Source organism: Rhineura floridana, chromosome 1, assembly GCF_030035675.1.
Source record: "Rhineura floridana isolate rRhiFlo1 chromosome 1, rRhiFlo1.hap2, whole genome shotgun sequence".
NCBI classification, from domain to species: Eukaryota; Metazoa; Chordata; class Lepidosauria; order Squamata; family Rhineuridae; genus Rhineura; species Rhineura floridana.
In genome coordinates this window covers 110,561,930-110,663,155 of record NC_084480.1, presented here as the reverse complement: position 1 = coordinate 110,663,155, position 101,226 = coordinate 110,561,930, and the positions used below count along the sequence as shown (strand labels likewise).

Below are 101,226 nucleotides of genomic sequence, written 5' to 3'. Positions count from 1 at the left end.
AGCAGAGAAGGGATTAGAGTGTGCTTTCTGGGTAAGGGTGATGCTTCAGAGATCCCCCTGCATCTATGAGCTGTAGCATGGGCAGGATTAAAGAATCCTAGTTCATCCTTACTTTTCCAATCAGGATCATCCTACTATCCACATAGTGATGGGAAAAAATCAGTGCTGCATGGTGCCTCCCCACTCCAAGATGTGGTGGATGCATTTTTCAAAGCACACTTAATCACCTCTCAAGCTGCTGGTGGGACTCAGCCTACAGTTTGAGAATCACCAGGTTATAATTTTGGTGATGTTGAACAAATTTGGTAGACAGGAAAAAATGTATTCAATAACTATAAATGTAAGTATGTTCACTAACAGGCAAAAAACCTTGTGGTTTAAGAACGTACCTATAGCCAACAGGTATTTCTATCAAACTTTAAAAAGCAGGGAAGTTGGGCAGCTATAGTGAATGCACCAGGGCATCAGGAGACCTGACCTCCTCTCTGAGATATTGGACTGCCCTACAAATTTGTCAAAATGCAAACACAATTTGGGTTGGTCTTTCACAGTCCAATCCACTTCCTGTATAGTTTGGAAGAATTTGGTAACATGTGCCTCTGAGCATCTGGTGAGTGATGGCAACACTTGCCATCTCCAAAGAAGGAAAATTACAGTTTTGTATGTTTGTTGGTGTTCTTCTTACTTTGCTTCTTTTCTGTGTTACTACTGTTTCTACAGAGAATCTAACCTAGAAAATGATATTTCTTTTATTATTCATCCTAGAAATCTGTGTCAAATTTATTTTTATTAATTTCAAAGCCTTTTTATTGGTCAATGTCATATGATGGTGAAGACAGCCTTTTGTGTTTCAAACTGGAGGTTATGTTCTGTTTCTATTTTGGGTGCATTAACGGTTGACTCTGAAACTGCAGTTTGATGTAAAATCAGATGGATTGCAATATGTTGCTACCTAACCAGTGACTCTAGATGTTGGAAAAAACAAACTTGGCCTGCCCAAGATGCATGTTTTCAGCCTGCTATGCTTAAACTACTCCACTTAAGAAAAGGTGGGCATGGTCAATTAAAAACACAGAGCACGCCTAGAATTTTGCTAGAATATATTTCACCTCCTGTTGCTTTATCTTGTCCAGAGTGAGACACTCCTCATGTCCATTGGAAACTATTCTGCAGAACAGTCAATGCCATTATTCCACAATTGTTTCTGGAACTTTTTCTTAGTGTTGTAAAGTGTTGCTGTACTTCACATATTCACAGAAACAGAAGCAAAAGAGAATGATTTACTAATCTTCACTAAAATTGCAAAGTAAATCAAACATATTTAAAGTGACTATCTGAACTCTATCAACTGTCTTAATATTGTTGCTTCCTCCCTGCTAAAACAAGATCAGTACAGCACATGTCTTGTTTCTGTTATTTGGGCTGATTGCAGGTGTTGCCACTCACCATGTGCTCAGAGGCACATTACCAAATTCTTCCAAGCTACACAGGAAGTGGACTAGACTGTGAACGACCAGCCCAAATTGTGTTTGCATTTTTACCAATTTGTAGGGCAATACAATATCTCAGAGACGAGGTCAGGTCTCCTGTTCTCCTGGTGCATTCACTATAGCTGCCCAATTTCCCTGCTTTTTAAAGTTTGATAGAAATATCTGCTGGCAATAAGGGTTTTTTTTAACCGATTAGTGAATTTCCCTGCTTTTTAATCTGGGAGGTAAGATATGGGATCCTGTGCAAGTTTGCTGAGAATGGATTGATCATCTGCATGATCAGTGGGATTTATTCTCATGCAATCATGCTTAGGATAGGTAAAACTGAGCATGGGGAGGGAGGCCTGGAGTGGAAGGGAGGCCTGGAGCAGGCAGAGGAGGAGGAAAAAGTAAGAGGGGAGGGGAGGAAGAAGGGAGAGCAGAGGAGAAGAAGAAGAAAGGCAGGTCTGATCATTTGCATGCATATTGAGTTCAGTGGGATTTACTTCCGTGCAATCATGGCTAGGACAGGTAAAACTGACCATGGGGGAGGAGGAGGGGGAGAGTAGAGGGAAGGAACAAGGGGAAAGGGGAGCAGAAGGAGTGGGAGGGGGAAGGGAGGATTGGAAGGGGAAGGGGAGGGGGAGAGGGAGGGGGGACGGGTGAAGAAAGGGGGAGGAAAGGGGCAAAAGGGAAGTGATGGGAGGGAGGAGGAGGGTAGGGTAGGTTTGATCATTTATATGCTTATTGAGTTCAATGGGATTTACTCCCATGCAATCATGCTTAAGATAGGTAAAACTAACCATGGGGGAGGAGGGGGAGAGGGAAGGAGGGGATTGGAAGAGGAGGGGGAGGGTAAGGGGGGGAGGAAGGGGCAAGAGTGAGGGGATAAGAGGGAGGAGGAGGGGGAGGCAGGTTTGATCATTTGCATGCTTTTCGAGTTCAGTGGGATTTACTCCTGTGCAATCATGCTTAGGATAGGTGAAACTGACCTCGGGGAGGGGCAGGGAGGGGAGGAGGAGGGCAGAAATGGGAGGGGGAGGGAGGGGAGGAGATTGGATGGGTGGGCACTGGGCAGAAGGGAAGCCCCTTTCCTTTCCAAAATGAAAACATTGTGAACGGTATCATTGGTTTTCAGGGTTTCCCCCACCTTTTTAATCTACAGCAAGCATAGAATCATAGAATAGTAGAGTTGGAAGGGGTCTACAAAGCCATCGAGTCCAACCCCCTGCTCATGTAGCCTCCCAAATTTAAACCAAAGCTGTCCCTGGCCACATACAGATCAGACCTTTATTTCACTTTAGACAGTCATGGCTTCTCCCAAACAATCCTGGAAAGTGTAGTTAGTGAAGGATGCTGAGAGTCGCTAGGGGATGCCCTGTTCCCCTCACAGAGCTTCAAATGAGAACGGCTGCTAAACCACTCTGGCCACTGGAGCTCTGTCAGGGGAATAGGAGTCTCCTCTCAGCATTGACTATTGACTCTTTTTATATTTTTATTTCTATTTTATTTTATGCTTTTATTAGGTGCAATTCTTTTCAGTTGTAAAGAGACTAAATTGAAACTGCGTTAAAAGACCAGTAATGTATCTTTCCTTTTCTATAAAACTGTAATTTAACTGTTTTTCAATGTTAGTAAAATCAGTAAAAATTAATTTAAAAAAGAATATTTAATACAGACATACTGGAGACCACCAGAATGAAGCTCGCGGACCACTGGTAGTCCACAGACTACAGAACCCTTGTCCTAGAGTATCCTAGATTCCTATACAGGATATCTTACATATCATAGAGTATCCTAGATAGATGGGATATATCATTCTCAATCCAGGCATCCCCCTTATGGAATTCTCTTCAGGTTCAGATATATCTGGCACTACCTGTTGTTGATTTTCAATACCCATTTTTTACAGAGATCTTTAGATTATTTTATTAACATGCCAGGCCTTAATTATGCTACTCTTGTCACCTGATTTTCATTATTACTGTTTATGAGAACCTTGAATTTATTTAGCTGTGAGGATATTTGATCATTTTAAAATGTTTTTTTTAATGTCCCCCTCCCCCCATTTTGGTGTTTACAGCCCTGGGTTCCTTTAGGATGAAGGGGAGGATAGAAATTTCATAAATAAAATAAGTATTGATGTGAGGTTTTACTGTGTTTTATTATGTATTGTGGTTTTAAATTGACCCCCACCTTGGGATTACACAGTAATGAAAATGGGCAAGTCATTTTTTAAATACATACATACACATTCTAGAATAGTTAAGCTACAAGATGAACTTTTTTCTATGTAACAGAGCAGGGGTGGGATGTGTGCAGACACACTTATATAAAGGAGTTTAAGCTTTACAATTCACTGTAGCCTATTACCTCTAAATATATTCAAGTCAACATTAAATAATGACTACTCATACATTTTTTAATTCATGGCATAAATAACTCTTCTACAGACATCTCAATCCTAGTAAAGTCTACTCGGACGTCATCCCAAGTGATATCAACAGGGTTTTCTCCCAGCTAAGTGGGTATAGGACTACAAATTGAGTGAATAAACTGCTCCTACTGCTGTACAAACCCCAACCAAGTTCTGACCCCCACCTACTGGACAAGGAGCTAATCACACTTCTAGGAACGACATATTTCAACATAATCCAACAGTCCACAAACATCCTACAACCACAATTTAATTCTGCTCCATTTCTCCCTATTCAGCACGATATAATTCAGGCAAAAATCTAAAACATCAAGTTGACGGAATTTTATGACAAATACTCATCGGTGTTATATGTAAAGCCAATCGCACAATACAGCGGGTGAACTATCATCCCCAAAATTGCTATTAGAATTTAAATCCAAAAGTAATAGCAGCGTAATTCCATAACTAAGTATATTTTTTATGTTTTATTTGGCTGTTAACACAGGTATTTCACTGTTGCTGTCAATCACGATTCTAGCAACTTTCCAAACGCTTCTTTTTGAGCAGCAAGGTTTACCCCATCCTTCACCTTGTCCACAACCGACATGCGCGATAGTGCGCTGCCGTCTTCTTCCCTCCGTCGCGTCTTGATGACGAACGTTTCAGCTGGCGTCCAAAACAAAATGCGCAGCCAAAATGCGCAGTCTTGGTCGCTGCGCACGCGCAGTTGTTGAAGAAGGCGCTATTTCCTTTCCCCACCTCTTCTCCCTGTCTCTTGTCTGGGGGGAGGGGACAGCTACCAGCGTTCCCCCTCCCCCCCAACTGACAGCACGACCGGCTTCGGCCGCGTCCCTCAGCAAACGCAGCGAGGCTAAAGTGACGCTTCCCTGAACTGGTAGTGTGAGGGGGAAGAAGCAGCGCAGGCCCCGCCGCTGGTGGGAGATAGGGATCCGGGCAACAGTTCCCACACGCAGGCAGCGCAGGCATAGGGGGGCGGTGTCGGTTGTGTGTCTCCCTGTCCTTATCCCCACAGGATAAGGTCTGAGAGGCGCCAGGCGGCTCTTTTTGAGACGCCCCTTTTCCTCCCTTCTGCTGGCCGCCGGGGATTAAGAGCCGCTTTTCGGAGCCTGGCGCGCGAGTGAGAGAAGGGCTCCCACCTGCCGCCACAGGTTACAGCCCTTCCCCTCAGCTAGGGGCCTCAGGCGGTGGCCACCGCCGCATACCAGGTACGAAGTCGCAAGGCAGTAGAAGTGGCGGGTGGTGTTAGTAGTAGTAGCGAGAAGAAGCAATCGGGGAGCTATAGGCAGGGTGAAGGGAAAGTAGGGTCGAGTTCTTAGATGCCTCCCACGGGCTCCGTCCCTTGCAGCCTCAGCCTTAGAGCCGGTGGGGCATGAATCTGGCGCAGCCCGAGGGCCAAGAGGAGGAGGAGGAGGGCGACGGTGGCGAAGAAGAGGAAGGCGACATGGAACCGCCGCCGCCGGAGGATGCCGCCGCCGCGTCCGTAGCCGGGGAGCGCGGAATGGAGGCTGTAGCGGACCCCGCGGTGGTTGGCTGCCTGCTCAAAGGAGAGGAGGGAGATGGAGGGAACAGCTGCGGCCACCACGGTTTGGAACAGGTTCTGAGTCCGGAATTACAACAGGGTTATCGGATCCTGAGCGAGTTTCTGCTGGAAAAACACCGGCCTCTGACAGCTCCTTTCCTAAGACCTTTAGGAGACCAAGAAACTGAAGATGGGCAAAGTGGAGTCGCAGCCGGTGTTTCGTTACAGGAAAGTAGCAGGCATCAACCCACCCAAGAACCTCAGCAGCTATCTGGCATGTGGTTGCTGAAAATGGAAGAGAAATTTTCTACCGGGCAATACAGAGGAATAGCGGATTTCGTGGCTGATTTCCGGTTGATGCTAGAGACATGCTATCGGTTGCATGGAGTGGATCATTGGCTCTCCAAGCAGGCCCAAAAATTGGAGATGATGCTGGAGCAAAAGCTGGCACTGCTGTCTCGGTATGTGTAATGGACATGTCTTCTCCTATATTATTATTATCGTTATATCCCACACTTACTCCAAGGGATTCAAAGTTGTATACTTGGTTCTCCCTCTCCCCTTTTATCCTTGCAACAACCCTGTGACAGAAACAGTGACTGACCCAAAGTCACCCAGTGAGCTTTATGGCTGAGTGAGAATTTTAACCCTGGTCTCCCAGGTCCTAACCCAACACTTTAACAGTTACACCACACTGGGTCTTTGGGACACTGGAAGAAAAGTTCACATAAAGTGTTGTAAGTTTTGTGAAACGTTACAGGGTGTGAGAATGTAGAAACCTGTTTTTAAAAGAATGCTTGATTGGTACATACAACCTGTGTCCTAAGGCTACAATCCTAAGGATGCATAGTAGAGAGTAAGTCTCACTGCATCATTGGGATTACTTCTAAGTAAACATGTCTAAGATTATGGTGCAAATCTTATGGTCTGGTGCTAACTCATTTGAGATGATTTTTTTGCAGTGCAGTCTTGTCCATGAATACTTAGGTCCTATTAAATTCAAAGTGTCTCCAGGGTAAGTGTCTACACCCCTACCTGGGAGCAAATCCCATTGGGTACAGGGAAATGTATTTCTGAGTAAATGTGCCTGTGCTTGGTTGGTAATGTGTACTGTTGAAAGCATTCATTTTCATTCTTAGCTGTATGTTAGCTTTTTTTTTGTAGCCTGTGCACTAAGAGTAAGTGGCAATAATATTTCTGAAGAGACAACCATCTGTTTAATTTTTAAGAAGAGAGGTGCCTAGGGTTTAGGATTCCTGAAATGTATATCCTCTGCTTTCAAAACAACATTCCCTAATTCTGGATGCTGGAGAGCTGGTTGTCCTGTCACCAACACTGGATTTGGGGGCTGAATTTAATTATTTAAACAGTCGTACACCTGATTGAAGTAATGCCTTGTGTTTTTGAGATTCAGAATACTGTAGATTTTAATAAGAAAAATAACAACATAAACTGCAAGATTGCATCCAATCTGAGAATGAGAGGCTGCATAAATAATATACATTTACTTAGGAATAAGCCGAATATAATGCAGCATACTTCTGAGTAGATATGCTTAGAACTGCACTGCAAAGTGAATATATTAAAAATATATCAACAGAATGTAAATAAATTGAGATTGCTAATCTGCATTACTCCTGTAATACAATAATTGCAGTTACACCAGAGTAAGAGTATGATTAAATGTGTGTGGTGTAATAGAAGACCAAATGTTTTGAAGTTCATTACAGGTTGAACTACTAGACAATTTGATTTACTTCCTCTTGTTATGTTAAGAAAGTATTTTTCATCATTAATCCCTCTCCTTTAAAATTAGTTTGTTACTGTAAGTAGTGGGTGGGTGTGATGCACTTTGCTGACATCAGTGAAACGTGTAATGATGCAAATAGGAAACTGTGGCCTGATCTGCACATAAACTAAGCCATAGTTTGTTTAACAAATCAGGAGTTGTCCACAGATGATCAAACATGGCTTGTTTCTCCAAAGTATGATTTGTTTCCCAGCTGTTCTTGCCTTGTGCGTTTTGTAGCTTGGTGAGCATCTGGAGTGGAGTGTGATCAAATAAACCATTGTGAAAGAAGGGTGCTGTATCCACATGTAACACCAAGCCACAGTTGAAACAAACCAAGATTTGACAACAAGCTATGACTGTGGATCATAGCTAGATGGCAGTAAACAAACTACCGTTAAGCTGTTGGATGCGGTTCACACTTAACGCTAAGCTGTGGTTGAATAAACCATAGTTTAATAAACAATGGCCTAGTGTTATGTTTGAACTAGGGTAATGTGGGAGTAGAAGTAACTACAGAACTACAGTGGAAGTGCTTGGAGTTGTTTAAGTGCAATTATATGAGATATGTTCATTTATAATTTCAGATAATTGTTTGTATGAGAGAGGATCTATTGTATGATTCTCTTCACCTTCTCCTGAATTAGCAGGTATAATGTGAGACTTGTATGGATCTGGTGAAGTTGGGGATACTGATAGTTAAACTATATAGGATACTTTAAGGCTGCTCTTGGTCGCTACCTGAAGTTGCTATGTATGTTTGATCACTTGTTGAGTTGGTTGGATGCAGGTACTAGAACATATAATAATCTATCTAGCATGCACCATTTACAGTATTGTGGTAGTATGCAAAGCTCTGATATGTAGCCAATGTATGCAGCAGTTTCTAGTGGATACCGTGCATCCTGATACATTAGCAATTTGCCAGCATGTATGGTGATTGCAGGCAAGTTCAATCATATAGGGCACCAGAGTTTACACACTACTGCAATCGTATTGATGTATTCATTAACTGTATCAGTACATATTTATTGCTTATAGCTATAGACTATTGTAGACAGTACAGTAGGGCACCACTCAGATGGCGGGTTATGTTCCAGACCCCTGCCGAAAAGCGAAAACTGCTGAAAAGCGGAACTCCGTCAATAAAATGGTGTCTGATGCCCGAAAAATGCCGTAAAAGTGGAACAAGCGCCGTATGAGTGGGGCCTTACTCTAATTGAAAACAGCCATATTAGCGGAATGCTGAAAAGCAGGCCGCCGAAAAGCGGGGCCCTACTGTACAAAGCAAGTAAAATATTTGAAGCAAAAACATAAGCAGGTGAGTGTCCCAATTTTCTTTTAACATAAAAAGCATAGTAACCAGAAGACAAACAGTTGCCACAAGTTCCTCATTCCTGCCTTACAGGAGTATGTTGATATATACCTTCTAGATAAACAGCTGGCATGCAAGGAACTTAAGTTCTGTGAAGGCTTTTCAGCTTATCAACTATTGATAAGTGATATTCTGTAGATAGTTGATATATTTATTTTCCTATCGATAAGTGTATGGAACTATAGAATTTGCCCACCAAGTCCAGAGGGGAGGTCAGGTACAGTTATATGCGCTACAGGTATCAATCAATTTCACATTATTTCCTGACAGATCTGTGCACATAATCCCCAGTCTTGTTTGTTTGGAAGTCTTGAATCAGCCATTTTATTTAGTCTGCACAAATACAGAATCATACTCTTATTAACTCTTAATTCAATAGAGAATAGGCCTTTCTCTGATCTCAGCAGGGCTGCTGGTATATTAGAACAGTGCTAGAATTCTATATTAAAATCTACAGGCATACCCCACTTTAACGTTCGCAATGGGACCGGAGAGTATACTTTAAGTGAAAATCTACTTTAATTGAAGCAATTGTCTTCACTTGTACTGAACGCAATCACCACTAGATGGCAGTGGCGTCATGCCAATAAAATGTACGTTATTGCGAAGCGTGCGAACGTTAAGCAGGGTATGGGGACGTATGGAGCATGTACGTTATAGCGAGGCAACGTTAAGTGAAACAACGTTAAGCGGGGTATGCCTGTATTTTGGAGTACTTCTAATGAAGCTATATTACCGTCACTGTAGTTCTGCCACTGCACAGAGCTAGCTAACTCTATACGCATTTAACTCAGAGATTTTCACTTGCCATGGCAAGTATAGTGCTGCCATCTGGCAACTGTGAAAACAACCAGTGTTGCTCCCACCTTTGAAGCTTTAGAGTTAGGTGGGGATTATGACCACAGTTGTGTATCCCGACCATTTCCTAGTCCATTGGGACTGGTTGATGGCAGTGCTCTGAGTACTGCCATCCAGTAATAGCCACGTTCTCCACCTGCCTTTTCTGCAGGAAATGTGTGTGTGGTGTGGTGGTGGGGCTTCCATTGTAGCTCAGCAGAAGTCATCCAAGGTCTTTCACAGAGACTTGTGTAAAGCTAGCAATCTCCCAATTTACCTTTCCTGCATGCAAGCAAATATTGTAGATCTCTCATCGTATCTTAATTAATGACATTGTGCTAAAATCAGAGTTCTTTGTATGCAGTGCTATGTTCAGTTTTTTATAGCAATACCCACTCTTAGCGGTAGTGAACGTACTGTTGTTGGAAATCATGTAAGAGAATTTATAATAATGATGGTTAGTCTTGGAAAATATGTGATTATTCTTGTGAGGAGTATCTTAAAATGGGAGTGGCTCTTGTAATACAGTAGGGCCCCACTTATACGGCAGGTTAGGGACCAGACCCTCGCCGTAAAGCAAAAATTGCTGAAAAGTGGAACATCGATCAGCTGTAGTGCAGGGAGCTCCAGCTGACAGTGCTTGGCCCCTGAAGCTCCCCCCGCAAAGCTGATCGATGTTCCGCTTTTCCGTGTATCGCTCTCTCCCCCCTCACTCGCCCTCATTATGGTGGGGGAGTAGTGCTCCCCTTCCACGGCAGGTTTCCTGCCGCAGATCGCAGGGAGGGAGCTGCCCGTCCGTACCTGCTCGCTTGTTTGCCCTCTGCCTCCTCCCTGGCTTCTCCCCCCCTTGCCCACTGGCTCGCCCTTGTTATGTTGGGGGAGTAGTGCTCCCCTTTCATGGCAGGGCCTGCCGTGGATCGCAGGGAGGGAGCTGCCTGCCCGCCCACCTGTGCCTGCTTGTTTGCCCTCCACCGCCTTCCTGGTTCATCCTCCCATTGCCCGCTGGCTTGCCCTCCACTGGCTCCCTTGCTCATCCCCCCTTGCCCACTTGCCCTCCCCCTGCCTGTTTGCGCACTCGCTCACTCTCTGCCGCCTCCCTCGCCCTTCCCCCCATGCCCGCTTGCCCTCCCCCCTGCCTGTTCGCTCACACTCTCGCTTGCTCTCCTCCGCCTCCCTTGACAATAAAATGGCGCCGGATGCCCTTCTCCGATTCAGCTGCTGAGCACATTGTCAGAACTTGGAAACGTTTCTTTTTTGAACTACAACTCCCATCAGCCCAACTGTAATTTAACTGTCAGGTGCAATCATGAGGCGCTCAGGGCAACGGGCGCGATCACGATGCGTTATTGGGCGCCATCCATTCGCGTCATGCTGTGAAATCGCAAAATCGCAGCAAAAACGGAACAAGCGCTGAACATATGGGACATGGACACACTTCAAAACTGCTGCATTAGCGAAGTGCCGAGAAGCGAATCACCATAAAGCGGGGCCCTACTGTAGTTTTAAAGCAGAGGTTCCCAAACTGTGGTCCGTGACCTTAATTCAGGTGATCCGCGGCATGCCCACATTAAGTATTCATATTGATTTTTAATTATACTTCTATTGCTTCTTTTATTTCTTGTATTGTATTGTATTACAATTTGAAGTCTATGGAATGCAAATGATAAGACAAAAGTCAGAAAAATCATTAAGTGGCCTGCCAAGACCTTAAGCAATTTTCAGGTGGTCTATGGGGAAAAAGTTGGGAAACCATTGGTTTAAAGAATTCAGTTGATAAGAAAATGCCCAGTATATTAAGAGGGCTGATTTTGTTTAATACTATAGAAAATCAGCAGAAGAGGAAGAGACTGAGTCGTGTCTCTTTGTTTCCAGCCATTGAGAAATTTATTATCAAACCTATTCATATGGGAAATTTGAATGGAAAGACAGAATACAAATATTTTAAATGGATAATGAATGTTATTTTGGGAGGTTTGTAGCTATCAGTCAGCTATTATTTTCTAATCATTTTACCTTGCTGGTTTTTGTTTATATATGAGTCTGGCTTGTTAACTGCTAATTTATTTCAGTTAAATATTTATTGTGGAGACAATGGGAACCTTGCAAATTTAGTACTGAATAGATGTTCATAAAATAATATGTATTTTTGAATAAGTAATCTTCCTAAGGCAACAAGTGTGATCCAAATGTGAAATAAGGTTTCTATTAGTGGATTGCATTTCTGGATGTGCGTTCATGCACGCTGTGGTAAATGCTTTTCCAATCAGAGATTCTTGTTCTTTGCAGACCACCATATTTCCTACTATGTGGGTGTCCACAGAAGGATGTCTGAAGGGGACTTCTGAATTAACTCTAGTTCTTCCATACTCTGATCCAGTTGTATTGTTTATGCCAAGCAAAAGAATGAATGCATAGGGTAACAGGAAGGGAAATGTATTTAGGATGAAAAGTTTTAGTCCAGCTCAATTCTTCAGAGCTAACTTAGATTAAGGCAACCACTTGGAAGACAGCTCATGGTAACTGTAATTGAAAGCTGTTAACCACATGGATTGCCAGCATCAGTCATTCAACCTCCAAAGAAACCTCCAATTCGATTATTTTCTTGCATTTCTATTGCGGTCTTTCAGACTACTACAAACTGCAGAAATTGGTAGGTCCTGACCCTCAATGTAAGAATCGTTGCTGTGGTGCAGCCATGAAAGAATAGATGACTAGTGATGTGAGGTGGAAATTTTTCCATGGCTGTACTTTTGTGTGGCAAATATTGCGCTTTTAGACATGCACAGATTCTGAAAATTAATTAGTAACCTACAGTTTGAGTTCAGTGGGGCACTCCCAAATAATTGCTGATAGGATTGTAGCCCTAATGAATGAACACAAGTCAAATTAGACAACTGAAATCTTATACTAGTTAAATCTAAAATTAAAGTTATAATCTAACCTTTTTTGTCAGGTGACTATCCCTAGGAAGTGTGCATATTTATGGACGCAGTTCTTCAGGCATGCTAAAAAGAATATGTCAACTGCTTTCAGTGCAGTATCTTTTCCTTTTCTAAATTAATGTAAGGGAAATGTGTGCTGTTGAATTGTCATGTCTAAAAATAATTTCCAAGTAAAATTTTGAATTTGTCTGAATATAACATTTAAACCACATAGTGTATTTCACATGGAAGTCACTAGCAGATAAAAAGGAATCAGCATTGCTACCAAACCTACCTTTCCTGTTCTAACGTGCTTGTGAAATGAAATCCAGAAATATTTCCCTACTAATGGACAGGTAAAAGTGTCACCACCTTATTTCACATCTGTAGACTAAATAGAAATAAACTGATCTATTTTAACTGTAGAATAATAAAACAATGTATAAATATAGTTTAAGTAAATATGGTGTTTGACAAACCCAATAACTTCGGGAGGATAGCTTTATAATAGAGTTCCTCATTCTAAAATTATTTATTGTTGAAATGTTTTTCTTTCTTATTTTAAAAAAGTTGTTAATTTAAAAGGTATAAATTCAGACTGATTCTTCTTGTCCCCATAATCTCTCTTACATGGCAGAGAAGTCTAACTGTTCAAAATATTTGACAAACATTGATTCATTATTTCAATCCTTACAATAACCCTACAAGTGAGGGGTGTCTTGTTCTTATTGCAGATGGGAGGCTGAGAGAGAGGTTTTTCGTTACGCTAGGGATGGGAAATTTGATACAGCTGGAGGCCTGGATCCAGAACTGGCCCACCCTCTGGAGGCCACTTTGACAGATGGGCTGGACTACTCCCCTGTCAATCACCTGATGTCTTATTATGTCAGATGATTCAAAGTTCTAGCCACAGGAGCAGGCAGAGACCTCTCTGATCTTGGCATGATGTTCCACAGCACTAAGATAGGAAGTAAGCCTTTGATTTTTCTTTGATAGTAAAAGGTGGCAGTGGCTTATCTCCAGTCTTAGTACAGTAGGGCCCTGCTTTTTGACGTTCTGCTAATATGGCGGCGCCAGCAGGGCGATCAGCTGTAGCGCGGGGAGCTCCAGCCGACAGCGATCAGCTGTAGCGCGAGAGCTCCCCGCACTCCATCTGACATACGGCAGTGCCAGCAGGGCGATCAGTACTGTGAGACATCATTTGATTGACAGGTGGTTGTTCTTTCCCTTAAATGGCATTGTGGGCCAGATGCAGAGGCCTGATGGGCCTAATTATGCCTGTGGGCCGGAGATTCCCCACAATGTGTCTATAGGCTGAATAATAAGTAGCACAGATCTGGCACTTAGTAGTGCCACTGTGGCACTAAAACATGAATCCAAGACATGGCTCTTCACAATTTTTACATGGGATGCTAGGTCCATCTTGAGTACTACATCCAGTTCTGGACACAGTAGTTTAAGAAGGATGCAGACAAACGAACAGGTTCAGAGGAGGGCAGCCAGGATGATCGGGGACTGAAAACAAAGCCCTATGAGCAGAGACTTAAAGAACTGGGCATGTTTAGCTTTGAGAAGAGAAAACTGAGGGGAGAATGATAGCACTCTTCAAGTACTTGAAAGGTTGTTACACAGAGGAGGGCCAGGATTCCTTCTCGATTGTCCCAGAGTGCAGGACATTTATTTATTTATTCAGCTTCTATCCCGCCCGACTAGCTACAGCTCTCTGGGCGGCGAACACAAATATCATAAAATCACAAATGCAATAAAATCACGCAGTACAATGCAACAAGTAGTATAAACAACACAAACTAAAATCAATACAACATTACCTAAAGTAAAAATTAACTTAAACTAAAATTAAAATTAACAATGAAATTAGAGTTAAATTAAAATTAAATTAGCTTAAAATGCCTCGGAGAAGAGGAAGGTTTTAACGTGGCGCCAAAAGGATAATAGTGTCGGCGCCAAGTGCACCTCCTCGGGGAGACTATTCCACAATTTGGGAGCCACCACTGAGAAGGCCCTGGATCTTGTCAGCACCCTCCGGGCCTCCTTATGGGATGGGACCCGGAGGAGGGCCTTCGTAGAAGACCGCAGTGTACGGGCCGGTTTGTACCGGGAGAGGCGAATAATGAGCTCAAGTTTTGGCTGAACATCTGGAAAAATTTCCTAATTGTTGGAGCAGTACGACAATGGAACCAGTTACTTAGGGAGGTCGTGGACTTTCCAACACTGGAGGCATTCAAGAGGCAGCTGGACAACAACCTGTCAGGTATGGTTTAATTTGGATTCCTGCACTGAGCAGAGGATTGGCCTTACAGGTCTCTTTCAACTCTGTTATTCTGATTCTATGAAGTTTGTTTTTCCTCTGATGACAAGCTGAACACCTGTATGGTGTCAGCGCATGTGTCAAAGTTGAGAATGAATTTTCACACACAGCTGTAGATGCATCAAAGGTGAGTCCTGCAGCATACAAAGTGTGCATGTGCAGAAAGGCTTCCTTGTACAGGTACAATGTTTTACTAAGCTCATGAACTGCGAGTTCAGTTTTTCTAAGGCAGCTGCTTCCTGGAACTTTAATTTGGATTCCTGCATTGAGCAGGAAGTTGGACTTGATGGCTGTATAAGCTCCTTTCAATGCTACTGTTCTATGATTCCATGAGGTGACTTATGATCTGATGATATTTTGGAGGAGGGCCCAAGGAATCCTTTGTAAAAATCAGGAAATATATATTTAATCTATTTTTTGTCCCATGGCAAAACTGACAAGCACTAGATCTGTTATTCTTACTGTGCAAACTGTAGACACCAATATAAGCGTGAGTTTTATAGTGGTGGTGGGGTGACCCCATGTTCAAATCAAGAGGATCCATTTTAATTCTACTGGATCATACTTCTACAGAGACCCATGTTATGAAAAAACAGTGTGTGTGCTTTCTGTCTCTCTGTGTGTTTGGGGTTGGAGGGGAAGTGTGTGCTTTCTTTGTTTGGGGTGAGTGTGTTTTCTGTCTAATTAGGGGAGGCTTTTTTAAAATTTTGCAGTGCTTGGAGGTCTAGGAGCCAACAGGGCTGTGGAGTCGGAGTTGGAAGCAATTTTGGGTGGAGTCGGAGTCGGTAGAAATGTACTGATTCTGCCTTCAAAATAAAATTAATATTTTAATATTAATATTAATTTATTAATATTAATACATTAATATACATTTGCCATTTATGAAGGAGTCAGAGTCGGCGTCAGACAGTAGAAAAATTAATATACATTTGCCAGTTATGAAGGAGTCAGAGTCAGACAGTAGAAAAATAGTCGGAGTTGAAGATTTGACATACCATGGGAGCCAACTCTCTCAGCCAAGCAGTTCTTAATTACAACCCAGGATAGAGTAAGGCTTTTTCTTTCCTTGCCATTGCAACCTTTCACTGGAGAAGTAAAAATACCCTCAAACACGTAAGGCTGGGGAGAGGCAAAACCAGCTGTGGACTGGTGATGGAGAGGAGGGGCAAGTTGGAGTGGGAAGGAAGAACTTACAACATCACAATCCCTGCTGAACTTTGCCCCAACCCCAGATTGGTCACAGGTCAGAGGCTGGCTTGTGCCTAGTATAACCTTCACATACAACCCACACTTGAAGGCCTGATACTATTTGTGAAAATTAAATGTTCCTTATTTGTAATATTATCATATTTTCTTATTGGCTGATCAAATATTGCTTGTATCATGTATCTTATGAGTTTAAGATGAACTGTTAAGCCTTGCCAGCTCAACAATTTTTTTAGATGTTATTTCGCTGCTCGTGATTTTTGTTTGTTTGTTTGTTAACTACATACTGTATCATTTTTAATGAACATAAAGTGTCTCTGGGACTGGGAGCATTCACTGTTACATTCCTGCTGGGAGGAAGGGCAGGATACAAATTAAATAATAAATAAACAAATAAATAAATATTCCTTCGCATCCTATCTTTCTGTCTGCTCAAAATCACTAGCAGAGATTAGATTTTCCTCTTCTCCCACGCATTTTAGCATGTATTTTTAAATTGCTTTTTAAAAATGTGTTTTTAAATTTGTATATCTGTTTTTAATGTTTTTAATTGTTGTAAACCGCCCAGAGAGCTTCGGCTATGGGGCGGTATACAAATGCAATAAATAAATAAAAAATAAATATGCTGCAGCTGGTGATGGGTAGTAGGAGAACAGCAACAAGTGGCCCGAAGGCAGGACCAGTGCACACAAGGATATAGCCCAGCTAATTGCTTACCAAGGATGTAGCCCAGCTAACTGCTTACATGACTCACCTGTAACCCAAACATACATTTGGGACCCATTTCATAATATTTTACCATATATTTGTATGGTGGCAGTGCTGCTGTTGCAACCTACCTTAGATCAGGCTGCGACCTGATAGTGGGTCCTGATCCACCAGCTGAAGACTAATGTCTCAGAAACTTAACTTGCCTTAAGAACCTAAGAAGAGCCTGTTGGACCAGACCAATAGCCCATCTAGTCCAGCATCCTGTGTTCACAGTGGCCAACTAGTTGTCCATTGGGAAACCCACAAGCAGGACCTGAGAACAAAGAGCACTCTCCCTTCCTGCCGTTTCCAGGAACTGGTATTTTGAAGCATACTGCCTTTGCCTATGGAGGCAGAGCATAGTCATCATGGCTAGTAGCTATTCATAGCCTTTTCCTCTATGAATTTATCTCATCCTCTTTTAAATCCATCCAGGTTAGTGGTCATCACTGTCTCTTGTGGGAGTGAATTTCATAGTTTAACTATGCGCTGTGTGAAACAGTATTTTGTTTTGTCTGTCCTGAATCTTCCAACATTTAGCTTCATTGGATGTTATGAGAGAGGGAGAAAAATATTCTGTATCCATTTTCCCCGTGCCGTGCAAAATTTAATACACTTGTCATATCACTTCTTACTTATTTTTCCTGTAAATTAAAAAGTCCTAAATGCTGCAGCCTTTCCTCATAGGGGAGTTGTTCCATCCCTTTGGTGATTTTGGTTGCCCTTTTCTGAACCTTTTCCACCTCTACAATAACCTTTTTGAGATAAGGCGACTAGAATTGTATAAGTATTCCAAATGCAGCTGCAGCATAGATTTATATATCGGTATTATGATATTGGCAGTTTTATTTTCAACACCTTTCCTGATGAGCCCTAGAGTGGAAATTGCCTTTTTCACAGCTGCCACACATCTTCATCAACATCTTCATCGAGCTATCCACTACGACTCCAAGATCTCATTCCTGGTCAGTCACCACCAGTTCAGACCCCATGAGTGTGTATGTGAAATTAAGATTTTTTTTGCTTCCTTATGCATAACTTTACACTTGTTTACATTGCATTGCATTTGCCATTTTACCACCCATTCACTCAGTTTGGAGAGGTCCTCTTGGAGCTCTTTGCAATCCCTTTTTGTTTTAACAACCCTGAACAATTTAGTGTCATCAGCAAACTTTGCCACTGTGCTGCTTACCCCTAACTCGAGATCATTATGAACAAATTAAAAAGCAGAGGTCCCAGTACCGATCCTTGGAAGACTCCTCTTTCTACATCCCTCCACTGGGAGAAATGGCCATTTATTCCTACTGTCTGCTTCCTGCTACTTAACCAATTCCTAATCCACGAGGACCTCTCCTCTTATTGCATGACTGTTAAGCTTGCTCAGGAGTCTTTGGTAAGGTACATTGTTGAAAGCTTTTTGAAAGTCCAAGTACATTGTGAGAACTGGATCACCTCTACCTTATATGCTTGTAGTCACTTGTGATGCGTCCTTCCCTGGCTCTCCCTGTCAGGTTCCTACCTGCTCGTGGTTACTGCCTGTCCCTAGGCACCACCAGGGACTCCACCAGTCCGGACCGCTCTCTCTTATGGTTTCTCTCCCCGCTCTAGCACAGATCTCAACAGATCCCCCTGCTAGGCAACCACCAGTAACGTCCCAATACTAGTATTCCCAGAGACTCTGAATACTGGTATTGTTATTCTCTTCACCGCTGCCACCATTTGTTACAGTTCCCCTTCAGCCTTGGTCATTACCTTACCCTCCCTTCTGGTCTGTGAAACCCCAGCCAAGCATCAGGCCTTTGGTAAACCAAATTAAGTATTTATTACAGATAACAAAGCTAACAAGATTTCTTCTTAAGGCACATAAGCATATGGTTTTACTCAATACTAATCCGAACTCCACCTCCCTCCTGGCAAACAACTCTCTAAACCCCACCAACCAACCCACTCAGTTCTCTTCTCCCCCCCCCGATTCCACTCTCACTCTTCCTTTTATACATTCAGCCATTTTAAACACTCAGCCAATAATCTCGCATTCTACTGCCCATTCACTCCCCCTCCTCTTTCACTCCACTTACCATGTATCTTCTAAAACAACAACACTTACCATATATACATTAATATAGGAACATCACATTTCCCTCCCCTTAAACAACAGCAGAGTATTATTCCTGTTCCAGGATTTATACGTCGCGTTAACAAATAAAAGTCTCTATGGGGAAAATGTCTTTCTTTGTTCCTCTGTCTGGTCACGTCACTGCAGTCCCAGCCACTTGTCTGGAAAGTCCATCGGCCAGTACATTGTCCTTGCCTTTTATGAACTGGAAGTCCACTTGATAGTCCTGTAGGGCCCAGGACCACCTCTGCAGCATAGTGTTATGGTTTTTCATAGTCTGCAACCATAACAAGGCCCGATGATCCGTAGTCACTGTGAATCTTCATCCCCACACGTATGGGCGCAACTTGTTCAGTCCCCACACGACCGCTAGGCACTCCTTCTGGACCGACGAATAGTTTTTCTCCCTCGGCGTCAGCTTGCGACTCAGGTACGCCACTGGATGTCTGGTGCCTTCTCTTTCCTGTAGCAAGACGACTCCCAGCGCCAGGTCCGACGCATCTGTAGCCACGATGAATGGTTGCTCATAGCCTGGTGCTATTAATATGGGTCCTTGACACAAGGCTTGCTTCAGTAGATCAAAAGCCTTCTGACATTCATCCGTCCATACCACACGCTCAGAACACTTCTTCTTTGTTAATTCATGCAAGGGGGTTGCTATTTCCCCCAAATTTCTCACAAACTTCCTATAAAATCCAGCCACACCCAGAAATGCCCTTACTTGTTTTTTGGTTAAGGGGATCGGCCACGCTTGTATTGCCTCCACCTTGCTCCATAAGGGGGTGATTTTCCCACTCCCCACCTTATGTCCTAAATAGATTACTTCCTTTAGTCCAAACTGGCATTTCTTAGCTTTTATTGTGAGGCCTGCTTTTCTTAAGGCCTCCAATACTGTTGTCAGGTGTTGGACATGCTCAGGCACCGACTTGCTAAAAATGGCTACGTCATCGATATAGGCCACTGCAAAATCTGACATGCCTCGCAACACAGTATTGATTAGCCTCTGAAATGAACTTGGTGAGTTCCTTAGTCCCATGGGTAAGGTCACAAACTCATATAACCCATCTGGTGTACTGAAGGCAGTTTTGGATCTGGATTGCTCGTCTAGTTCCATTTGCCAAAATCCTTTACAGAGATCTAGTGTAGAGATAATGGTTGCTGCCCCCAATAACTCTAACATTGCGTCTACCCTAGGCATAGGATACACATCTGGGACAGTAATTTTATTGATTAGCCGATAATCAATGCAAAACCTTGTCGTTCCATCTTTTTTCGGAACCAGGACAATACTTGAGGCCCAGGGACTGATGGATTCCCTGATCACTCCTAATTCCAGCATATCTTCCACCTCCTTTTTGATCTCATTCAAAACTTTCCCATTCACACGGTACGGAACAGATCTGATTGGGGCATGATCTCCAGTATCAATGGAATGTATAACTATACTGGTTCGGCCAGGTTTGTTGCTAAAGAGATTCCTATAGGTTTTCAAAACTCTCAGAATCTCCTCTTTTACTTCCTCCTTCACCTCCTCTGACCATTCCACTTGATCTACCCCTCCTTTGTCTTTGCTTTCCTGTACCAAATCTGGAAGTTCAGGCCCACTTCCCTCAGGGAATAAGGTAACTTGCAACACCTGTGCATCCCTGGTATGGTAAGGCTTCAACATATTTACATGAACCACTTTGCTTTTGTTTAATTGGTCTGTGGTAATTACATACATCACTGTGTCAAGCCTTTCTCTGATGGTATATGGTCCTTCCCAGTTAGCCTGTAATTTGTCATGTTTCCTGGGTATGAACGCCATAACCATATCTCCCACATCATACACACGTTCTCTGGCTGTTCTGTCATACCAGTAACTTTGCTTCTCCTGTGCATGACTCAAATTCTCTTTCACTACTTCCATCATTGATGTTAATTTATTGCGGAATTCCAATACAAAATCTACTACAGAAATTTTGCACTCTCCCAGAGTTCCTTCCCATGAATTTTTTAGCAGTTCCAAAGGTCCCCTCACTTTTCTAGTAAACATGAGTTCAAAGGGTGAGAAGCCTGTTGACTCCTGAGGGACTTCTCTGTATGCAAATAAGAAGCATCCCAAACGTTCATCCCAGTCTTGTGGGTGATCTTGAACATAGCTTCTTATCGTGCCCTTCAAAACTCCATTGAATCTCTCAGTTAGCCCATTAGTGGCGGGATAGTAAGTGGTGGTCTTTAGATGTTTTAGACCACAACATTTCCACATACATTACATCACTTCTCCCATGAATACACTGCCTTGATCTGTCAGCACTTCATGAGGGAAACCCAGCCTCATAAAGATTTTTAATAAAGCCTCTGCCACTACAGGGGCTTCTACAGATCTCAGTGCTTCTGCGTCTGGGTAACTGGTGGCAAAATCCACCACCACCACTAGATATTTCTTGCCATGCCTTGTGGGTTTGGAAAAAGGGCCCACCAAATCTATTCCCACTCTATAAAAGGGTTGTCCAATTATAGGAAGGGGCTTTAAGGGTGCCTTAGTCTTTACTCCACTCTTTCCCACCTTTTGGCATATTCCACAAGATAGACAATGTTGTTTTACATCCTTGGAGATATTTGGCCAATAATAATGTGCAGCCAATCTCCTCTTGGTCTTTTTTATTCCCAGATGTCCTGCACATGGGACATCGTGGGCTACCTCTAGCAATCTGGTTCTGTATTTGCTAGGTACTATCAATTGCTTCACTGGTTCACATTCATCCTTTCTCTCAGCAGGCATCCACAGTCTATATAAAATCCCATTCTCACACACAACTTGATTCCTCAGTTTGTCAGTGAAAGGAATCTGTTGGGTCAGGGCTTGTTCCTTTATCTGCTTCAAACTTATATCTTTATGCAGCTCTTCCCTGAATTGATCTGCTTCTTCCCCAGAGACCACTTGATACAGTTTGTCTCCTTCAGCAGGCCTGCTAGTGGTTGCTATGGTGACCTGAGGCTGGTTAACAGATTCCACCCTGTTTGTTTCAACCCCCCTTAATATGGCTTCTTTTTCTCTGCCAATTTGCTGTCTGGTCACTACATATATTTTCCCCTGTGCCCCCATAACATCTCTTCCCAGTACTACTGGTTCTTGTTGCTGGGCATTAATACCAACTTTATATTGGCCCTTTCGGCCTCTCCATTCCATTTTCACTAGGGCCACAGGCAAACTCTCTGGTTGACCCCTCACTCCTTGGATAGTCACTGTTTCCTGAGGTAATATTTCTTCAGATTTTATTAAATCTGGCCTCAGTAACGTCTGAGCGGCACCAGTGTCAAGCAATGCCCAATAATTTGCCCCTTGTACACTCACTTCCTCTCTCAGACTTGAATCAAGGTCTGTTACTTCTGTCCAGTTTATCTGGCAGAACTGAACGTTTTTCGTGGTTAGATCTTTTGGTTCTATTTTTACTGCCCTTGCCTGAGCAGGATTACTAATGGGGTTGGCAACCTCACATTGAAAACGTAGGTGCCCCGGTCTACCACATTTGTAGCATAATTTCTCCTCACTTTTAGGGTACACAGATCCACTCTGGGGTGTCCTGTGCCCTTCAGATTTTAATGGAGGACTCACTCGCTGTGGTACCACATCCCTTCTGCCAGCACTATATGGTCTGGGTTTAAACTCTCTTGATGTTTTCCCCACCCAGCCAGTTCTATTGGAGGCAAAGTGATCCGCCATCTCTGCGGCCTCCTGCACAGATGTAGGGGAATGGTCTTTGACCAGGAGCCTTATTTCTGGTGGTAACTGATGGTATAATTGATCCAGTATCATGAGGCTTTTCACCTCTTCCACTGACTGAGCTTTGGCACTACTCATCCACTTTCCAAATATATCCATCAACTTTGCTCCCAGTTCCACAAAAGACCTCCCTGTCTGTATCTGGCAATTTCTGAAAAGCTTTCTAAAATAATCAGGCCCCAGTCTGAATCTTTTAAACACTGCTTCTTTGAATTCAGCATAGGTGACGGGCCTGTCTGAGGGGAAATATTGGTATACCTCAGCCAATTCCCCTTTAATCAGGTTTGATAAATACTGCATGTATTTATCTTCAGGTAGCCCCCACAACTGAGCTGCTTTTTCAAAGGTGCTGAGGTAAATTTGAGGATCTTGACCAGGCTCATAGACAGCAAAGTCCTTTGGAGTAATTTTTATTTTCGCTCCATCTCTGTCCTTTCTTGTTTCATCAGAATGAAACTTCTCTCTTTCAAATTTTAACTTTTCTACTTGTAATTCGGCATCCACTACTCGTTGCTTCTCCCTCTCCTCAAACCCCATTCTCATTCTCTCAGTTTACATCTTCAACTTCTCAGCTTCCATCCTCAATCTCTCAGCTTCCAACTCTCGCTGTTTATCTTTTTCCTCAACCTCAAAGACCCGCTGCTTTTCTTTCTCATCAGCCTCCCTCCTCAATCTCTCAGCTTCCAACTCCCTCTGCTTGTCTTTTTCCTCAGCCTCCCATCTTAACTTCTCTCTCAAGTACTCTATATAAGCGGGATTGCTTAAATATCCTTCTGGGGTCTCTTCTCTGACAGGTTGTTTTTGCTGGGCAGTTGCAAATCCTATAAGTGCTACCCTCAATTCATCTACCCCTTTACCCTCATGAGGTAAATTGAATGTTATGCACTTCTCCACCAGCTCCTCTCTTTTCATTTTTATATATTCAGCCATGGTGTTTGAGTTCACTCACTCTTTGCCACACACTCTTTGCCAGTCACTCTCACAAGAAATCTTGTTTTGTTATTTCTGTTTGCCACACCACTGTATCTGGATTCTCTGTTGTTCGTATCCCACCGCTACTGACACCACGTGTGATGCGTCCTTCCCTGGCTCTCCCTGTCAGGTTCCTACCTGCTCGTGGTTACTGCCTGTCTCTAGGCACCACCAGGGACTTCACCAGTCCGGACCGCTCTCTCTTATGGTTTCTCTCCCCGCTCTAGCACAGATCTCAACAGATCCCCCTGCTAGGCAACCACCAGTAATGTCCCAATACTAGTATTCCCAGAGACTCTGAATACTGGTATTGTTATTCTCTTCACCGCTGCCACCATTTGTTACAGTTCCCCTTCAGCCTTGGTCATTACCTTACCCTCCCTTCTGGTCTGTGAAACCCCAGCCAAGCATCAGGCCTTTGGTAAACCAAATTAAGTATTTATTACAGATAACAAAGCTAACAAGATTAACAAGATTTCTTCTTAAGGCACATAAGCATATGGTTTTACTCAATACTAATCCGAACTCCACCTCCCTTCTGGCAAACAACTCTCTAAACCCCACCAACCAACCCACTCAGTTCTCTTCTCCCCCCCCCGATTCCACTCTCACTCTTCCTTTTATACATTCAGCCATTTTAAACACTCAGCCAATCATCTTGCATTCTACTGCCCATTCACTCCCCCTCCTCTTTCACTCCACTTACCATGTATCTTCTAAAACAACAACACTTACCATATGTACATTAATATAGGAACATCACATCACTCTCAAAGAACTCTAACTGGTTAGTGAGACAGGACTTACCCTTGCAGAAGCCATGCTGATTCTGGTTCAGCAAGACTCCCTTTTCTATATGCTTGGTTATTTTGTCTTTAATAATACTTTCCACCAGTTTTCCTGGAACAGACGTTAAGCTAACTGGCCTGTAATTTCTGGACTCCCCTTGGATCCCTTTTTAAAGATTGGTGTTACATTGTCCACTTTCCAGTCCTCAGGTATGGAAGAGGATCTGAGGGATGAGTTACATATTTTTGTTAGAAGATCAGCAATCTTACATTTGAGTTCTTTGAGAACTCAGGTGGATGCCATTTGAACCTGGCGATTTATCAGTTTTTATTTTGTCTATTAAGCCTATAACTTCATCTCTCATTATCACTATTTGTCTCAGTTTTTCAGACTCCCTTTCTGCAAAAGTTAGTTCAGGCATAGGGATCTGACCTATATTCTCCACTGTGAAGACAGATGCAAAGAATTCATTTAACTTCTCTGTAATCTCATTATCCTGCTTTACGACATCTTTAACTCCCTTGTACTCCACCGGTCTACAAGGACTCCCTAGACAGTCTTCTGCTTTGAATGTATTTAATTGGGCGGGGGGCTGGCTTTTATGCTTTTAGCAATGTGCACCTTAGATACCTTTTTAGCATCCCTTATTATTTGCTTGCATTTCTTTTGCCAGAGTTGTGTTTCTTTTTATTCTCCTCATTTGGAAAAGGCTTCCATTTTTCAAAGTAAGACTTCTTGCCTCTAATAGCTTCTTTGACTCTACTTGTTACCCATGCCGGCATACTCTTGGCACTGATGGTACCTTTCTTGACCTGTGGTATACACTCCAGTTGAGCTTCTAATATTGTGTTGTCAAACAACTCTCAAGCATTTTGGAGTGATTTGACCCTCTGAATTTTGCCTTTCAATTTTCTTTTTACCAAGCCCCTCATTTTGGGGAAGTTTCCTCTTTTGAAGTCAAATGTGATTGTGTTGGATTTTCTTGGCAGTTGGCCATTTATGTTGTTGTTATGTGCCTTCAAGTCGATTACGACTTATGGTGACCCTATGAATCAGCGACCTCCAAGAGCATCTGTCATGAACCACCCTGTTCAGATCTTGTAAGTTCAGGTCTGTGGCTTCCTTTATGGAATCAATCCATCTCTTCTTTGGCCTTCCTCTTTTTCTACTCCCTTCTGTTTTTCCCAGCATTAATGTCTTTTCTAGTGAATAATGTCTTCTCATGCTGTGTCCAAAGTGACAGTTCTGGTTTAATTTGTTCTAACACCCAACTATTTGTCTTTTTTGCAGTCCATGGTATGCACAAAGTTCTCCTCCAACACCACATCTCAAATGAGTTGATTTTTCTCTTACCCGCTTTTTTCACTGTCAAACTTTCACATTCATACATAGAGATTGGGAACACCATGGTCTGAATGATCCTGACTTTAGTGTTCAGTGATACATCTTTGCATTTGAGGCCATTTATATATATGTTTAATTTTATACCACTACAGTCATACTCCCAATCATCTCAATAACACATTTTGCACCAGGTCCTGGGTGCCACCTAAGATTAAGTCTGGGGTCACTGTTCCTCTGGTCATATCTATGACCAACTGTTCTAGGGCAGTGTCACTTGAGGTATCTAAACATGGTACCTCTTTGTCATGACTGGAACAGAAGCATAGCTAGTCTGTGTCAGGGTAGTTGAAGTGACCCATTACTACAACATTTCCTCATTTGAATGCTTCCTTGTTTTCATTTTTTATCTCAAGATCTCCCTTAGTTTTTAGGGCAGCTTAGTAGCAGCTGCCCCTAGATCTGCTACCTCTCTATAAATAGGGTGTGGCAGGAAAGATATGATTGATTGCTATCACTATAGGCTAGTTCACCCAACAATGGCTTAACAAGATCACACAAACGTGCAGTCTCCGGGAGAGGAGTTCCTTCCTAGCTGTTTTTACTGCTGTAACCTAAGCCAAAGTTTGGCTTAGTGTGTTTTCTGAACTGGGACTTGTGGTTTAAAAACTTACCTCCCCTTCCCCTGCACGTTTTTGATGGACTATGTTGCTCATGTTTTGCTTTTGCTTTCTGCTGCCTTCTGCAACTACCTAAATGTAGGTGATTCTTCTAGTATTCAGGTTATTGAAAGATAAGTACAGCAATCCCTTTACTCTGTATATTGATTGGCTATACTAAATGATTATACAGTATGGCCCCGCTTTACGGCATTCCGCTTTAAGGCGTTCCACTGATGCGGCACCTTTCATTTCCAATTTTAAAGGTTTTTTTTTCCATTTTGCGCCGTTGTCGTGTCATTTTCGCGTGACGCGGCCCATTAAAGTCAATGGGGTTCCGTTTTATGGCGTTTTCCGCTTTACGGCGGGGGTCCGGAACGGAACCCGCCGTATAAGCAGGGCCCTACTGTAATTTTTCTCAGACCATAACTATACATTTTTGCCAGAGGCATAGCTTGTCCTGGCTCAGAAGTGAAATTGGTTTAGACAGACGTCAGCTGAGGACAGTACTGAACAAGAAGTCTACCTAACATTACTACTAAAGGTGAAATACTCAAAGTTGTTCACTGTCTAAAGACTGTGCTTTCGTCTGAGTAATGGAGGATGAGACTGCACAACTATGCTGCAAAAATAAATGGTGTTGATTTTGCATCAAACTGAATTATGGTTCCATGGTCTACAATTCTGCAGGGCCATCTCTCTCGAAGTTGGGCTTTGTCAGTCATCCAGAACTCAGATTATTCATTGAAGCATATTCTATCTTGCCTCTGTATCTCTCTTCTACAAATGAAGCGATGTTACTGTTGTTCAGAATATTTGATTCAGCGTACAGGCTTGTTCAGATTGTAAAACTCAGATACGGTATGAATTGAATTTTCCTGAGAAGTTCTTCTATGGCTCAGGATGTAAAACGGATGTGTTTTTAGTTAAAGTCTATTTTTTTTGTCCAGCATTTGGGCACTAATCACTATTAAAACTGCTGAATAACACATCCCTAAGGATGGTTTTTAAGACTTTAGGGAACTGTGGGCAAATCCTGAGAAGCTCCTGAGACTAGAAAACAAAGGAACTGTGCAGTCTCTGAGCTTGTCTGCCTAAGCATGGAGAAGCTTCCTGACTAGAATAAGCTGCAACAGAAGCTCTTTATAAAATGCATATGAGCTCTCTCCAGACTCCATTTTCTTTACTTTTTTAAAAACTTTGTGGTGATTCCAAAAACCATATAAAAGGCTTGGTGTATCCAATTTGCATTTTAACAGGCTTTTGGTGGAAAAATCAGCTTATTACATTTAAAATTAAGTTTATGCCCATTTCTTTGTTACTGCAGTCTAACAGTAAAAAAAAAATCTAAGTTGCATTTAACGTTGTATTTAAAAATCATGCAGCAAAGTAGAAAGAATCCAATTCCTTGCAAAGAAGAAATTATTAAGTTAATAGGCATCAAAATAATGTTCTTTGTGGATGCTTCATTCAGAAAATGATAGTTTTCTTTCACGTATAAGACAATTGACTGAGAAGTGTCCTTTGTCTTTCTTTATTGAGCTTGGTTAAAGTTTCATGATAAATGCTAACCACCCAGAAGGGAGATTCCCCCCCCCCATGAGAACATAAGAGCCCTGCTGCATCAAACCAAAGGCTCATCAGTCCAGCATGCTGTTCTCACAGTACCCAAACAGATGCCTTTGGGAAGCCCAAGAGCGAGTCCTGAGTTCAACAGCACTCTTCCCACATGTGATTCCCAGCAACTGGTATACAGATGCATACTGCCTCTGACAGTGGAGACAGAACACAGCATCATGGCTAGTAACCCCTGATAGCCGTATCCTCCATGAATTTGTCTAATCCTCTTTGTCACCAACCTGGATGGCTTTAAATCACTACATCTTGTGGGAAAGCCATAGCAATACCTCGGCCAGCAACCAAAAGAATAGTCAGTCCCCTGCCAATAGTTATCATTATCAGCACCATAATGGATTGCTGGTACAAGGGATATAGATACATAAAATATACTAATGTAAACTCAAGAATGCAGTGTTATTCCAAACATGTTTTCTCAGAACTAAGCCTTATTATATTTAAGTATTCTTATAATTGTAGCCTAATTCATCTTCTTAATGAGAATCCAAAATAAAATGTTTTCATTCTAGTGTTAAAAGAAAAAGTGGGAATTGATAATACATTTGTTTGCAGTAATTTGTCTTGCACAAGCTGTAAAACTGTGCAATAGATATAAACATAACATCAGCTACACCCTCAGTTTGCATATACTCTTTTCTTATATTTTAAAGATAACTATGATTTGTAACGATACTTTGATATGTGTCCAATAACCTGAATCAAAATGTTTTGTCATTTCAGTTAATGTTTGATAATGTCCAAATCAGACACTCATAAGATTGGTGGTTTTTTAAAATGTGAATAGGGTAATAGTGTTCCTAAAATGGATATAGTAGTCAGTGTTTGACTTAAAACTGAACAGAGTAGGCATGCAAGAAATCACTTCGAAGAAGGAAAAAGGATAGATAAGGGAGAACTTTTCTGTGTCCTTGAATAAGAAAAAAAAAGAAAAATCATTCTCATAAGGAAGATTTTTTATCCTATGTTGGTGTGGTTACTTTTCACAAAGAGTTAATTTGCAAAAGTCATATTGGAATAATTGGTTGATGCCTGGCAGAAACAGTGCTAGAGTGGTGGTAGAGCTTATTCTTACTTTATATGTGGCTAGTACTAAAATGATACACTATGCTGGAAGTATAACAAGATTTTGCATATCCCAGATATAATTGGGGAACCTGAGGCCCTCGAGAAGTTGGTGAAATCCAGTTCTCATCAGCCCCAGGTAGCATGGCCATTAGTTATGGATGATGGGGAGTTGTAATCCACCAACATCTGAAGGGCCACAGGTTCTTATTTAAAAAAGAAATAAAAGTTTACATAAAAACATTAAATAAAAATAGGTATGATGAGGCTACCTTCTGGGTGACCTCTGCAATCCAAGGGGCCGTGGGGGGGGGAGGAGAGGAAAATCTCCTATCCTGGATATTTAAAATCTAGAAGAAGAGGTTGTATCTGACATTAGTCATACACAGAGTAGACCCAATTAAATTAATGGACATGACTAACAGGTCCATTAATTTCAGTGGGTATAATCTGGTTAGAACTTAGTTTGGATACAACTAGATACAAAACTACAAGAAGACCAAAGCTCTGTATATCTTAATAAAAGTCTGGCTAGTTGAGTCAAGCTGCATCCTGTATCCAAAGAGCAGTGACTTTTCTTGTATTTCAACTGCTTTAATGCTCCTCCACCTAAAAAATATCCTTGCACACAGAAAACGAGCAGGTGAGGGAAAAGAGTTCAGTCTAGTCTTCTATGTGACTTTCTATATTTCTAAGTGCAGGGAAATCATTTTTTTTTGTACCAGGACAGGGAAAGATTCCTTTTTGTTCACACCCCAATGGCATGTTGGAAATCCCCAAGACAAACCTAATATTGCTATCTTTGGGGGGGAAATGTTTATTTTGAAAAGACAAAATTTGTCTACCCTTCTGCCTTACCATAGATGCCTTACAGAGATTTCAGGTCTAACAATGGCTTTTATCTTCATTGTGTATGATTATAACTTATCAGGGAGTAAACCCTACTGAACACAAGGGGACTTCTCTGAGTAGACACTCATAAGATTGCACTATAAGTGACAGTATTTAATAGGTTGGGAACTGCTTGACCATTTTCCTCTCTGATTGCACATTCCATACTTCACAATGGTGATGGTGCTTCACAGAGGTGGTGGTGGAGGAGGCATGAGCATGTGCAGCTCTTCACATTCCATCTTCCTTAGATTTAGCATTGCCAGGTCTCTGGGTTTCACCTGGAGACTCTCATATTTTTGAGTAGTCCCTGGGTCTCCGGGTGAGGCACCTGAATCTTCAGTTTTTGGTTGGGGGTGTGTGGCAACAGGCCCAAATTGCTCTTCCCCAGGGAGATTTAGGCCATTGATGCGCCCCCAGCTTTGGAGCCTTCCCCGGGGAGATTATTTTTAAAAATTATTATTATTATTAAATTTATATCCCGCCCTTCCTCCCAGCAGGAGCCCAAGGGGGCAAACAAAAACACTAAAACACACTAAAACATCAGAAAAAAACATTAAAATATATTAAAACACAACATCTTGAAAAACATATTAAAACAAAACATTTTTAAACATCTTCTTAATAAAGCTTTAAAAAAAATCTTAAAAAGCAATTCCAACACACATGCAGACTGGGATAATATCTTTACCTAAAAGGCTTGTTGAAAGAGGAAGGTCTGTAGTAGGTGCCAAAAGATGGCACCTGTCTAATATTTAAGGGGAGGGAATTCCAAAGAGTAGGTGCCACTACACTAAAGGTCCACTTCCTGTGTTGTGAGTAATGGACCTCCTGATAATATGGTATCTGCAGAGTGTAGAGATCGACTGGGTATATAAGAGGAAAGATGATCTTTCAGGTGTCATGGTCTCAAGGGGTATAGGGCTTTGTACATCAAAACCAGAACCTTGAACTTAGCCCAGTACCTAATGGGCAGCCAGTGTAATTCTTTCAGCAGCTGGATGACATGTTGGCAAAACCCTGCCCCAGTGAGCAGTCTTGCTGTCACATTTTGCATCAAGCTGCAGCTTCTGGACCAACCTCAAAGGCAGCTTCTGGGCCAACCTCAAAGGCAGCTGCACATAGTGCACATTACAGTAATCCAACCTGGAGGTTACCAGTGCATGCTATCCCTGTCCAGAAATGGCTGCAGCTGTCTCCTAGCCACTGAGACCATTTGAACCTCTAGCATCAAAGATGGATCCAGGAGCACCCCCAGACTATGAACCTGCTCTTTCAGAGGGAGTACAACCCCATCCAAAGCAGGCAACTGACCAATTATCCGAACTTGGGAACCACCAACCCAGAGTACCTCTGTCTTGCTAGCATTCAGACTCAGTTTATTGGCCGTTATCCAGCCCACCACTGAGTCCAGGTCTGTTAAGGCCAAGGCTGGGGGGGGGCTGCATCAATAGTCCCAAACCTTCCTTCCCTGGGGAGATTTAAGCCCGTTCATGAACCCCTGGCTTCAGAACTGGCTGCATCCCATGGGGGGTTGCGAGGAGGAGGAAGTTCTTCCTCACCCCACTGATGGGATGTAACTGGCTCCAGGGCCTCTCCTATGACATTATTAGGGCCTGCCTAGGGTTGCCCGGTCAGAATCATCTCAAACCCTGAGATTTCAGAAGCAGGCCCTAGTGATGCTATGAGGTGTGCCCTAATGATATCACGGGGTGTGCCCTAGTGGTGTCATTAAGCATGGTACATTAAGCATCAACCACAGTTGCTTGGAGCATACCATTCAAACAAAAAAAATTCTCTGATTGGAAATTAAAATAGGAATCTTAGCTAAATGAGGATGTTTCTAGGTCCAGCTGAACAGATGAGATAATTCCTTCTCCCCTGCTTAGAGAGCTTCAGTAAGGAACATTCAATCTAGCCTACTTGCTTCTCACAGGGAGGCTTTAAGTGCTCTCAGGCCAGGCCAATCACCAGAAAGCCGTTGTAGGAAGGAGGGAGCCTAATGTTGTGGAGATGTTAGATTGGAGCACTCAGAAATAAAGATGGATGCCCCTGAAGGCTGCAATTCTAAACAAACTAACTAAGGGACTAAGCCCCATAGAACTCAACAGGATTTACTTCTGAGTAGATACTGTTAGGATTGTGCTGTTGGTAAGCTTTGACTAGGGATCCTCTACAACTATATCCATATTAAAGCAGGGTTGGCAACCTCCTGCCTGCCTTTTAACATGGTTGCTCCAAACGACTTTATAGACTTGACCCTTCACTGCAGAGAGAGGTTTGAGAAATGAATAAGAGTTAAGAAGATTATCTACTCTTTCCTGCCTACTCTGTGGGCTGCTATAAACTCACTTTGACAGCCAACCCAATTCCAGTGAGTAATAATTGACAGAGAAAACACACATAGTTTGGTCTACCTTCACAGGCAGTAGCTTGGGAACAACAGCAATTGAAGCCACACTTCCTAGTATGTGAATTCTCTTTTACCACTATTGGGCGAGAAACAAACCATCATGCAAATAACAAGTGTGTTGAGCTGACTGCATGGAACCACTGTTGTTGCTTCTATGGATGTAAGGGAATAAGGTCAGAGGTAAATGAAATGCAACTAGAAAAAGAAATGACAGTGATGATTTCCCAAATGCAATACCATACCAACCACAACAGGATTCCTATGAGTAAGACAGAAAACTGAGCATCCCACAACCAGTCAGTGTTCCTAACTAAAACTAAAAAAATCCTGGCAGCCAGTCAGCCAAGGACACAGAAATCCCCTTGCAGCACAACCTGACCCACGGGCTGCAGTTAGTGCAGAATGCTGTGGCACAATTGCTGATGTGAGTGGGACCCTATCAGCACATAATACCTCTGCTGCGAAATCTGTACTAGTTGCCAATTAGCTACCAGGCCAAGTTCAATGTGTGCTTTCCATGTTACGGGTGCTACATAGTACTTGTTCTGCTCTTGTAAGAAATTGATCCTTTAGTGTGGCATTACCTACACTTTGGAACTCCCTGCCTATTTACATTAGGTGCCTTCATTGTACTCTTTTCAGCACCTGCTAAAAACATTTTTGTTTAGGCAAGCCTACCCACGCATATAGAAGCTATTATGTTTTTTATCTGTTTTCAGCTCATTGTTGGTTTTATTATTTTGAATGTTTTTAAATAACTGTTTTTAACTGTTTTTTCCAATACTTTTGTTCAGTTCAGTTCAGTTCAGTTCAGTTCAGTTCAGTTCAGTTCAGTTCAGTTCAGTTTATTACGGTCATTGACCAGATAAGTATCCATATATATATACATTTTATCTCCTAGAAAGGTTAAAATATTAAAACACTATATGCAACAAAAATAATAAAATTAGTATACCAATTCAGAATATGTTAAAATCATCACAATGTTAATCAAAATAATTAAAACTTCGTTTGGGAACAAGCATAGACTACAGGTCTTTTCTAGACATTTATCTAGACATTTTCTCTATCTAAATCCCAAAATGTCAGTTTTGCCATGGATTTAAAGTGCGAATTATTTTAGCTTAAGCCCTTATGGCTACAATATTACCATCATTTTATTAAGGCTTTCCTGCATTTAATGGCTATGGCACAGTATTTAGCTACTCTCTCTGTTAAATCATTACAGCTATCTGCTAATAAATATTCCGTATAAAAAACATCAGTTCTACCTGGAAGGGAATTTATAATAGGCGCGATAAGTTGAGATCTAACTTCAGAATAAAAGGGACAATAAAATAGAACATGAGTGACAGTTTCAATTTCTCCATTTCCACAAGGGCATTTTCTATCATTATAAGGAACTTTCTTGTATCTACCCTCTAACAGCGCTGATGGCAAGATATTAAATCTTGCCAGCGTAAACGCCCTTCTCCATTTTGGTATGGTAAGATTGGCTAAATATGGCATAGGTGTCAAAGGTTTTAAATTATACCTATGTTTTCGCATTAACATCAAATGTTGCTGATAATCTATATCTTTAATTCTCTGCAGAATATTTATTTTAGCTTTTACATATCCCAGCTCTAAAATTATTGGTATGGAAAAACCTAATGATGTTATTTTATTTATCAGCATTTGTTTCCAGGTGGATTGATGACTATCCTTTAATATATAAGATACCAACATCTCGGGATTAAACAATAATTTTAACCAACATATAATTCTATGGGCCCAAACATTGGATTCAATTGTTTGTAATCCTGCTTCCAATCTTAAAATAAAATTAGGTATGCAGGAAGGAACAGCCAAGATAGATCTAAGGAAACTGTTTTGTATCGCCTCCAGAGTTGTAAAATTCTGACATGTAGTGACTTGCATGCCATAGATCAATTGTGGTATTATTTTTGTCTTAAAGACTGTAATAATTGATGGTATTATTTGTCCTCCTTTATTATAAAAAAAGGATAGCAGAGCTTTAAGAGTTCTTCTTGCATTCATAACTATCATCTTCCTATGCATTTGCCATGAATTTGAAGCCTGAAAAGTTATTCCCAGGTATTTAAAGGTAGTAACTTGATCTATTAAATGCCCATTTATCTGCCAGCGGTGTTTTGATCTATTTTGTTTCTTTTTAAAGATCATGACTTTTGATTTTCCATAATTTATTTCAAGTTGTTCGTTTGTACAGAATGTCGCCAGCTTTGACAATAGTCGTTTTAAGCCAATAGGTGATCTCGAGAACAAAATTATATCATCTGCATAGAGAAGTAAGTCTCTTGGTATTTCAGCCATCCTGGGAGGGTGGGAGATGACAGGTGCTAGAAAGTCAACTATCTCATTTATGTAGATATTAAAGAGAAGTGGAGCCAGGATGCAACCTTGTTTGACCCCTTTAAATGTGGCTATTGGCTTTGTAAGATGTCCTTTATTATTACATTTCACTTGAAGATAGGTGTTCTCATACATCCCTTTAATTAATAGCAGCAATCGAGGATCTATATTAGTTTTGCCAAGCTTTTCCCACAATCTAGATCTAGATATTGAGTCAAAAGCTGACTTTAGGTCAATAAAAGCGGTAAATAGCATATTTCCCTTTTTTGTTGAATATTTATCTACCAAATGTTGGAGGATAAGAGATTGATCAGTAGTGGAGCGTCCAGTCCTAAAGCCAGCTTGTTCCTGGGCTAGGATATGCTCAGTGTCAATCCAAAATTTTAATTTATTATGTAAATGGGCCGCATAAAGTTTACTAATTATGTTTAGTAGACTAATAGGCCTAAAATTGGCCGGATCAGATATTGATCCTTTTTTATATATTGGAATGATTACAGCGCCACCCCAGTCTCTAGGTATTTGCGTAGTACGGTCAATATATGTAAATAAGACCGCCAATATTGGAGCCCACCATTCTGCATTCGATTTAAAAATTTCCGCAGGAATGTTATCTGGACCTGGGGCTTTGTTTGGTTTCAACTGTGTTATTAGATCCAGAATTTCTTTCCTAGAAACGGGGTCCCATTCCGGAGGCATCAACTTAGTTCTTTTGATGTTAGATTGTTCGGGCATATTGTTCCTATATATGTTGGAAAAATAATCTTCCCAAACTTGCGCCGGGATATAGGAGTCTATATTGGTGTAAGTCTTTGGCCAATTTGTCCTTATTAAGCTCCAAAACAAGGATGAATTTTTTGATTTTGAAGCATTTATAATATGTTGCCAGAGTAATGTACATTCTGTTTTCTTTTTTTTATTTAGTAATTGTTTATATTGTTTTCTTGTTTCGCAATAGATCTGTAGTAATTCAGGGGATCTATCCTGATTATATGCTTTGAAGTTGGCTATTAAATATTTCTTTTTATCTACGCATTCCTGGTCAAACCAGGGTTTAGAGTGCTTCAGCCTATTATTATATTTGGTCTTTGTATCCGAAACAAATGTCATCTGGAGAATATTTATCAATTTATGAAAATAGTGGTATGGATTAGTCTGTTGAGTATTTAACAATATAGATTCCTTTAAAACAAGGCAATCATGTGAATTTAACCTTGATATAAACTCTTTTTCCAATTTGGGTCTCCATTGTATCCTATTTGGACGAATCTCATAAACAGTGCTCGGAAAAGATTGTGGTTCAATAAAGATTTGACTTTCACCACCTGAAAGTTCAATAGTTATAGGTAAGTGATCACTTTCAGGTCGCTCCATTATCCTAAATTTCTCAACAATTTGGTACAACTCCTGTGACACTATTCCCAGATCTATTGTAGATGTTCCTCTACTGGATATAAAAGTATATTCCCCTTCTAGATCTCCCTTTGTGCGACCATTTAAAAGAATTAAATTTAAGTTTATTATCATTTGTATTAGGCAGAAGCCAGTATAGTTTACACCCCTGTCTTTTGCCTGCCTTGTTGGGATAATATTTGGGCCGTCCAAATAGGGGCACGTCATTTGATATTTTGTGAATAATATTTCATCTGATGGTCCCATTCTTGCATTAAAATCACCGGCTATTAATAATAGGGCCTCAGGATGTAATGTATTTAGTTCTATTATATAATGTTCCAACTTAGCTATATTATTCTTAGCCATTTCGTTATTTTTGCTCGGTGGTAAATACACATTGAGTAACATCAGGGTATAACAAGAGAGCTTTAAGAGTACCGCAATTGCTAATTCAGGTAATGGATCACATTTAACAATTGGCACATTAATTGTAGTAGAAATGAGAATACATAGGCCTCCTCTTGGGCGTCCGCCTCTCTTGCTAGGCATAGCTTCCAATTGATATATCGAATATCCATTTAGACGCAGTTCTTCTAATTCCCAAGTTTCTTGTATGAATATGATATCAAATTGATCTAAAAAATTCATACAAGTTGGGTCCATTATTTTATTCTTCCATCCTGCCATATTCCATGATACAATCTTCAAATTGTGTGTTTTTGAGCTTTCGTATTGTCAGTTTTTAGTTTTATTGTACAAAGGTACAGTTCGAACTTCCATCTTCCCACTTTTGATGATATGTTCATTTACAGACTTCTGTGGGGATTGTTGATCACTCTTTTTTATATTATTTAGGGTAACTTGGTCTTGATTTTCTTCTTTATGTTCTAATTTTTCAAGTGTAGATATTAGTTTTCCCAATTTAGTCCGAATTTGTAATTTTGTCTCCGTCGGCAATGTAGTAAAGGTATCTATTAGAGTTAACTCTTCCGGTAAAAATTGTTCTTTTGTTTTATTTCCTTCTCTAAACAGTTTTGAGTGTTTTTACAATAAAACAGTATATAAATAAAATACATAAATAAATTTCAGTGTCACTATGGCCCTTGTGTCTTTTTCCTCTTTTGTACTGAGTCACGGCATTTGGTACCATCTAGTTCAGTACCGATGACATGGACTAGCATTGGTTCTCCAGGTTTCCAGTCAATAGTCTCTTCCAGAGATTGGATTTTGGACCTTCGCATGCAAAGCATGTGTCCTACCACTGAGCTACAGTTATGTTTAAAAACATATCTTTTACAATAGTGCTTTTCAATTCACTAATGTATGCACAGCATACTAGGACAGATCCATACCATGCATTTAAAGCACATTCAATATACATTTGAAGCACATGAATCCCACCACAGAATAATGGGAACTGTAGTTTAAGGTTGGTGGGAACTATAATTGTGAGAGGGAAACTACACTTCTCAGGATTCTTTGGGGGACATCATGCTCTTTAAATGCAAGTTGGATGTGCTTTAAATGTATTATGTTGATCTGCATTACTTCATAAACTTTGCCTATGTATAAATCATTTTAATTAAATTTTTAAATGGAAATAAGCTACAAAATTTACTGTTGACCATCTCTCAACCTAATCTGTCCCTCAGGGTGAAAACAATAGAGGAGTACCATGACCACCCCAAGGAAGAAGGGCACACTTAAAATGTAGAGGAAATAATAATTTGTAAATAATGATTTACAACCTTAGTGTGCAATCAGATACATATCAAGACATAGTATGAAAAAATATTTATATAAGCATGAATGTCAAAGATGTTTGTTATTTACACAACCTGCAAAGATATTTATAGTGCAATTGTATGCATGTTTACTCAGAAGCAAGTCCCAATGTATTCAGTGGGGCTTACTCAGACAGGAAAGCATGCACAGGTCTGCACTTCAGTGATAAGGAACTTCACTCACCCAATCCAAAATTCAGAATCATGCCACTTTAAACTGTTTTGCAACTGTTTTATATTTGTTTTATGGTTAATTGATTTTAAAAGGCTTTATTTCTTGATGGGAGCTGCCTTGGTTTCCAACCCTCCCTCACAGGGTTGTTGGAAATATTCCATATCTGCACACACTGGAGATGTAAAAATACATACACCCCATATAATAGTTTACTGCCAAAACCAGTTGGCCATTGCAGAACATTTTTTAAAACAAATAAGTATTAGTTTCCTGCCAAATAAAAGCAGTGACATCTAAGTAAGCCCCGAATAACAGCTTTAAAGAAAAAAAAAAGGATCAGAGTGGGAGTTCACTCAGAAGTCCCATTGATTTTCAGCACAATCCTAATCATGACTACTCAAAAGTAAGTCCTACTGAATTCAATGGGGTTAACTCCCAGGTATGTGGAATTAGCATTGCAGCTTTACTCCCAGAAAAACTTCATATTGGCAAGGTTTTCAAAACAGGTTATGAATAAGACATACTGCCCTCTTCAACAGTCCAGTAAAATCTAAACTTGTTTGACTCCTTAATTAGAAAAGTATAACATTGCAGCATGTATACTTTTAAAACTTCTGTTCCAAAGTTATTTGAAAGATAAAAAGTATCATATGCCATTTTTTGCAAGTAATTAAAAAAAAACCCCTGCATGTTATTATGCCTACCAAGATCCTGCTGTGATCTTCTGTTGTAGTGCAATCCTATGCATCTTTACTCAAAAGCAAGTCTCAGTCCTGTACAGAGAAAGGACTCTATGTTGCTGAAAGCTATGTATTTACTGAATTCCTGATGTGAGACAAGCAGGAGAAGGAAACTGTTCTCAGAATTTGAAATGAGGTTTAGCTATTGCTATTGTCAATCACAACCCTGACTTTACTTATTGGCTAAAAACCTGAAAGGGCCGGGATTAGAACAGCTAGTACTAACAGAAGTTGCAGGGTGCAGGAGGGGGGCTGACATTTTGGCTTATATCTTTTGAACCAGACCACCCAGAAACTTAATCTATTTTTTTTAATGAAAGCTAAGAGTTTGGAGATTAAAGTGACTCACCTGGAGGCCTGGAGAGGACCCCCCCAAAACCAGAGTCTCTGGGTGAAAACTGGACACCTGGCAACTCTAGGCCTGCCGCTGAAATCTCAGGGTTTGGGATGCTTCTGACGATGCAACCCTACTTAGATTATGTGCAACAGCAGCAACCGCTTTGACTGTTATTAACCAACATGCCCCCCTGACCTGACCACAAAGCTTTGTAGCTTTGCACACGACACAGAGACTTTTCAGTAGCACCTGTGATGCATGCTTACCTATTTTATTTTGTTTTTTAAAAAAATGTTTCTCCTTTTTCCTTGAAACCCAGTTTACCACAAAATTACTGGGTAGAGACAGCCGAAAGAGTTGGGAATACCATAATCCTTCTGGTATGAAGGAGGTTACCTGACCACCCTAGCCTAACAGAATATGAAAAAGACACACATGTCTTCCAAACCCATTATCGGTGAGATGACAAAAAGTATGAATAGCTTCTCTGTAGGAAAGAACTCAGACCCTGATGGTTTCTGCAAAATTCTGCAGTTAGTCTTACAGGAAATAATGACACTCTGCTAAACACTGTGCAAGTGGCATCCATTGCATTAATCCATAAGAGAGGAACTACATTCACAACTATTTGGATTTTTATACATGTTCAACTTATTTGTAAATATACTGTAAATGCAAAAATTCTGGCAACAACAATAGGAATGCTATTTATGGGCTCATGATATATTCACAATTAAAATTAATCTATCATTATCAATCAGGCCTTAATAAGGGAAAGCATTTTACAGACAAAGCCTGATTTTAGATGTCACAGCCAAACTGTGATTTGACAGTCATGAGTTAGCTTTGGTGGTGTTCTATCCATACTCTCTTCATGTGCTTGGATTCCATATCTCACTATAGATTTGAATGTTGTGGTAAACTATAGTGTATTATAATATCCAAAACATTCAGACCATAGTTACAGCAAACATAATTTGCCTCCAAATCTGAACTGGAAACCATGATTTGAAGTAGCATTATTAAGATAATAGATGGTATGACTTGATACAAGACAGTTCCGCAAAACCAAATAAAATCATCTTAAATCATTCAAATTGATGTATAGTGCTATCAAAATGCAAAATAAATGTTTGCTGTTAATGTCTTGGTTTGCACACCGTGGTAAGCCAAGTGGCATGCAAGCATGTGGGGTCCCATTGAGGAGTTCACAGCTCCTTTATTCCTCCTTGGTCCTTTTTGCACCCTCATTGTACTGAACTAAGTCATGGTTTGGTGTGTCATCCAAACCTGGTCTACTACATTATGGAAAATGTGGTCAAGTAATATTGCATTGAGTTTGCAATATTTCTTGTGTTTCAGAGTGTTTTGTGTATTTTTTAAGCAGACTCTTACCTTATTAATGTTCAAAAGGCATAAATGGAAACTGTCTTTAGTTTTTTCTCTCAGAATAAAATTGTTCTGTTGTAAAGAACCTACTTTCAAATATCAAAAGATGGTACAAAAGTCAGATTCTTTTTTTAAAAATATAAGCATGTTCTGCTGTGAAAAAAACCTGCAACAGTACTATTTGAAGAGTAGCCTTATTTATTTTGCTTAGCACTTTTTTGTAAGTTTTTCATAAGTGTAGCTACTGGATTGCTGGTGGTCAGGAAAAATATTCTTGTGCATTGATTTGATTTTTCTTTCAAGGCATTTGAGAGAGAAGACAGCAATAGGAGTAACATCTAAAGGGTTCTATGGGCTGGAAGATGAGAAGGGAACAGCTTGTACTTCAACAAGGCGTCGTTCTACACCACGCAGTTTAGCAGGCCTGACCACAGGAGTGTTTGAATCCGTAATGGTTCAGGTTCTGAGACAGGAAGAGCAACTGAAAGCAAAAGAAGAAAAGAGGTAAAAGGCAAAAGTGGATTGTTTTTAGCTATTCTTTCCAGCTATTCTTTCCTTTTTGCTCCCCTCCAAACATTTTCCTCTGGAAGATCAAACATATCACTCGTCCATCATTTCTGGCTCAAAATGGACCTCTCAACCTAGGAGTTCTGTTTAATTAAACATCACATTTAGATAGCTGATGGTTCCATGACATGTACAAGCATACATTTTTTATTAAATTTATTTTTCTTTGGGAAATTGTTTTTAAACCAGTGAAACATTTGAAATATGTGTTAACTGTACTGCTTTGGGAATTGCATATAGCATTGACAAACCAGAATATTCTATGCTTTCTCCATATTTTAGTTTACATTTCATTATCACATTTCTGTACAGTTTTGTAACATTTATCTTTTTGTAAATTAAAATTACATTTTTTGGCAAAGCATTTCATACTGCTGGGAGACTGTTTCTCAGTTTCATTAGAATTTTGTCATTATTAATCCAGGTATTAGAACATGATCAATCAATCAACACTTTTTCCCTCTCTTGATATGTTGGATGGATATTCAGTTATGTTCAAGATACTATTGGTGTGTGGGAGAAATTGTATATTGAGGGAAGGTGGAGCAAGAAAGAGGGAGACTGAAGCCAGGGGTAGATGCTGATTAGGTAGTCTGGTTTGCTTTGCTTCCACCATTAAATCAACTTACAAGGGTTTCTTTTTTCACGAGATGGGCTTTGCCTGGCACAGACAGTTCTATGTTCTAATTCTTTATAGTTGTTAATTCTGGTGAATTAATGGCAAATGTTCAAAGATACTGTTCTGTCTGAAATTGTTTTCTGCATGGTCCAGCTCTCTTTTAAGAAGGTGGATATACTTTAAAAAAAAATTCTGCTCAAAAAAGTGTTTTCTTTTTTGCTAAATTAACTGAGGGTTGTATATAATAATACTAAAAAATCTTGCTACTCAGGATTAGAACACAGAAGGGGAAGGTGGCATGATGAATGTAAGTGGCCTGGCTGTAACTCTAGGTTTCCATGTTGTCATTAACTTATATCCCATGTGTGGGGCTTGGCAGTATGACTCTGTGGACACATTAATGCACACAAGCTCTGTGTATACATTAGTTTGAAACTTAGAATTTTTAATAATTATCATAATTTTTATTATGCATCATAGAATAGTATGAAGAGGGAGAGAAAAATATGTAAAATGCTGGTCTTTGACTGTAATAAAGAATGATTTGATTTGAAAAATATGTAATACATTAATTCCTTAAATAATAAAAATAATGAATATGGTCTTACATCTTCCCCAAATTTGTCATTCCAAATAAAAATTGACAATTTTTCAATAAAGCTATTTTCATAGAGAATACTTTCCCTTGCACAATCACAATAAGTTAATATATACATCACCACTGTATCCCCAATCCTAAAAAAAAAACCAGAAGAAGAAGGAGGATTCCCCCCAAATACACAGTGTGTGACATTTTTGCTGAAGTAAAAAAGAAAGAAAGAATCTAACAGGGAAGAACCTCAACTGGTCAAATATTGAGAGCGTATGAAATACTGTACATTGGTATTTAGATGATTGATGTTGACAGTTTTGTGGTGATGCACCATTTGTGTCTTTGGATGTTAGCGTGGTGTGTGAAAGTAATTATTTCTTGTGGTGACTTACCTATGCTTGTGGTTTATTCAAAAATCATACATGTGATGGTGGACAAGCTGTTGGTGTACTGAAGCCTATTGCATATTTGAGGCAGGTTATTCTTTACTCTTCTTGGCTGGAATTTCATTTAAGTATGGAGAATTCAGGTTGTGTAAGGTCAGGGCATTTCACAAGGCAAGGCCATGTCAGGACAGAGCTTGTTAAATGCATGCGTACATAATCTTGGTTCTCAAGCACATATTCAGTCCCGACGTGTTGCAAAAAATTATCTTACCATCACAGCAGTAATTATTTTACAGTGAAGTTGTAAAAGGGGTAACCGGGGAAGATATCAATAAAAGAGAGGTTCTGTACACTCAGTGTGCCTTTAGTGATATGTTGAAGATCAGCATGTAATCTTCGGGAGATGATTTGTCAGATTTTCATTTTATTTCTCTAATCTTTAGTGTGTTGATATGAGTCAATAAAGCAAGTAGCCTTGTTTACACAAGTAGCCATGTGTCAACCATTTGAAGGGCTAAAATTTTAATAGAGATCTTGACATTAGAGATAATATCCCACAAATATCAATAACTGAAATTAAGATTCAAAGTTCAGAAAATTCTAAAGCCATGTTAATGTTAAATATGTATCAGCTTTACTGTACCTTGCCTTTTCATTTTTGTATTACTAATAGGTCACCTTACCTGTATTATATTTGAAAGAATTCAGAAGTATCAGTGCTATGTCATGAGGCCTAAACTTTTCCTCCTTGCTGATTGATGGGTATGTGACAGTGATGATGATGTAATATTTTAGAGGGCTACAAGTTGGGTTCAACTTTTGCTGTAAAGGGCTTTTTTGAGGGGGGGGTGTTTGATGTTCGTTATCAGTCACTTTCTATCTTAGAAATAGGCCAGGTATTTGTAAGGGTTTTTTTTAGTCATTAACCTAATGAAGCGTTGCCACTGCATATAGTTTAAAAGATTGTTAGTGTAGCTTCCATGATTGAGATCTACAGCACCTTAAGTTTATTTTTTCCGTTTCCCACTACATATGCAACTATGGGCAGTCCACAGGATTATCTGGTGCCTGCAGGCATAGAAGGCTGTATGCGTCCATCTGCTTTCAGAAGATACTTGGAATCCACTCTTTGGGCATGATAATACAAATCATTCTATGGCAGTATGTGAATGGGTCAAAATTAGGATGAAAACTAGACTGGGATCCAAAGGACTCTGTAGGGGGCTTCTGAACCTCCCCCCTCCCCATTTTATGACTCTAGCTTTCCATGTCTTCTAACAAGTTGGTCACAAAATGTTTGTCTTGTATCAAAGTTTGCTGCCAAAGAGCTGTGGTTAGGGGAAAAAGGGGGCAGTTTGACATGTATGTGGAAGTGCTCATGCCTGCCTGTGGAACCAGATGGATCCTGGCCTTTAGGCTGCAATTGTTATACTTTTAAGAAACATAATTCTGTCACTTGCTTATGGTTCCACAAAAGTTACTAACCTAGTTGCCTGTTACCAGTTGCCTGAAAGAGAACCAACTCTACTCCACTCTGCAAACACATCCCTTCCTAATAGCCCATTAAGGTGACCTATTCTAAGGGAATTTGTTTAGCAACAGAGTTTTGTAATGTCTTTTTGCTTAATTAGATCCTTGTAAAATTAGGAACGTGGAAATTTCCTCTTAGACTAAGAATGTGTCCTACTGAAACAGAGTTCTTAAGTTCTTAGGATTGGCTGTAGTTTGATTGCCTACTTGGAAAGAGAGTGCTTCCCGTAAAACTCAATGAAGGAGGAGGCAGTTGGCTCTGAAATATATAGGGCTTAAACTGTCTTAATAGATCAAAAATAGAAATTTGCATAATACTTGTAAAAATAGAAACTGAGTTTAAGGGGTTGTAGGAGAAACTTGAGCACAAGAGAGAGGGAACTCCCAATCACTGAGCTGATGTTAGAATTTAGGTAGCATTATACAGGCATACCCTGCTTTAACATACGCAATGGGACTGGAGCGTGTATGTAAAGTGAAAATGTACTTAAAGTGAAGCAATTATCTATGCATGTACTGCACCGCAATCACCACTAGATGGCAGCGGCGTCATGCCATTAAGTGTCCTTAATTGCGAAGCATGCGTACGTTAAGCGGGGTATGGTGGCGTATGGAGCATGTACGTTACAGCAGGTGACGTTAAGTGAAGCGACTTGTATGCCTGTACGTGCACCAGCCCTTTTGATCCTTTGACAGCATGTCTGGTTTCACAATAGCAATAGTGTCACTCAGTCATATTAAGAAACTGATTAAGCATTAGCTTGAAATCAGGTCTTGTAAAGTTTGTTATTTGTTTGCTTTATCATTTTGCTGTGACATGCTTACATTCTACTTTCTTGGAGGTCTGTCTAATCTGTAACTTAGATGGGAACCTGAAAGAGGAAACACTTATATTTCATTTATTAAATATAGTAAAAGTTTTTAGTGAAGTATCTGGTTACAAATAAAATTAAAATAAATCTGAAATATATAAGTGAAAGATTCAAAGTTTTTTAATTTGGGGGAGGGTTAGGTTTTATTTTTTGGTTCAGTTTTATGGTTTTAATGTATCTGTATGCTCTGTGTGTACGTCGCTCAGAGTGACTGGACAGCCAGTCAGATGGGCGACTAACAAATCTAATAATAAATAAATAAATAAAATAATTTTAAAAAGAAGAAACATCTGGTGATATATTGGGAATTTGAGATCTGATGCACTTTTAACTTCTCCTTCTCTATAATGGGTTACAACAATTTTAAAACACATAATTAAACACAACCTTAAAACACATAATTAAACACAACCTTAAAAGATCACTGAAAATAGGGTGGCTCCTTAAAATGTACATCTCATGTGTTGAAGGCCAGGTTAAGGAGGTATGTCTTCAGCATTCACCGAAAGTTGTACAATGAAGTTGTAAGACACACTTTGGTGGGGAGGGAGTTCCACAGCTTGGGGCTGCCACAGAGAATGCCCTCTCCTGGGCCACCTCCCGACCTTCCAAGAGTGGTAGAACTACCAAAAGGGCTCCCTCTGCTGATCTCAACACCTGAGAGGGTCTGTAGGGAAGGAGGCGACCTTTCAGATATTCGGGACCTACGTCATTTAGGGCTTTAAACACTAATGTGAGCAGCTTGAACTGGGACCAGATATGAACTGGCAATCAATGCAGCTATTTTAAAATAGAGGTTATTGAGTTCTAAAAGGAACCCCCACCAGTTACCTGGCTGCTGCATTTTGGACCAGTTGAAGTTTCCATCTTCAAGGTCAGCCCCACGTAGAGCACATTTCAATAATTGTAGTGGGAAAGACTTAAGAATGATGTGCTCAGCCTAGCTTATTAATCTGGAGGTTTTTTCTAAACAGGAATAACATGAGATATTGACATAACTAAATTTTCTGAATGGTGATGAAATTCTATCTTTAATCAAGATGTTACTAGCCAAATGTAACTGCTTGTACAACAAGACTATCCTACTCTCCTCCCCATTGCAGCCTGCTCCACTGAAAAGCTGCTCCTGATGGTCAAGGGGAGCTGTGGGATGTGACTCAAGTGGCTGCAGCAGGAAGAAGGAACTGCATCTTGTATGAGTGGAAGTCTTTTCCTGTTGTGCAGCGCACCATTGGGTACAAGCATATATTTCTAGTTTATGGCATGGCATGCACTCTTACCTAGAAGCCCTGTTAATGAATGGGAATAGCTTTGGAGCATGCTTACAATATGGATGTAAGGCATTTAACAGTGCTGTGTGTTCTGTCAATAAATCAACATTTCTTTATTGAACAGCAAGAATTACCTTACAGTAGAAGTATTTGTCCTCCTTTTGGTCTCTGCCTGTAGATGTTGTAGAATATAATTGAGAAACATAGGAAGCTGCTTTATACCAGGTCAGACTAATTGTCTGTCTAGCTCAGTCTTATCTACTCTGACTGACGGCAACTCTCTGTAGTCTCAGCAGGAGTCTTTCCATCATCAGCTACATAATATTTTCGTCTGGAGATGCCAGGGATTGAACCTGGGATCTCTTGCTTGCAAAGGATCTGCTCTACCACTGAGCAATAGCAGCCACCCAGGCAGTGCAGATGGGACTGCGTTGCTAACCTGGCTTCCCAATGTCATGCATCACTGCTGGTTACCGAGGGGGGCAAGGCAGTGAAGACCTCAGTGTGGTGCGGGCACAGTGATAATTGTTGTTGTTATATGCCTTCAAGTCAATTATGACTTATGGCAACCCTATGAATTAGTGACCTCCAATTGTTGTTGTTGTCATGTGCCTTCAAGTCGATTACGACTTATGGTGACCCTATGAATCAGTGACCTTCAAGAGCATCTGTCATGAACCACCTTGTTCAGATCTTGTAAGTTCAGGTCTATGGAATCAATCCATCTCTTCTTTGGCCTTCCTCTTTTTCTACTCCCTTCTGTTTTTCCCAGCTTTATTGTCTTTTCTAGTGAATCATGTCTTCTCATGATGTGTCCAAAGTATATAACCTCAGTTTCATCATTTTAGCTTCTAGTGATAGTTCTGGTTTAATTTGTTCTAACATCCAATTATTTGTCTTTTTTGCAGTCCATGGTATGCACAAAGCTCTCCTCCAACACCACATTTCAAATGAGTTGATATTTCTCTAATTCGCTTTTTTCACTGTCCAACTTTCACATCCATACATAGAGATCGGAAATACCATGGTCTGAATGATCCTGACTTTAGTGTTCAGTGATACATCTTTGCATTTGAGGACCTTTTCTAGTTTTCTCATAGCTACCCTCCCCAGTCCTAGCCTTCTTCTGATTTCATGACTATTGTCTCTATTTTGGTTAATGACTGTGTCAAGGTATTGATAATACCTGAATCCAGACTGGAAAGAGTCAAGATAATCTGTTTCATCCAAGAGTACTTGCAGTTGTTGCGCCACAACCCTCTCAATCACCTTCCCTAAAAAGGGGGTATTTGCGACTGGGCGGTAGTTGTCACAAACCAGTGGGTCCAAGGTGGGCTTTTTCAGGAGTGGTCGGATCACCACCTCTTTCAGGGCGGCTGGAACCACTCTCTGCCGCAATGACATGTTGACCACACCCTGGATCCACTTGGTCAAACTCCCTCAGCAAGCCAAGAAAGGAAAGGGTTGAGAGGACACTTTGGACACGTTGCTGGCTGCATCGTTGCAAGCACCTTATCAGGCCCCATCAACTGAAACCGATCCCAAGAAGTCTTGCCCCTGTGACTCCAAATTCTGGAACCAGTCCTGCTGTTAAAAGGCAACACCATAAACTAATAGGATATGGAATAAGAGTGATACTGATAAATATTTAGGGAAAATATTAAATCACCATGTGTTTCTGATGGTTTGAATGAGATGTATATGAAAATAAGCTTTTACATGACTATAAAATTAAGGGCCTTTATGATAAAAACTGCCCACTAGAATATACATTATAATGGATATAAAGTGCAACAATCTATAATGTCTCTTTCACTATTATATTAACTTATATTATATTGCATTGGGGAGTGTAAATTTCTCCTTTTATTATTCTGTTTTTAAACTTTGCTTTAGATTTTTTTCACTAATTTGGAGTAATCAAGTACCTGCGTGTCAGTCTGTTTTTTTCCATCCTGTGCCAATCAGGAGAGTTTAGAAAGTATATTTTGCACAGCTTGTAGCCAGCCTCTCCTTTCCTTTTCTTGGGCTGATGAGACAGAGTTAATTTTGGATCACAATCTATCCTTTAGGAGAAATAGCCAATTTCTGCTTCCATTGTTGTGCATTATAAACTTTTGACATCATTCCCTCTAATAGAGAACTCTGATGGTGAGTGGTGCCAGGATTGTAACTATAGTAGGGCCACTGAGAAATAAGCATTGGCTATTGTTGTGCTTGGAGGAACTCTGATGTTTGTAGAAGCACCCCACAAAAAAAAATGGGGCATGCATGCACCCAAACAGCCTGAGATTTAAGTATGTTCAGTAGCTACAGAATGCTGTGTCAGCTGAAAAGCAAAACGCATTATGGGGGCTGAATGCTCTCCCTGGAGAGAGAGACGTCTGGACCCTGAACAGCAGCAGTCCTGTTAGGAGGGGGTTACACCTCAACATTTTGCTGCAGGTTCCACTTCTTTCTTGTTGCATAATGATGTGCATATGGAAAAACTGAAAGGGAAAAATGTCTTCTGATGCATTTCAATTTTCTGTAGAACTCAGATGAGAATCGGTATGAGAGTTAACATGTAGAACTTACATGATGTAATATGAAATGGGGAATAAAATATCAAAACATTTTAATCCAATTCAGATTTTAAACTTAATAGTTGATTAATAGCTTCAGTGTCCAGTGGCAAGAGGGCCAATATAAGTGCCAGTCTCTACCATTTTAGTATTATCTGTTGGATTTATATATGTGTTATCCAATGTCAGTAAAAAAAAATATTTTTGCAAGTGTGCATTTTTTTGCTTTTAGATAGACAATTTGTTTTCTGTCTTGCTGCTTTTTTATTAAACCTGAATTGTTTTGCTTTATTAGGCTTCGAGAGCAAGAAAGAAAAGAGGCAGAGGAAGCTAGCCAAAAGGAAATAGAAGAATGGGAGAAGTCTCTCCTATCTCAAGCAGCACCCACTCGGATGGAAAACATGTGGGAAATTCCAGCTATTGGTCATTTCCTTTGTTTAGCACAACATATTTTAAATTTGCCTGAAATAGTCTTTTACGAGTTAGAACGCTGCCTTTTGATGCCTCAGTGTAGTGCTTTTTTGTCTAAAATAATGACTTCTTTGTTAAGTCCTCCTCCTCGGAGATCTACCTTACATCGAAGGCCAACTCTTCCTTATGGGACTTGGGAAGCAGCACTTAGACAGAAAGTACAGCAGTGGTATACAGCTGTAGGGCAGACTGACAATCCTGACAGTTGTGCAGAAAAACTTGGTCTTTGTCCTCAATTTTTTAAAGTCCTTGGAGAAATTAATCCTTTGGAGGAAAAGCCATTTCATGAGCTCCCATTTTGTCAAAAAGTATGGCTGCTAAAAGGCCTCTGTGACTTTGTATATGAGACCCAAAAAGATGTACAAGATGCAGTACTTGGGCAGCCTATTCATGAGTGCAGGGAGGTGATTCTAGGTTATGATTACTTAGAACATGCCTACGTTCACTTCCCTCAATTCTGTGGTGCAGATGTACGGATTTACAAACAGAAGCCTTTTCATGCCCCTGAGTTTCCAGTTCCTCCCATTAAGGTAAAAAGAGTACCACGGATTAAACTGGAGAAAATGAAATGTGAATATGTCTCTAAAAGCAATGGGGATGTTAGACTTAGTACTAAAGAAGAGCCTTGCACAAAGACAGAACCTGGAAAAAATATTTGCTTAGCAAAGATCCACTTGGACCATTTGGATGTCACTCCAGAAAAAGAAATGAAACCTTACTGTGAAGAGAAAATTCATAGGGATTGTGACTTTACAATAGATTGCTACAAAGAAAACAGGGATAAAGCAGTTGTTCCAGGAGATATTGTTGGCTTTGGAGGTCCCCTCAGTCCAGGAGAAATTAGGATTGTGGAAAATGGAGAAAAATGTGGTGAACCTTCAGTAGTGAAAACCGAGGCCACCCCGTTAAAGGAGAACACTCTCAAAACTTGCCAGATGCACGTGAATGGGAATCATAGTGACAATCCAGACATGAATTGCCACAAAGTTGCTAAAGAAGTGACTTCAGAGAATTCTGTAGAAAGCAAAACACTACAGTTTAGTAAAGTGCGAGCAAAGAAGAAGAAAAAGAAGAAAAAGAAATTGAAAGATATTTTGAATGAAAATATTCAGAGAAAGCGTGAGATTCACCTCCACTCATTGAAATCTTATAAACCTGAGATCCAGAATAAGTTGTTCATGATGAAGAAGAAAGCCAAGCACAAGAAGCACAAATCAGGTGAGGTGATTTGAGCAGTACATGCAGAGCTGTGGAAAAGTTCTAGGTGCCTAGTTGCTCTTGTACTTAAAACATTTGCTGGCTCCTTTAAAAAATGGTTCTGAAGCTTAGGAATTTAAATTATTTCTCCCAGCACTGATTGTATGTTGTTGTAATAGCCATTGGAGAAAGAAAACCCTCAATGCTCACAGAAGTTAGAATGAAAATTGCAGATTACCAAAGCAATATTACAGCTGCTTCAGGTGGCAGTCATTGGAAGGCTTTTAGCATGAGGCAACATAGGTATCTGTATGGTTTTCCCACAGGGCAAATACTAGCACGAGTTAGATCGGGGAATGGAACGGGATGAGGAGGGGGAAAAAGACAGTTAAACTTCTTGCCCTGATCCAGTTTGCTATCTCACTAAACTGCATTGAATTAAAAAAAATCAAGAAAAGGGGATTATGGGAGATCCAAAATCCAGTTGGGAAATAACCTTTATTAGTACCAGTCAAAATGTCACAAAATTTTGACACGCTTTCCAGATCTCCAGAACTCTTAATCAGAGCTTGGAAAAGTTACTTTTTTGAACTACAACTCCCATCAGCCCCAGCCAGCATGGCCACTGGATTGTGCTGATGGGAGTTGTAGTTCAAAAAAGTAACTTTTCCAAGCTCTGCTCTTAATCAGGCAAGATACACAAAGTGGCAGGGGGGGGGAGACGGAAGGAGGAAGTATTTTTTTAAAAGTACTAAAATTAGGCTGAATGTTGTAGCCATGAGGCCAGGTTGTAGATTCAGTTTCATATGGAGGAAGCAGAGTAAATAAGTCCCTCCTTGATGTTATAGATAATTAGGTTACACACTTAAGATTCTGGGATAAAGAAGCAATGACTGTTCCCCATTTCTGAGAAAATGATCTTCCAGCATCTCATCTACTGTGACCCTTAAGCCAATTTACACTAAAGTTTAATATATTTTTCAGTACTTTAGTAGTACTATAAAAAGGGAGACCGGAATGCTTTCTGTCAAATATAAATATGGTGATGCTCATTACATTTCAAAACTAGACTCTGCTAGCATGTTTTGTATATCCAGCTCTTGAACATCAGTCAGAAGCTTCAAGTACTAGAGAATACAATAGCTTCTTATTGAGAGGAATGGGTTGCTGGGAATCAGAAATTCTTGTCAGTAAAATGGACAAATGCAGGGTCAGTTAATTTCACTCCTTGCAAGTGAAATGATTCTTTTGATTGGATCACCAAACAATGATTAGATTACTCACAATATATCTTAATTATCATCCTTTGATGGATTTTCATATTATGAAATCTTCTTTTGCTTCCCAAGAGGTATCTGGTTGGCCACTGTGGGAAACAGGATTCTGGACTAGGCAGACCTAGATAAACAGTACCCTGGAATGTTTCCTTGACTCTTCTGTGAACAGAGAGGTTAAACAGCAGCATTACTACATCAAGTTGCAAGATTTCAGCTTTTTCACCATGTAAATTTATCTGGGAGTAGGCTGATGCTTTGAATATTTGAAATTAGCTAAAACATTTTACAGTAAAGATGGAAGAGTATCTAAATTGGCAAGTTAGAATTTCAAAGTGCCAACTAAGAATTGTAGCACCAGTCCAGGGACTGTCATCTACATAATTTCCCAACATCTGGGTTAACTTTCAAATCAGTATGTCCTACTTTGAGATTCAAGCTTCAGTCTCTGACTGCGTGATGCGAACAGTAGTGTTTAAGATGTTGGCTGCACTCAAACATAACCAAGGAATTGCTTCTTATTGTTACTTATCTCTGATTTACAGAGCAAACATGTAAATACAATGTGGGATTTATCCTTCTACAGTTGTTCTACTATGGGAAGGGGGGGGCTGATATGGCTCAGATACAGCTGTACTCTAAGGCTTTACTTCCATGCAGAGTCACGCTGACTTAGTAAAAAGTAATGATTCCCCATCCTTTTCCCTGGTTACCTATGTGGTAGATGTGGGGGCAGCAGAATCAGAACAGGTGGCTACAGTCCAACAGATCAGTCCAGTTATTGCATTAGTTGGCATCTTTCCTTTAATATCTCTTAACACTATCATGCTAAACCTGTGCTGGGCGAAACTTCCCTTTGAATAAGCCCTTAAATACCCCATAGCCCTTATCTGAATTCCTATCAGTGTCTCATTGGGTCTCTGACTAAGAGGTTGGAAAAGGAGTTCTCTTAGCCTCCAGACATTTTGGGTTCATGGCCCTACAAATAATCCAGTTGAATTCTGCTGCCTTCCATTCGCTATTGTTAATAGCTGCCTTATTTCTAGGTCTATATGGCCCTCTGTAAGCACCTCATCTGGTTTTTCTTCCTAAAGGAATGTGTGAATCTGCTCCAGTATAACAGGAAGTTCTACTCAAAGCCTATCCCTAAAACATCCTATTACAGACCTTTCTGTCTCTGAACCGCAGTGTGTGTGTTGGGGTGGGGAGAATCATCCATATCCAACCACAGGAGGCAAAACTGTAAAGCAGTGTTGCTTATATTGCTTTTAGGCTTATATTGCAACTTTACTTACACTGCCGCCAACTTGGAGCTTACCTGGCCCTGCTACATCCCAATGATCATTGCACTGCCACTACCAGGAGAACACCATTGCCTCCACACACACCCTTTTGAGCCACGGCTGGGTATCATGGATTTGACTACAGCCTACCGACATTTTGTTTGATAGCCCTGCTATAGCAAATTGAAATGAGTGCATTCTAACTTTTAAACATGTATTTAGCAGAAATAATGCGTTGGATATCTCAGTCAGGAGACTAAGTTTTCCTCATCTGTGTCTGTTGTAGATTTCACTTTGTCTCAGAGCCTTTGATATGTTAAACAACCTCAGCCCATCTTGCTAAATGTAAATGTATAGCCCACCTCTTAGCTATTTTGATGTGGTCACTTTTTTTGTCTTAAGATCTGCATGGAACTTTTACCACTACCACCCCACTTTCTACCAACAAAATTGGACCAGCACAAGGTATCTTAATGTACTCTGTCATAGTCATTCTGTTGTTTAATTCATTTCTTTAGTGTAGATTATTGGTTTCATGTTAGCATAACAAGATTTTGAAAAGCAAAGTCTTGTTAATATTCTGAAACTATTTTGTGGTAGAAACTTCTGTGTCCTCTTTTTTCATGCCTATTGCCAGTCTAGGAGTCTGCACAATGTATGTACACAAATAGTAGCTCTATTACATTAATCTAAAAGATGAACAACATGACATTTTACATACATGTACAAAATCCCAAATAATGAATATTATGAACCACCAACTTAATATTATAACCTACCAATGGCAGATCACTGGTAAAATGTTCGTTTCGTCTATGAGTCTTAAGTTCATCCAACTGATTGATGACTTCTAATTCCACAGGAAAAGTTCTTTATCAGATTCTATCTTGAATCATTAATAAGCACTTGCTGTATCATTATAATAAATTGCTTCCTAAAAATATAATTCTCTCCTTGATAACGTAGTATATAATAATAGAATTAAAAATATCACACAAAGTTACATATCCAACTTACTTATTATCACCTATATTTTTATGTAAAATACAAGCTATCTGAAAGTCAGTCTTCACTCCACAAACCCAACTTTTCCAGGAGAAGCAATTTGCATAACTTGTAGCAAAATGATGAAGCAATAGTACAGATTATATTCATCCAACCACAAAGATAGGTGGAAGAACTCTCAAAATTACTAAGTACTCTGTTTGATAACTCATGTTCCTAAAATACCAAAGAAAAATAAATATGGCACCTTTGATTTGAAGAATAAAAATGCAGGGAACTGGAAACTGTGGCTACATTGCCCTTTAGTACCTTCAGTATAGACAGTATTATCCACCTCCTATGTCCCATGCCTGGCACAGGACATATTACTTTGAAGACTACTTCCCTATATCCAAGTAGAATATTGGAGGCTTTTCTTTTATTTGAGACCCATAACAGAAGGTTTCTAAAGCTCCTGCTTCTCAGTACAGCAGCAGATATGGCTCATTCCTCAGTTGTAACAGTTTGTGGAACCTCCACAGCTCCAGGTGTGTGTGTGCACGTGTCTTAATTTATAGCAGCTTTCATACAAATATGAATTCAGGGGGTGTTTTTGTACAGAGGGCTGCCAACCATTTGTTTGGCTGCAGTTGCAATTGCACTTTCCCCTCTGTTCCTGGTACCTATGCTGCTCCCTTAGCTGGTTGCCGTACATGCACATTAATTAGGGATTCACATTGTCCGTTGTTTGTCAATTGAATGGTGGTATACCCTGTCAAAATGTCTGCTTTCTTATTCCTTCAGTCTGTGGTTGATTGAAACATTCTGTGAACTTCACATGGACTGCTGTCTTTGAGGGGCAATGGTCCTTACTCAAAACAGCATACAGGTATTGTGTCATGTACTGGTTGTGGACATATACTGAGGCACTTTATCTGGAGTTTGACTGATCAACAGCTTATTTTTAAACAGATTAAATAAGGCATTTAAAAAAAGCTACTTAATAATGTTGAAGAAGGTGCAAGGAAAAGAGTAATAAATTTCAGAGATGGGGTGGAAAAACAGAAATGAATTCTGAATTGTGGGAAATAGAAACCTGAGCACTGGGCAGTTATATTCTTCTCTCTAGAATTCCTCCTTTCTTCTTCTCTCTTCCTTGGCCCAGCCCTACCCTCAGAAAAAGAAAATAGCAAACAAAATTAAATGCTCAAGATTGATAGGCTGAAGTAAGGTCTGATAGTTACTGGGCAGACTAAAACAGATTAGTTTCATTAGGTGATAATGAATGATTATGTTTGTTAGTTACAGTGCATGTAATATTCATTGAAAAATTATGAGATGAGTTCTTCCTTTACATTGAAATGCCTCCTTTACCTCAGTGCATTGGTAGAAGTGTTGATTCAGTTTACAAATTAACTATAGGACTAACAAGCTTTTATTCAGATTTTCTTAATGTTAATCTATTGGTTATATTAACTTAGTGTTTACATTTTTTTAAAAAAAATCTTAAATGTTTAAAAATCCAATTAAAATTTGAAACCAGTTTTTGTTTTTTAAATTAGCAATTATTATCAACCCTGGTTGGAAGTGAATGTTGGAAAAGTGCAATTGATTCAAATGGGTCAAGAAAAAAGGGCAATTAATTAGGTTGGGGAAGGTGGGAGAAGAAGCAATGAATGAGGACGATTAAAAAAAGAGCAGTAAAGTGTGAGTTAGAGAAAAACAGAAGGAGAAATTAATTGCAGGGGCAGAGTAGCAGAATAAATTGGCATAAGTCTTTGTATGTGGAAATTGTAATAAGTGGTGTTGAAACTTTTAAGTAATAGTGTTTAGAAAGTGTGTAGCAAGATCCCCCCCTGAACATCAGGATTACCCACCCAATGAAACTGGAAGCAGGTTGAACGCAAACAAATAGAATTCTATTTCTTCACACAATGCATAATCACAACTGAGGAATGCATTACAATATTATGTGGTGATGTCCACTATCTTAGATGGTTTTGAAAAAGGATTAGAAAGAGGGTTATCTTGCATTTATTAGCCATGATAACAAACAGATTCCAAATTTGAAGAGAAATATACCTCTGAAAATCAGGAGATGGGGGTAGGAACAGGAGATAATTGTTGTCCTTATGTCCTGCTTCTGGGTTTTTCTGGAAACATTTGGCTAGCCGGTATTATTTACAAAATCCCTCTTTTACAGCATTCTGCTACATTCTATGATCCCTGAGGAGTTGAAGGTACTATCCTTTCTCTCTGGAGTTGTTGTCCCAAGAGAGAGACAATTCTGCACTTGTCTTTTGTCAGGTAGAGCAATAAATAGGTAATAATTGGAGTGAGACTACCTGTCATAACAGTTTAATCTCTCATACAGTAGATGTATGCTTGTGTGTGTGTGTTGTGTCTTCAAGTTGATTCCGACCCTATGAATTGGGGACCTCCAGTACCATCTGTTGTAAACCACCCTGTTCAGATCTTGTAGGTTCAGGCTGTGGCTTCCTGTATGGAATCAATCCATCTCTTCTTTGGCCTTCCTCTTTTTCTACTCCCTTCTGTCTTTCACAGCATTATTGTCTTTTCTAGTAAACCATGTCTTATGATGTGTCCAAAGTATGATAACCTCAGTTTCATCATTTTAGCTTCTAGTGACAGTTCTGGTTTAATTTGTTCTAACACCCAATTATTTGTCTTTTTCACAGTCCATAGTATGTGCAAAGCTCTCCTCCAGGACCATATTTCAAATGAGTTGATATTTCTATTATTTGCTTTTTTCACTGTCCAGCTTTCACATCCATACATAGAGATCGGGAATACCATGGTCTGAATGATGCTGACATTAATGTTCAGTGATACATCTTTGCATTTGAGGGCCTTTTCTAGTTCTCTCATAGCTGCCTTCCCCTGTCCTAGCCTTCTTCTGATTTCTGAGCCGCCTTCTCATTTCTTGACTATTGTCATTTCTTGACTATTGTTTCCATTTTGGTTAATCTGCGTCTGTGTTAGAATTTTTAATAATGTTTTTAACCCTTTTTTAAAGATGTTTTTAAAGCTTTTTTTAAAAAAAATGTTTTTAACAATGTTTTGTTTTAATGTATTTTAAGGTGTGTTTTATGATATTTTAAAGTGCTTTTATCATTTCTGTTTGCTGCCCTGCTGGGAGGAAGGGCGGGATATAAATCAAAAAATAAATAAATATATAATGACTGCGCCAAGGTATTGATAATCCTTGACAAGTTTAATGTCCTCATTATTAACTATGAAGTTACATAAATTTTCTGTAGTCATTACTTTAGTCTTCTTGACATTCAGCTGTAGTCCTGCTTTTGTGCTTTGCTCTTTAACTTTCGTCAGCATTCATTTCAAATCATTACTGGTTTCTGCTAGTAGTATGGTATCATCTGCATATCTTAAATTATTGATATTTCTCCCTCCAATTTTCACACCTTCTTCATCTTGGTCCAATCCTGCTTTCCATATGATATGTTCTGCGTATAGATTAAACAAATAGGGTGATAAAATACACCCCTGTCTCACACCCTTTCCGACGGGGAACCAATCAATTTCTCCATATTCTGTCCTTACAGTAGCCTCTTGTCTAGAGTATAGGTTGCTCATCAGGACAATCAGATATTGTGGCACCCCCATTTCTTTTAAAACATTCTATAGTGTTTCGTGATCTACACACTCAAAGGTTTTGCTGTAATTATAAAACACACGGTGAAAATATGTCAAAATTTGGACAGATTCCGTCTCAGTAGCTTGTAGCAACTCAATTAGTATGCCATCTATTCCTGATGATGTATGTTTCTTCCAAGTATTTTAAGTGCAGCTTCCACCTCACATTCTAAAATTTCTGGTTCTTCATACAGTCCCTCCGTGAATGCATCTGTCATCCTTGCATCTCTTTTATATAATTCTTCATTGTATTGCTTCCATCTTCCTTTTATTTTATTTTGGTCAGTCAGTGTGTTTCCCTGTTGATTATTCAACATCCCTACTCTTGGTTTGAATTTCCCTTTGATTTGTCTAATCTTTTGGAATAGGCCTCTTGTTCTACCTTTTTTATTATCCTCTTCTTTTTCTATACAATCACTATTGTAGATGTTCTGTTTGACCCTATGTACTAGTTGCTGTATTATTGCATTTAGGATTCTAACCGTGTTTTTCTCTCCTTTTGCTTTGCTTTCCTTCTCTCTTTAACCATTTTAAGAGTTTTGTTGGTCATCCATTGAGGTCTTTCTCTCTTTTTAACTAGATGTATTGTCTTTTTGCATTCTTCCCTGATGATGTCTCTGACTTCACTCTAGAGTTCTTCTGGTTCTCTGTCAACTAAGTTTAAAGCCTCAAACCTGTTCCTTATTTGATCTTTCTGTTTTTTTTGGGGGGGGGGTTGGGACTGTATTTTGGCATTATGATTGCTTTGTTGGTCTTCTTTAGCTTCACTCTGATTTTCGATATTACCAGTTCATGATCTGTACCACAGTCTGCTCCTGGTCTTGTTTTCACAGAAAGTGTGGAACTTCTCCATCTTCTGCTTCCAATTATATAATCAATTTGATTCCTATATTGATCATTTGGTGATGTCCATGTGTACAGTTGTCTTTTTGGTTGCTTGAAAAATGCGTTTGCAAGAAACAAATTATTAGCTTCACAGAATTCAATAAGTCTCCTGCTTCTTTTCTATCTCCTAAGCCCTATTTCCCCACAATTTCTAGTTCTCCTGTGTTCCCTACTTTTGCATTCCAGTCCCCCATGATTATCAGAGCATCCTGTTTTGGTGTGTAATCAATTTCTTCCTGTATTTCTGTGTAAAATCCATTTCCTCTTCTTCTGTGTTTGCCATTTGAGCATAGACTTATATGATCGTTATGTTAATAGGTTTCTCGTTAAGTCTCATAGATATCACTCACTCATACTTTGTGTTATAGCTCCTAATTGCTTTTGCTACATCACTTCTCACTATTAGAGCAACCCTATTTCTTCTTAATTTATCATTTCCTGCATAAAATATTTGATTGATTGAAAGTGTCCCATTCCTGTCCATTTTAATTCACTCACGCCAAGTATTGTAATATTGATATGTTCCATTTCTTTCTTGACAAATTCTAACTTTCCCTGGTTCATGCTTCTTATATTCCATGTTCCTTTTGTGTATGTTGTACAACTCTGCACTTCGGCCTCTGGGCTGTCTTTCGGCTTTGACCCAGTTGCGTCAGTCACTGTGCTACTCGCACTTGTCCATTGTTCTTCCCCAGTAACTCTATGAGTGCCATCTGACCTGGTGGTCTCATCTTCCAGCACTTTCTTGTCTTGCATTTTGGATAATCTATTTATAGGGTTTTCATGGTAAAAGGTATTCAGAGGTGGTTTACCATTGCCTTCCTCTGAGTCTGGATGCATCTTAATCTGGTGTCTCGGCTTTGACCATTCGGCCTTGGGTGGCCCTGCTAAGAGTCTAGCCTTTTGGTCTCTACTCCTGGCGGCATTGCTCTCAGCTTCTTCGATACTCTCAAACCCCCTCACCATGTTAAGGTGTGCATCCTGGGGGGGGGGATGTATGCTTAGTATTATTAAAATGAAGAATTGAAGTTCAAACACTGTTTTGTTACCCTGTTGTGCTCAAATTCAGAGTGGATATATTTCTCAATATAAAGGACTTGGTTAAATAGAGATGGGGCAGGGGGCATCTCCAGTTTTTGTAGGTGCATGCTATCTCTGTACAGCTGCGTGGCTTGTTTTTGTTGAATACTTTGCTTTCTTACTTTGAGTCATCAAGGTATTTAAGTAAGTGATTGTTTTTAGGGCTAAGAAAGATTTTCTGCTCTTATCAGTTGTGCAAATACAGGGGGCTGGGGATGTTTGCCTTCTTTAAAGCTTTAGGTGTGGGCTGCTGACAAGTAAGCTGGTCAGCTTGTTGCAGGCAGAGCACATATAGCCTAACATATAGGCTGTTAAGGTGCAATTGCAAGGTAAGTATAAGGTTTTGGGAAACTTAAATATTTCATTTGTAAGAGTTTATTCAGAGTTGACAGATCCAACAGTCAAGGTATATGTATGTGTGGTTCTCTTGGGAATATTAATAATATAGAGAGCCTAAAATAAGAGGAAGGTTAAGGGTTGGTTGTTTTTTTAAAGGTCACAATCTGGAATTCCAATGAAAGGATGTATTAAAAATACTCCAGTAGCTTGTAATACTACTACTCAAGTACAGCTATCTGGAGAGAGAGTTTCTTACTGTGGTTCTGTCACAGTTGCTTGCTTGCTACACGCTCTTTCTTACAGTTTATTTCAATACTATATGTAATTTGATTTTTTTAATACATGGATCTTGATTTTGACATATATAAATCTTTTTTTCTCCCTATAAGGAAAGAAATCGATATCTAAAAAAACGATTACAAAGAAGAGGAAATCTGTTACAAAGCCTGCTATTCCAGAATTTCAGGTAAATAGGGTGTTGGTTTTTTAAAAAAAGCTTTACACTGACTGTTTTAATAGTTTGTACTTCATGTAGTTGAAGGCAGAAAACCAAGAAAAAAAACGTTTTTCTCTGGTAGAGCAAATTAATTGAGTGATTTAAGCTGACTATATATTCAGTTATAGGTATTTTAGTTGATACAATAGTAAATCATAATAGGATTCGTTGTGGAATAACAACAAATGCAATCCAAAAGGGCCATGCATTTTTTGCAAAATAATCAGGCTTTTCTGGGAACAGTTCCCACTAGAACTACTCACCCCCTGAAAAGCCATATCTGAGGGTCAGGTGACCCTTCAGAACAGTATGTGATGCGTTCCCAGGAGGATCCCTCCGCCTGTGCAGCGCTGAGACGGGTTCCCGTCTTGGATGAAACTTTTTCAGCCTTAAATCCAGTCAGAAGGGTCTTTTTTGACTGGGGATAATTTCTTCCGGATAAGGAAGAAACGTGAGATTTCCCACACAGCTTTGTTGTGGTTGTGGGAGACTGGAATTCGTCAGAATCGTCTTGTGAAAGAAGGTCTTCCAGCAGCTCAGACGGAGCGAGGATTTTTAGCTAGCTCAGCTGATTAAGTGACCCGTTTTTTTTTTCCTTTTTAAAAAAACTGGACTAACAGGCAAGCATCCTCCTGTCTGTGCTTATCACTTTCTTATCTATACAGCTAAAGAGATTTGTCAAAGGATCAGCAATTAAGAAAACCTGGGTGAGCCAAAACTTTCCTTCTTTTTTACTCACGGAACTAAGGGGGAGGAAAATAAAAATAGCCTATCTTTTTCCTATTGCAAAAAGCTGACATGGAAAATGGCATTGTAAAGATTACAACGGATGAGGGGTTTCTGATTGGAAGAGAAAAGAAAAATCTTTTTGATTTATAAGACTTTTGTGTAATATATGTCTGGGACTATTTTTTCTGATCTACTTTTTCTTTTTCTTTTCTTTTTTGACGAATCTGCTCATTCTCTTTGCTACTAGTCATTAGGACGCTGTGAACTAAAGTTGTTTTTGCACTTCTGGGCATATAAGAGATAAGGGCTGTCTAGAGTGTGACGCCAGTTGGTTTGAAAGATTAACTCCTTTATAACTGGATAAAGAAATAAACTGCTTTTTGCTTGGGACATTGAAAATTGAAGGAGTTTAGTTCCTTTGGCTTTAAGAATGACAATTAAGAAGATTGTGGATGTACAAGAAGGGACTTTATCTTTAGACATGTTTCAGAAAATAATGAATGGGATTAAGTCAATAAAACAAGAATTGAGAAATAATAGACAAGCGTGGAGAATTGAATTTGACGAAATGAGACAGGAGCTGAAAGAAATTCAGGATTCTATGAGAAAGGAGAATAAAGATAGATCTGGAAAACCAAAAAAGGATGAAAGAGAAATTAAAGGCAAGGTTCAAACTATGGAGATTGGATTAAATATGGACATGGAAAAAGATTTGGATTTCCTGGCTGTGATGGATCCTGGAGACAAATATTATGGTTTGGAAATCAGCGCTGTCCCTGAAGGAATTGAAGAGATTGGAGATAAAGATGTTATCGGTTCAAAAAAATTCCTGGATTGGAAGGATTTGATGGAACTTGAAATGGAGAAAGTTAACAGAATTAATCCCTGTTTTGTGTTAATGGAAAAATCTTCAAGAGATGTGCTAGTGTATCATGTAAAAAAGAGGAACAGAGATGCGGCTTTGCAACAATACCTCAGTGATACGTTCGGAATTGATGGCAAGAAAATATCTGTGATAAAGGAAATTCCTATCAGACTCTTATTATATGACTATGACAGCAAGATTATTGGGTGCGTAAAGATGGAAGATGGAAGATGGAACCAATATGGATAATGGAAGAAGAGCGATTTGAAATTACTGGACTTAGTAGACTTGATGAGTTGGATTAATTGACATGTTTATCTAGAAAAAAAATTGATGGACATATATCTCAAAGATTGGAAACTTCTCTTTGACTTTTTGTGGAAGAATAAAATGATATGATGTTAATGAGATTTGAAACCAATTAAGATAGCTGCTGGAGGAAGGTGATTTTATAATCTATTAAGAGACAGGCTTGTTATATATTATAGATTTATAGCTGAACTACGACAAATCGGAAGTCAATATTTTTATTTTTATTTTTTTATTGTATTAGTTATTGATTTGTGTTTTTTTCTTTTTGCATTGTTTTGGTTTTGAAAATCTGAATAAAAATTAATTGAAAAAAAAAAGAACAGTATGTGATGCAGTATGTAAGGGAGAAATCTGCTTCTTCTGTGGAAAGACAGATGCTCTTTGGATCTGGTGCTTGCTGTTTGGATCTGGTGGGAGCGGGATGGGGAATGCATTATTTACAAATAATAGATAGATAAATAACTTCTCGTAGCATCAATTCATTCTCAAAGAATAAAACTACTATCTAAAGCAAAAATGTATTATGCCATTTTTTTTGAAATGTCAGTTGATTTTGAAGAGCAGTATAAATATTAGGATTTAAAGAAAATGTGCCAGTATTTTCAGTTTTAACATCTCCTAGAGCATATAGATAGTTTTGGCCTTTTGTTGGTCGTGCCTTTTTAGGGTAACTGTTGGACAATGACTGGCTTTTAAAACTTGTAAATCTGCTAATATGGAATGGGTTATCATTTCACTGTCAATGATCAACTTTCAGTTCTAAAAATTATAGGAACTGAGGCAGAGAGAGGCTGAAATACCTGTTTCTGCTCAGTACTGGGCCCCCAGTTACAGCCAATACAGTTACAGTGTGTGGGAGGGCCAGAATGGCAAAGAAGGTTATGAAAACAATGTAAGTGGTCCCAGGCTATGGTCTGAAGGCATGTGAGACCACCATCTAACTAGACTCAGACCTGCTTAGTTTTTAGCCAGTGCCTGGATGGGATACCATGTGGGAACCATATGTATGCCCCCTTGGTTTCTGTGATGAAAGAAAGTTAGGGTATAAACGCTATAAATAAATAATTTTCTCAGCAATAGACTACGTTTCTAGACTACGTTAGCCATGCATGATCCAGTGATCTGTACATGCAAGAGTCAGTCTAAGACCTGCTGTCAAAAGGGCCACAGAGAAAACCCCAGTGATATAAATGGAGTCGGAACACTTTACTCATTAATTACCAGAATAAATAACCACATTCTTTACCAGAATATTCCATTCCATTCCCACTCCTGGGTTTCCATTTCTCCTTCCCCAACAGTCAGATAGTATTCTGTGCCCAAAAGCATGCTCGATCCTCATTGAGCTGTTTTGGGGGTCCCCCCCCAGAGTTTTTTCCTTTTTTTAAACTTTCACAGACCATAGGTTCCCTCAAGCTTGCTGATACTTCTCTCTTGTGTGTGGTGTTGTTTTAGCTATATAGGATCCACACTTGGAGAATGAATTCACTATTGGTATATGGGATGTTCGTCTCCTATGTTGGCAAAATTACTGGATTAAAATAATAAAAAGCATAATCTTTATGTTGCCACCTTTTTTCCTTTTGGTTCCTTTGTCTTGAATAGGGTTGCCAATGTATATTGGCTACTGCTATTTCCGTACCTGTAAAAGCCAGTTCATTCAGAGATATTAATAGGGGGTCATGTTGGTTTCCATCCCTACAATCACTCTGGCTTATTTTTGCATCTTGTATTTTTGTTAAAGGAGAGAAGTAGGCCTGACTGAGACTTTTTAGATAAAATGGCAGTCATCGTCTTTGAAGATTGAAATAGAAAAATAGGAAATTCAGCAGTTAAAGCACACACAGTTGCCCCCTAAATCTCCCTCCCCACTTTTTTTCTGAAGGTTATCCTGTGGCTTTGAAAGCTGTCCATATGACATATAGGCACCATGCACCTCACATATATTTTCTCCTCCCCCGATGTCTCTCAATCTATTTTTATCCTGTGATTTCTTCTTCCCATCTCCTTTCATACCTAACTTCTAGTCTCTCTGCCTACCTGAACTGTAAACTGTTCAAGGCTGAGGCCTTTACTTCATATCTCTCGCATCTCCTTCCCTAACCTCCAAAGTCCTTTTCTGCCTCTTACATAGCTACATTCTGTTATTTTCCAAATAACCCTCTGTGCCTGTCCTTTAGTTTCACTCCCTGCAACATTCCAATAAATCCCCACCACCACTTAATCTTTTCTTGCAGCAGGTTTGTGCTGAGCATGTGCGGGGAACACCCTTATTAAATTTCAAGAAGTGCCTTTTTAATAAAACTTACAGTAATGTTAACAACTCATGGGTAATTCATTCATGGAGGAACCATATGATGAAGAACCAGAAATTTTAGAATGTGAGGTAAAAGCTGCTCTTAAATTACTTGGAAGAGACAAATCACCAGGAACAGATGGCATACCAATAGAGTTGCTACAAGCTACTGAGACTGAATCTGTCCAAATGTTGACAAAAAATTGTCAACAAATATGGAAAACTAAACAATGGCCCACAGACTGGAAGCATTCAATATATATCCCAATTCCAAAGAAAGGGAATCCCAGGGAATGCAGTAATTATCCAACTATTGCCTTATATTCCATGCAAGTAAAGTAATGCTCAAGATTCTACAACAAAGGCTCTTACCATATATGGAGCGAGAAATGCCGGAGGTTCAAGCTGGATTTAGAAAGGGAAGAGGCAGCAGAGATCATATCGCAAACATACATTGGATAATGGAACAGAGCAAGGAATTTTAGAAGAAAATCACCCTGTGCTTTATAGATTACAGCAAAGCCTTTGACTGTGTAGATCATGAAAACTATGGAATGCTTTAAAATAAATGGGGGTGCCCCAGCATCTGATTGTCCTGATGTGCACCCTATACTCTGGACGCTACTGTAAGGACAGAATATGGAGAAACTGATTGGTTCCCAATAGAAAAGGGTGTGAGCAGGGGTGTATTTTATCACCCTATTTGTTTAATCTGTACGCAGAACATATCATATGGAAAGCGGGACTGGACCAAGATGAAGGAGGTGTGAAAACTGGAGGGAGAAATATCAATAATTTAAGATATGCAGATGATATCATACTCTTAGCAGAAACCAGTAATGATCTGAAAGGAATTTATTTATTTATTTATTTATTTATTTATTTATTTATTTATATACCGCCCCATAGCCGAAGCTCTCTGGGCAGTTTACAACATGCTGATGAAAGTTAAAGAGGGAAGCACAAAAGCAGGACTACAGCTGAACATCAAAAAGACTAAAGTAATGACAACAGAAGATTTATGTAACTTTAAAATTGACAATGAGGACATTGACCTTGTCAAGGAATATCAATACTTTGGCACATTCGTTAACCAAAATGGAGACAATAGTCAAGAAATCAGAAGAAGGCTAGGACTGGGGAGGGCAGCTATGAGAAAACTAGAAAAGGTCCTCAAATGCAAAGATGTATCACTGAAGACTAAAGTCAAGATCATTCAGACCATGGTATTCCCGATCTCTATGTATGGATGTGAAAGTTGGACAGTGAAAAAGGCGGATAAGAGAAGAATCAACTCATATGAAATGTGGAGCTGGAGGAGAGCGTTGCGCATACCATGGACTGTGGAAAAAATAAATAATTGGGTGTTAGAACGAATTAAACCAGAACTGTCACTAGAAGCTAAAATGATGAAACTGAGGTTATCATACTCTGGACACATCATGAGAAGACATGATTCACTAGAAAAGACAATAATGCTGTGAAAGACAGAAGGGAGTAGAAAAAGAGGAAGGCCAAAGAAGAGATGGATTGATTCCATAAAGGAAGCCACAGACCTGAACTTACAAGATCTGAACAGGGTGGTTCATGACAGATGCTCTTGGAGGTCACTGATTCATAGGGTTGCCATAAGTTGTAATCGACTTGAAGGCACATGACAACAAGACATTCACCTTGACTTAACACAACAAACCATTTCCCAAAAGACGCAATATAAATACAGAAATCTTTCTCCAAAAACCACCCCAGCAAAATCTGTTGAAGAAAAATGCACACTATCTCTCAACTTGCCAAAGTCTCTAGTTCAAGAGCCATTTCTTATCCTTTCTCTTCAGTAGCATCCTCAAACATACGTCTTCCACACTGCCAAGTTTCAAATCAGTCCATTGAACCATGTACTACAACAATAAGCCATAGGGTTGTACTCAGCGTTGTGCCAAGTATATAGTTGCATCATTGCAAGAATTTCTGCTTGCGTAGTGGGACTTTCCCCTCTCTCTTCTGCCTACGTGCCTCCTAAATCTGTTCTTCCAATCCTCTGGAGCAGATTTGAGAGGGCATGGGGGGAAGGGAGCAGCTTTCTCGCACTAGTAGTAATTCTGGTGCTGACAAGGACAGGTTAGTGAAATATTACTCATAGAATCTACTTCACATACACCTCCATTTCTCAGTATAATGGTGGAATCTATTTGGATCCCAACTGTGGCCCTACAATACATTGTCAACTCCAATGATTTCTGAATAAATATGTATTGGATTGTACTGCACATATTAGACTAAAAATCAACTGTCTGCTTGATTTATGATATCTTTTTTGCTCTTATTTCAGCTTATTTGCACTAATCTTGATGAACTCAGGGAACTAATTAGAAAAATTGAGAATGAACTCAAAGATGTAGAGAATATTAAAAAGAAATCGGTATGTTTACTACTACTACTCTTTTGAATGCATCGTTTTAAAGCTGTTTTGGTGGATCAGTTGTAGGTATTTTTAAGCTGTGCCTTCTCAGTAGTTTGATGAATCATGGAAAACTTTTAAAAAATTCCACTGTGTCCTCTTTTTGTCTGTTAACTTCTAGGAAGAAAAACAGTTGTATTTCAGTGTTCAGGCATTATCTCTAGGGCTTTTTCAAATAAAACATTACCTGTGACTAACACCATAGACAGACATAGGATAATATCCAGCAAAGTTGTTCCATTTGTGCAAGGACTTCTGCTTGTGCAACAGAACTTCCCCCCTCTCTCCACACCCCATCTGGTCCCTCAAATCTCCAGAGGGTTGTGGGAGCCCCAAGAACAGATTTGGGAGGGTGTGGGGGGAGGAGAGGGAGGGAAAGTTCAGTTGCACAAATAGAAGCCCTTGCACAAATAAGACAACTTATTGTCTTCCTGCTAGGAGGAAGGGCGGGATATAAATCAAATAATAAACAAACATACTTCATTGGATACAACCCATAATTTGTTCCTCCCCTTCTGCTGCTTTGTCAAGTGCTGTCCTTTATCTAATTCATAGAATTTATATTGTTAGCCTGCTGGATATACCACTTCTATATGGTTCCTAGCACACTGTTCCTGTTTTGTTTCTCATTCTGAACCTAAAAGAAAACCATGGGTGATCCTAGATGTCATCTGGTATTGCATTAAAATTAATCCCATTGATCTACTTACTGAACAATTATTTATGGATATAAACTAGTAAGTAGGAGACAGGGTTCTACCCAACAAATATTGGGATAAGCAATTTAATTAGACGGATTTTGAAAATATTGTTAGAATCAGAGCTTGGAAAAGTTACTTTTTTAAACTACAACTCCTATCAGCCCCAGCCAGCATGGCCACTGGATTGGGCTGATGGGAGTTGTAGTTCAAAATAACTTTTCCAAGCTCTGAATAAGAGGCAGAGAGGTTGATTCAAAGGTAAGTAACTATTCACAGCTGTAAATGGTTTTTACGTGTAGTCATGCAGTCAGGTTCTTGCAACCCTTTTAATAGTTACAGGCTTAGAAGATGCTCCTGCTGCTACTTCACTGTTACACTGAAGAGATTTATTTAATGGGGCAGAGGTGTGTATTTGTGACAAAATTGCTGCTGAAACTTGCCTGTTTAATAGATATTTATTTGCTTCTGTGTGATATGTGTCATACAGTTCCACAGGATAGAATTTGAAAGTAAATTGGGCAGTGGAACTTTCCTACTCAAAAGGAACAAATCTCTACATCTTTTTATATTCTTGCTTTGTGGTAGAATGTACGTTAACAGGCTAACTCTGTGCATGTTTCCTCAGAAGTGAGACCTTACCAAATTCAGTGGACTTGCTCCAAATTAAGTGTGCATAGAATTGCAGTCCAGGTGTGCTATACTCTTTTTCCTAATCCTTTTGGAATTTATACATACAGTTTCTACCTATTTTGTGTTTACAAGATAATACAAATTAGAAGCAAGCTCACTCTAGTTAAATATTAGCCTACCATAGTCCTGTATGATACTTATTTCCCAGCCCTAATCTTTCATCCAGGCTTCAGTCCAAGTTTTTCATACCTTGCATTGCTGTGGATCTGATATCGTTCTCAACATTTTTTCCTCAAAACAGAGGTCTAAGGTTGAATTGCCAGCTTTGAAGCCAATCTGTTCCTCTCCAACGATGCTACTAAACCCCATCCAAGATTAAAGCTTACATCTTAAAAACCTGGGATAAAATTTCACAACAACAAAGGAAGTTGATGGGATGGTAATTAGCTGGCTTGTCACCTGTCACCTTTTTTTTTTTTTAAATAAGAACTACAGTTGCTTTGCTCCAAATGTCAGGGGGCCTTTCCAGTTCTGTTAAAAAAAAAAAAAGGACTGAAAATAAGGAAGGCCCACCATTCTTGAAGCATTACATTCTGTGCTTCTTTTTTTAAATCAGTTACCATAATTCTGCATCCATCTCCCACTTTTGTAGAACGTTCCTTTTAGATTTTACTGCTTCCTCCAAAAGCACTTCAAGGGCTTCCTGTAACTGCTGATTGGCAGTTACAGTGATCTTCTTTGAACTTTGACAGGTGTCATTCACCTGCCTTGGCTAAGTGAAGAATTGTGGGTATCTGCTGAGAAAGAGGTATAGAAAACAGCAGAGGTACTTCACAGATATATCAAGTATATAGTTGTTGAGCCTCAGCTAACCCAGAAGGGACAGGGAGGGGGGAGGCATGAGTTTCAGGCGCCTCTGCTGCCAGAAGAAGCAGAGTTGGGAGTTGTTGAGTCTGAGCAGGACCTTGCGGGAGGGGGTCAGCTTGCACTCCAGCCAGTTCCCACGGGTAGCACACTCTCCGAGGAACAGAGCTCGCCGCCCCCAGCTGATGCAGAGGACTTGTTGGGGGAAGCTCCAGAGACAGTGCCAGCTCCTCCCTTGCCAAGCAGTTCCCAGGAGGATACCAGTGTGGCACAGCCCCGACCTCGAGCCCGTTGCTCAGGAGCAGGTGTCTTCCGATGAGCCGTTGGAAACATGCCCCCTGTCCCCTCGCTCCCACCGCCGTGAGAAATGGACAGGGCAAAGACAGGAATTACGAAGGAGTCAGAGATTACGTTCGAAAATGTCCCCTACTTAAGCTTGCCGCTCACAGTGGGGAGTCGTTGAGTCAACTTCCTTCACACGCTGCAGAGCATGTCTAGAGTGTAGTTAGGGATTCTAGTGAGTTAGCACAGGGTTTTCTATGAAGCGCAATGCCTTTGATGTATCCATTACTCTAATAAAATGAGTTTTACTTGCACCCACGCTTCAGCCTCGTCCTTCCGGCTCTGGACGGGACAATATATATGCTTGGTTCATTGGCTGAAACAAATCAAAATTTAAAATGAAAACTATTTAGCCCGTGGTTGAGTTCACTAATGAGTGGCAAGATGGATAGCAGGTAATGGAGACAGGCCAGCTGGAGTTAAAATTCATCATTTGTAATTACCCTTGAGCAGCAATCAAATTGTTCTGAAGTACTCTCATAGTAACAGCACAATCCTGTACAAGGAAACCCCATTCATTCCAACGTGTAGAATTGCAGTCTAAATCATTAGACCAGTAGGCAGCTTTGTCCTAGGTATGAATGGCAGTTTAATGTTTCAGAAAAATCTGGCATTTCTTAGTTCATTACCCCACAATCTAAACAAAACTGTTTTTATTTTAGCTTTTCATTCATGATATTTTAAAATGTATATTTCTGCTTAAACACTTGCATCTGTTAGCTTCTGTGCAGTTTTAATTTTGTGTGAATTTATGCACAAGTAGTATGTACAAGTATTCATCAGTGCAGCTGAATGGAAAGCTTATGCATACAGGCAGAAAAATCTAGTTCTGTTATTTCTGAAAATATGACTGATTTCACAATAATTTACCTCTGAGCTATTTTTCTCCTTCAATTTTCAGTGGGAACACTTTTTAAATTTAGGTATTTGTATATCCCCTCAGGAGGCCAGTGTAGTGTAGTGGTTAAGGTGTTGAACTATGACCTGAGACCAGGGTTTGAATCCCCACATAGCCATGAAGCTCACTGGGTGACCTTGGGCCAGTCACTGCCTCTCAGCCTCATGAAAACCCTATTCAGAATCGACTTGAAGGCAGTACATTTACATTTATATCCTCTCAAGGCAATTCATATCACAAAACTAATTAAAAGAACAAAATTAAAATGTCAGGCATTACTGGCCATTGTTAAAAGGAAAGTCTATCAATATACAGTATAATCTTTTCATAGTGTAAGAATGTATCTTTATTGGATACAAGTATATTATAATAATACTGTATTTTTATATTTACAGGGAAGGTGGTATCACCGAAAGCAAGCTGTAAAAGAACTACACTGTACTCTGATACGACTGCTAAATGAACTGTTACCATGGGAACCAAAATTAATGAAGGCTTTTCAAAGAAACAGGTAATTAGCTGTTTTGAATAATGTGAAATGTAAGAACTCTGCACCGCTTACCTTACTTTGTAATTGCTAATATGGTACAGACCAAAAGCCTGACTTCTCACACTACTTCTGATCTTAGATAGTGATGGCTGTAGGCATTTCACCAGATCTGTTTCCCTAGTAAGAATTATGCAGAATTGTTGATGTTAGTTCTTTCTTCTGATGTTCTGTTGAAGGTCTCGATTAAAAAAGGATTATGATGACTTCAAAAGGCAGCCAGATCACGATAAGTTTACAAGAGAACAGTGGACTCATGAGGACACTGAAGTAAATACTGGCATAGACATTTCCAGTGCATTAACTAGTGAGTCCTCAGAACACAGCGAGGTTCTGAAAAGGGATGATACACATACAGGTAAGTCTTCTGCTGGTCATTGTGAGTGCCTAGACATGTTATAGCAGTTCTTGCATACAGGTTCTTATTTTAGTCAACTAGAGAGTATGAATGGTATAACAGACTTTAGTCCTGTTACCAACTTGAATCTTGTGGGGTAGTTATTAGTTATATTAAAAACGTGGCAATCTCTATACAGTAGCTTTAGGATGTTGCAAGGATTTGAGTAGGATTAAAGCAGAGTGGTAAGCGGGGTAACGCAGCCGAAAGCTCTGCTCACGGCCGGAGTTCGATTCCAACGGAAGGAGGAAGTCGAATCTCCGGTAAAAGGGGTCGAGGTCCACTCAGCCTTCCATCCATCCGTGGTCGGTAAAATGGGTACCCGGCATATGCTGGGGGGTAAAGAAAGGCCGGGGAAGGAACTGGCAATCCCACCCCATATATACGGTCTGCCTAGTAAACATCGCAAGACGTCACCCTAAGAGTCGGAAACGACTCGCACTACAAGTGCGGGGACACCTTTACCTTTTTAAAGCAATCAAAGCCTTCTCACAGCCTGATTCAAGCAGAGGTATGCTCACCTCAGTCCTATAAGCTGTTCCTGCCCCCTCTTCCTCCAAATCCAAGAACTTAATTTTGGGGTACCAGAGGTGCTCCCAGCTCCAGGAGGAAAAGTCATGGCACCTGCTGTCTTTCATTTTTACTTCTGCAAAGGTTTGGGAGGAGGGGAAAGTAGGAAAGGTAGGAGTTTGTGAGCACCTACCAGCCTTTTGCAAGCATTCAATTGGCACGCTTACAAAAGCTCAACCCATTTCAGGGTGAATAGTGGGATATTCATGACTCCCTGCTATTGTTGATTAAAAGGCTTTCCAACTCAAGCAATGTGATCTTATACTGAAGCAGCTTTTTTGGCAGTTATAATGTATGTATGTTAATTTCACATCTTGAAAAACCCTCACAACTTTGGGTCTCAGTGAGGCCCTAATGAGGTCGTCTTGTGCCTTTTCAGAAAACATTTGATAATTAAATTTGATGTAGATTAAGTTACTGTTTTCAAAGCTGTGTAATTAGCAAGTTCTTGATGAAAAATCATTAATAGTGTCATAAGAACCTCCTCTTGTTGGTTGGAATGGCAATGTAAATATGTCTTACATTGATAGACTTTCCCCTAGCAATAAATTCATAGAAATGTTTAAGTTTTGCTTTTTAAAGTATTTCCGTCTTCTTTCCTTTTTTTCTCTCTAGAGGACATGAAACTGGAAATGGAACTTACTGCAGGAAAACCCAGACCTCTGAGAAGGGAATTGGCTTGTAAAGAAATGCACAAGACAGTGCCTAAATCTGTTAAACGCCAGTCCAAGCAAAACTGTTACCTAGATGATAGCACAAAAGAGTTTTCACCAAGGAAAAAGCTGAAATTAAGCACAAGCGATACCACAATCTATGGTATAGAAAATGACTTGTCAATTGATAGCTGCTTGAATAAACCTAAACCAATAGAATTGTCATCTTCAGAGTCATTGGACATGACAGATTCTGCACGATCAATAACAAGCTTAATTAAAGGGACCAAACCCATCCAGGCCTTGCTTGCGAAGAATATTGGGAACAAAGTGACCTTAACAAGTCAGTTGCCACCTGCTGCAGGTAGAAGCATTTCTGCTTCTGAAAAGCTGATTATGTCAACTATGGGTTCTTCCCCAGTCAAACCAGTGTTGCCCTGCCAGACCAGTTCAAAAAATCCATTACAAGTGTTGTACAAAATACCAGGTGGACCCTGCATGCCAATAGACCTGCATAACAATTCATTGAAGATTCAGGTGCAGCCTGTGGCTGATTGTAAAGCAGGAGAAAAAAACACAGGAGAGAAAATCATGCAGCAAGTCCTTATTTTGCCTAAAAATTTTCTTCTCCATCACAGAGAGAGTAAAAGTGTGGCAAAAGAAAGTCAGTCATTGCAACAGAAGCCTACTGAACAGCGCTGTATCTCTCTTCCACAGACAACTGTCAACACTACTTTAGCTTCTGCCTTTCCAACTTCACTTATAAATGCTGCTAGTGCGTTTCTCCCCAGCACAAATTTTAAAAAGAATACTACACATTTGCCACAAGGAGCTAATGCAGTGAACAGTCTTTCAACATTGCCCTCTGTAACCCCCACAGGAAATGTATTAGCATCAGTGGTGAAAATGAGCCAAAGTGAGACTACTAAAACTAAGACTGTTGTTTCAGCTGCCTCATTCCCTGTCGCTTCACCCACTGTTTCCTCAGCAGTCCAGACTTTGACGACACTACCACAAAGTGTTTCTGCTTGCACCCGCAGTTCTTCCCCAAGACTAACATCCCCACAAAAAAGTGACATTGGTGAAGCTAAACAAGAACTGAAAACAGTCTGTATCAGAGATTCACAGTCTATCCTTGTTAGGACGCGAGGTGGGAACACGGGAATTGTTAAGGTGCAGACAAATTCAGACCACATTTCCCCTAGTACCTTATCTCCAGGTTCTGTTTTCACATATGCACCTCAGCTTCAGGCATTTTTAATGCCCAAATCCACACAATTATCAGCCTCTACCTTTTCAGCTGTAACAACAGCCATACCTAATTTCCCAACACTTATCCAATCCTCTCCAACAACTTCTGCTTCCATTCCAACTGTTCCCAGCGGTGTCAATCAGGGAATGGGGAAAAACATGACATTTGCATTTGGGCAACCAACAAACAGTGGTACTGTGGGTCATGGAGTGCAAAAAACTGTGCATGTGTCCTCCCCCACCTTCTTGTCTCCAGTGTCACCATCTAACATTGTCATGCCACCACAGCCAAGCACCATTTCCTCAGGAAATATTGGACAGAGTACCACATGCACCACCCAGGCTCCTTTTATTAAACAACAAGCTGATGTAAATAGTACAAAATGTCCTGTTACACAGCCTGAGGTCACATCTATAAGCAGTGGAAGTGTGGTAAGTGGCACTCAAATTCAAAAACTTATGTTGGTCACAAATCCCCCCCTTCTTCCTGCCTGTGGAACTGCTGGAGTCAACCTAGTCCCTGCTCCAACATCCACTGTTACTACACAGAAACTGGTTTTCATTAACACACCACTTGCTAATATTCAGTCAAATACCAGTTTAACTGCAGAACCATTTAAACAAGCTTTTCCTCCTCCTATGGGAAAAGCGTATATTAAAAGCACAGAGCAACCTCAGTTAGTCCTCATTCCATCTACTGTGGGAACATCGCTTAAAGTAAATACATCATCAACTGTATCTCAAATAAAAGATGTGAAAATAGGACTTAATATTGGTCAGGCCATTATAAATAGTACAGGTAGTACACAGAGTGTTCCACCAATTAACATTATGCAGCAGACAGTTCCCAAAGATGCAGAAGAGAAAAATAGCCAGGGTGTAATTTTGCCATTGTCAGTAAGTGATGGTTTGGTTCCTGTATGTTCAAATTTGGCAACTCAGAGTATTGCATCTGCCAAAGAGTCTCTGAGTGTTGCAACAAGAGTAGTAAATGTATCTACAGTAACAACAACAAATACATGTTTAGATCCCACTTCTGTGGCATTGAGTGGAATTACTACTGGAGCACGGTCTACTGTCTTGGCTGGTGGAACAGATACTTTGACAAAAGTAGCACCAGTTTTAACTACTCGATTGCGTACCTCTAATGTTGGAAATACTGTGGCTATATCAACTGTGAAAACAGGGCACCTTGCTTCATCAGTATTAATTTCAACTACTCCACCAACTGTGTCTCATCCAAGCTTATCTACTTTTCAGTTGCCGGGTACAGTTGCCTTGCCGGGACCTGTAAATAGTGCCCCTACAATGATACCCACAGTTTCTCAATTGCCAGCAGTTTCACCTGCTGTACAATGTATGCCTCTTTCAAAAGGTCAGCAGTCCACACTCATTCAGTTTCAGTCATCAGGAATTTCAGCTGCAGTGCCAACAAATGGAAGCACTCAAAACCCTCAAACTACATTGGCTCCTAATGCACCAAATACAGGTAAAGTAATTAGTTTTTCTAATTTAGTTTCCCGGCCTTGTCAGCCACTGCCTCCTAATCTTATAAAGCCTGCTCCTGCTGTCTCTACTACTCAGACTGTCCCAGCTTCAACCTCTGTAGCTAGTAATGTAGGAGGACAGTTGGCTGAGTCTTGTATTCAACAAAAAATAATTATTAACACTTGTACACCTTTGGCACCTGGAACTCAAATAATGATCAGTGGTACTCGGTTCATTGTTCCACCTCAGGGCCTTGGAGCAGGCAGCCATGTTCTTCTCATTTCTACAAATCCAAAATTTGGGCCTCTTTTAACTGTTAGTAATGGTCATGGGTTTCAGGGTGTATCCCATGCTGCTCCTGCTTCCCAGAAGACTACACAAGTGGTGAGTAATACATTAAGTTGGCAGCCAACAAAACAGCCTTTGAAAAGCTCTACCAAAATTGTGAACTCTCTTGGGACTGCAAACCCTCTGCCTATTGTACATGCAACACCACAGATTGCAAACAGTGCTACAAAACCAAGCACTCCATCTTTTGCAACAACACTATCTACACCTTTGGTAACAACCACACCATCTACTAATCTAGCTAAAACGTCTTTGGTTTGTGCCACTCACACTGGTAATTCACAGCTCCAGAGCAGTACATCCGTATTGCATCTAGATACATCTATTAAAAAACTAATGGTGAGCCCAGAAGGAGCCATTTTGAATGCTATAAAGACTCCAACATCAAAAGCTTCCTCTCTGTCTTCATCCTTCTCACCTGACATAGTTTCCACAACTAGGAGTCCGACTGCTGTCTTCCCTAATTTTCTGAAATCCAGCATAGGTGTACCTGACACAGCTGCATCTTAAATTTAAAGTAAACAAGCTGTTAAAATGTTGGGGCATTCTTTTGTGTATGAAGTTAATTTATAATTGTTTTTTTAAAAAATTCTTACACTATTTGAAACATACCAGACATGGGGCTGATGTACATGAACCCATGGTATGTAATGGCCACTTCTGAGCAGGTAGCAGCTACAAGGCAGAGAACTGGACTATTGTGCATGCTGTTAGGAACTCATGGGCCAAATGGATTCAGATTCTGCATGTATCACTGGCCAGTTTGCCATTAATTGGGAGCTGCTAACTGAATTTTTAGAACCCCTACCATCTGCCCAAGGATTTGTGTGCATGTGGCCGTAGTTGATTTTTAACAATTACTTCATATTAGATTGCAGCTGCTTGCAATTCTTTAAAATACTTTTCAGACCTGTGCTTTCAAAGGGTCTTTATTAAAGTGGTCAAAAAAGGCCATCTGTTAAGGCATGTTTGTAAAAAGCAATGTTTGATTCTTAGTTAGCACACTTACAGGGATATGTTTCTTCTCACAAATCAGACTTTTTCCATCTTAATTATAAACAATACAGTACACTTTTTTGCAAATTTTACTTTGGTTCTGTGTTTTTAAAAAAAGCATATTTATGCATTGTAAAAATGCAGTCTATGGTGTAAAATTGTACATATTCCCGACTCCCTAACAGTATGTACTAAACTATGTGTAAAAAGAAGTACTCTGTCTTATTTATGTTTTGTTTACATAATGTATAGTTTTTTAAGTATTTTAGTAATTTTGGACAAGTGTACTGTTTAGCAATAATGCAGAAAAATCTGCATATAATAATAAACAACATTGCTGTATTTCTGCTTTGATTATGCATCAGTGTCACTCTAGAGAAGGAAGATTTGATAGCACAAGGTTATGTATGTATGGGCATTAAGAAATTAATATGTTGGGATTAACAAAAGGTTGTGGTCCTAAATACACTATTTTGACTCAAGTTCCATTGAAACTAATAGGATTTACTGCCAAGCAAATGTGCCTAAGCTTGTGGTTTTTCAGTCATTAGTGTCTTCCTGTAGCTCTTCTTTGCATCATTTTTAACTTTTCCCCTAAAGCTTATACAATTATGGATATCAAATTCTACTAGTAGTTTCACAATTCCCATGGGGTGTGGGAAAAAAATTATGTGAAATGGCCAAATTTAATTGACGATCTGTCCATTGCGTCAAAGACATCAGTGGGTTGAAAGTTACTATTCTGGTTTTTACAAAAAGAATCTAACATTCAGAAAAGTTAAGACTGTCTAGCAAAAATAGTAGATGAGATAGACTGCAGTAGTTGCAAGCTACAAGAATTTGAGTTGAATCTGTTTGAGGAATTACTGAAATTCAAAATGGTTTTTGGTCACAGATAGTCATAAGCTTGGAAGAGGGGTTGCACTTGCTAGTATGAGGGAGGATAAGCAAAAGAACTGGATTGCCTATTGTCCAATCTAGAATTAAAGAAATAATGTGCCTGAACCTAAGAATCTGAACGTAAGGTGTTGAATTAAGCAGCAAGCACAGGAACTATTATCTACGTAAAACATGTAATTTGAAATGTGACATTTTTAAAATGTGGACCTTTGGAAGAATAGAAGTTGTAATGCTGATTCACACTTTGCTTTATTCAGTTAGGCAGGTTTTTAATATTTACAGGACTAGGCTACCTTTAAGCCAAGTTTAATTGGGTGTTTCAACTAGGCTGTTCTAAGAAGTTTTCCTCTAGCTGTTTTTACTTTATTTCTTACTTCATACTCCATAATAGGCAATGAGCAATAGATTGGTTTTCCTTTTGGTCTAGTGATAGTAGCATTGTAATTAGGAGAGATGTTTATGTTGTGGTAGGGCTGTCACTAAATAATGATTTTATTGAACAAAATGAAAGATTAAGAATTCTAGAGAATGTTTAGGATTGTAGTGTTTTGTCCCCAGAACACTTCTGTACTATAGTTCCTTAAAACTGTGATATTTAGAGCCCACCCCCAGCAGTGGGACTTCAATCCATATTATGAAGAATGGCCTACATTAATATCTAAGTCTAGTGGGGAGGCCTCCAGACTGTTTTTGTTTGTTTGTTTTTCAGATATGTTTTGCAACATGTTCTTATCAAAATAATAGCACACTAGTGGTGGATTTATAGTGGACCATCTGCACACCATTCTGCTTTGTTAGTTGCTCTGCAATGCTTCCCCAGTGTTACCACATTATTGCTGTGTGGAAAAGCTATAGTGTAAACAAAAGCAGGCCAAAATCCAGAACATTTGTGGTATGAAAAATTATAGGTTATAATTTATAGGTTATAAAATCAGTGCACTGATTTGGAAATGAAGCAGCATGACTGCCCCAAAACCTTTGCAGGAGCAAACAATATTAAAAGCAGGACTGTGTATTACTTCCCTGAAAGCATAATGAGCACAAACCATCATGAATGTACAATAAAACAGATCTCTAGAAAGGCTCTAGCTCTCAACTCTCCATTCACTGGTTCGTGGAAAAGAAGAAACTCGGAAGTGCTTGCCTTAATCTTTGGAGGACATTAGTGGAAGGGCAGTTCCGTGAGAGCAATACTGCTGTCACAAAACTAGAGGTCCACAGCCAAATCCATGTTAGCTAGTGCTGCTCCAACTAGTCATGTGCCTTTTTTTTTTTACATGAGTTGTTGGGGGGCAGTGAAATGGTCCATTGGAAAACCCTTACCTTTCACTGTTCACATATTTTTTGCATAGGTTTACAACCATTGTTTTCCCTATCTGTTGCTTTGGTGCTTTTCTCTTTTAACTAAAAAGGATTTCCTTACTGCTCCCTTGCAAAACGTCAGCATGTTATAGTAGATGTGATAACTTCATGATGCCACTTGGTGATCCTGCTGAGGGCAAACAGCCCTTCCATTACTTCATGTTGAAGGAGGTGGCAAGAGGAACAGGCCAATTGCCAAGGCAATCAGGCTGATACTGCCTAAAAGAGTTGGTTGTGATTTGCTGGAGTCAAAATGTTCACAAAATGCATTATCTCTTGCCCCACTTCAGCTTAGCACACTGCCTATTAACTCAGCTGCTTCTGGTAATGGCTGTGACCAGTTACCAGTATTTTATCATGTACATGGTATGATTTGATTGATTAAGGTCTTCTACCTGAGCACAAATTTAGTAATCATTGTTGGGCTAGACGGTTCCTTTTTAAAAATAATAATAATTGAGGACTGTTCAAAGGCCACCCTGGTATCTGCAAAGATTTACTACTGTGTTGACAATAATAAATACAACATAACCCACTCAAAAATGGAATCTGATTAACAGTGGTTGATAGTCAACTACATAATAGCACAAGGATTACTTCTATTGCAATAGGACTTCCCCCCTCCCCCTGCGTGCACTCTGCACCATCCCCAAATCTCCAGATAGTTGAGCAAATCCCCCTAGTACCGATTGGAGGGGTGCAGGGGAGGAGAGGAAGACAGCAATCTGTTGCACAAGGAGAAATGCTTGTGTTGACAGAAAATTTGCCTTAGTGCTGTGTTGAATACAGCCCAATAGTTTTTATGTTTCAGTTACAGTCAAATGCTTTAATTCATCAAAACCATTTTAACCCTTTTCCCATTCCTGATTCTTATCACAAACATTCTTATTAGTATGTTCAACAGTTGGAAAATCAAACTGAGAAAATGTACCAGAATTAATAAGCTGGGGGTTGTATACAAAACTAGTTTTTATTAAAGGGATATCTAGATCTGACCCATGCATAGGGCCAGGGGTTCCCAACCAAGCTGCTCACTGATTCAATTAAGTTACCTCTCTCGCAATTGCAACTCAGACTCTGAAACTTGGGCTATCATCCTACCTGCTTGCTTTAGAGTAAACCCCTCACTGAACTCAGCAGAGCTTGTTCATGGGTAATAAACTGCATCAGCCTGCACAGGCGTAAGCTAATTATGCTTAGCTTTTTTAAGAAAATAAAATGTTTCAGTGTTGACTCACATGAAAGGAGGATGTGTTTCTCCTAGGCAAATTGCACTGTCTGATATAGCACTATGGAAAAATTGTTTGGGGCATTCAGTCCTCTTACACATTATGCCAACAGATGACTGGATGCTGGATATGCCCACCTCTAACCACCTTGCAACTGTCCCGATAAAAAACAGAGGCATCCAGGTGACTGGAACCTGACTATAGGGTCAGGGCCAAACTACGGGTAAAGCATTAAAGTCTAGATGGAATCGGGTCTCCACCAAATTCTGGAAAAGCAGGAGGCTGGAGTGATGGGAGTTGAATTGAGGAGCATTAGGCTCAATATTTCCAACTGAATTTTGTTTGGCACCCTCTCTATGCTCTTTCTGATAAAAACTGAAAGGCTATTGTTTTGGCAGACACTACCTTTTTTAAAAAAATTATGATTTTATAATAACAATAACATTGATTAATTTTGCTATTACTTCCCTTTTTAGCTGCTTATTATATGTTTTTGAGTTTTTACCTTACTGTTTTTAATGTGATCAATTGTTTATAATTTTATTTTAGGAGTGTATCACTGTTGGAAGCCACTCTGATTGTGGTTGTGGTAGAGTGGGCTATAAGTAATAAAATTAATTATCTACTTAGTTTCCCCATCCAGATTTTCTCAATGAAATTGCTTCTTCCCAGCTTTTTGTTCTCCCAATAGGGCTGAGAGACCAGATGTACTGTTCAGCAGGAAAAGAACAACCAGGGCGTGATGGCTTTGGATCACAATGCAAGAGTGGGTTTCAGCATCCTTAGAGGCCCACCACCAACACACTTTAAAATCAATGCATGTGCATTTATTTGAATTAAGCAGGATCTCAGATGGGCTATTCTGCCTTCGCTTCTAATTTGGCTTGTAGGAAAATGGTTCTGGACTCCAGAGAAAGGAGAGGCTTCTGGCAGCCTAACTTGTTTGCCAAGAGCAAGAGCAGAGAAATTGAAGCACAAGAGGCTTCATTTCTAGACACGCTATTTGAAGAGAAGCAGGTCTTGATTAAAGAGAGGAAAAATGCATCTTTTAGTAAAAATGCAAAAAGAACAAAAGAGTAATAAATCCATCTGTGAATTTTTAAAATTGATTTCATCGATGGTTCTTGCTCTTCAATATTTATTATGATTGGTAGGACTCCTGGAATAAAAGATCTCATAGTATATCTTATGCTGAATGACCCCAGGCAACTAGAATGAAGCTACAAAAGCTGTGACATCAACATTCTAGATATCTCATACAATTGGGAACAGATGCATTTTTGTAAGCAGTAATAGCTTCATAACATTCCATTCATAACAGCATACTTTTTTTTCCTGAGGTACGGCTAAAAATTAAATATAGTATATGGAATTATGCAAGCACTTGATTGAATTGTTCTTGCTTTATGGTGCATAAGGTGGTAGCAGTGGTCTGGCAGAGATCTTGTCATAGGCTGGTGGGGCATCAGGCACCTATTTATTGAAAGTTGGGAAAGGGAAAAAGTTACTCATAAGCAAAGGTGTAAATGTGTAGAATCTTTATAGCTTCCTAAGCTAATCTGTCAGATATTTCTTAATGAGTTTCCCGTAATTATTGTATTCAATCATTCTTATGTTAAAATAGGTTGAGAATTTGTTAAGAAATCTTTTACCTTATTTTGCATTAATGACTTTAGAGTGAATTAAATGAGCAGAAGGATGGGATACTGTTATAAGAAATAAAATGTGAAAAATAATTGGTAGAAAATGGGAATTATAGAGATACAGGATCAAAGCAAAGAAGAGGATACAGTCAACAATTCAAATCAGAAATTAAAAATCAGAAAAGAGAATTGATACATTATAAAGTTGGAAACAAAAATAGGCAATCAACTTTGAGAGACAAGAAATAAAATAAAAGAATGTGAAAAATATCAAGGGGGAAATATTTTTGGGATTATTCACATTTATTTTAAAGCTCTGCTGAGTCAATCAAGCAGAACGAACATAAAGACAGCCAGAATCCTTTTTTTAGCTGGCGATGCTAGGGACTGAAACTGGGTCCTGCCACTAAATGTTGGACCTAAATATTACTGAATCTGAAAGTGCAGTTTGTGGTCCATCATAAGGAAGAAAGACAATGCCTTTCTCTGCTGCTTTAGACAAGATAAGAAACCCTTTAACCAAGGAGTCTGAATGTATAGTTGCACCATCTCCCTACCCCACCCACTCGCCAACCAATCCGAGGCCTTTCATTTTCTTGCAAATTCCCATTTTAAGAAGCAAATGTGTCCTGAGGCTACTTAGGCACAAGCTTCAGTCCCAGGCTCTGTACTTTAAAATCCAGTCAAAACTTAGCTGAAGGGAGTGGCTTGAACATTAAGCAAGCCTCTTTCATTACTCGAGAGCTCAGCAAGGTTCTGATTATTGGTCTAGTTCTCCCTGTGCAAATTAAATCTGTGCCTGATCTATACCATTTCAGACTGTAGATGGGGGCTTACCTGACTGAATATTCCTCCATATCCCCACCCCAAATCCTTCCACATCAACATATAAGAGAAGGCTAGTCTAGAACTAGGGTTGCCAGGTTCAGGGCCTGAGACTGATCCTGTATCTTTAGGAGAAGAGAAAATCAGCCAAGTGCAGGTGTTCTTGCAACATTGTAGTGGGAAAAACCACAAGGTGGAATTCTCCCTTCCCTCTGCACAACTTTAAAAGATACAGAAGACCTCTTGGTTGCCAGGCCCAGCCTCTAAGAGGTCTTCTGTATCTTTAAAAGTTGTGCAGGGGGAAGGGAGAATTCCACCTTGTGGTTTTTCCCATTACAGGGTTGCAAGAACACCTGCACTTAGCTGACTTTCTCTTCTCTTAAAGATACAGGATCAATCTCAGGCCCCGAACCTGGCAACTCCAGCTAGAACTGTTTCCCACAGTATCTACTGTTCTATTTGCAGGGACTTTTTTTTAATAGAAGTGTTCGGTCATGTGAACCCCCACATCTGCTTTCTTAACGAACATCTTTGCCAAGAATAGGGCTGAGGAACCTTTTCACCTCTAGAGCCACTTTTGCTTCTTGACAACACTCTGAGGTCCGCATACCAGTGGTAGACAGGATCAGAAGCAAAAATGGGCAGAGCAGTTACTAAATTTTACCTTTGGACTAGGGAGAGGTGGTCTCTGAGGAGGAGGTGTGGCCTAGAAAGAGTCCCAAGGGCCAGAAGGACCACATTTGGTGCCAGGTTGAGGCTTCCTTCCCCTGCCGTAGAAGCTTTCCCAGATTCTGTGGAGCCTGGCCCTACTCTGCTTCGTGAAATCTACCCCCATTGCCAGTTCACTCTTGCTCCATGGCAGCTCCCTGCTGTGAGTTAATATCATGTCCAGAAACAGACTGAGCAGGTGCGATTGCAGAGAGAGAATGTAAGTCATATGGGACCAAGAACAAGACCTTGGGGGGGAAACCAACTGAAAAGTTCAACAACAGTCTACAAGGCACCATTGGAAAGATAGCAGGGCCCCCACAACAGAACAGTTAGGTGAAAAACCAGAACAGAGAGTGACACGAAGACAGTTTTTGCTGCAACAGGCTAACAGTCAGCTCTGCCTCTGGGAAAGATGTTAAAAGAAGCTGACATCTGGAAGAACTGGATCAGAAAAGAAACCTTTATTTTGCAGTGACAATACGTCAAGCTCTGATAGAGGATTAAACTGTTGCTTCTTATATGCAACTATATAAAAAATCCCTGGGACTACTTAAAATTGGAGGTGAGGACCCCCAGTGCTTACTTTCTGTCCCCAAAGAACTGGCTTGGCTATTTATGCCTCATGAATCCCTTGGGGGCCATGCTCATGCTTGAATATAACCTCCTGTTGAAAAGCCTTGAGTTGTGTCTGCTGGTTAGCTGCCAGAGGTACCAACACAAGCAGCTGCCCAAATCAGCAGGCTGGCCCTTCCTCCACTGTTCCACCCTCTGGTTGAGTACAGGCACCTCCCCCCCTCTCTGAGGGAGCCAATCTTGTCCCTTCATTGTTAAAATGGGATTATATCCCAAATGGATGCCAAGGAATATGAAGGAAGGCTTTTTATAGTCTTGCCCCCCAATCTCATCTGGATATCTCTCTGGGCTTCTTTGGGAGGAAGGACAGGATATAAATTGATGATGATTCCATACTTCTGCCCTTCACAAGATTTCCCCCCTGATTTTATTTATTAAAAATATAAGCCACCCTTTCAGCAAAGTCCATCATGGCAGCTTACAACATACAAAAACAGAAAATTAAATACCAATAAAAATAATTAAAAACAATAATAAAAACACCACTAGCATTGGGTGGAAGAAAAAATTCATGTTAAAAAGGCCCGACTAAAAAGTTTGGTTTTCAAGCGAAGCCTAAAAGAAAGAAAGGATGGTTCCTGTCAAACCTCAATTGGTTGTGGTGGTTATTTATATCTCACCCTTCCTCTCAGTAGGAGCCTAGGGTAGCAAGCAAAAGCACTAAAAGCACTCTAAAACATCATTAAAAACCCTTTAAAATCTATTAAAACATCTTTAAAACATGTTAAAACATCTTTAAAAACATCTTTTTTTAAAAAAAGCTTAAAAAACATCTTTTTTAAAAAGCTTTAAAACATACTAAAAAGCAATTCCAACACAGATGCAGACTGGGATGAGGTCTCTACTTAAAAGGCTTGTTGAAAGAGGAAGGAGTTCCACAGGGTCGGGAGTTCCACAGGGCAGGGCCTACCACACTAAAGGCTCAGGGGTGTTGGGAACCACCAAAAGTGTCCTGTCAGAAGATCTCAGTGATTGAGATGGAACACAGGCAGCAAGGTGGCCCTTAAGGTACTTTGTTTAGAGCTTTGTGAATTAATACAAATGCCTTGTAGAAAATTGGCAACCAGTGCAGCTCTTTCAGCAGCAGGGTGACACATTATTTATTTGTTACATTTATATACTGCCCCATAGCCAAAGCTCTCTGGGCAGTTTACAGCAATTAACATTGCCATTAATCTGCTCCTATAAGCAGTCTGGCCACTGCATTCTGAACTGGTTGCAGCTTCTGGACCAGATACAAGGGCAGCCTCACATAAATCACATTATAGTAATGGAGCCTTGAGGTTACTAATGCATTGACCACTGTAGTTAGGCTATCACGGTTTAGGAACAATTGCAGTTGGCATATCAGTCGAAACTGGCAGGAAGCACTCCTGGGCCACAGAGCTCACGTGAGCCTCTAGTGACAGAGATGGATTGAGGAGTGTACCTGCTCCTTCAGAGGGAGTGCAACCCCATCCAGGACAGGCAACTGACCTATCTTCTGGACGGGAACCACCCACATGCAAAGCCTCCATCTTTCCAGGAATCAACCTCACTTTACTGAGCCTCATCCAGTCTACCACTGCATCCAGGCACTGGTCCAGGGCTTGCACAGCCTCTCCTGATTCAGATGTAATGGAGAAAAAGAGATGGGTATCATCAGGGTACTGATGGCACCTTGCTCCAAAGCTACTGATGACCACTCCCAAAGTCTTCATGTATATGTTAAAAAGTACTGGGGACAAGATAGTACCCTATGGCAATCTACAGTGTAAACACTAGAGGGCTGAAGTGCACTATTCCAATACTACTCTCTGGATGCAACCCTGCAGACATAAACAGAGCCATTGCAGCATGGTGCCACCAATACCCCCTGGAGCAGATCAGGAGGGATATAGGGGGGCAAGGAGAAGAAAGGGAAGTCTGGTTATGTGACACTGGACATTGCCCTTTGATTTTATGATTAATATATTTTTCAGGCTTTACATATTTAATTAAAATTTATAAACTGCACTTTCACAGAAAATACAAGGCAGTGTACCACATAAAAACACAATACTGCAATCACAACGTAAAAACATCAACAACATATTAATGAAAACTACTTTGTAAAAAAGTTCATATTCACAGCTGTATGGTCTGAACAATACAGTTTTTAAAAGATGTCTGACTCCTGCCTAACCTCTATTGACAAGAAGTTCCACAGGGCAGGGTTTGCCACACTGAAGGTTCGGTCCCTGCCCTGGTAAAGGCTGTCCAAACCTCAGAGGCATAGGGGACCACCACAAGTGCCCCACCAGAAGATCTCATTCATGAAAATTCATTGTAAAAAGTCATTCAGCCCCGAGGACTCTCTAAGAATGTGGTGATAATTCTTCATCAATATTGCACTCTGCACAATCATGGAAAAGGTTACTAGATGTAAAGAGAAACAATCATCTCACCACATGGTTATAGTTGCTGCTGTACTCCTGCAGGGGCAGTTTAGAGCCCAACAAGACACTTTTGCCTCCTGAGGTCCTAGGGGTCCCTCCAAAATTCTTGCTCTGTGGCAAGAAGAGGGGAGAAAAGAGATATCTGAGTGCAAGAAAAACAAGAATGTATGTAATAAAAAGTAGTAGTGAGAACCAAATCTAAGAGTGTTTTTGCATGTGAGGCGTAAGTCAGTTTGTGCTTACAGCTGTCCATAATGTCAACATACATTCAGTTTCTCATTTTATCTGCATTAACGTTCACACAGTCATACAGATGTGCTCTTTATGTTATGTTTGCACTGCACGTGTGACTTTCAAGGAGCTATTGCCTTGTAATACATCCCTGCTACATTCATGCACAATATTTCTTACACACCAGCACTGGCTGGGTCTGATGGGAGTTGTAGTCCAAAACATCAGGAGGACACCAGGTTAGCAAGGCTGTCATAGATTATCATGCACATTGTCTAGTATGAGTTGCCTCCAAGGGCCAGGCTTAATTTGTGCCAGGGCTCAGTACCTGCTTCCTAGGTCCAGATTTAACCCTAGATCGTATGAAGTTCCAACAGGGTCTGGACTGGACTTACAGTGTTTTACAGACGAGGAGGAGGAAGAGGAGGATGTGGCAGCAGAGTAGACAAGTGAGCTGGAGCCATTGGGGGCAGGGGGAGGATGAGGACCCAGCCGCTTTGCCTCAGGTTGTTGGGGACGAGCACTGAAGGCTCTGGCTTTTGTCTCGGCCCCACTCCCACATTAAGACGTGCCACTGGGGGGGGGGGTGGTGAGAGGGCCACTGCCTCAACCGGAGCAGCTGCAGAACAGGAGGAGGCACCTGGGAGCAGGTCCCTCTTCCATCACCAAGGACTTGGTGCCACCTCCATCAGCATAAGCAGCTATGGGTTCCTCACAGGAGCATCTACCTCTAAGTGCAGTCTTCCTGCATGGGTCTAGAGTCCAGTAAGTGAGCTTGCCATGCCTTGCTCTTTTAAAAGCTAGATGGGAATGGCATGGAGCCTTGTCGGAACATCTTTGTTGCTACCGTCCAGTCTAGTACTCCTCATCCTGCTCTCAGACTCTTGATTTACAACCCCCAGTATCCTGACTGAGATCCTTGCAGAGCATGTACCAAGCTTTCCTGAATAAATATCTCTCTGTTACTTGAAAGAAAAGCCTTGTTAATTATGTTTTGGGATAGGAGTGAGGACAGTACCATACAAATGTGCCTCTGAGCAGGGGCACAGTGCATTTGCCTCACCACTAATTATAGAGTGTCCTTGCACATCAGGGTTTAAAAGGACAGCCTTCTGGACTGGTATGTGTGGAACCCAGGCAGGCTTTCGATGTAGCATCTAAGTAAATTCGTGCTGAGTGCTGTGTTTCTAACAGAACAATAGTAATAAGTGTGATCTCTAATAACGCTGTAGGAACTTGGAAGCCAGTTCATTCTTACCAGAAGGCTTATATAACCATTACGTCTTTTGTAGTACCAACAGCCAATGATCAGTAAAGCTGCAAGAACCACAAGAAGAATCCCAATACCTGCAGACCTGTTTGGAAAAAAGAAGACAGTGTTCATAAGCAAGAGCATGGGACACCTCTTCTCCATTACAAAGCACATATGGGGAGAAATGGAGACTTTCCTATGTCCTATATGAAGTGCAGTTTTAACACAGAAAAAAATCCAACAGAAGCAACAGCTGTTTCTGCTTATATAGTTTTGTGGAGATGTAATAAGCATGTTCAGTCAGTTCCGTGGAACTCTACGTATTCAGAAGAGAATTTATAATTCGTGCAGGAAACACTTGGTCAGCCAGGAACAAAGGAATGGAAATGGACTTTTGGTTATGGGATATGATACAATCTTTATGCCAATAGTCGGATCAAGCTTGGGATATTAAATGTAGGAACATAGCAAGCTGCCTTATACTGGTCCATCTAGCTCAATATTGTTTACACTGACTGGCAGTGGCTTTCCAATATTTCAGGCAGCCTGGGGATGCTAGGGACTGACCCTGGGACCTTTTGTATGTAAAGCAGGTGCTCTGCCACTGAATTATGGCCCTTCCCAAGTGCATAGATTCCCAACGCATTTTTGCAGGACAGATTCTGTCACTGACAAGATTATTTTCACAGGCATTATTACGTGTGGCATTCATATGTAAGCACAATCCCCTTCACATCCATAATGTCTACTCGAGCACTCCTACAGACTCAAGTCCCTGGCTTAGCAGGTCATTCCCTCGTATATTTAAGATGTAATGTTTTATCAATTGTTTGCCACCCTGGGCCCCTTTGGGAGGAGTGGTGGGTATAAACATAATAAATTAATAAAGAAACCTATTCATACGCAGGTCCTGGCTTTTGCAATGCTCAAATTACTGGGAAACACCCCTCCCCACACACCCTTTTGTGACAGTCCCCTTAACTACTGTTATTAGAAGGCTCTGGGTGGGGTACAATTTGGCTAAGGTTAGGGTGTCCAGAAGTTCAGCTTACGGTTTTCATTAGGAGCTCTCAAGCCCCATAATTTGAGCATGAGGCTTTTGTTCCTCTTCTCCCTGCCTGTCCTTTAACACTTGGCCAGGCTGCTGCCTCCTCTTCCTCTCCTTAGTCTTTATATCCATGCTTGAATTGCTGAAGATTTTAATGAGTGGCAGTTTGGTCCCTCTTTCCTTGCTCTAGCAAGGAGAATGGCAATGCTGCTGCCAAGCAGGTTTGACTGCTAGTGATATTGTGATGGGTGCTGAGAAGTTAAAGCAAACCTTCATCATGTCTTCCTAAATCAAAACCTGCTGTTTCCTGAATCAACTCTGAATCAACAAACTCTGAATCCACAGTTTGAAACATATTAATATGGGACTTTCACTAGCTTTCATTTCAGCACTTTTAACACCACTTCCTCCTCACTCCCAAAGGTGCCATGTAGTGTATTGTGTATGGGTCTCCCACACCATTTAGATGGTGCCATCCTGGCGCTGCAGTTCCCCTGTTCTACAGCATAAAGGACTGGAGTCACCATGGGCTATTCTCAAAAGCCTGGAGTTATCAGGATTGGATGCGGTGAATCAGCATACCAGAAGCCTAACAGGAATAACAAATTAATGCAAGCGTGCCCTGAAAACATTAACAGTTGGGGGAGTTGTTTTAAATTACTAAACTGAGAACTGATCTTGTCTCTGAGCAATACACTGAACCAAGTTGGAGGAAAGCACTTCTGTTCTTGCTGCTGCAACTAAAAATGCATATTTGAAATTGCATTGGAATATTTTGCCCATAAATTTGATGCTCCACTTACTGCTCTGCAGAAAGAGAGGTGTATTCTTTCCCTCGAGCAAAGTTGCCATCTAGGTAATGGTGTCCCTGGGGCATCTCGTTTGGTTCAGATCCCACCTACAAAATGAACAAAGCAAAGCATTCTCTACAAGGCACTCCCATCATATTCTTGAACACAACTTCACCTGTTGACAGGAGAGTTTGTTAATGAAGAGAACAACCAAGACCCCCCCAAATTATCATTATTATTAATTAAATTTAAATCATGACCTCTCTCCCAAAGGAGCCCAGGGTGGCAAACACACTAGTGAAAAAACACTTAAAACATCTTAAAACAATTCCAACACAGATTGCAGACTGGGAAATATCTCTACTTAAAAGGCTTATTGGAAGAAGGAGGTCTTCAGTAGGTGACAAAAAGCCAACATAGATGGTGCCTGTTTAATATTTAAGAGGAGGGAATTCCAAAGAGTAGGTGCCACAACAGTAAAGGCCCAGTTCCTATATTGCATGGAAAGGACCTCCTGATAAGATTCATTAATAGACAAAAAACCTTGCAGTTTAAGAACATACCTATAGCCCACAGATATTTCTATCAAACTTTAAAAAGCAGGGAAATTGGGCAGCTATAGTGAATGCCCAGGGGACTGGGAGATCTGACTTCCTCTCTGAGATATTGTACTGCCCTACAAATTTGTCAAAGTGCAAACACAATTTGGGTTGGTCTTTCATAGTCCAATCCACTTCCTGCATAGTAACATGTGCCTCTGAGCATATGGTGAATGGTGGCAACACCTGCCATCTCCTAAGATGGAGAATTACATTTTTGTATGTTTGTTGGTGTTCTTACTTTGCTTCTTTTCTGTGTTACTACTGTTTCTACAGAAAATCTAACCTAGAAAATTATATTTCTCTCATTATTCATCGTAGAAATCTGTGTCAAATTTATTTTTTTATTAATTTCAAAGCCATTTTTGGTCAGGGTCTTATGATGGTGAAGAAGCCTTTTGTGTTTCAAACTGTAGGTTATGCTTTATTTCTATTTTGGGTGCATTAACAGTTGAATCTGAAACTGCAGTTTGATGTAAAATCAGACTGATTATAATATGTTGCTACTTAAACAATGACTGTAGCTGTTGGGGAAAAAAACTTGGCCTGCCCAAGATGCATGTTTTCAGCCTACTATGCTTAAACTACTCCACTTAAGGAAAGGTGGGCATGGTCGATTAAAAACTTAGAGCACACCTAGAATTTTGCTAGAATATATTTCACCTCCCACTGTTTTATCTTGTACAAACTGAGACACGCCTCATGTCCATTGGAAACTATTCTGCAGAACAGTCAATGCCATTATTCCACAATAGTTTTTGGAGCTTTCTTTTACTTCACATATTCACAGAAACAGAAGCAAAAGAGAATGATTTTCTATAGGACACTTCACTAAAATTGCAGTGTAAATCAAACATATTTAAAGTGACTATCTGAACTCTATCAACTGTCTTAATAATGTTGCTTCCTCCCTGCTAAAACAAGATCAGCACAGCTCATGTTTCATTTCTGTTATTTGGGCTGATTGCAGGTGTTGTCACCACTCACCACTCAGAGGCACATGTTACCAAATTCTTCCAAGCTACACAGGAAGTGGATTGGACTGTGAAAGACCAACACAAATTGTCTTTGCATTTTTACAAATTTGTAGGGCAGGACAATATCTCAAATAAAAAACCCTATGAACAGAGTATCCAAAATGCAATATGAGTGCTGGAAGATGAGACCCCCCCCCCAGGTCAGAAGGCACTCAACAAGCTACTGGCGAAGAACAAAGGACGAGTAGCTCTGTGACTAGTGACACAGCTGGGTCAGAGCCAAAAGTAAGCCTAGAGGCTCATAAGCACAGATACGAAAGGAGAGTCCAGAGTTGTACGACGCACACAATGGAAACATGGAATGTTCTCACATTCGCAGCATGAACCAGGGAAAGTTAGAAATTGTCAAGCAAGAAATGGAACATATCAACATTACAATACTTGGCATGAGTGAATTAAAATGGACAGGAAGGGGACATTTTCAATCAGGCAAGTACAAAATATTTTATGCAGGAAATGAGAAATTAAGAAGAAACGGGATTGCTTTCATAGTGAGAAGTGATGTAGCAAAAACAATAATGCAAGGTCTGAGCAAGTTATATCAATGAGATTTAACAGGAAACCTATTAACATAACCATCATTCAAGTCTATGCTCCAATGACAAATGCAGAAGAGGAATTGTAGAGATTTTACAGAGAAGTACAGGAAGAAATTGATCACACACCAAAACAAGATGTGCTGAAAATCATGGGGGACTGGAATGCAAAAGTAGGGAACAGAGGAGAACTAGGAATTGTGGGAAAATGGGGCTTAGGAGACAGAAATGAAGCAGGAGAAAGACTTATCGAATTCTGTGCAACCAATAATTTGTTTCTTGCAAATACATTTTTGAGCAACTGAAAAGATGACTGTACACGTGGACATCACCAAATGGTCAATATAGAAATCAAATTGATTATATAATTGGTAGCAGAAGATGGAGAAGTTCCATACTTTCTGTGAAAACAAGACCAGGAGCAGACTGTGTTACAGATCATGAACTGGTAATATTGAAAATCAGAGTAAAGATAAAGAAGAAGAACAAAGCAATCATAATGCCAAAATACAATTTAAATAACGTCCCAGAAGAATATAAAGATCAAATAAGGAACAGGTTTGAGGCTTTAAACTTAGTTGACAGAGAACCAGAAGAACTATGGAATGAAGTCAGAGACATTATCAGGGAAGAATGCAAAAAGACAATTTGTTGTTGTTATGTGCCTTCAAGTTGATTATGACTTATGGCGACCCTTTGAATCAGTGACCTCCAAGAGCATCTGTCATGAACCACCTTGTTCAGATCTTGTAACTCTAATGAAAAAGAGAGAAAGACCTCAATGGATGACTGATGAAACTCTTAAAATGGTTAAAGAGAGAAGGAAAGCAAAAGCAAAAGGAGATAGAAACAGTTAGAACCCTAAATGCAACTATACAGTGATTAGTACATAGGGACAAAGAGAACTATTACAATAGTGATTTTATAGAAATAGAAGAATGCAACAAAAAGGGTAGAACAAGAGCCCTATTCCAGAAGATTAGAGAAATTAAAGGGAAATTTAAACCAAGAGTAGGGATGTTGAATAATCAACAGGGGAACACACTGACTGACCGAGATGAAATAAAAGAAAGATGGAAGCAATACACTGAAGAACCCTATAAAAGAGATGCAAGGATGACCGATTCATTCAAGGAGGAACAGTATGATGAAGAACAAGAAAGTTTAGAATGTGAGGTGAAAGCTGTTCTTAAAATACTTGGAAGAAACAAATCACGAAAAACAGATGGCGTACCAACAGAGTTGCTACAAGCTACTGAGACAGAATCTGTTCAAATTTTGACAAAAAATTGTCAACAAATATGGAAAAGAAAGCAATGGCCCACAGACTGGAAGAGTTCAATATACATCCCAATTCCAATGAAAGGGGTTCCCAGGGAATGCAGTAATTATCAAACTATTGCCTTAATATCCATGCAAGTAAACTAATGCTCAAGATTCTACAACAAAGGCTCTTACCATAATGGAGTGAGAAATGCCAGACATCCAAGCTGGATTTACAAAGGGAAGAGGCACCAGAGATCATATTGCAAACATATGTTGGATAATGGAACGGACCAGAAGGAAATCACCCTGTGGTTTATAGATTACAGGAAAGCCTTTGATTGTATACATCATGAAAAACTATGGAATGCTTTAAAAGAAATGGGGGTACCACAGCATCTGATTGTCCTGATGCTCAACTTATACTCTGGACAAGAGGCTACTGTAAGGACAGAATATGGAGAAACTGACTTGTTCCCAATCGGAAAGGGCGTGAGACAGGGGTGTATTTTATCACTCTATTTAATCTATACACAGAATATATCATATGGAAAGTGGGATTGGACCAAGATGAAGGAGGTGTGAAAACTGGAGGGAGAAATATCAATAATTTAAGATATGCAGATGATACTATACTCTTAGCAGAAACCAGTATTTATATGAAACAAATGCTTATGAAAATTAAAGAGGAAAGCACAAAAGCAGGACTACACCTGAACTTCAAGAAGACTAAAGTAATGACAACAGAAGATTTATGTAACTTTAAAGTTGACAATGAGGACATTGAACTTGTCAAGGATTATCCATACCTTGGGACAGACATTAACCAAAATGGAGACAATAGTCAAGAAATCAGAAGAAGGCTAGGACTGGGGAGGACAGCTATGAGAGAACTAGAAAAGGTCCTCAAATACAAAGATGTATCACTGAACACTAAAGGCAGGATCATGCAGAGCATGGTATTCCCGATCTGTATGTATGGATGTGAAAGTTGGACAGTGAAAAAAGTGGATAAGAGAAATATCAATTCATTGGACTGCGACAAAGGCAAATAATTGGGTGTTAGAACAAATTAAGCCACAACTATCACTAGAAGCTAAAATGATGAAACTGAAGTCATCATACTTTGGACACATAATGAGAAGACATGATTCACTAGACAAGAGGTTTGATCATTTGGATGTTTACTGAGTTCAGTGGGATTTACTCCCATGCAATCATGCTTAGGATAGTTAAAACTGACCATGGGGAGGGAGGCCTGGAGTGGGCAGGGGAGGAGGAAGAGGGGAGGAGAGGAAGAAGGAAGGAGGAAAGGAGAGGAGAGAATGAGGAGAGGAAAGACAGGTCTGATCATTTGCATGCTTACTGAGTTCAGTGGGATTTACTCCTCTACAATCATGCTTAGGATAGGTAAAAGTGACCATGGGAGAGGGGAAGGGGGAGGGGAGAGTAGAGGGAAGGAAGAAGGAGGGAGAGGAGAGCACAAGGAGTGGGAGGGTGAAGGACGGGATTGGAAGGGGAAGGGGGAGGGAAGGGGCAAAAGGGAGGTGATGGGAGGGAGGAGAGGAGGGCAGGTTTGATAATTTTGCATGCTTATTGGGTTCAATGGGATTTACTCCCATGCAATCATACTTGAAAATGAATTGGACTGCCTTCAAGTCAATGTTGACTTATGGCGATCCTATGAATAGGATTTTCATGGTAAGCAGTATTCAGAGGTGGTTTACCATTGCCTTCCTCTGTGGCTGAGATGCAGTGACCGGCCCAAGATTACCCAATGAGCTTCATGTCTGTGTGGTGATTCGAACCCTGGTCTCCCAGGTTGTAGTGCTAGGATAGGTAAAACTGAGCATGGCAGAGGGGGAGGGGGAGGGGGGACAAAGAGGAGGCAAAGGAGAAGGGGTAAGGAGAGGATTGGAAGGGGAGGGGGAGGTGAAGGGGAGGTGAAGGGGAGTGGAGGAGATTGGGTGGGTGGCCACTGCGCAGTGAGGAAGCCCCTTTCCAAAAGGAAAACATTGTGAAAAGTATCATTCAGTCAGGCATTCTTGTTTACTTTTAAACTGCAGAAAATGGAGGTCCGAGTATGGGCAAGGTCACAGGATTACAGGTACTCTGTGAACATGGCTGATTTTTAAATAATTTCAATAGATTATGAGAACTCTGACAGAAAAATGTCCAAAAGGGGTCTGGTTTTTCTCTGTCTCTTTTTACAGTTTGAACTCTCTGACTCTTTTGTGTATCACCATGAAAATTTAGAAGGTTGTTAAGCAAGTGTTTCTGAGTTCAGGACTATACGTTTTGCAAGGTTTTGTTTTGAAATGAGCTTATGGGAAGGATCACAATGGCATGGGGATATTTTCAATTTAACATTGCCCAATGCGAAAAATACATGCTGACTATAGTATACAGCCACTCTCATGGATGTATAATAAAGTATCTGCAGAAGGTCCCCACTTGCAGAGTGCAATGATCTATTGAGTATATAAGGGGTGAGATGATCTTTCAGGTATCCTGGTCTAAACCAGCACCTTGAATTTAGCCCATTAGCTAATTGACACTCAGTGCAATTATTTCAGCAGCTGAGTAACATGTTGGCGGTATCCTGCCCAAGTGAGCAGTTGAGCTGCTGCATTTTGCACTAGCTGCAGCTTCTGGGCCATCCTCAAGGGCAGCTCCACAACATAGCGGATTACAATAATACAACTGGAGGTTACCAGCACATGGACATCAGTGGTCAGGCTATTACAGTCCAAAAATGGCCAAAGATGGTATGAGGCACTCCAAGCCACTGAGGTCACCTGGGCCTCTAGTGACAGAGATGGATCCAGGAGCATCCCCAGAATATGAGCTGCTTTTTCAAGAGGGGTATGACCCCATCTAAAGCAAGTAATTTACCCATTATCTGGACTTGGGAGGCACCCACCCACAGCACCTCCATGTTGCCAGGATTTAGAGGGTGATATTTAGTTCTGCTCCTACTCAAAAGTAGACTCATTAAGGTTAATAGACATGACTAATATAGGTGCATTCATTTCAATGATTCTACTCTGCGTCAGACTAGTTGAATGCAACCCTGAGTCACTTTGTTGGCTGTCAAGTGAGAACTTAGCCAAAGTCTTTGATGGAGCCAATCTAGCAAAATAGAAGTTGGTTTAGTAGTAGCACTACTACGTTAGGATTGTAAGAGGAGAAGCTGTAGTACACAGAAAGGATTTTTTGACATTGCTGCTTTTAGTGTCTTTTTCAGTTGTGTTTGTACATTGCCTTAAATGGTGGGAAGCATGGATAGAAAATGAACTTAAAGAAATGAACAAAATACAAGAAATCTATTATGACAATCTGAAATAAAGGGCAGTTTTTCAAAATAAGGGATGCTAGAGCAATGATTAGAGACTGAGTCATTAAAGGCAAATGTTTGCATTGACCACTAAAATATCAATGGTTGAATAAGCCATTTGTTTCTTAAAATACTTTTGCTTTCCTGCTTCAGACATTTTTAAATTCTGCATGTGAAGAATGTAAGTGAAAGAAATTGGCTCATTGACATTTTCCCACACATTGGTCCCATACTTTGGTCCATTGCTCTTTGGTTTTAGGAAAAAACACTATTTAATGTATAAGTCTAGAGTGATCTGCAGGATGCATATATATATTCTATATATGTATTCTAAACTTACAAGATCTGAACAGGGTAGTTTATAAAGATGCTATTGGAGGTTGCTGGTTCATAGGGTCGCCATAAGTCATAATTGACTTGAAAGTATATAACAACAAAATTCATAGATTGTTTAGAGCATGTGGCAGACCAAATGCTTTGCATTCAGAAGATCTCCGATTTTCTTTCCTGTTCTGTTGCTCCCTCAGCCGTGGCGGCGGCAGTTTGCCTTTTTCAAATATTTTTCTCTTTTTTCTCCCTGCAGCCCTATATCTATTCCCAGTTTCCTCTTTCTGCTCCAAGTTACTGTTTTTGTTAGATTTGGTTGCTTCTTCTGCTTCTGCCCTGATCTTCTCATCCATTTTATTTTTTTTTTTTTTATCATTCTAAGTGTTTTGCAGTGTTGTTTTCATTATAACGTGGAAGCCCTATAATGTGGGTGCATTCTTTGTTCTCCAACCCTCATGTTATAGTGAGCTTCTATTGTACTAAAAAATTAAAACAAACATCCAGTCCCTGGACCACAGTCTGAAGAATAGAGTGGTTCCAAATGAAAACACAGAAGTTGGCCACCCCTGATTTTGAAAAAGGAGAAGCTGAAACACTGTGTAACTTAAAAAAGAAAAAAAAAGAATGTTAGGATATGTAATGAACACAGCTCTCCAAAAGGTAAACTGACATTCATTATAACATCCAGCAAATTTAGATCCACATGATCTGCATTTCTGCTGCTCTGTAGGTATCTGTACTTTTCCTAATATCATAATCAAAACTTTCTAATGGATTTGTCTGGTTACCATTTGTATAAATACCCGAGGAAAATTAACCAGCCATATCAAATCAAACTGAATGGCTTGATCTAATTTATATGACTCCAGACTTAGAAAAAAATGCAGATAAACATGTTGGCTGCAATCTTGCCCGCAGCTATGCTACTTCAATCCCATTAAATGCAATGGGATTGAAATAGCCCAACAGATGCAGGATCACAGCCTCTAGTTTCAGCAATGCCACAAAATAGTAAATTCTGTTGTGAAACAAAATAACAGACCTACCACTTTCACTTCAGAAAAATAATCTCTTGTTTTAAAGTTAAGTAACATATTTCTTCAAATACACTTTTCAGAGATAAGAAAACTGGTAAAGGTGAAATGTATACAACAATAAAATCTTCCAAAAGGAATACATACTTCTTACCTTTCTTACAGACTCAGTCTCTGGCTGAGTGCTAAAGGCATAATCAGACTTCCCTCCTCCACAACCCCTTTTTTTACTTTTTTAAAAAATGTACTCCTTCTAACTAGCTAGCTCTCATGACTATCACAAGGTTGAATTCCTGGCAGTGCAGCATTTGATCATTTTAATGAGCGTGAAAAACTAAAACCAAAAGAATGGTTTTTGCTCTTTCTATTTCTACAACACACACCCCAGCCAGGTAGCTTGAACAGCTGGCTACTGAATTTGTAAGCCCTCCTGGAGCAAATGTAGACATAACAACTGCAGTCCTACTCATGTCTGCTCAGAAGTAAGCCACACTGAATTCAATGAGACATACTCCCAGCAGGTCAGTGTGTCCAGGATTGCAGCCTTATGCCAACACCATAGAGTAGATACTGTTTAATTACTGTATACAGTCAAAACATCTTAAAGTACTGCAGTTCTTATTCTGTTGTTCTGCAGGACAAATTTCTTAAATGTTGCTGGGGAAAATGTCATTTTCACCCCAAGCTAGTGCTTTCACTGGAATGAGATATGCAGTTGCGCAATTGGCTTGAGGACTTAATTAATATTCACTAATAGGCAAAAAACCCTTGCAGTTTAAGAACGTACCTATAGCCAACAGATATTTCTATCAAACTTTAAAAACTAGGGAAATTGGGCAGCTATAGTGAATGCCCCAGGGGACTGGGAGATCTGACCTCAGAGATTGTACTGCCCTACATATTTGTCAAAATGCAAACATAATTTGGGTTGGTCTTGCACAGTCCAATCCTCTTCCTGTGTAGCTTGGAAGAATTTGGTAATGTGCCTCTGAGCATATGGTGAGTGGTGGCAACACCTGCGATCTCCAAAGCTGGAGAATTACATTTTTGTATGTTTGTTTATTTATTTATTTATTTATTTATCACACTTTTATACCACCCCATAGCTGAAGCTCTCTGGGCAGTTTACAGCAATCAAAAACATTAAAACAAATATACAATTTAAAACACAATTTTAAAATTTAAAACAATATAAAAACAATTTAAAACAATATAAAAACAATTTAAAACACATGCTAAAATGCCTGGGAGAAGAGGAAAGTCTTGACCTGGTGGCGAAAAGATAACAGTGTTGGAGCCAGGCGCACCTTGTCAAAGAAATCATTCCATAATTTGGGGGCCACCACTGAGAAGGCCCTCTCCCTTGTTGCCACCCTCCCAGCTTCTCTTGGAGTACGCACCCGGAGGAGGGCTTTTGATCTTGAATGTAGTGTATGGGTGGGTTCGTATCGGGAGAGGTGTTCCATCAGGTATTGTGGTCCCAAGCCGTGTAAGGCTTTATAGGTCAAAACCAGCACCTTGAATTGAGCTCAGAAACATACAGGCAGCCAATGCAAGCGGGCCAGAATCGGTTTTATATGTTCGGACCGTCTGGTCCTTGTTACCAATCTGGCCACTGCATTTTGCACAAGCTGCAGTTTCCAAAACGTCTTCAAAGGCAGCCCCACGTAGAGTGCATTGCAGTAATCTAATTTGGAGGTTACCAGAGCATGGACAACTGAAGCCAGGTTATCCCTGTCCAGATAGGGACGTAGTTGGGCCACCAACCGAAGTTGGTAGAAGGCACTCCGTCCACCGAGGCTAGCTGAGCCTCAAGTGACAGAGATGGTTCTAGGAGAACCCCCAAGCTACGAACCTGCTGTTTCAGGGGGAGTGCAACCCCATCCAGGACAGGTTGGACATCCACCATCTGGTCAGAAGAACCACCCACTAGCAGCATCTCAGTCTTGTCTGGATTGAGCCTCAGTTTATTAGCCCTCATCCAGTCCATTGTCTCAGCCAGGCACCGGTTCAGCACATTGACAGCTTCACCTGAAGAAGATGAAAAGGAGAAATAGAGCTGCGTGTCATGAGCATACTGATGGCAACGCACTCCAAAGCTCCGGATGACCAAACCCAACGGTTCCATGTAGATGTTGAAGAGCATGGGGGACAGAACTGACCCCTGTGGAACCCCATACTGGAGAGCCCAGGGTGCTGAGTGATGTTCCCCAAGCACCACCTTCTGGAGGTGACCTGCCAAGTAGGAGTGGAACCACCGCAGTGCAGTACCTCCCACTCCCAACTCAGCTAGTCTCCCCAGAAGGATACCATGGTCGATGGTATCGAAAGCCGCTGAGAAATCAAGGAGAATCAACAGTCACACTTCCCCTGTTTCTCTCCTGACAAAGGTCATCATACAGGGCGACCAAGGCTGTTTCTGTGCCAAAACCAGGCCTGAAACCCGACTGAAATAGATCCAGATAATTGGTCTCATCCAAGAGTGTCTGGAGCTGGCCTGCCACCACTCGTTCAAGGACCTTGCCCAGGAATGGAACATTTGCTACCGGCCTATAGTTATTAAGATTTTCTGGGTCCAGGGAGGGCCTCTTCAGGAGTGGTCCCACTACCACCTCTTTCAGGCAGCCAGGGACCACCGCCTCTTGCAGAGACTCATTAATCACTTCCCTGGCCCAGCTGGCTGTTCCATCCCTGCTAGCTTTTATTAGCCAAGAAGGGCAAGGATCCAGCACAGAAGTGGTTGCACGAACCTGTCCAAGCACCTTGTCATCATCTTCAAGCTGCACCTCAAGCTGTTTGTTGGTGTTCTTCTTACTTTGCTTCTTTCCTGTGTTACTACTGTTTCTACAGCAGTAGAAAATCTAACCTAGAAAATTATATTTCTCTCATTATTCATTTTAGATATCTGTTCAAATTTATTTTTATTAATTTCAAAGCCTTTTTATTAGTCAATGTCATATGATGGTGAAGCAGCTTTTGTGTTTCAAACTGGAGGTTATGTTCTACTTCTGTTTTGAGTGCATTAACAGTTGAATCTGAAACTGCAGTTTGATGTTAAATTAGACTGATTACAATATGTTGCTACTTAAGCAATGAATCTAGCTGTTGGAAAAAAACAAACTTGGCCTGCCCAGGATGCATGTTTT

General features: G+C 40.2%; 2 protein-coding genes across 11 annotated transcripts; one reads left to right on the top strand and one right to left on the bottom strand.

Annotated features, from left to right (window-relative positions):
- The first annotated feature begins 4,596 nt into the window (after positions 1-4,596).
- On the top strand, positions 4,597-81,914 carry BRD10 (bromodomain containing 10). Of its 10 annotated transcripts, none has more exons than XM_061629451.1 (12): positions 13,496-14,622; positions 34,513-34,591; positions 35,936-36,001; positions 40,779-40,979; positions 49,172-50,565; positions 53,504-53,566; positions 60,454-60,530; positions 61,226-61,267; positions 67,092-67,181; positions 71,051-71,166; positions 71,382-71,560; positions 72,785-77,179. In XM_061629451.1, the coding sequence occupies exons 4-12, from the start codon at positions 40,927-40,929 to the stop codon at positions 76,417-76,419; spliced, it is 5,649 nt and encodes a 1,882-aa protein (XP_061485435.1). In that variant the 5' UTR covers positions 13,496-14,622; positions 34,513-34,591; positions 35,936-36,001; positions 40,779-40,926; the 3' UTR covers positions 76,420-77,179. The 10 variants fall into 10 exon arrangements, with proteins under 10 accessions (XP_061485448.1, XP_061485405.1, XP_061485428.1 ...); XM_061629455.1 differs by having other exon boundaries at positions 34,497-34,591; XM_061629464.1 differs by lacking the exons at positions 13,496-14,622; positions 34,513-34,591; positions 35,936-36,001 and adding exons at positions 4,597-5,889; positions 81,088-81,914 and having other exon boundaries at positions 72,785-75,562.
- On the bottom strand, positions 78,124-98,300 carry MLANA (melan-A). Its single transcript, XM_061629502.1, has 5 exons — positions 98,235-98,300; positions 89,960-90,054; positions 88,115-88,211; positions 86,635-86,736; positions 78,124-81,869 (listed from the first exon to the last, which is right to left on the bottom strand). The coding sequence occupies exons 2-5, from the start codon at positions 90,031-90,033 to the stop codon at positions 81,801-81,803; spliced, it is 342 nt and encodes a 113-aa protein (XP_061485486.1). The 5' UTR covers positions 90,034-90,054; positions 98,235-98,300; the 3' UTR covers positions 78,124-81,800.
- Between the last annotated feature and the right edge of the window lie 2,926 nt (positions 98,301-101,226).

What these genes read in the sequence shown, in the direction of transcription:
- BRD10 (XM_061629421.1), top strand. Translation starts at nt 5,279, where the DNA reads ATGAATCTGGCGCAGCCCGAGGGCCAAGAGGAGGAGGAGGAGGGCGAC. An exon ending in CTGCTATTCCAGAATTTCAG is followed by an intron (nt 60,531 to 61,225) that starts GTAAATAGGGTG and finishes TTATCTATACAG; the next exon opens with CTAAAGAGATTTGTCAAAGG. An exon ending in AGAATATTAAAAAGAAATCG is followed by an intron (nt 67,182 to 71,050) that starts GTATGTTTACTA and finishes TTATATTTACAG; the next exon opens with GGAAGGTGGTATCACCGAAA.
- MLANA (XM_061629502.1), bottom strand. Translation starts at nt 90,033, where the DNA reads ATGCCCCAGGGACACCATTACCTAGATGGCAACTTTGCTCGAGGGAAA. An exon ending in ACCTCTCTTTCTGCAGAGCA is followed by an intron (nt 88,212 to 89,959) that starts GTAAGTGGAGCA and finishes TTTTCCAAACAG; the next exon opens with GTCTGCAGGTATTGGGATTC. An exon ending in ATGGTTATATAAGCCTTCTG is followed by an intron (nt 86,737 to 88,114) that starts GTAAGAATGAAC and finishes TTCTTGCCACAG; the next exon opens with AGCAAGAATTTTGGAGGGAC.